This window comes from Podarcis vaucheri (genome assembly GCF_965113315.1).
Source record: "Podarcis vaucheri genome assembly, chromosome: 7".
NCBI lineage: Eukaryota > Metazoa > Chordata > Lepidosauria > Squamata > Lacertidae > Podarcis > Podarcis vaucheri.
The window spans coordinates 67585206-67726522 of NC_138765.1; the positions used below are offsets into that span (position 1 = coordinate 67585206).

The 141317-nt window shown below is 47.8% G+C and overlaps 5 protein-coding genes across 9 annotated transcripts; 2 read left to right on the forward strand and 3 right to left on the reverse strand.

Annotated features, from left to right (window-relative positions):
• Positions 1–554: 554 nt before the first annotated feature.
• On the reverse strand, positions 555–60097 carry CHD5 (chromodomain helicase DNA binding protein 5). 4 transcript variants are annotated; one of them, XM_082233287.1, is made up of 43 exons: positions 59754–60097; positions 55521–55651; positions 47987–48169; positions 47122–47163; positions 46740–46858; positions 46384–46628; positions 45953–46077; positions 45059–45176; positions 43220–43386; positions 41961–42176; positions 40745–40951; positions 40429–40640; positions 39771–39902; positions 38186–38297; positions 37600–37791; positions 36910–37110; positions 35110–35247; positions 34406–34527; positions 33093–33266; positions 31416–31557; positions 29867–29998; positions 29340–29457; positions 28196–28320; positions 27272–27503; positions 26474–26599; positions 25455–25627; positions 24109–24283; positions 21078–21170; positions 19278–19366; positions 18836–18969; positions 17812–17956; positions 16570–16729; positions 15720–15799; positions 15220–15349; positions 14545–14643; positions 14192–14326; positions 13122–13230; positions 11389–11521; positions 10137–10332; positions 8015–8178; positions 7175–7289; positions 6984–7034; positions 555–3958 (listed from the first exon to the last, which is right to left on the reverse strand). In XM_082233287.1, the coding sequence occupies exons 1-42, from the start codon at positions 59794–59796 to the stop codon at positions 7027–7029; spliced, it is 5892 nt and encodes a 1963-aa protein (XP_082089413.1). In that variant the 5' UTR covers positions 59797–60097; the 3' UTR covers positions 555–3958; positions 6984–7026. The 4 variants fall into 4 exon arrangements, with proteins under 4 accessions (XP_082089413.1, XP_082089414.1, XP_082089415.1 ...); XM_082233288.1 differs by having other exon boundaries at positions 556–3958; positions 21084–21170; positions 55521–55654; positions 59754–60096; XM_082233286.1 differs by having other exon boundaries at positions 557–3958; positions 55521–55654; positions 59754–60096.
• A 4030-nt stretch (positions 60098–64127) lies between these two features.
• On the reverse strand, positions 64128–74460 carry RPL22 (ribosomal protein L22). The gene is made up of 4 exons (XM_082230707.1): positions 74323–74460; positions 69293–69397; positions 66017–66141; positions 64128–64343 (listed from the first exon to the last, which is right to left on the reverse strand). The coding sequence occupies exons 1-4, from the start codon at positions 74332–74334 to the stop codon at positions 64199–64201; spliced, it is 387 nt and encodes a 128-aa protein (XP_082086833.1). The 5' UTR covers positions 74335–74460; the 3' UTR covers positions 64128–64198.
• A 1932-nt stretch (positions 74461–76392) lies between these two features.
• Positions 76393–103379, forward strand: RNF207 (ring finger protein 207). Of its 2 annotated transcripts, none has more exons than XM_082230052.1 (18): positions 76393–77088; positions 79080–79270; positions 85429–85558; positions 87124–87268; positions 87827–87908; positions 89154–89229; positions 90389–90514; positions 90724–90770; positions 91585–91657; positions 92482–92550; positions 93128–93196; positions 93920–94041; positions 98773–98965; positions 100004–100189; positions 100312–100363; positions 101386–101503; positions 102062–102154; positions 103080–103379. In XM_082230052.1, exons 1-18 carry the CDS (start codon positions 77050–77052, stop codon positions 103294–103296), a joined length of 2028 nt encoding a protein of 675 aa, XP_082086178.1. In that variant the 5' UTR covers positions 76393–77049; the 3' UTR covers positions 103297–103379. The 2 variants fall into 2 exon arrangements, with proteins under 2 accessions (XP_082086178.1, XP_082086179.1); XM_082230053.1 differs by having other exon boundaries at positions 76395–77044.
• A 1896-nt stretch (positions 103380–105275) lies between these two features.
• On the reverse strand, positions 105276–115388 carry ICMT (isoprenylcysteine carboxyl methyltransferase). The gene is made up of 5 exons (XM_082230453.1): positions 115032–115388; positions 111151–111239; positions 110340–110509; positions 108869–109086; positions 105276–108474 (listed from the first exon to the last, which is right to left on the reverse strand). Exons 1-5 carry the CDS (start codon positions 115371–115373, stop codon positions 108292–108294), a joined length of 1002 nt encoding a protein of 333 aa, XP_082086579.1. The 5' UTR covers positions 115374–115388; the 3' UTR covers positions 105276–108291.
• Positions 115389–132045: 16657 nt separating this feature from the next.
• HES3 (hes family bHLH transcription factor 3) lies at positions 132046–136299 on the forward strand. Its single transcript, XM_082233444.1, has 4 exons — positions 132046–132106; positions 133088–133183; positions 133980–134064; positions 135252–136299. Exons 1-4 carry the CDS (start codon positions 132053–132055, stop codon positions 135656–135658), a joined length of 642 nt encoding a protein of 213 aa, XP_082089570.1. The 5' UTR covers positions 132046–132052; the 3' UTR covers positions 135659–136299.
• The last annotated feature ends 5018 nt before the right edge of the window (positions 136300–141317 follow it).

Consider the following 141317-nt stretch of genomic DNA (forward strand, 5'->3'; position numbering starts at 1 on the left):
TGTGGTTGGCCACTATGAGAACAGGATGCTGGGTGAGATGGTCCATCGACCTGATCCGAAAGGGCTCTTCTTATGTTCTTATGGTGGCAAAGCATCTTGTAGCTTAGGCTAAGAAGCTTTGCAGTTTTGGGTGTCTGCATTCCCCAAATCCCCAAGTGACCTTTAAAAATAATAAAGAAAGAAATAATAAAGAAAGAAATCCCCCCCCTTATTGAGTAACAGAGTCCTTATATTGCTATTTTATTAATCTGGAATAAATCTATATGCTGTACTTTTGTGTGGATTGTTTAGAATCCTGTCCTGAGCCAAACCCAACCCCTCAGGTCACTTGAATCACAATTAACCTCTTTTGTTTTACTGGCAGCTTCACGAGGCAGACTGATAAATTGGCACTTGTTTCCTGTGGTGACCTAAGGTTCTGATGAACCCACAGGTTTTATCCTTGGGCCTTAAATCATGGGGTAGTAGCAGGCAATGGTTAGGGCGGGTTCGGATTGACTCTAGATTCCTCATTCCTTACAATGACAAACGTCATGTCAAAAGTGTTTCTGTAAACGTACCTCTTCCCATCTTCCAAACAGCAGAAGGTTGGTGGGACCCAGGAGAAGAACCAGCCAGCCATTCCCTCAGGTTTCCTTTTTTAAATGATTTATTAAAACACAAAAATAATAAAAAAAACAAAAAGCAGGGGGGGGACCCTTTGAGACACTCACAGAATTCAAAGGGGTGGGGAGACAGTTTGTGGCATTATAAACTTGCCAGAAAGGCCACCCAAGGGTGGGGAGAGCACTGCTTTGATGTCCCACTTGCTGGTATCACAGAAATAAAAACACAGGAGCAATATGACAAAGTAGCTTGGAACACTTTTCTCATTACCCCACAACCCATGTTAGGAAATCTAACTGGTCTCACCTGCATTTATGCTCCCAGCTTAAGAGCCAGACTTTCTACTCAGATAGGGGAGGAGGGGGAAAGAGGGGTCCTTAAAGAAGAGTTGAGACACCCTTGGCAAAGCCAGGGGGAAATGGTCACGGCAGGCAGGTGGTGGTGACTTGGATTGGGTGGAGCCAGCGAAAGAAACTCAGGGGAAAATCCCAGCAGACTCTAAAGCTCACTGGTCTTTGGACTGCAAAACCGATCAGTTTACTATATGGATATCCTGCTCAGAGCAATGAAATGCAGGCTTGTTGTCAATCCTACACATGAGCAACCTAGATGCAGGCCTCTCTTTATCCATTTGCCTGTATTCCTAAGACCCAAGTTCATTAATGGTACAGAGTAAAAACCAGAGTGGAAATGGGGTGCTTTCCATTCTGGCCAACCCCAACATCAGAGGGTCTCCAGATCTTGTAGGACTCCCAACTTCCAGCAGCCAGCAAACGCTGGTCAGTGGTGTGGCATATCAGAAGTCCAGCAATGGCCAACCCTTCACCTGTGCATGGTTTGCTAAGGCTAACACGGGGCTTCCAGATGTCAGAGTTCAGAAAGATCTAGGAGTCTAATAAGGCATCCTGAGCTGCTCACAGGAAACCATTCTGGGCTTCTCCACATTCTGTCTTTCTCTCCTGGCATTGCACTTGTGTGTACCATGAGGAAGTAAACTCCCACTCTCACTTAATCGAATGGAGCAGGAGAAGCTTTGTTGTCAGGGAATAGCTTCGGTTCATCTGTTAAAACAATTGCCCAATACTGTAACTGAGTGTTGTGCTCATGCGCTGAAAAGGATGAGTGTGCAACCGTCTCTGAAAAGCACATTGGGGAAATATATAGAAGGAAAGCATCTGAAAAGGGGGGTGGGGGGACATTCAAAATAGCAGAGACTTGAGGCACACATCCCAGGATCATCCACCGGGTGCCTGCAATACTCACGTAACCCACCAAAAATGCATACAAAGGTGCTTATTGTTGGGGAAATACTGGTTTTTGTCATGAGCACAGATCAGTACTCATCAAAGGCAGAGTCCTCCTTCAATGGCAGACCCAAGAAGGAGATGGAACCATTCCCTGGTCCTCACCATATGGAGCCACAGGCACAAGAACCCCTAACACCTTGGTCCGCAGACTCCTCAAAGGGTCAGGATTGCCCTGAGGAGGTATCTCCACTGCTTAAAACCCTAGGGCCTTAGAAGAAGCCAGCAGATGCAAAGAAAGGCACTGCCCCTTTAAATGGCCAGATGCAGCTTTCAAGGGTCATGGGGGGGCTTTACTTAAAGGAATACTAAGCCCTGGTTATAAAGGTTGCTCCAAGACATTGCTAAGATCTATGGCCTACGTCAGCTGCAGGATTGCTGACCATGGTCTTCAAACCCACAGGTTGACCGCTCTCCATGGTGCTGAACTTGCCTTGCCTTCCTGTTTGCCTGGAACCCTGGGGCAATTGAACTCTTCTTCACTTCAGCCATCACCTATCCAGGGCAGAGGGCATTCTCCGTAGATCAGGGCACATTTTGGGGATTTAGACAACGGGCATGGGGGCACTGACACATTCTGTATGAGCTAGTGAAGGCTTGGTAAAAAGGAAGGCATCCAGGCCCTTTGAACAGATTGCTCAAGCATATACAGGTGGAAAGGGACCAAGCTCAGATTACACTCTGGAAGAGCTATATACAGCTGTCTTCATTTTATGGGAAAGACCAGAGTGGTCATGGCAACAGGTGGACAGACAAAATCAAATCAACAATTCTGGATTGATGTTTTCATATCTGGGCACTTGTAGATTCACTTTGGGATGTGTCCCCCTTGTCTCCTCGCCCTGGTTTTTGCTCAGGGGCACTGAGGACTTTCTACTGTGTGGTGGTTCACATCCCAATGCACATTAATGCATCTCCTTTTAAGTTTGATCAAGGTACACCCAGGCCTGGTTCACACATGCACATTCATCACTGGATAGCAGAACAGCTCATGATGCCTTCGTTGCATTGCTTGGGAATGAGCATTCACAAGCCCCAAAGACGGAACTTTTGTACCACCACAACTCCTTTTGGTGCAGTCAAATTTACCTGCCGGTTACTGAGCAGAGGGAAATCAAGCAACAGATGCACACATGTGAGATGGGCCTTGAAGAGGACATGCTTGGTGCTTTCATATCCCTCATTACTGGGGCCAATTAAAAACCACATTGCTTGACCCTTGCAAAGCCTTGAATCCTTTACACTGTGACCATTAGCCAAACAACATTAAACACTTTGAAGTCCCACTGATTGCAATGGGGCAGAGAGTTAACTGAACGATTAACTTCTGCAGAAAGCGACAGGAGTCTTTGGCTGGACAGAGACCTTGGTGTCCATATTTTCTTTTTGAACCTCACTTGGCTTTTTTGTTCAAATGCGGGTTGCATCCTCAGTCTTGAACACATATCTGGATTGGGCACAACCACAGTTCAGACCCTCCTCGACACACACAGCAGCAGCAGGATTCAGTCTACCCAACCTAGCCTGCTCAACGTCTGAGCTCAGAGAGTGAGCTTGTACCTTTTCCAAGCACAGGCCAAACAGGCATTAGCAAGGTTCTCCACTTGAGTCATGACTGCCACACATCTCTGGGTGGGGGCGGAGAGGAATAGCACATTGGCACCTGCTCCCTGTCTCTCAATCAGCTGCGTATGAAAGGGGGACAGCATCCAGGCGAAAAACTGAAGAATCCATTTGTAATCCAGCCAACAAACCTTTCAAGTCCTCAATAAGAAAGTGCGAAAGAAAAACCCAAGATACAAGGAAGTGAAAATCTTGCTGTCTCAAGGAAGTTTGTGAAATGGCCAAAGGGATGTGGGGGGTTGTCCTTGTTTTGAATAACACTTTGAGATGTGAACACAGCAAGCCCAGAGCCACCAAGACTGGCCTTCAATCTTCAATGCAGATGACATCACAATGCTGTCCCTTGCAGTCTAAGGTTGCACCATCTTTCAGGGGCTCGGGGACCTTTATATCCAGGTGGTTCAAGGGCAGTCCATTGGGTGTTGCTGAAAGGACAAAAATGGAGGGATTATGTTCCTTGGACTGACTTCAGCCTGGATGGCTCAGTTGGTTCAAGTGTGGTCCTCATAACAGGTTTGATCGCTGTATGGGACAGATGTATTGCAAGGGGTTGGGCTGAGACGATCCTCAGGGTCCCTTCCAACTCTATGATTCTATGAGGTACTTCCATCATGAGCCAGGGCCAATTTATGTATTAAACATGTGGCCTGACCAATGCCATTTTTAAAAGCTGGGAAGCCATTATGGACCACAAGATTTCAAACCCTGTTAAGGAGATGCCTGGTCTAAGAGCATCTGAAGTGAAGGAGATGAGCTGTTGATACATTGAGAGGACAGGGCTACTGATGGCTATGTTCTGGCTCCGTAGTTGTGAGGCAACAATGCTTCTGAATGCTAGTTACTGGAAACCACATGAGGGGAGAGGGCTTTTGTGATCAGATCCTACTTGCTGGGTTCCTTTTGGGGCATCTGCTTGGTCACTATGAGAACAGGATGCTAGACTAGATGGACCTGATCCAGCGGGATCTTCTTACATTCTTGTGAAACAAGTGAGGAGCCGGAAGGTTGCTTCCCCAAACCCTTCACTGGAAGTCTGGACCTAAAGATAGAAGCAACACCTGTGCTGTCATCAATGAGAGTCCGCTTAAGTGGCAGGCAGTAGCTGCCATGTGGAGGCCATTGGAAGCCGTGGGGAAACTGGGTTTCTGCCCAATCCTGAAGACTCTCAGCAGCAGCAAACTGGGCTGAGGGTGACATTCCTCTTATATTCCAGGCAGCACCTGCTTCCCCCTTAGGAAGAACCTCTTTCTGGCCAGTTTCCTGGTTTCACAGAGTGGTTCTTGTGATAAACAACAGAACTGGGCCCAATGGTGGATGGACCATCTGCCAGTTCCTTTCCTTAAAATTTGAAAAAGGGTAATTATTCATAGAGTTTTAGGACTGAAGAGTTGGAAGGTACCCCAAGGGTCATCTAGTCCAACCCCCTGCCATGCACCCAGGGCCAACAACATCTGTTGAGTTCTTAAAAAGCATTGGGGGGGGACACACCTACAGAATGCATCACAATTTAAGGTTGAATTATAGCACCAAAGACTTCTGAGTGCTAGTCACAGAATAAGAGAAAAGGTCCTCTTGTGGATCAGGAATTGAGCAGGGAGTAAGAATAAATGGACAGTGAAAATATTGGATGAAAATGGATTGCATTAGGTTAAATGGCTTGCCAAAAATGTGTATATTAAGAAATACTGCAGAAAATGTGTATATTAGGTAAAATGCATGAGGACTTTTTAAGATTGGAAAAATTTAGAAACGGAAATAATCTGAAATCGACATATTCATTGGTCCTTGCTCTTGAGTATTTTCACAACAAATATACACCAGCAACACAGCATACTTAAATGTCACAGCTCCCCAAATAAATAAACTCAGGAATTGTGGTTTGCTAAGGATGCTGACAATTCCCCATTAGAGATCCACTGTTTGTTAAATAACTTCATCTTCCTGAGGAGAAGCAAAAGCTCTTTGATTAGTCTGATGTGCAGATTCTCTTTCTTGGTCAAAGCTACCTCACCAGGTTGTCATGAGGATTAAGATGAATAGCCCCAAGTAAACCACCATTTTGAGTCCCGGGATTCAAATCTAATCCATTTAATTTTTTTCACCCCCAAAATGGCATTTCTCTATGAAGATTCTCAGAAGAAAGCCAGCTCCTCTGTTGATCTATTCATTTTAGAGAGAGCAGAATGTAGTGTTGTTAAAGTGTCAGAATAGCACTTGGGATGCCCTGGGTTCAAATCATCACTCAGCCACCTGAGCTTAACCTACCTGCAGGGCTGTTTGTGAGGACAAGTGCGGGGGGGGGGAATAAATGGTTAAGCCCCCTTCTCAGGTTCATTGCAAGAGGTGAAGTTTAACAGAGAAATAAAGAAGGGATATGAACTTAATAGAAAGAAATAAGACTAGAGAAAGAAAACATTTTAAAAGCTACTGAGGCTTTAAAGGGCAAGGCTGTTAAAATAGGGTGATGATTAAAAGGTGGGGGCAACTCTCAGTAAAGGCCATTTTGCAGTGCAGGTGTCAGGATCCAGAGAGCTCTTGGGAGAGACAGGTCCAGTGGGCTGGAAGAGGTGAGGTCTGAGACTCAGGATATCTGGGCAAGTGACTTCAGAGTTTCAATCCATGCAAATAATGGAAGGGAGCAAGTTTGGGAGACGGGCAGTTCCACACGAGGGAAAAGAGGGGGGTGCTTAAGAGTTCCGAAGAAGAGAGAATTTCAGCAGGTGCATCAGCTATCCCCTAGTCAGCTATTCCTGCATGCTCTCCCTGCTGAAATCTCTCCCTTCCCCAACTCTTAAAGGAGAAGCACTGACCTATTTTGCATCTGCCCACCCAGGTGCTGTTGCTGATCAAGATTCCTAAGGTTGGCTCTCCCACCCCACCTCATTTTAACATAATTTTAATTAATACCAAGAAAGAGTGCTGCACTGATTAATCAGGTAGAGGGGGAGTTAGAACTTATTGGCTGGTGGAAGATGGCTATAGTTAATTGGTCAAAATGTTTTTTAAATTATTATTTTTATTGAATTGTGATTTTATTTTTGTACTTACCAGGAAAAGTACATGTTTAGCACATATATATTTTTTAAAAAAATCCTTTTAACAGAGGAATGCCTTTTGTTTCAGGTGCCTTTTGACTCCCTACAAATTCAACTGGCTAAGCAAAATTAATGGATTGTTGTGCTGCAGAACCTTTTGCATGTTTACTCCGAAGACTTGCTGTGTTAACCGGGGATTGCGCCATAGAGAGCACCCTTAGAATTACGGCGTAAAGCTCAGGGGATCAAATCAACGAAGGTTTTGTCCGTCAGGTGACAACGCGAACCCCAAAGGTTGCAAGTTTGCCACCTGCAGGAAGACTAAGCTGGTCACAGCAGTGCCAGCCGCCCCCACCCTGCCCAAAGACAGAATGACAGAACACAGTTTATGAGAGAGTAATAAGCGTGGCCTTACCTCTCGTAGCAATGAGAACTGCAGAGGAAACTCTCGCAAACGGCTAAATATCTATTGATAAGAGAGAAAACAGCTGGCTTGCCCAATGCCCTTTTGTTTTTTGACTCATGGCCCCCACTTTAAAATTTGTACTCTTAAGAGAAGAAAGAGAGAGAAAAGAGAGGGGGCAGCTGCAAGGAACCTCAACTCACCCGTCACGTAAGGTCCCAGGGGCATCTGACTGTAGTTGACAATCCCACCTGGTCCTGGACCACGGAAGTTTGGGCCAAAGTTGTTGCTGTAGATCTGGGAGGAGCCAAAAGAGGCCTGGAGAGGGAGGAGATGGGGAAGAGCATTTATTTGAAAACACAAACCAACCCCATCCCCAAAGGCTCTGGGTGGATAACATTTAGAAACAAAGAAACCATCAATATTTTTTTTTTAAAAAAATGCTGGCGATTGATGCTGTGTACAAAATAACTTTAGCAAAAGAACAAACCTCTGCCCCACAGAATTTATAATCTCAATTTCAAATGGGGTGGAGTTGCAAGTAAGGGAAGATGAGAAATAGGCTTGAATTTGAACTGCTACAGGGTCAGCTGAATTGCAATTGCATCCCCAACAGATATATGGTTTGGAATAATAATATAATCATAATAATTTATTATTTATACCCTGCCCATCTGGCTGGGCTTCCCCAGCCACTCAAAATATTCCAAATATTCCCCAGCCACTCAAAATATTCCAAAATTCCAACAAAATATTAAAATACAATAATGCATCAAACATTAAAAGCTTCCCTAAACAGGGTTGCCTTCAGATGTCTTCCAAAAGTCTGGTAGTTGTTGTTCTCTTTCACATCTGGAATGCAATTGCATCCCAAACGGATAAATGGTTTGTCTCATTTCTTTACCACTGCAGACAGAACATCTGGCCACACAAAAAACCAAAGCCCTGCCCAGCCCCCATTAGTGGGGAAAGGCTTTCCAGAGAAAACAGGAGCTCATTCTGGATATGCTGATGCACCAATGCCTTTTAACGCTGCCTCTAACCTGCTGGATGCTGGGGTCGCTCCCCCGGTTTGTCAGCCGGCTCAGGATGCTTCTCTCGGACATCTGGAGGCGAGCGGCCACAGGTGGGATGCGGGAAAGCATGGAGGGCAACCGAGTCACATCGGCTTTCATGTCGCTCAACAGCTCTTCCAGCTGGTTTAGGACTGCAAGACAGTTGGGCACCTGTGAGCCCCAGAAACCTGTACCCAACCCATCTGGCAACACCGCATATTTTTCCTTCTGTGTAACTTAGGCTGCCATTTCTTATATTTTATTTTAGTACATGCCATCATAGGAAACCCATTAGCTGTGGGTGCATCTGACAGAGCACAGTGCAGCCCACGAAAACCTATCCCATGATAAAATTGTTAGTGTTTTTATTAATGCAACAGCATTTATAAAAAATTAAAATAAAATAAATCATTTATTGTTTTCCTGATATAGACAGAAAAGTGAGCCTGGTGGGCTGATTATGGGATCAGATTCTGAGAGAGAATTGTAACCAATGGGATGCCCAAAAAGCTATGAAATGCAAGTCGATGGCACAGAATTGTAAAGTTGGAAGGTACCCCTCAATCTAGTCCAAACCCCTGCAATGCAGGAATCATAGCTCAAGAATCCCTGAAAAACGGCCATCCAACCTCTGTTGAAAAATCTCCAATGAAAGGGAGTCTACCACCTTCTGAGGAGCTGCATTCCACCGTCGAGCAGCTTTTGCCATCAGAAAGTTCTTCCTAATGACTAATCGGAATCTCCTTTCTTGCAATTTGAGTCCATTGGTTCAGGGCCTGCACTCTGGGGCAGGAGGAAGCAAGCTTGCTCCATCTTCCGTGGGACAGCCCTTCTGATATTTGAAGATGGATTCATATCCCCTTTTCTGGGCTAAACATCTCCAACTCCCAATCCCCGTGAGGCCTGCTTTCCATCTTGGCTGCCCTCTCTGCAGAGAGAGATGAGTCATATACCCTTTGGGGGTGTTCTTACTGTGCAAACTCTCCCCTCCTTCCCACACCCACAACACGCACAGAGTTATATTTACTGATTGCAGACATTTAAATTCCAGTTGTTGTTGTTGTTGTTGCTGATGCTGTTGTTGTTGATCCGAGTAGTTCATTTTGCCAGTGCTCCCACAGCACAGCTGATAGTGTGAGTTCAGGTTCCCTTAGAACCTGAAAAAGCTATTTTCTCTCTTAGCCACTGTGGAGGTGACACTCCGCCTGTGCTGAGGCAAACCTCGCACCATGCATGCAACAGTGTTCCAGGGAGCATTGCGCCCACGCTCCGTGACCTTTTGCCTCCTTGGCTAGCAAACAGGGTTTTCCCCTGACCATTTGTCCTCTGACAGATTTGGTTACTAGACATGATGCTTGGCTGCAGCATGACCGGGGATGCAGACGTAATCAAGTACCAGGGAAAACATTTTAGGGAAACACCTGCTAACACGTGTATTTGCTAATGCTGGAAATGTGCTTAGATGGAAATACGTCATGTTCAGAGTGGTTTCACTACTGTTTCCAATTGTTGACTTCTGCTAATAAAAGGAGCCTCTACAGAACTACAGGACTACGGAACTCTACGGGACGCGGGTGGCGCTGTGGGTTAAACCACAGAGCCTAGGGCTTGCTGATCAGAAGGTCGGCAGTTCGAATCCCCATGATGGGGTGAGCTCCCGTTGCTCGGTCCCTGCTCCTGCCAACCTAGCAGTTCGAAAGCACCTCAAAGTGCAAGTAGATAAATAGGTACCGCTCCGGCGGGACGGTAAACGGCGTTTCCGTGCGCTGCTCTGGTTCGCCAGAAGTGGCTTAGTCATGCTGGCCACATGACCCAGAAGCTGTACACCGGCTCCTTTGGCCAATAAAGCGAGATGAGCGCCGCAACCCCAGAGTTGGCCACCACTGGACCTAATGGTCAGGGGTCCCTTTACCTTTTTACTACAGAACTAGCCGGCAGCCTGCTTGGAGCATGCTTGCCAGCGTGCTTCTGCACAGCTCACCTGCCTTCAACCTCCTGTTGTCCTTGTTATTCCTACAGCCACCACTCTCCCAACTGGCATGGGAGAAGCAGACAAGGTGGAGGGAGTTAAGGGAGCGGGGAAAGCGATCCCTTTTTGGGAAAGACCCACCTTTATGAAGGACAGCGTTGGCGGGCTTGTTCCCCGCAAGGGACTCTTTGGAGAGGTGCTGGTGGCTCTCAGCAAGGCACTCCACTTCAGCCAAGCGGGCGTTCAAGGCCATGGCTGGGTGATTGGGGTCCTGGGTCATGTTGAGGTATGCTGCCCGGCGGAGCTGCTCCTCAATCACCAGCGCCTGCTCCAGCAACTGCAAAGAGGATACGGAGAGCACGTTCTGTCAATCTTGCAGAATCCTCCAAGATGCAGAGGTGGCCTCTGATACAGATAGCAGCAGCCGAGGAGCAGCAGAATGGGCGAAACATGGACCAGGAGAACATAAGCAGAGCCCGCTGGATCAGGCCAGTGGCCCATCTAGTCCAGCATCCTGTTCTCACAGTGGCCAAGCAGGTTCCCTAATGGAAAACCCACAAGCAGGAGCCCAAAGAGTACTCTTGTTTCCTGCAACTGCCATTGAGAAGCATTGCTGCTACTGTGGAGGCAGAGAATAGACATCATGCCTAGTCGCCATTGATAGCCTTATCCTTTCAATATCCCTTTACACAGGGGGATGCACATCAAGGCAGGCTGCAGAGATTTAAAACACCCATTTAAATTGTCTCTGTTTGCATCAGGAGCGAGGACATCTGGGGACCCTTCAGGCTATGATACATCCTCAATTGAATCATTCTGGCCAGGGCTGATGGGAGTTGGGAGTCCAGTAACATTTGCGGGGCTGCAAATGCTCCACACTCCTGATTTACATCAGTCCACTCCAGACCCAGACAGAAGGGGGGGGGCCATATAGGCCACTTGGCCCGAGCCTCCTATTCCAAAGGGGGCCTTGGTCAGCATATTCACAATTGCTAGGGAAGCATTTTTAAATTTAAATACTTAAAATAATCCTTTTCCCTATGTATTTTTTAAAAGTACTATTGTACAATATATCTATATTTTCCATTTTGTCTTTATATGCAGATACGGTTCAAGCCTTGAAATAAAATTATTTGTCAGCATAACTTTTGTGAAAATTATTTATATACTTACTTATTTATAAGACTTCAGTTATCCCCAGGGTAAAAAAGGGGAGGCACATTATCTACCTGGCCTGGGCCTCTGCCTGGCTCTGCAAGGCCGAGGTCCACCCTGAAAGGTACATTGCCTCTGTCCATGGAAGCTCGTCTTTGCTACTGCTGCTGAGACCTGGTGATAGGTTTTATCCTCTGCAAATGTGGTCGCTCTCGAACGGGTATTTCTGGAAACCCACCTTGAACCGCCGTGCCAGGAACTTGTTCTTCATCTCCAAGTAGTTACCCTTGTGGATCTCCGACTTGAAGGGCTCGTTCAGGATGACATAATGCGGGTCGTTCTGGATGTCTTGCCAGCGGGCGTAGCCGTGACTTAGGCAGCAGAGAGGAGAGGCGTTAAGGGAACAACAGAACCATCTGGCATCTGAAAAATCTCCTTTCATTCATTCATTCCTACCTTTTTCCCTGACAGAGACTCAAGGTGGCTTACAGATAAAATAGAAATGGGGGGGGGGTTAATGTAAAAAACAATCAGACATTAATAGAATATACAACTACAGATAATAACAATAAAAACATCACAGTACCATCCGTTTCCTTAAAAGTGCTGTCCTTAAAAGGACAGCACAGTGGGAGCCAGTGAGGCTTTTTAGGAAGAGAGTTTCAGAGCCTGGGAATAGCCAACGAAAAGAAAGATGTAGAAGGGAGCTCTCAATTTCTACTTTTCCCAGTCTTAAATTTGGTTTGCCCCATTTCCACTTCAGCTTGGGCAATTTTCATAGAAGATTATCCTAGAGAATCTTCATGCACATTCCTCCTAACGGAGTGCATTTTTGCATGTTCACTGATATTTCATTTATTTCAAATAAATTGATTGTAAAAAAACCCAAAAAAATCCCCACGTTAGGGCAGTTTACCAAAAAGATAAATCAATAAAATGACCACTAAAAAAATTTAACAAGAATAATTTCATTTTTTAAAAAAAAGTTACAATAACAATAGACTAATGAAAACAGATTAAAACTTGCATCACCTTTCTAAATTTCAAGGCAGACTTGCCTAAAACAAAAATGATTTTAGCAGTCACTGAGAAGAATAGAGTGAAGGTGTCTGCCTGATCTCAATAGGCAGGGGGGTTCCAAAGTGTGGGTGCCACCACACTAAACGATTGATTTCTTACAAATATGGAATGGGTATTATGTGGCACCTGTATCAGGGCCAGATCTGCTGAGAAAAAACTGTGGTTCTGCATGAACTTGCCCCTGTGATGTGCCTTTTTTGTATGAATTTGTTTTCATCACAAAATCCAGTAATAATAAGGATTTGCATGCTGCCCATCTGGCTCAGTCCCCAGTGCCATCTCCTGGTAGGGCTGCGTAGGACCCTTCCCGTCAGAGTAGACAACATTGAGCTAGATGGACCAATGGTCTGACTCAGATTGGGCAGCTGCCTAGGTTATTATATCTCTGTGTATGCAGCTTGGCCGAATAAGCATGTGAACTGCCCTTTGGATTTCATGCTTCTCCCTGTTTTGAGTCCTCAGCTCAAGAAACATACCAAAATGCACATTTCAGGATTAAGTACCTTTGGAAATGTGCACACAAGATAAAATAGGGAGCTGAATACGAATCTGCGGGCATTTTTAAAACAAAACATAATAATAAGCCCACATTAATGCAGAAACATGGTGGGATGGGACCAACTTATATGTGCAAAATGAACATGGGCCAGGAACAGGGAAGGGCCGTAGCTCAGTGGGGTAGAGCACCTGCCTCTTACGCAGAAGGTTCCAGGTTTGATTCCCGACAGCGCCTCCAGGTAGGGCTAGGAGTGACCTCTGCCTATAACCCTGCTACCAGTCAGTTTAGGCAATACTGAGCAATATGGAGCAATGGTCTAACTCAGCAGGAGGCAGCTGAAGGAAACCACTGCCGCATCCAGCCCTGACGTCCCATAACCACGCCAAGGATACGTGACGATTCCTGCCAGGAGCCAGTAATCGTGCCTCCGGTGCCAGATGTCGTAAATCTTCCCCGAGGAGACAGCCGCCCTCTCCTCGTTCTGCCACAGCGTGTGCAGTTCTGTAAAGCGAGAGCGGAGAGATGCTGCGTTTCAGGCGCCACACCAGCTGCAGACTGGAATGTCAAGAGGAGGTTTAATAACGCTTGGCATTTCCACAGCCCTTGTGGGTAGGAAGCCTTGCACAAACTCTCGAAGGGAGGCCGCTGTTATTAGCTCCACAGGGAGCCCAGTGACAGCAGACTGCCCAGGAGTCCAGGAAACCAAGCCAAGAAATTCTTGCGGTTCCTGCATTGCATGGGGGTTGGGCTAGATGGGCCTTAAGGGTTGCCAGGGCTCTGCCTTACCTCTGATCCTGTGTTATGGCTCTGTGTGAATTCATCATTACTATTATTATTACCAATATTATTGATATTAATATTGAACAGTTATTTATATAGTGCCATCAATGTACACGGCTCTGTACGCAATTGAAGTAAGAAATTCTACCCCACAGGGCATGCAATCTAAGAGAACAAACCCCAAACAGTAAAAATCAGTAGTTTGAAATGCACAATTCCCAATGCATAGGAGAATTAGGTACACTTAGAGGAGGTTCCCTGTCACATCTCTGCATAAGTTACTGCTCTGTCCTTCCCTCCTCCTCCCAGTTAGAGGGTAATTCTGCCATTTCTCTGCATCATGTGCAGAATTATCTGCTCTCAGAGGAAGCTGCCTGCTGTGTCTCTGCCCAGCTTGCTGCCCTAGCTTTGCATCCTTCCTCTCAGCCTCTGCTTGGGGCAGGTAATGTATCATATGCAACTGGATCAGAATTGTCCCTCCTTCTGAGGAGACTGCTGCTCGCCGTGTCTCTGTATAAGTCACTGCTCTGAGCTTCCCAACTTCCAACCAAAAGTATGGAGCTGAGATGGAAACAATGAAGCATGCCTCCAATCTTAACCAATAAAGGAACAGAGCTTGAGCCACCAGGATCTCACAGGGGGAGGCTGGCTTTCCAGGAGGTTGGGGCCTGCTCGCGTGTACCTGTGAAGCCCCCGTCAGCGATGTTGAACATGAATCGGATCCCACTCTTGTCGTCCTTCTTCCCATCCTCCTCCTCCTCCTTTTCTCCATTCTGCTGAGCCTCTGACAGCTCCTTGTCTTCTGCCTTGGCATCATCTGCTTAGCAAAACACAGGGGCACCCCATCACAAGAACACAAACATAAGAACATACTAAGGGCCTCAAGTAGCTGGTGGGGAGGAACCCAAGCAGGATCTGCAGTAGCGGCCAAAGGGACAGCCCTTTGACCCTTGATATGAGAAACAAAGGAAAAGTTACATTTGCTTATGACTATGCATGCTGAGCTAGGTAAAAGCTGAAGAGGGGGCTTCTTACCTGACTTAGATTCTTTACTGCTTCCTTTACAGGGGCTGGCATTTGATTCCGACTTTGCGGCTGGCTTTTCATTCTCCTGGGAGGCCTCATCTGCAGGAGCTGGGCAGGGTGGGGGGGGGTAGGCAGGGAGGAAGGGAAGGAAGCAAAGGCTCAAATCAGCCAACAAGGAGATGAACACAGCTTTCCATCAGGCAGCTTTGCATCAGAAATTGGCACCTGGGGCAGTGGGGATAATATGGCCCCCTTTGGGGCCTCGTTCCAAATATAATAATAGCCTCATCTTCTGCTTTTAAAACCATGCAAGTTGTTGGCCATCACTGCCTCCAGTGGAAGTGAGTTCCATAGGTTAGCTATGTGCTGTGTGGTCATAGCCCCTCATCCTATGGATGTGCACACTATGATGTGAGGCAGCTTTATTTACACTACTTTTTATTGCACCCTATTATGCACACTTAGATAATTCTACGTGCTTTCTTTCTTAGTGCTGGTCATTGACAATAAAGATTTGCTTTGAACCCACGTTCCTCAAACTGGCTCACTACTCCAGGTGCAAAATGACATCAAGCGAACTAGAGCAGGGTCCGGTTTGATGGGTCGTTCTGAGGTACCGGTCAACCCCCAAAACCCATTGCTCTTGCACTGTCACCTCCCCACGGCATCTCATCAGCCCCACACCTTTTGCTGGCTGCTCGGGGACAGGCTCCGCCCTCTCTTCCTCTTCGATGCTCTCTTCGACTGGTTTTGCTTGTCCCACCACAACTTCCTCCTTCTCGTCCTTCTCCGTTTTCTCTCTGTTCACCGGCACCTGAACATAAAGCAGAGTTTCCATCACCCCAGGCTCTTTCCATTATGAATTTGTCTGATCCTGATGGGGGCTGTTGGAAGGTAGACTGCGGTCTGTGGGTCAGTGCCCTATTCGCCCTAGTGGATCAGCCCCACTGCTCTTTCTACCCTTCTTTTTTCTTATTAGTAGTAGTATTTTCTTGATGCCAACCCATATATTTTCCCGGTTTACTGTAGGTTATCCCTTTCTGGGTGAAATTCAATATTATTATTATTTTAACTAACCTGCTGCCAACAACCCATCTGCAACATCTCAATGTCCCACTTGCAACACTTAAGTCCCTATCTGTGCCCCAAGGATGCCCCTCCTAGCTCAAGGGATGTGCTCTTACCTGGCTCTCCCGTGGCTTTTTTGCCCTCTGCTCCAATGGATCTTTTTCCTGGGGGATCCCTGGCTGTGGGTCTGCTTTGTCTGAAACAAGAGACGAGGCTTGGCAAAATCCTGCACGCAAATCCGCTTTCTGGGCTTTTGCATGGAAATTATTAAGGCTGGCGGTTCTGTTTCTACAGCTATTAGCCATCGTTGTATCAGGAGTGGCCCTCCAGCTTGTGCTGGACTTCATCTCCCATCAGCCCCTGCAAGCACGGCCAATGGCCAAGGGTGATAGGCATTGTAGCAGGGCTGCCATATGCCTGGATTTTCCTGGACATTACCAGGATTCCAAAGGTGAAATAGACATCCTGGATCTTAGGCAAGTCAATTGAAAAATCACTCAACAACTTTGATGTTTGTCTAAAAAAAACCCCTGAAATAAAAGTTCAACAACATTCGGGTTGTACTGGTTTTTACAACCCTAATTGTAGCCCCGTAGCATCTGGAGGATCAAAGTTTCCCCACCCCCCAATTTGCATTACAGTGGTACCTCGGGGTAAGTACTTAATTCGTTCCGGAGGTCCATTCTTAACCTGAAACTGTTCTTAACCAGAAGCACTTTAGCTAATGGGGCCTCCTGCTGCTGCCGCACCGCCGGAGCACAATTTCTGTTCTCATCCTGCAGCAAAGTTCTTAACCCAAGGTACTATTTCTGGGTTAGCGGAGTCTGTAACCTGAAGCGTATGTAACCCGAGGTACCACTGTATATCAATCCAGCAGCTGCCTGATGTTGAATCTAGCCCAGCCTTTTCTACACATGGGTTGGCAGTGGCTTTCCAGGGTTCCAGGTGGGGATGTTTCAGCCATACCTGGTTGCAACGTGGGCCCCACCTGCCCATGAGCTGGGCTGGCTGGGACAGGCGTGTTTGGGTCTGAAGAGAGAACCTCCCCTCCCTTTTTGCTCTCCAGGCCTTCCGGGATGAGGTCAGGAGTGCTGTATTTCCCGTTGACAGGTTCGAACTCTTGAACCTGGATCAAGGAATGGGCAGGGTGGGGGGAGGGAAGGTGCAAGGAACATGGGATTAGACCCCCACACACAATCCATTTATTTCTTAAAGTTTAAAGAACACTGTTTCTTACAGAGTACAAGAAGCAGAAGCAGATTCAGAAACGAAAGGTTATGAATAAAGTGAAATGATATGCAGGTTAATGACGTCATCACCCAGACAATGATATTATGTTAGGGTTGTCATATTTCAAAACGTGAAAATCTGCACATAGAAGTTGTTGAACTTTTTTTTTTTGCAAAGTTGTTGACATATCCCAGACATATGGCAGCTCTAATTTAGGTTGATGATGTCATCATACAGGCAATGATTTTCAGATTAATGATGTCATCATACAGGCAATGATATTCAGGTTAATGATGTCATCATACAGGCAATGATATTCAGGTTAATGGCGTCATCATGCAAACAATGATATTCAGGTTAATGATGTCATCATCAGAGCAATGATGACTCAGAACTCAAACACAAAAATAAAGGTCATTTCACACTAACTCCCCCCCAAACCCCCCCCTAAAACAGGAAAGAGCGAAGCACCTTGCTGATTAAACAGAAGGTAAAAACCATTCCTGCAGTACTACATCAGTTAAATTAATCTCACTTTCTGCAACCTGGTGCCCTCCAGACATTTGGGGGCCACAATTCCCATCAGCTATGAAAGCAACATTGGGTAACATGTAGAAGTCAACTCAGAAGAAGAAGAGGAGCTTGGATTTGATATCCTGCTTTATCACTACCCGAAGAAGTCTCAAAGCGGCTAACATTCTCCTTTCCCTTCCTCCCCCACAACAAACTCTCTGTGAGGTGCGTGGGGCTGAGAGACTTCAGAGAAGTGTGACTAGCCCAAGGTCACCCATCAGCTGCATGTGGAGGAGCAGAGACGCAAACCAGATTACGAGTCTACCGCTCTTAACCACTACACCATACTGGCTCTCGGACCCAACTAAAGCCATATATACAGTCTTACAATGACTTTTCCATCAACTCACTGAGCTCTCAGGAGCAAGCCTAGCAGGAAATAATTCAAGGGAAGAGTTGACCTACCTTCTTCCTTACTAGCGACATCACGCCAATTCGAGTCAGCACATGCTGCCGGGACAATCCCTCGCGGGGGACTCCATCAGCGAAGGTCTCCGCCCCGTCTGCCCCAGGTTCGCACAAGTGCCTCATGAACAGGGAGACATAGGCCCTGAGGAGGAAACAAACAGGAGGGAGGGAGACGCCAGGGCAAATGGCTTCCATTGTCTTAAGTCAAAATAGATGCAAATGTCCCAACCCTTAAATTAGACAGCTTGAGCTAAGCAGGGATAGATCTCTGTGTGGAAAGACTCAGCTTAGATCCAGTAATCAAACCAACACCCCGTGTCTTCTACCCAGAGTTCCAGGTGGTGGATCCTAGAATCATGGCAAAAGCACAAAGCAGATTCCGCAAGTTTGCTTTGGTCTAGAAAAGGCTGGAATCAAGCAAAGCACTTGGAAAATCCACTCCACGGAAGTCCATCCATTCTCTGCTGCAGCTCCCGGTGACTACTCCAAAACAGGTCCCGAGGGCAGGAAGAGAGAAGGGTCACGGGGCACCCCCAGTGCCAGGCGTGGAGAGTCCTCCCTTCCCTTTGGCAACTTGACAGATAAGAATTAACAAGCAGTTGATAGATTTGTAGTCCTTTTATTACAGCGTCATGTTGCAAGCACAAATACACAGCTCTCTGCAAGGAGGGTAGTTGGCTACTCTAAATCCTCCTTCTGACTTCGGCAGCATTTTGGGCGCCAATGGGAAGTTCCTCCCTCCTCCCTCTGGCTCCTTTGCTCTCTGATACATTCAGACCTCTGAAACCGAGGGGAGGAGAGATCCTCCACGCTCTCAAGTGACGTTTCAACTAGCTGCCCACTCCCTTCTGGTTCTGTCGTCATTATCTCATAACTGGGTAACTCCCCACTAAGCTGTTCAGCTTCTGCCTCTCTCTCTCTGTGATTCTTCCCCCTCCAGCTCTCCATCGGAGAGAGGCTGGTCTGCCATAGAATGCACTCCCTAGTCCTTGTCTTCAGACCATTCCCTGACACTGAGTACCTGAACTCCTTCTCGCTTTTCCCCCGGAGGTCCCGCACCAGCCAGTGGGAGTTGAAGGCGTCCTGAGGGGGCATCCCCCAGCGCATGATGGCGTTCAAGAACGCTTTCCGCTGGCGGGCGTTGAAGCCCAAAACCTGCAAGGAGAGGCAGGGAAGGGTGGAGAAGAAGGAGGATATGGGGAAAGATGGCATTCTCGGATGCCTAGGACAAAGAGGCAAAGCAGCATGGGATTGTAGGACCGGAAAAGGAACCCCAGGGGTCATCTAGCACACACCCACCCGAAATGTAGAAATCACAGCTACAGAATCCCTGGCAGATGGACATCTAAAGTCTGGAAATCTCCAATGAAGGAGGGTCCATCATCTCTCTAGAGAGTCCAATCCACTAGCCAACAGCTCTGTCCACCGGGCCATCGCCATGAACAGCGTTGTCCAAGACGTACCTCAATGTTCCCACCGACTCTCGCCAATAACGGTGGGAGGGGCTTGTCCCTGTCACTCTTCAGCTGCCTTCGGGACTGCCGCCGGCCACCTAGAGAGCGTCAGAGAGATCCCGTGTCAATAAGCTGAGATCCTAGGAGGAAGCTGCAGCCTTGAAAATGCCCTATGGAGGGAGGCGGTGCTCTAGACATCCTAGGGTGCTTAAAAATATAATAAGGCATGGTTCTACGCTAAGCTAAGCGACGTGGACTTGGATCTACCAAGGACCAAAAATGAAGACTTGAATGCTGCACACACCACACCAGAGCATCCCTGCATTCCAAAAGCATCACTGCAAGGACTCGGCCCGGAATATAGGGCAGGGCTTCCGGGTTAGGCTTATTTTTGCTGACTCTCAGAGCGTCTTCAGCTGTGAGCCGGGAGGGCTGAGAGGCTACGGTGATGTTTTATTGGGTAGGGTGTTGGATTGGACCTGGGAGAGCCACAGTGAAGCTCGCCGGGTGATCTTGGGTTGAACTACCTCACAGGGTTGTTCTGGGGGTTAAATGAGGACTAAAATCTGGGAGAGGCCAGGGTTGAAATTCCCACTCAGCCAAGAATGAAGCTCACTTTCTTTGTTTTTTAGGATGGTGTTTTCTTTATGAAGATGGGAGAGAAAGGGACTTTAAACAGAGAAAGTGTGTGCAAGATAGGCAGAGATCCTTCAATAATGATCTAGGAGAGACAACGTCAGCAAAGCCTTTCTTGTACAGAACTGCCAAAATGGAAGGACCTTTCTCCTCCTTTCCACGGGGTCGGACCAGGTCAGCCTTTCCCCAATGCTGGTGCCTCCAGATCTTTTGGACCACAAATCCCATCAGCCCCAGGCAGAACAGCTGCTCCTTCTGGGACTGATGGGAGTTGTAGTCTGAAATGACCTTGCTGGCTGAGGCTGATGGGAGCTGTGGTCCAAAAAGGCTGTGATGGCTGGGGATGATGAAAGTTGTAGTCCAAAACATCTGGAGGCCATCAGCTTAGGGAGGGGTGGTCTAAACCAGTGGTTCCCAAAGTGGGTGGTACCTCCTGCAGGTGGGGGAATTCCCGGGGGGGGCAAGGGGGTGACAGGGAGGTGCTGGAAGTGCAAGTGACTATCAGAATGGTGTCGCTAGATAAAGTTCAGCAATTTTGTAGCAATAGCATTAATGAAATAATACAGAACATCCACCCAGCATCCATGCTGTAAGTGAGAGAAATTACCAGAGACAACAGCAAGCATAAATCTTGTCCAATGAATTCAACTGAATACTTTTAATTGGATTTTGAATAGACGTGCAATGAATTGTGATTGTTTTGAATTTTACCATGTTCTTCTCTTCCATGCTGGGTCGTGCAAACTGCTGTTCGGAATCATGCTTTTTATAGGGAGCAATGGGAATGGGTTTATGCAACAAAGGGGGTGGAGGACAGGTTTGGGAGCCACTGGTCTGAGCAAAGATTTGGGGGGCAGGGGGAGAGACATGACAAGGAAGATTGCAGGCTGGACTTTAAAGATGAGTTCCAGGTCTGCAGGATCAACCAGGGGTAACTGCGCAAAGGAATTAGGACCCCCCTTTTCCTTTGCACCCCATTCTGCCTTGCTCCAACACCCACAGCGGACTCTGAGGATGCCTGAGCAAATGCCTGCTGTCCATCCACTTTGCTCCCACTTCTGCCAGGATCAGCCTCTAAGGGCCCAAGAGCAGTTGCTGGAACATGCCTGGCTGATGTCAGCACAGATGAGGAAAGGGACTGGGTGCCGTCGAAGTAACAAAGGTCTGACTCACTCTGACCTTCGGGCCGCTCCTCAAAGTCTTCGTCCTCATCTTCAGAGCCGATGGAGTACTCAGACTGATTGTCGGATAGCTCGTCCTGCCACTCTGCCGGCAGAGGAGAGGGAGGGGTCTCAAGAGGGAGAAGCAAGGGGTCCGATGCTAGGAGGCTCGAGGCTGGGCGCAGCAGCAGGCTAAAGTGGCAGAGTCCTCAAGGGGCTGCGAGGACTCTGCCACTTTGGGCCGCAGGTGCGAACTCACATTCGTGAACGTTTGAAGCATCATAATAATCATCTCATCGCAACGGATATTTAAACAACAACAACACAAGAGGCAAAGGTTAAGCCCGCCAAGGTCAAGATTCGGTTGTTGACATTTAAAAGGTACCTAAACATTTTTTTGCCGGGAGGGGGGATACCTAGCAGGTCACCTCCCCAAACACAGTCCAAGCTGAACTTCCAAGAAGACCTTGCTGCTCACTGCAATGATCAGCAGATTGTCACTTGGTGATAATGTGGCAGTGGGCCATTCTAGGGGGCAGCAAACACCCTCGGGAATGCCCACCCCTCTCAAGTAATTTGTTAGGCAGACGAAAAACATACATGTTTACCCATGGATTTCTACTTTCCTGGACTTTTTGTTCTTGATTTGATTTGTTCTCTGCACACACCAGCTTTATTTGTGGCTTGCAGCTGCATTTTCTTCTTTGATTTTTACACTTGCTTTTAGGAAAAGTTGTTGAATACTGTTGTGTGTTTTATTGTTTTCACAGAAATATCTTTAAAGATTTTCATTACATGAAAGCATTTTTGCAAATAAATAAATGCATCCATGAATAGGGGTCAGCTAATTCTCTTGACTGATGGTTGCAAACACTCCATATGTACGTTTAACATTTACAGTGGTGCCTCGCAAGACGAAATTAATTCGTCCCGCAAGTTTTTTCTTCTTGCGAGTTTTTCGTCTTGCGAAGCTCGGTTTCCCATAGGAATGCATTGAAAATCAATTAATGCGTTCCTAGGGAAACCGCTTGCCAGGCTGGTGGTGCGGAGAAGGGCTTTTCTCCGCACCGCAAGCCTTCAGGACAGGTACGGGAACAGAGGGGAAGGCGCGCAGCGCTTTCCCTCTGTTCCCGGGGCTTGCGTGGGAGGAGGGTTTTTCCTCCCCACCGCCAACATTCAGAACAGCATTCTGAATGTTGGCGGTGGGAGGGAAAACCCTCCTCCCACCCCAAGTCTTCAGGAAAGCCATCCGATGCCGGGCGGCGGGAGGAGACGTTCCCCCCCCGCCCGGCATCGGAGCTTCGTTCCGATGCCCGGCGGCGGGAGGAGGCGTTCCCCCCCCGCCCGGCATCGGAGCTTCGTTCCGATGCCCGGCGGCGGGAGGAGGCGTTCCCCCCCCCCGCCCGGCATCGGAGCTTCGTTCTGATGCCCGGCGGCGGGAGGAGACGTCCCCCCCTGCCCGGCATCGGAGCTTCGTTCCGATGCCCGGCGGCGGGAGGAGGCGTTCCCCCCCCCCCGCCCGGCATCGGAGCTTCGTTCCGATGCCCGGCGGCGGGAGGAGACGTTCCCCCCCCCCCGCCCGGCATCGGAGCTTCGTTCCGATGCCCGGCGGCGGGAGGAGGCGTCCCCCCCCCGGCATTGGAGTTCCGATGCGCGGCGGCGGGAGGAGGTCCAAGGACAGTGGGGAAGACACGCTGCGCTTACACGCTGTCCCGGAGATTTCCCTATGGGCTGTCGTCTTGCGAAGCAAGCCCATAGGGAAATTCGTTTTGCGAAGCGCCTCCAAAACAGAAAACCCTTTCGTCTAGCGGGTTTTCCGTCTTGCGAGGCGTTCGTCTTGTGGGGTACCACTGTAATATGTGTTTTTGGTGCACCTGGGAAGTTGATGGTTACTCAGGGGCTTTTCCAAGGACCCAATTTGGGTATACATGACATCCCAGAATGTAAGCCTTGTGCAAGATGCAATTGTACTGTGTTAGGATTCACCATTGGGCTTCAGCTAGAGGGATCTCACAGATTAGGCACCCCTCTTTGTAGATCATTGTCTGCTGATTTCAACTTTGCTTTTATTCTGATTCTCTTTTAAATTTAGTTCTGATTTTACATCTAAGTTGTACCCTATGCAGTTTTTCCCCCTTTTCAAAATGTACCCAGCACAGAGAACATTGGGGTTGATTGGCAGCATTAAAAAATATCTGGCACTTATTAAATTGGGGTAGTCAACACGGTGACCTCCAAATGCTTTGGACTTCAAAACTTGCATCCTCCCTGGATACTGGCCATGCCCACTGCGGCTGAGGGGAGTTGTTGTAGTCAGAATATCAGGAGGGCATCAGGTTGGTCACCCTTACATTAAAAATGTGAGCAGCAAGGAAACTCTCAAAAGGACAGGTGAAAGCTTCTCCCATCCTTTCCCCTGAATGCTCACTTAGAATCGTAGAGTTGGAAGGGAACCAAAGAGATAGCTAGTCCAGTCCTTGCCATGAAGGAATCACAGCTAAACCACACAGAAGAAAACCGGTCAGGATCACAGCCCCGTGGAGAGAATGCACAGAGAGTCACTGTGTGAGCAAAATACATCTTCCTTCAGGGGGCAGCTGCAGTGGCGTAGTGTGGGTTGTCAGCACCCGGGGCAAGGCAAGTAATTTGCGCCCCCTAACCCGTGGATTTGCGCCCCCTAACCCTAACCCCCAGATGTTGCGCCCGGTGCAGCCGGCCCCCTGCACCCCCCACGCTACGCCACTGGGCAGCTGCACATGTCAAGTTTAAACATGCGTAGGCTCTTTCTCACGAGTAGCCGAACCCATTTACAGGTATCTTGCACCCACGTACAATGTAACGTGGGGACACCCCTGGAAAGATCGTCCACAAATAACTAGTTTTCAAGTTACTGGATAGGATGAGTGCATATGTTTGAGAGACGTTCCTGGATAACAATTGCCATCATCCATTTCTAGCCACTGGCCATGGGCTGATGGGAGATGGAGTCCAACAGCAGCCAGAGGTCTGCAGGTTTGCCACCCCTGGACCACAAAAAGCCTCACCTTGGTCCTCCTGCGAGGCGTCGTTGTAGTTGACCTGCTTCCGGACTCTCTTCCCTTTCCCGAGGTTACGGGCCAGATCCTCCTGCTGCTGTTCGTAGTGGTGCCTCAGGAGCTTCTCCCAGTAGTCGGGGTCCACGTTCTCCTCCTGCTTGATGATCTCGCGCTCAACCTCCTCCTGCAAGCAGAAGAGGGGGAAAGGGGACAACTCTCAAACCACAGCTTTGAGGGATGGCGGTAACCATTCCCGAAAGGAGACACTCGCATGGGGCATGTTGGCAGGGCTGCAGTCAAAGAAAGAAAGAAGCTTCCAAACTGGATTACTGCAATGCACTCTACGTGGGGCTGCCCTTGAAGACTACTTGGGAACTTCAGGTGCTCCAAAATGCAGCAGCCAGATTACTACTGGCCAGGGTTCCATTTAGATCACATATAACCTGCTTTAAAACAGCCACACTGGTTGCCGGTTCATTTCCCAGCCCAATTTAAGGTGCTCAGATTGATGTTTCAAGCCCTAAATAACTCAAGACCAAATATCCTGAATGACCACCTCCTTTCCTACAGACCCTCACTGGTGCTGTGATTAGCAGATGGGGCCCTCTTGGTAGCTCCTCTTCAGGAGCGGGTGGACCACAAGAGGGACTCCTCCGTGGTGGCCCCTGAGCTGTGGAAATGCCTCCCCACAGAGGTGTGTCTGGCACCTTCATTGCACAGCTTCCAGCCAATGCTGAAGTTGCACCTCTTTACCCTGGCTTTTGACACTTGAGGCGTTTGTTTTTAGGATCCACCTTCTTTTCATGGCTGCAAGTTGTTCTTAATTGTTTTTCACATTGTGTTTTCATGCTGTAAGTAGGACCTGACGGCGAAGGGTGGACAATAAATGAACTAGCTGCTCCAACACTTAAGTTATGAGGCAACGTTTGCTGCCCGGATGTGACTTTACTGCTAAATCGCTCAGAGGTATTTCACGGGAAGCATTTCATGAACGCAGTGAAATAAACAAATAAGTAAAATACTTAAGGGCTAGAAACATGGGTTTGGCTTGGGCTTGGGATTTTCAAGATGGCGGAATCACAAACCACCACCAATCTCTGCCCAATGGAGTGTTCTTCGGTGTCCTGATGAACAGATTCCAATGGCAGATGGGTATTACTGTCCTTAGGTTTTCAGTAAGATTTGTTTATATGTTTTATTTGTACCATTTTAGAAAGGTGTGTGCGTGTATCTGCATGTAGATTTTAGCGTGCCATGCACAACTTTCCTTTGTGTGTGTGTTTTTTTAAAAGCAACACCCTGAAATAAGCAAACTTATTGAAAAGGAAGGTAAACCATGACTCTGAACTCATTACCACACCATCCTCTTCTCTCACAACATACTGGGCCACTTTAAAAGAGCTGAGATACTCGTTCATGTTCTGCAGCTCCGTGTCGTCAGTGGCATCTTGGTTGCGGTCCAGGAGCTTTGAGATGGCCGCGTCGTCGTAATGGATCACGCTGCTGTCCTCGACGTCTTTATTGTCACCTGGGGGGGAGAACATACACGTGTGAGGAGAGCCTACTGGATCAGGCCCATGACCCATCTGGTCGAGCATCCTGTCCTCACAGTGGCCAAACAGGTGCCCCAGAAGGAAGTCCACAAGCAACAGTGCTCTCCCCTCCTGCGGCTTCCAGAGACTGGCAAACAGAAGCATTACTGCTTCTGACCATGGAGAAAGAGCTTAGCCATTGAAGCTGGTAGCCATTAACAACCTTCCTATTGTCCAATGAATTTGTCCAAGCCTCTTTTAAAGCCATCTAGGTTGGTGGCCATTAGTGCCTCCTGCAGGAAGGAGTTCCCATGATCAGAGGACTCTATTGTGCAAACTCTATTGTGTGAAAAAGGTTACCATGCCTGGGGCATTTTAGATCATGTGCAGGAGAAAGCGGGTGGAGGAAACTTCTTCTATCCCTCACTTGACATCAGAACTTAATGGGGCCATCCTGAACTTTGAGAAGTTCAGGACAGGCCAAAGAAACTGCTTCTTCACCCAGCACATAATTAAAACTGCGGAACTCACTCCCACAAGAAAAAGTGGTGGCCCCCAATTTGGGAGGCTTCAAAAGAATGTTAGATAAATTCAAGTTGGATAAGGCGATCCACAGCTACTAGTCTCAAGGGCTGTGCTCTGACCCCACTTTCAGAGGCTGTAGGCACTCAAGTTCTGCTGGTTGGCTTCCCTCTGGGGTGTCTGGTTGGCCACGGTGAGAAGAGGAGGCTGGACAAGAAGGACCCCCTTTGACACCTCGTCTTAGCTTCTCAGGTACAAACTCCAGAGCAAAAAAGGAATGTCAGCATTGATGGCTTTTGTGCCTTCTGTCCTTCACGTACCTGGAGGAGCAGGGCCATGTTTTTTCTTCATGCCAGGAGTCACTGTCCCACCTTTGGAGGTTGGTGCCTCCATGAAAGGTGTCATGGCCTCAGGTATGCCAATTTTCTGGGCCTGAGATATCATCCCTGGGAGCAAGGAAAAAATGTGAGTGTTGCAGGTTTGTGCCAAGCAAACAAACACTCCACTTATTCTCACAGCAACTTGGGCCCACTAAGTCCAAGTAAAGCTCAACTGGCTGAGGTGTCTAGAACCTTGGTTCTTCAACTGTTTGAGGTGTCTAGAACAAGAGCCCTTTGACTGGTTGAGCTATCTAAAACCTGGATCATTCAACTGACCATGGTGTCTAGAACCATTTTCCATCAACTGGTTGAGGTGTTTAGAACCTGAGCCCATTGACTGTTGAGGTATCTAGAACCTGGAACTTCAACTGCATAATGTGTCTAGAAACTTGATCCTTCAAGTAAGTGAGGTGTCTAGAACCTTGGCCCTTCAAATACAGAGATAGAGTAATTCACAGACGGCCCCAGGCTCAATCCTGGACATCACGTAGGGCTGCAAAAGACCCCCATCTGCAACACTAGGCAGCTGCTGTAAGTCAGTGCAGACAATACTAAGCAAGCTGGACCAATGCTCTGGCTAGGCATAAGGCAGCTTCTTATGTTGTAATGGGACTGTGACTCAGTTGCAGAGCACCTACTTGGCATACAGAAGGTTCCAGATTCCATCCATGGTTCCCCCATCGCTGCCACCTTTCCCTACTCATGCATGCATCATCAAGCACAGCCATGCCATCTCACCCTCAACATCGTCCTTGAACAGTTCCTCTGTGCCAAACTTCAGGATGTCATCCAGCTCTTGTTTCGTCATGGAGCCAGACTTGGAGCCAAGGCCCGGGCGCACCACCAAATGAGTCAGCATCATCTTCCTCTTGGCCACTTGGGTGATGCGCTCCTCGACAGACGCCCTCGTCACAAAGCGGTAGATCATCACCTTCTTATTCTGCCCAATCCGGTGGGCTCTGCTGAAGGCCTGGATGGATGAGCAAAGAGATGTTTCAGAATAACATGGAGGACCCTTCACGGAGGAGAAGACTATTAATGACTCCTAGCCACAATGGCAATGTTCTACCTCCATGGTTGGAGGCAGAAATCCTTCTGAACACCGGTTTCTGGAAGCCAAAGGAGGGGAAAGGGCCTTTGTGCTTGAAAGCTCAAATATAACGTGGAAATTAACAGTTATGGAAACATTGGGGAAATGGAGTAGACCGCTGTGTGAATGCAGCCTTAGTCATGCAAACACCCCAAATGAATAAATTATTTCAGCAACTTCATTTTTCAGCTGTCAATAAAATGAAGAACATCTGGAGCAAATGCTGAAGCAAAGGAAAAATAGCAAAACAAAAACAAAAACAAAAAAAACCAGCCAGCAGAACATTTCCTTGTGAAAAAGGCAGTGGGCAGAGAGGGGGAGAAGGAAAGATTTATACAAGAGGAGAAGGAGGAGTGAAGTCAGAAAAACAGGCATGCATTTCTGGGAAACACCAGCAACTTGCTTTGGAGCCAGGGATGGGGGGAGTTTTTGAGGGACCCCAGCAAGATTGGTAGGGGGTGGGGAATGAGGCGAGGGATGCTAAGAAGAGGGTGGGAGGTTGGGAGATGGCAGGTGTGAGCCTTTTACTCCAGGGGTTACAAAGGCAGCAAGGGAGAACCGACGGAATTAACCTGAATGTCATTGTGGGGGTTCCAATCAGAATCGTAAATTATGACTGTGTCGGCTGTTGCAAGGTTAATGCCCAAACCTCCGGCTCTGGTGGAGAGCAGGAAACAGAATTGCTGAGCTCCGGGTGCTGAGGATGACAAAATCGACAAGGTTGTGGGGTGTGGGTGGGGAGAGACGAGAGGGATGGGGAGACAGAGAAGTGTCAGGGTTAGTAACGACAGCAGGTGCCCCTGACTGCAAGGGGGGGCAGGGAGAAGACAAGATCAGTTAGTGGCAAACAAAGAGGGGTGATCCAGAAGCAGGCAGGAGAGAAACAGACAACCTGAGCACCCTTTTCTGGGGCGTTTATAGAGCCCTACCAGAGCTGGCTAAACTGCTCCACCAGTAGTAGAAGCAAATTCACTTTGTGTTGGCTTAAGTCCACCGTTTTCAAGCTGTGGGCCACAAAGGAAGGGCTAGCATGTGGTGAGAAGCAGATAAACAGAGCGAGGAAAAGCTCTAGTGGTCCAGAAGCCTGCAGACAAGACCCTGCTCTGAGCTCGCCTCCTTCTGATCTGGAAATCTAGCCTGTTCAGCCCCCAACCGGCTGCAGCTAAAGGAAGGATTTGCAGTGGGACCAGGGGCATATAAGTAAATGAAACTGTGCCAGCCAGGGGGAGCCCCCAGGGAACCAACGCAGCAGGAGAGGTAACTCTTTAACCAATGGAAAGCTGGAATGAAAACTGTGCTAGTCCATGAGAATTAAGCTAAATAACATGACTCCCCAACCCTTTTTGGCCATTTGGATAACAAAGAAACCACTTCATCCTACGTATCTTGCAATGGAAAGACATCAAATCCTGCAAACTTTCAGTGGCTTTGAGCTCCAGCTGGTTCCCCAGCATTCATTCATTCATTCATTTCATTTATATCCCCCCTCTTTTCCTCCATGGAGCTTAAAGTGGCTTACATGGTTCTCTCCCCCTACATTTAATCCCCACAACAACCCTGTGAGGTAGGTTCAAGGCCAAGTGGGGATTTGAACCCTGGTCTCCCAGGTCCTCATCCAACACTCTAACCACTACAACAACACTGCCTCTCCACCAGCCACCTGCGGGCCGGAGCAAGGCCTGCATCTTGAACATGGAAAAGCTGAAACTGAAGTACCGTTAAACCTGTCGATGGCTTCCTGCCTCAATCCTCCAGTGATGCCGCCATCAATCCTCTCATACTTATAACCCTCGTATTCCAAGAAATCTTCCAACAAGTCAAGCATCTTCGTCATCTATTAAAAAAATTAAATAAAATAATCAGACCATGAGCGAGTGCACCACCTGAAATAAAAAGAAACAATTAAAGGTCCCTTTAAGCCCAAAGTACTCGGAAACAGAAGACACTCTACGGCAGCCCCAGGATTCCCTAGGAAGGTAACTGCATGCTGGTATACCACTCCCAAACTTTTATCACTTTACTCCCACAATTTTTCCTGGTCAAACAAGTTGTTTTTTCCTTTTCTTTCTAGAATCAAATAACACTAAAATGAGTGCTAAACAAGCCCCATGTTCCCAAAGTTTTCCTGAAGTGCTTTCACATCATGCGGAAGAACAAATATGACACGGAAATTAACAGTCTCTTTGGGGAAATGGAATAAATGGCCGTGTGGATGCAGCCTTTGGCGCTCGACCTGTTCACACCTGGGAGAAGATGAGCACCCGGTGGCCGCCGTCCCTTAGCTTCTTGAGCATCTTCTGCAGCAGCATCAACTTCCCAGACGACTTGACCAGCGAGCTGCCGTCGTAGGATCCGTTTGGCAATACCGGGGCTTCCTAAGAGCAAAGGGAAGTGAGTGGGGTATGGCTAAGTCCAGCCTGCAAGGGAACAGCTCCTGCACAGCACATGACCTCTGCTAGGAGGCCACTGGGTGAGCAAGAAGTGTCTCTAGAGAGATGAAGCCACACCCGGTCTTGGATGGACCAGTGGTCTTGCTCAGTCTAAGCCAACTCTCTGTGCTTGAGTCAGTCATGCTTCTGAATACCAATTGCTAGGAGCCACAAAAGGGGAGAGGGTTCTTATGCTTGGGTTCTGCTTGCGGGCTTCTCTTTGGCGTAACTGCTTGTCCCCTGTGAGAACAGGATGGTGGACTAAGTGGGACACTCGCCTGACCCAGCAGTTTCTCCTTATGTCCTTATGTTCTGAATAACTTAAGAGGTCCACAAGAAAAGATCCAAAATCCACAGTAGTTAGGACCAAGCAAAATGTCCCAGGAACGACTTCGCAAATGACAATATTTTATAATGCTGACTAAACAGATAAGCACACCGTTTACATCCAACAGCAGTCCTACTCAGAGTAGACACATGCAATTTAATGGGCATGGTTAACCGGGGCCAGTGGGTCTGCTCTGAGTAGGACTTAGCAGGAGACAACCCATTTTGTTGGTTGCTGGCTTAAGATACTGTGAGCGACGGACACATAGAGTTCTTAAGCAAATGGAATAAAGAAAATAAAAGGTTTATGGGATATATGCAGTTGGAGGCAGTAATGAATACCAGTTGCTGGAAGTCACAGGAGGAGAGAGGGCTCTTGTGCTCGGATCCTGCTTGCTGAGTGCCATCTGGGTGGCCACTGTGAGGACAGGATGCTGGACCAGATGGGCCATTGGCCTGATCCAGCAGGCTCTTCTTATGCTCTTACGAAAGAGCAAAGTTGGGTCAAGGAGTTCCCCCACCTCCAATGGTGAACCTGATGAGAGTGACCTCATCCAGAGCAAGCAGACCCCTTAGCACTGGGTTGTTGGGCCTCTTGGCCAAAAGCAACTCTGCCTTGGCTGGAGTAAGCTTCAGACCTTTCGTCCATGTCCAAACCACCCTTGACTTCACCCAGAGATTCAGAACCTCCCCAGACTGAGATGGTGAAGAGAGACAGAGGTGCACATTGGTGACCACCAACTCTGATTCATACAGAGGAGCTCCACTGCTGCACTTTTATTAAGTCCATCTGGACTCCCTCGGGAGTGACTCTCCTTCCTTGGAGGTTTTTCAGCAAAGGTTGGATGTCCATCTGTCACGGATGCTTTAGCTGAGGTTCCTGCATTGCAGGGGTTGGACTTGATGACTCTCAGGGTCCCTTCCAACTCTACAATGGGCAACTGCCTAGGAAGCCCACCCACCCAATGCACTGATCTAAGCTCCGGTTTAGAGCAAAGGTGGGGAGGGAGAAGGCATGAAATAGAAACAGACCTACCACAGCCGCCACGGGAAAAAGATACGGATGGTTACAACACTTCTTGAGATCCATCATGATATTGAGTAGGGACACCTGGTTGCCTCCACCTTTCGAATTCAGAGCCTCAAAGTTCCTTGTCAGGATTAACTTGTAGTATTTCCTGTGTGAACACAAGCGGGGAAAGGGCATCTTAGTTAAGGGGCTTCTGGGCTTCCCCTGGAAGCTGTAAGATTTCCGTGACTCACAAGGGTGCTGAATGGGGATGCTAGATCCCCACCCAGCCACAAGCAAAATAAAGACCTGGGTGCCTTCCAAGTCTACAATTCTATGATTCTGTCTGAGATCCTAGATACACTATCCTGCAGTGAACAGGATATGAACATTTCCCTAGGCAATTGTATACCTCTGCAAAGTTACTAGGACTTCCTCAACGGGTTGTGATGGTTTGCTTAGGTTTCTGGAGCTTGGATAAGATAAGATAAACTTTATTCGCATTAGCCAATGGCCATAGCAACATAAAACAAGCAATATATACAAATAAAATATATACAAATAAAAAAGACAGCAATGAGTAAAAAGGGCAATCAAATGGCCAAGATTATCATTCAGATAATCTCTACTAAAGATTTCTGGAGCTTGGAACGAAAGCCACACTCTCGTGCCAGGAAGAGTGAAAGGGAGGGGGGCTAAAACACAAAAGAGATCAAGAGTTTTGGGGGGTAGCAGCTGTTAAGAAGCAGCCCCACAGAGCAGGAGGGCAGTGGCCTTTGAAGGAGCACATGGGCCTCCCTGCTTCCCATCGGCTCAACCTGTAAGTAAACAAGGACACAACAAGTCCCTAGCACTCTCTCTTCCTGGAAGAAAAATGGTGGCAAACTCTCTGGAATGGCCTTCCAGTGGGGGAAGAGGGAAGTGGAGGCCCCATGTGTAAAAGGCTGGCACCATCGGCCTCGTGAAAAACTAGTGAATGTAGCTCGTGGGATCACCACCACCACATTTCTGAAAGTTTTTTGGAACATTTTCGGGGGGGTCCAGCTGAGAGCACTGCCTCCTTTTTGAGGGGGTGTTGCTCGCTTTTCCAAACTTCTTCTCTGCTCAGAGTTCTCACAAGATGACACTATTATTCTAATTGCAGGTCGTGCACCATGCTTGATGCTTGTGTCATGCTGTCTCTTAAAGACATGTGTGTTTCATGTTTTGTATCACATTGTATTTGCCATAAGTGAATGCTTTAATGATTGATTGATTTTTTACAAAGAGTCTACTCTGTTATGACAGGCCTGTGACTGTATAATAAATGATGGATGATGGATGATTGGAATGAGTTTTCTGTCTGTGTTTCACGTGTGTGTTTTTTTGTGGAGGGTGGGGAGTTGTGGGTGTTCTCACATTCCCTTTTCCACTACAAGTCTGAGGACAAGGACTGTTGTGGAAGTCACTATGGACTTATATGGGAGCTTTTTCCTGCTAAAGAGCATGACAAAATTGCCAATAATAATAATAGACACACCCACCATTTCTCTACTATGGTAAGGGATCAGTAAAGGTGGGGGTCCACATGCAAGTGAAACAACTTCTGGGTCACCGGGACCACTGCAAATGAAAGCACCCCACCTGCCCCACAGTTTCCAAGCTGAGGGCCATAGGGCTCAGTCACTGTGCTATGGCCTGGCCCAGCACAAGGGGAGAACTCACTTCTGCATCTGGCTCAGCTCCACCCTGACAATCAGCTCCGTCTTGGCAGGCATGTTCTTAAACACATCGGCCTTCAGCCTCCGGAGCATGTGAGGTCCCAAAAGGTCATGAAGTTTCTTGATCTGGTCCTCCTTGGAGATGTCTGCAAACTCTTCCAGGAAGCCCTCCAGGTTGCTGTGGATGCAGAGGATGGATTATGGAGCAGCCAGGGCTTGGCGAAGGCAGCCAGGGCACTCCAGCACAGCAAATGCCACCCACTCTGCCTGCAGGATGCGTCTTGCACAGCGTCATTGGGTGGCTTCAAGGCAACGTCTGGAAAAGGTCCTGTTGCCAGCTGGCCAGGCTGAAGCTCTGGGCAGCCATACCTGAGTGCAGGTTGGGAAGGGCTGCTTTCTAGCACATGGGCGAGCCACCAAAATGAGAGCTGCAGGCGGCATCTGGTAAACAGAGCCTTAAATACAGCAGGAAGGCAGCCCTGCGAGCCTGGCCAGGCAAAGGGGAAAGATGAGGATTTACAACAAGCCCAGTCACTCCAAAGTCTTCCTGCAGACCACCAACCAACCACAGGCACATCCACAGTCCCAAACAAAGCATAAGGTGTGGCTTCAGCCTCAAGCTACGGTTTGTTCAATGGTCTGCCACAGAACAGCTTTCCCCAATATGGTGCCCTTCAGCTGTTTTGGAACACATTTTCCATCAACTCTAGCTTAGGGATGATGGGAGTTGCAGTGCAAAACAGCTGGAGGGCACACATTTGAGGAAATCTGTTTTGGAAGGTACGTGAGGAAGGGCATAACTTGCAGCATTTGGGATTTTTTTTTTAGTTTAGAGAAAAAGCGAGGAAGAGGCAACATGATGGAAGTTCATAAAATTATGCATGGCATCAAGAAAGTGGCCAGAGAAAAGTCTTTCTCCTCTCATAACACAGCGACTCATAGACATCCAATGAAGCTGAATGTTGGAAGTTTCTGGACATTTTCAATAAAGTGACTATGGAACTCACTCCCACATGAGGCAATGCAGGCCACCATATTGGGTGGAATTAAAAGAGGATTAGACAAATTTGTGAAGGAAAAGGCTATCGATGGCTACTAGCCACAACGGCTATGTTCTGCTGTCACAGCTGGAGATAGCAATGCATCTGAATACCAATTGCTGGAAACCACAGGAGGGGAGAGTTGCTCTTGTGCTTGAGTCCTGCTTGCTGGTTTCCCATGGAGGCATCTGGTTGGCAACAGTGAGAACAGGATGCTGGACTAGATGGGCCATTGGCCTGATCCAGCAGGGGTCTTCTGACGTCCTTAAATACTCACTTGAACCTCTCTGGCGTGAGGAAGTTGAGCAAGTGGAAGAGCTCCTCAAGGTTGTTCTGCAGAGGCGTCCCAGTCAGAAGCAGCTTATAGTCGATTTTGTAGCTGTTGAGCACCCTAAAGAACTTTGGAGAAAAGGGGAGGGGTTGACAGAGAGCTTATGGCAAAGCATCTGGACGGTCGAACCATCACATAATCTTCCATTCAAAGAAAAGCCACTGACTACTGACCCTCCTAACCCATGTGATGTGATGCAGGATTAAGCGGCTGCTCTGGAAACTGGTGCCCTACCATCAAGTTCACCCTCCTCTCCCCCTTGGAAGGTGGTGGACTCTCCTTCCTTGGAGACTTTAAAGCAGAGGTTGGATCACCATCCTTCAAAGATTCTTTAGCTGTACCTCCTGAATTGCAGATGATCCTTGGGATCCCTTCCAACTCTACATTTCTATGATTCTAGGAGGCACCCCCAGAGCAATGATCTACCTCATTTGGAGAGCGATGTTCTTGTTGGCTCCTCTTGGGACAGGTAACCTTGTGTCTTTTTACACATTCCCATAACCAGCTTGTTCTCGCCGAAAGTCAACATGGTGCCTCCAATTATGAGTCCAGAAAGAAGCATGCCTTGGCTATCAGCAGTTCGGGAAAAACATCTGTCATTCAACCCCTGCACCAAACTCTGCCAACCTGCCCTGAAAAGGTGCACCTACCTTGGACTGGTTGTTCTTCAGTCTATGGGCTTCATCCACCACCAGGCATGCCCACTCAATGGATCCCAGAATGGCCTGGTCAATAGTGATGAGCTCATAGGATGTGAGCAGGACATGGAACTTGATCTGAGCTTCTTTCTAGAGGAAACAAGGAGACAATGTCACCAGCAAGAGAGGCGTGATCTGGGGAGAGGCCCAGAGCTCAGAGCACACTGGCTTTTCATGCAGAATGTCCCAGGTTTACTCCCTGGAATCTCAAGGAGCAAATAGAAGACCTCTTCCTTCCGCCGAGTCTGGAGTGCCACAACCAGCAGAATAGGCAAGATGCAGCTATGTGGGCAAGCATTCTGCCTTGGTGTGAGGCAGCTTCCAAGGTTCCATGATGGCCCTGGTTCACACACAAAGCTAAGTCAGCTTTGGTTCAAGCCGAACTATGGTTTGCTTCAACATATAGACCCAGCCCAGCAAACTACCCATGTTTAGTTTTCTACCCAACAAACCATGATGTGATGCTATCGGCTTATGAACCAGCAGCTTGTTTTAACTATGGTTTGGCATAACAGAGGTTGGATGGTCATCTGTCAAAGATTATTTAGCTGTGAGTCTTGCTTTGCAGGGGGTTGGACTAGATGGCCTTTGGGATCCCTTCAAACTCTAAAAAAAAATTCCCAAACTGTAGCTTGTTGAGGGTGATGAGAGTTGTTAGGAGATCTCCTATTCCCTGCACAGAGCTACAATTCTCAAAAGTTCCCCGTGAAGGATTATTAAACCACTCTTGAGAGAAATTTAAAAAAAAAAGAGTTGAAAAAGATGCTCAAAATCACCATAGAAAAGAAAGCAGAGGTGTATTTACTAGGTTTATTAGGGAAGGATATCCCACAGGAAAACAATCTTTCTATACGCCACGGCAGCCGCCAGAATAGCTCTCGCCAGTAAATGGAAAGGTGAGACAATACCCACAAAAGAAGATTGGATATGTAAATTAAGTGAATTTATAGGAATGGCAAAGTTAACAGCAGTCATAAGGCTCCAGAAAAATCAAAAATTAAGATTAGAATGGCAATGTTTTGAGGAGTAGATGGAAAAACACTGCTCTAAAAAGAATATGTTGATATGCATGGATTAAGCATGTAAAGTATAAGAGAGAACAATAATTGGAAATGGCTATAAGAGATGTATTATCCAAAGAATGCACTGATAGTATTTAAATTTGAGCTAAAGGAAGTCAAGTCGTGGGGGAGGGAAGTCACGGGGGTACATAGGGTTTCTGTTTGCAGGGTAGGGGGTACGTGTATTTTCTTTAGTTTGATTTTGCATTAGTATTTGCTTGTTTACTTTATTTTAATTTTCTGTATCATTTATTAAGAAATAAATAAAAATTAAAATATAAACCACTCTGAGATTTTGTGTCTCTGTTAAACTGCAACTCTCTGAGGGGAACCGGGGTCTCCTAAAATTTCATAACAGCTCTAACAAAATATAGTTCCCAGGATTCAGTGTGGAGTACGTCATTACTGTTCAAAGTGGTATGATACTGCTTTCTGGTGCAAATGGGGCCTAAGTTGGCTATGCCTAGTCGTTTTTATGGGTCTCCTCTGTGTAGAACTACTTTGGATACAACCCACTATGTCTGGCATCTCCAGGGAGGGCTAGGAAGAACGATCCACACCTGAAACCCTGGCTGCCGGCCAGTGTCAGGAATACTGAGCTAGATGGAGCTGTGGTCCATTGTGACATAAGGTAGCTTTCTATGTTCATAAGCAAATGATGCTTGCTCACTCCCCGCCAACCAGTGCTCACCTTCATCCGAAAAACTTTCTTCCCGCTCCGGATGGCGTTGTCCTCAAAGGAGAACTCGTTCTCGCGAATCACAGACCGGCTCTCCTTGTCCCCGGTGTACGTGACCACGTAGAATTCGGGTGCCCACATCTCAAACTCCCGCTCCCAGTTGATGATGGTGGAAAGGGGGGCGCTGACCAGGTACGGACCCTTGGAGTGGCCCTGTTCGGGGAAAGAGGGGTGTTTCTGTGCAAAAGGGATTTCCCCATAAACAACCTCCTTGCAAATAGTTGTGGGTCTGTTTAGCTTGGAGGAGAGATGACCAAGAGGGGATATGATGGCCATCTTTAGATATCTGAAGGGCTGCCCCATGGAAGATGGAGCAAGCAGATTTTCTGTTGCTCCAGAGGGGAGAACCTGAAGCAATGGATTCAAATTGCAAGAAAGGTGATTCCAACTAAACATCAGGAAGGACTTTCTGACGGTAAGAGCTGTTTGACGGTGGAATGGACTCCCTTGGAAGGCGATGGACTCTCCTTCATTGGAGGTCTCTAAGCAGAGGTTGGGTGGCCATCTGCTGGAGATTCTTGAGCTGTGATTCCTGCATTGTGCAGGGGGGTTGGACTAGATGACCCTTGGCAGTCCCTTCCAGCACTACAATTCTACGATTCTGTGGTTCTAAGTCAGGGATAGCACAAGAGAGGCCTCTACCTCTTTGTAAAGGGAGTAAAGGTACACAATGGTCTGGACAGTCTTCCCAAGGCCCATCTCATCAGCGAGGATGGTGTCTGTTCCCTGTGCCCAGGAGAACCGCAGCCAGTTGAGACCCTCCAGCTGATAAGGGTGCAGAGTCCCACCAGTTGTATCAATATACCACGGCTGCTTGTCGAATTTTACAGTGGGCTGCAGGGGAAGGAAGAAAACAAGGCATGCCATTGAAGCCGTCAAGCAATGGAAGACATTTCCAGTTGACTCATCGCTTTTTTAATAATAAAAAGTCGGGTATGCAATTGAATCTTCCATTGCTTCAAAATGCAATTGCTAAGAGCTGATCTTTCTTTCCTTTTGCTTAAAACCAAGCAGCTAGTCCTTATGTCTGCGGCAGCATTCTTGATGTTGTGCAGGCAATGCCTGCTGATCTCTGGGAAGCAGACCAAAAGGTGAGAAAGAAAGTGTAAGAAGCTTTCAATAACCATTTTTAAGGGGGTCAAAATGCCATATAGGAAACAGAAATGTGTACGAGGAGGGGGTGGGGAAACAAGCTCTCTCTTTCCCCCCTTCCGTATCCCGAACGTACATCCACAAGAGGCGATTCTGGAGGCCTTTCTAGTTTCTCATCATTGAACTTCTTCCCTTTCTTGCTCAGCCTCTTGGCGGTCTGGCTGCTCTCCTCTCCCAACATCATCTCCCTGCAAGGGAATCAAACACAAAAGTCAGTATGTTGCAGGAAGCTGCCTTAGACCAAGTGATTCCTGCACTGCAGGGGGGTGGACCGGATGACTCTTGGGGTCCCTCCCAACACTACAATTCTATGATCATCATTTTTGCCAAACCATCGATCTGTCCAGGCTCTCCAGAGCTCAGGCAGGGGTCTTTTCTCAACCCTACCTGGAGATGATAGGAATGGAACCTGGGATCTTCTGCATTACAAGAACCTGGGACCTTCTGCATTACAAGCACTGAGCTATGAAAACTGACACACACCCGCCAGAGACATGACATCTCTGTTTGCAAAGCCAACTTGGGCTGATCTCTTCAGCCACTTGCAACAACCACAGAAACAATGACGGCATCTCAGATTAAAACTCAAGGACATTTGCAAGGGATCTTTGTCAATTTGAACCCAATGACAAAATGGACGTAAACACAGACTGCGGGATTGGGCACCTCTCGAGCCCCTAGCTGTAAGAGCCCTGGCTTCAATATACTGTAATAAGACAGGGCTGGCTAAGCTGCTGGGGTGGCATGGAACATCCATAAACACTCCAACTTCTCCTGGTGAAAGGTGGAAGGGCAAAGGGGCTGATTTAGGGAAGGAGGACAGAGGAGGGAGAGCTAGTGCAAGGATAGGTGTGTAGTATGGGAATGGAAGAGGGAGAGCAAAGCTAGAACTGACACAGAAACAGAATCTATATATCCTCCATTCTCTGCTCTTGTTTTTATTATGTTTTTAACTTGTATTTTTGTGTTGTGAATCGCCCTGAGATCTCCCGATGAAGGGCAGTATACAAATTTAATAAACAATAATAATAACAACAACTGAGAAGTGTTTGAGCTTGCTTTTCCCTCCTCCTTCTCATTCTTTTTTCCTCTTGCGTCATGTCTCTTTAAACTGTGTGTCTGAGGACAGGGACCATCTTAGCACTGATTGTTCTAAGCCACTCTTAAGGTAGGGTTGCCATATTTCAAACTGTGAAAATTGGGATGGAAACGTTGTTCGCAAATAAAGAATAACTGCCATTTCTGAGCTGTTTTAAGGGGAAATTGGCCAAATCGGACCTTTTCTGAGATATTTTAAGGGGAAATTGGCAAAATTGGCAACCCTACTTAAGGACTTTTTTGGCTAAAGGGCAGGGTATAAATGCCTTAAGCACATGAAGAAGAATTTTCTGGTGGTAAGAGCTTTTGGGCAGTGGAACAGACTCCCTTGGAAGGTGGCAGCCTCTCCTTCACTTCAGTTTTTTAAACAGAGGTTTTGTGGCCAGCTCTCGGGGATTCTTTGGCTGTGATTCCTGCATTGCAGTGGGTTGGACTAGATGGCCCTTGGGGACCCAATCCAACTCTACAATTCTGTGATTTTATTCTCTGATTATCTGAATGCAATAGGCCCCTGGCTGCCCTCCCCGCATCGACGTGTGCTGCACAATGCCACACCCCCTGACCTGTGATTCCAGTATTGCTGCTTGAAGTTCTCGTAGTACGGAATGTCGATTTCATCCACCTCCCAGGTGCACTGATCATACGGCAGGTCCTTCCACTTAATCAGATAGTGGACATCTCCTTTCCTGTCAAAGCTGGGAAGCAGAAGACACAGCTGGTTTTTCAAAGCAGAGCCACAAACTTGCCCCAGTCCACCAATGAACAGTTTTTCAGGATTCAGATTACACATTCTAGAAGTAGGATTAAGAATCTTCTGTTTAGTATATTTCATGTTGTGCAGATATTATTTTATGACATTTGTGTTGTATGCTGCAAACCTCCCCGTGGTCTTCTGACAAAAATTGGAATAATAATAATAATAAAATAATAATAATAATAATAATAATAATAATAATAATAATAATAATAATAATCTACTATAATATAGAAGAAACTTTGTTAATTAGATCCACATCTTCTTCATCTGACCCTGTTTTTCCTTTTAAAAAGACCAAACCATCTTATATGCAGTTGTAGCTAATCCACCAGATCCCCAGATATAAGACTGATAAACAAAGGCCAGTTTGCCAAAAACTTGTCCTTTAATCATTTGACATTTGCGAAACCATCTTCCCGAGCCAACAAATCTGATTTACACAGGTGAGACGTGGGCCTCCTCACCTGTGGTTGAGGATACGGTGAATCATCATCCATTCGGGCTTGATGCCGTAACGGTAGTACTTCTCCTCCATCTTGGCATACTCGGGGTCTTTGCTCTTCCTCTTCTCTATCTTGGTGTCCTCGTCGCCCGAGCCGTAGTCGAAAGCCGGAGGGTCGTCCATATCGTTCTTCCTTTGGTAGTTGCGGAACATCACCGTGTGGTAGAGCTCCAGCTGTAAAGGGAGAGTGCTGAGAAAGGGCCGTAGCTCAGTGGGTAGACCGTATGCCTTGCATGCAGAACTTCCCCTCCCAAGGCCTATTGTGACTGCCTACTCACCTGCAACTCTTTGACCCAGGAGCAGTGCCAGTAGGACAGTCCTGCCCACTTCACGAAGAACTCTCTCTCGGGGATCCCCTCCAGAGGCTTCGGTGGCAGGGCAGCCAACTCTAGATCTGCTGAGGGCAAGGCTGGCACGAGCGGGGCTGGGGGCTCCTGCCAGATCCAGTGGAGGATCCTCTGCACTTTCCCTTTCAACGGCGGGCACTGGGGACGAAAGAGGACAAGACGCACACAATCTACAATTGGCTTCGCCCGCAAGATCCACACCAAGATCTGAACGCAGCACGTCTCACTTGCCTGTGTTGCGGAGTACACAACCAGCCTGGGGGGTGCAGTGGGAGGGAGAAGGGTCTCTGCCCTGAGGAGCTTACAGTTTAAAGGAAGGGAGAGGGGGAGACCAGGGCAACCAGCTGGCAAAGAGAGTAGAGTCGCCCAAGAAGCAAAGCAGGGGGAAGAGAGAGGACAATTTCTAGCCCCCCAGACAGAAAGGCAGAAACTGTGCAACTGAATTATAAAGTCGGAAGAGCCCTTAAAGATGGGTTGTTTTGACCCATCTTCTTGATGCAGGACCTGCAAAGATGAAACTATACCTTTCTTATATATATTTTTAGAAAAGTGAACAAAAATAATGGGGGGGGGTGCCTTTTCCATTCTGAAACTTTACAGTGGAACCTTGGTTCTCAATCTTAATCCATTCCAGGAGCCTGTTCGACTCCCCAAACAGTTTGAGAATCAAGGCGCGGCATCTGATTGGAGCTTCCTGCAGCCAATCAGAAGCAGTGGAAGCCGCACCGGATGTTTGGCTTCCAAAGAACGTTCAAAAACTGGAACAATCACTTCCGGCTTCGATTGTTCGGGAGCCAGAACGTTCAGGTCCCAAGGCATTCGAGAGCCGAGGTTCCACTGTACTTGGTGTGGACTTGACTTTTTAAAAAAGAAGACAGGAAAGAGAGGGTGGAACCCCTGCTCCTTGCCAGACAAAATTTCCCAAACGCACCTCTAGGGGGATTGACTGGTGGCAGGGCTTTTGCGTTCTCCAGTGAATGCTTATGAGCAAAAGAGAACCTCATGATCCAAGCTAGGACCTGGCAGAGGAGAGCCAGCCGCTGGCTGTCCCACCTTGGAGGTCCTGAGCCGTTGGCATCAAGCCCGGCCCCACTGCCAGGGGGCGCAAGGGAGCAGATGGCACGAGGAAGGCTGGTAAAACACTCACTGTACAACGGGGGCAGAGCCATTCACCATTTGGTATCTCCGGCAAAGGTGGGTTGAGGCAGTGCAGGTGGTAGGAGGACGGGCAGGTGTCGCAGCAAAGGAGCTCCCCTCCGTCCTTGCAGATGCGGCAGAACTCCATGTGGTCATCCTCTTCCTCACCAACCTCCTCTTCCTCCTCGTCCTCTTCCTTCGGCTCCCATTGGATGCCTTCTTTTTCCTGGTGTAAAGGGGAAGGCAGAGCTGAAATGTTTCACATCCCAACTCTGGGCCTGCCATGTTTATCTCCTCTGCAATGGCCTCCAGTAAAATTTATTTGCGAGATTTATCAGGCATTTTAAAAACAGCTGTGCATAAGAGACTGGGGCAAATTTATTGGCTTGCTTAAGATGGTGAAATGGCACGAGTCAGGCAAAACATATTTGTGCAAGTTGACAGAAATTACAAAGTATGCTTCTAGGAAGTGAAGTCTCTTCTCCCCCTGAGGATGAAATAAAATACTGCATTTATGGAATGTGTGTTTAAGGCAAACAAAGGAATCATTATGCTCTGATCATTAGAACCAGTCCTTATTAAGGGGATATGTTTGAATCCAGTGTGATGTCACATCCCTACGGAACACAAGAAATCATGCAACACTTGCTTCAAGCAACAGTACTCCGTATGCCAGAGTAAATACAGGCCTAATTTTTAATAACTTTTAATTCTTATAAAATATTGTGAGATAGGGGTGGGTGGGTGTTTAAAATTATTTTAGTAAGTAAACCACTTGGGGGTGGCCTTGGAATGTTCATTGGTATATACCAGTTTTATAATAAAAACCCAAAGCTAGCCAGATAGTCTCTGCAGAGACATTTGCCTAATATCTGACAGCTGCATTTGATATCCAGAGCTGCTTGATTATCATATGGCATCCTCGGAGCTAGATACTTTCCCCTTCACCATAGCATTGTTCACACCATATATTTAAAGCACTATGACACCACTTTAAATAGTCCCCCAAAGAATTATGGGCATTGTAGGTTGTTAAGGGTTCTGAGAGGTACTAGGAGAATCCCTGATTCCCATCCCTGAGCTACAATTCCCTGAATTCCCTGGGGTTGACTGTTTAAGCACTCTGGGAACTGTCGTGCTGCAGTTTCCTCAGCTCGGCAATTAGCCCCAGAACTAATAGTCTGCCATACAGGTTAGAAATCTCCCTCAAAGCACATCCTGCACCCTTTTTTTGCCAACGGCTGACTCTCAAGTGCCGAAACTCCTTACACAGTGCGGGCAGCTCCATTTCCCTTCCGGCGCCTTCTCCAGCTCTGGGTCCAAACAGACGAGGTGGTAGGCCCGGGGGCAGGTGTCACAGAGAATGATCTCCCCTCCTTGCTGGCACACCTCACAGTAATCCTGGTGGTCTGTCTCGTAGCCGTCTCCTTCTTCAACTGGAAGGCAAAAGCCAGGTGGAGGAAACACCATTCTGGACTGTTTATCAGGGATTCTTCAATTAGTTGAAGTGAGTCGATTTAATATTTGCATCCCGCTTTTCAAACAACAAATGCTGAGCTCAAAGTGGCTCACAATAATCACAACAGCATTAAGAAACAACAAACGTTGCAACCACTATGCTATTAAACACAATAGCATATAAAGCAAGCAACAACAAATCCGTCAAAACAATGAATATAATTCAAGATAGCCATCATAGCTTATAATATTGCCAGGATACTTCCTTTTCTTTTTAACTTATTTATTTGGTTTTTCAAATTAAAATTTTACAGAGATATATCAAACATAAATCATAAAAATGAGATTTCAAGGAATCTCTTGGACTTCCATCCTCTCTTTTGTGGGTCCTATTATTAATCATTTCCTCCTGCATCTTTTTGCCAGGGTACAGCCTAATCCTATGGAAGTTTACTCCAGAGCAACAAAAAATGAATTTGCTGTTGGCTATCAAATGCATTGCTTTTCAACACGGCAATAGAGGGAAGCCTCATTCCCTGTACATTAATTATAGACACTGACACAGAACTATACATTTAAAAACCATTTGAAATGGGTGGGCAAGGTCATTGAGTCCATGGTGGTAGTCAGCTGCAGACATGGTTGTGGGAAAAGGATCAGTTTGGCTTCAGGACTAGTTTCAGAACCGAAAGAGCCTTGATGCCAAAGGCTTATGTCAGGAGTGGAGAACCGGTGGTCATCATTGATGTTGTTAGACCACAACTACCGTCAGTGCCAGCTGGCATGGCCAAGGATCTGGGATGGGGGAGGCACAGATTCCCAAAATGGTCAAGCTGCTATCTGTGAAGCTCACAAGGAGGACATGAAGCAATAGCCGTCTCCCACCATTGTTCCACAGTGAGTGGCATCCATTGCCACCAGTTACATGAAGCCATCATGGCAAATAGTCATTGATGGAGATACCCTCCAGCCCAGGGGTCACCAACCTTTTTAGGCCCATGGGCTCATTCGGATTTTTGAGCAAGTGTCATAGGCACCACCTCCTCTGGTCATTTCTCTCTCTCCACCTGCCACCTAAATAAATACCTGATCCAGTAGAATGAATCTGAGTTTTGGAAAGCACATAGAGCGGAAGGGTGAAGTGAGAAAGGGTCACTCTGCCAACTTTCTTCTTCAGCTCTATGTAAACTCCCATGACCAAGATTCGGGGAGCTCAATGGCTTTGGAGGTGCCCACAGGCACCATTGCCCTAGCCACTACCCACCGCTTCTGGTCTTCCCAGACACATCAAAACATAAGAACTCAGCCCTCCAGATGTTTTGGGACTACAATTCCCATCATCCCTGACCACTGTTAGCTAGGGATCATGGGAGTTGTAGTCTCAAAATATCTGGAGGGCCGAGTTTGCCTATGCCTGCATAAGAATATCAGAAGATCCTGCTGGATCAGGCCAGTCCAGCATCCTCACAGGAGCCACCCAGACGCCTTTTAGGAATCCTGCAAACAGGACCTGAGCACAAGAGCACTCTCTCCATTACTAAAGTGTGTGTGCATAGCTGTCAGGATGAAGCCCTGCACCAGCCAATACCGTGCCCCTACCCATGGGCAGCCCTGGTGAGCCCTGAGAGAAGCGCCTGGTTGATGACCTACTTTTCTTCTTCTTCTTCCGCCTCTTTCCCCTCTTGCCCAGAACAGCAGAGGACTCGGAGCGCACCGAGGAGCTGTTGATGCTGGCGCTGTCAGATTCCTCCCGTTCCTCCTCCTCACTCTGGAAGGGAAGCTATGTGGTTAGCACTGCTGACACTGGGGATCTTCCCAGCCACCAGCCCATGCCACCCACCTTCAGCCACAGCCACACACCCTTCGAGATGGCACAACCTTCTAGCATTAGACAATGTAATTAGGGATGCATTACAGCAATCAATGCAGATCTCCTTGTGCTGCCTTTCAGCTCAATCTACTATTTTCCGTGAACCTACACAGAGAAAAGATTTGGAGTGCTCCAGTACGATCTTGTGGAGCAACCTGTTTTCCATGCTGTTCATAGCAGAACTTGGGTTCCCTCGAAACTGAAGCACCTAAATGCTTAGCCCTGGAGCACACAAAATAATTCCTCCTAGGTCTTCTTCCTGTGTGACTTCTCCAGAGGAACCCAAGGAACCCATCCTCAGATGTTGACTTGCCTCCTTCCACTCTGATTGGCTCCAATCAGCACAGAGGGTGAGAAGACCTCTTCTCATTGATTAAAAAGCTCCCCCGTCATGCTGATTGGGCAGCCCCAGGACCCTGGAGACCATAAAGAATAACAGGACTTCAACCCTCCACACCCCTAGACCACTACACCACTGCCCACCTCTCTGTGAACAAGAGCTGTCCAGTCTCAGAAGTAGTGACTTAGTGCAGTCGTGGGGCAGGCAGGAGGATGCAGGAAGCTGAGGAGGTCAGGGGACTGCCACTGTTATTGCAAAGGTTGCAGACATGTGAGCAGTGATTTTGCACGTGCCCAGGAACACTGGGCTTTAGTACAGACAGGAGCTTACTTACCGAGGAGCCCTTTTTCCTCTTGTTGGCAATTCCCCCAAAGCGGAATTTCAGAGCCCCCACTTTCTTCCCTTTCCCCTTCTTCTTGATCTCTTTGGTGTTCTTAATTTTTTTCCGCACGCCGGGACCTGCAGGAACATAGAGGCATTTGCGATGGAGACCTCCTGAATTTCATTACTTCTCCTGAGCCCTAAAATCCCAAGAACTTCGCTTGTTTGAGCATTCAGGAGTTATCAAGGGCTCAAGACTTTCCTGGGCTTCTCTCTCTCCCTCCCTCCCTTCCTTCCTTCCCTTCCTCCCTCCCTCCCTCTCTCCCTCCCTCTCTTTTCTCCAACTTTTTATCAACTTTTTGTTGGCCTTAACACTTCCCCAGCCCTCATTATTCTATTAATCACAGCTAGCACATCCATTCGCATTCTTCCACCCTATTTTACCCTTTCCCTCCTTGGTTTTGGCTTTCCTGATGGTGGGTGGTGGTGGCAGCAGTTGCTGGGGGCTGAGGGTCAGTGGCGCCGGAGCTATGGCAACAGTTTCGACGGCCGCCGCTATGGCGGCTGCAGCAGCAGCAGCTGAGCTGCCTTTGAAGGGGTTGTTGGCACTGAACTCCCTCCACTTGGCACCCAGAACAGTCATCATCTTGGACATGGGGATTTTGGGGTTCCTTTTGGCAACCAAAGGTCTGGAGAAGAAGCAGAGAGGACCATTAACAGAAATCCGGGACACCAGTTCAAGTCCACAGACACACAAACACCAGACCAGATCAAGCCAGGCAGGGAACGGCATTACCTACCTGAGAAACTGGCTGAAGGCCTTGTAGTTTGTCAGCATGTGATAGTCTTCTTCGGAAAAGGCATAGTCCACATCATCCAGACCCCACTCCTCCATGAGCTGAGCTGAGGTCTTGGGCTCCTACAGGAGAGCCAAGAGCTACAGTGAAGCTTCCCCACTAACTTCTGCAACTTCCAAGGCAGAGCTGGATGAAATGCTTAGCAAACAGCATCACAGAGGAGTCATAGAATTGTAGAGTTGGAAGGGACCATGCAAGAATCCTGCCCACAGCCATCTCTGGGTGGGCTTGCACCACCAACCTTCTGGTTAACAGCCAGATACACTAAGCCATTCACAGACATTTCCCCACCACCTTCCCACAGAGTTGCAGCAGGCACACTCACCTGGCTGTAGTCATCCTTGTACCCGTGGCGTTCTGGTGGCTGCTGATTTAGAAGGGAGGAAGACATGGTTAGTGCCTCTTCAGAGGGAAGAAAAACACCTTGCAAGCCTACCGTGCTCCATTAAGAAGCTCCGTTTGACTTTCTTGGAGCTTCGTGTCTCATGAGGCCTGATCCTGATTAGCTTCAACAATGCTGGGGCATCACAGACCCTTCCCTGGACCCCAAAGAAGCACACTCCCCAAGGGTCCTTGGTAGAAACCAAGCAGTTCAAAGGCCTACCCATAGGCCCATTTGCAAGCCACAGGGGCACAGGGAGCCAGCGTAGTGTAGTGGTTTGACTAGGAGCTGGGAGACCAGAGTTCAGTTCCCCCACTTGGCCATTAAGCTCACTGGGTGACCTTGGGGGCCCATCACTGCTTCTCAGTCTAACCCACCTCACAGGGTTGTTGTGGGGATTAAAGGAGGAGTGGGAAGACCATGGTCACCACTTTGACCTCCTTGGAGGAAAAGGTAAATGCAATCAAAATAATGATAACAATTGTTGCCCGTGGTTCTTTCTGGTCACCCTAAGAGATGGCAAGCCTAAGACATAAGCTGCCAGGGATCAGCTCTTGTCACGCCAAGACACTTGAGAAGAAAGCCATCGCATAGGCGGTCCTAAGATAGGATTGGGTGCCCATGGCTAACTCAACTTCAAATACGCTGAGTCAAGGATGTTCCCATATGGGTACCAGGCACACGCAAATGCGTGTGTACACAGAGCCTTAGTCTGTAGTACTAATGTGATGCCCTCTCCTTACCCAGCCCCATCACAGCACCAAGCTGCTGGTTGCCACATCCCAAGATATCTAGAGTTGAGGGTTACTTTTAAGCCTCCTTCTTCGTTCTCCTCCTCGTTCTCCTCCTTCTTTTTCCTCTTGGCCTTCTTCTCCTTCTTCTCTTTCAGCTTCTTCTTCTTCTTCTTGTTGGGGGAATAGTCGCTGCCTTCGCTCTCTGATTTCTCTCCTGCTTCCTCTTCGTTTTCGGAGATTTCGTCGTCTTGGTTCCCCTAGATTTCAACAAAAACAAACACACATGCATGAGTTAAAGGAAGACAGGTCATAAAATTGAATGAAGCAAATTCATGGAGGAGAAGGCTTTCCATGGCTACTCTGCCTCCACTGTTGGAAGTGGTAATGCTAATGGTTTCTGGTTTCTGGGAGAGTACTGTTGCACTCAGGTCCTGCTTGCAGGTTTCCCACTGTGGCATCTGGGTGACCATTCTGAGAACGGGGTGCTAGACTAGATGGGCTATTGGCCTCATCCAGCAGGCTGTTCTTACATTCTTATGTTCTTAAGAAAAGAGGCAGAAGGCAGAGAACGGTCAGCTCTTCTGTCAGCAATGGGACTGCTTAACACACAGACACAACCCCCTCCTGGGCAGCTTCAAAGGCACAGCTCTGATCTTTAAGACCGCAAGGCAACTTTCTCTTGTCATCATTATTGTCATTAGCTGCCCTTCAACAGCAGATCCATGGGCAGGTGACAGCCATTTTAAAATTCAGAATGAAGAACAGTTAAAACATATTCTATTCACAATAATAATCTGTCAAACGTGTGCAGTTAAAGTTTGCTTCTCTGTGTAAAAAGAAAAGAACCACTAGATTACAAAAGAAAAACCTGACCAAGCTGCTGTCAGTGGGTCAAGCATTATAAATATGATCCAAAAAACCAGAGATGGGGAATCCTGGGCCTCTGGGCATTGTTAGACTCCCAACTACCATCACCTCCAGCTAGCATGATCAATGGTCAGGGATACATTTGTTTCATGCAAACACTTGAAATTGTCTTGAGCGTACACCTTAAATGTAATGTGAAAACAGTCTTATCCAGATGCACAGACTTATGCCATGGATCCAAAGGAGACCAGGACTGCTTTAGAGCAACATTTTTGCAGCCTCCCTTTCCATCTGGCAAAGGCTGCAAGTACATGCTACGTCAATCACTGGCAGTGATAAAGCCAGGAAGATTTCAGCACCTTGGACAGGGACAGAAGCCCAGTATGGGGCAGACCCAACTGCATCCCCAGCACAACTGGAATACTCTGCATAGGAAGTCACTGCCGCTGCCCCCCCCGCCCCACAAATCCTGAAGCTTTTGGTGCTGCTTGTATTTACAGCTGCTGCACAAGCACCAAAATTGATGTGCAAACATCTGGCCGATGATAAAGGGTCTGGAAGCCTATGTGAGACAGTCGAGGGAGTTGGATATGTTTAGCCTGGAGAAGAGAAGACGGAGAGGTGCCATCATAGCCATCTTCAAATAACTTAAGGGCTGCCACGGGGAAGATGGAGCAAGCTTGTTTTCTCCCGCTCTGGAGAGCAGGACCTGAACCAATGGAATCAAATGACAAGAAATGATATTTTGACCAAACATTAGGAGGAAGTTTCTGATGATACTGTTCTACAGTGTAATCAACTCCCTCAGAAGGTGGTGGACTCCCTTTCATGGGAGGTTTTTGAACAGGGGTTGGATGGCCACCTGTCAGGGATGCTTTAGCTGTGATTTGTGCATTGAAGGGCCTTGGATTAGATGACCCTTAGGGTCCCTTGCAACTCAACAGTTCTATGGTTCTATAGTCATGATTTCACTCTATCCAGTGTTCCATGCATGAGTGTCTTGGTTGAAACAACAAATGATGGATTTCCCCCCAGAATGCCACCTTACCATCACAGCTTAGCATAGGGGGTGGCAACCTAAGGCCCATGGGCCATAAGCAGCCCATGGGGGTTGTTTAACTGGCTCACGAGCCACCCCTGAACTGAGCCACCAGCTTGGTGAGTCCCCACGTGCTGCGCTAAACCGGAAATCGCATCTACACAGATGCAGATGCCAAAAATTGTGTCTGCACAGACACAGACGCTGGAAATCGTGGGGGGGGGCGCTCATGCATGCACATGATCCGGCCCATGGAAGGATCTCCTCTGGAGTGAACCAGCCCAGGTGAGGTAAAGTTTGCCAACCCCTGGCTTAACATGAATGAGAGAACCTGGAGCAGGGCTATGCAGATGAAAGGAGTGGGGATATGCAGATCAGAAGGGCTGGATTCTCAATGGCGTGTACGGGGAAGGTGGGGCTGCCACCAGATGCACAGAGCAAACTCACCAATGACCTGAGAATATCCCTTTACTTTCTCTCAGATTGTGAATAGCACCATCTCCAGCCTGCAAATATTTGAGCATCCCTGGACCAGCTCGCATCATGACCGGATGGATGTTCACACTTGATATAAGCCCCCAAATCTCAGTCTAGGCCCCTCCTGATGTTTTAGACTAGCCTGGGCCCATGGGAGTTATAGTATCAAGAGGGCACCAGGTTGGGAAAGCTGGATCTAAATCATGGGTATAGGAACACACAAAGACACCACTGGCTAGTAATTCTGTGTCCTTCAAGTTTTCCATTTAATAACAGGGAGAAAGGGGGGGGGAGAGAGAGAGAGAGAGAGAGAGAGAGAAATCTACTGTTGCTTTTCGCTGGCGATATGAACAGTTATAATTTAGGCCTGAATAATTGGTTGCCATGGTAATTTCTGCAGAACTGACTGAAATCCCATCTCTCTCCCTCCCTCCCTCCCTCCCTGACAAGGACTTCCATCTAAATATGTTCAGACTCAAACAGCAGCCTGCTTGTTTTATGTCAATACATCTCCCTCCTGTTCAGGTTATGCTGTTGAGAGCCCCGGTGGAGAACAATCAGCAAATGCATTTGGCTGCCAAAATGGCAGGCATTGAGACAAATTAACTCTTGCAATCTAGATCTAGAATGAGGATACAGATACATATATGCAGATGCAGGGGGGGCAGAGGAGAAATGAGCTCTTCTCTCTCTCTCTCTCTCTCTCTCTCTCTCTCACACACACACACACACACACACACACACCCCACAGGTCACATCTGCAGTCATACATGTATCAAGAAGGGTTTGCGGCTGCAGGGTACATACCATAATCTACACTATACATTTTTTATTTTTTATTTTTTTAAAATATTTATGAGCCACCTTGTCGAAGAAAATATTGCAAGGCGGTATACATATGAAAAGCACAATACAAACATCACAAACACATCAGTAAGAGCTTGTTGGCAGAAAAAAAGGGAAAAAAGAAAAATCAAGTACGAAAGGTCTGTCATCTAAAACATCATCTAAAATTGAGCAGGAACAGCTCCCACCAAAATTCAACTGGTAGGGAGTTCCACAGGGCACAGCCCATCACACTAAAAGACTGGAAACCCAAAATCTCCCCATCAGAAGACAGAAGACCTCATATGCAGGAGTTTTTAGGGGCCACTCGCCAGCACCCCCACTTCAAAGGATCTCAGGGCCCTTGCTCAAGACCTACTGCCAACCGTAATTATTGTTTTTAATTAACTGTTAATTCATATACTGCTTAAAGTGGCAAGCTAGGCTTCAGAATGGACAGTTCAGAGCCTGACAGATCAGTATAAGGCAGCTGTTATCTGTATGCACAAGTCCTGGGTAAGATCAGCTCCTGCTAAAAATGGGCGAAGCCACTTGCATGAAGAAGTATTGCAGGGGGTTGGACTAGATGATCCCTAGGGTCCCTTCCAACTCTGCAATTCTATGATTTGCTGAACCAGCTTTATACAAAATCAAGCCATTGGTCTGTCTGGCTCAGGATTCTGTCCCCCAGCCTGAGGACCTCAAGATGTTCTTGGACCAAAATCCCCATAATCTCTGACCCCTAGTCATGCTGCCCACCCCATTAGTAGTGAAAAATTGGATAGATGACTGCACGCACCTTCTCCATTCTTCTCCACAAACAGAGGAGCTAAATTCAAAGAAAGAGAAATGGATACTTGGATCCGGCCTGAAGTACCGTTGAGAGGCCCAACATCCATTCCCCCTTGCAACTTGTGGGATCAAAATAAGGATCCGCCCAGCCTAGTGTCCTGTCCTCTGACAGTGTTCAGCCTCTGGGAAGATCACATGCCAAGATTAGTCACTGGATTGTGCCATGGCAATAGCCCAAAGGAGGACCAGATAAACTAGCAAGGTGTTCTGTGTGCTGGCCAGTTTTGCCCATTTCTTTCAACTAGGAAACATTCCACTCGGTGGCTCATAGAAGGAGCACACACCTCACATGCAGAAAATCCCCTGGGAGAGTTGAGAAAGACCCCCATCTGAAGCCCAGGAGAGCCGGTATAAGGTCAGTGTTAGCCCACCTCCCTGAACCTCTTGCCCAGCAGAAGTTGCTGGACTCCTGACTCCGATCAGCCCCAGCCAACATGACCAATGATCAGCGGTGTTAGGAACTGCAGTCCAGAAACATCTGTAGGGCACCAAGTCCAGGAGGGGTGCCCTAAACTCAGAGCTGCTGCTGAGAATCAGGTTGGTGTGTGAACCTCCCCTCCCTCTCCTACTCCCCCCCCCCCCGCCAAACACACATCGGCTTTGAGAACGGTGTTCTGCGTCACCACCAGGAAGACGGCCACTGTTTCCCCACCCATCTCTTCTTCGTAACAGGTGGGTGAGCCGCTCCCACGCACGTCTGTGCCGTCAACCGATGCAAATTGCTACCCGAATCCGGAAAGGAGAGACAGGCAGACGCAGAAGCCAACACTTCTGCTAATTAGAGCAACACCGCAAATGCTCACCCAAACAAAGGAGGCGTTGCCCACATGCCCAAGCAGCTTCAGAATCATGAGCAGGAAATCTATACATTCATTTCTGTCATGGGAGGGTGTATCCTTTTAATTTCGTCCATGTGTCTTGCAAGAGCATAAAACTCCCAGGGTGAATGTGGGCTTCTCTCTATGTGCATCAGGAGCAGAAACCTCTGGCCTTGCTTAGCCTTTCCTGAGCTGTATAATGTCATTCTGCAGCCAGGACTCTGTACACTCGGTACATTTAAAATAATAATACTATTATCATTATTATCATTATTCTGCACAAATTCCAAACATAATTACGTGTCCTTGATGCAGATTAAGGGCATTTGCATTGCTGGGCATAATTTTCATTTCCCTGTAAAGAATGTATGTAGAGAAACATAGGAAGCTGCCTTATATGGAATCAGGCCATTGGGCCATCCAGCTCAGTACTGTCTACACTGACTGGCAGCACCTCTCCAGGGTTTCATCTTTTATTATGTTTTTGTATATGCTGTAAGCTGCCTGGAGTGGCTGAGGAAACCCAGACAGATAGGCGGGGCACAAATAATAAAATTAAAATTTTCAGGCAAGCGTCTTTTCTCATTGCTAACTGGATAAGCCAAGGATTGAACTTGTAACCTTCTGCATGCAAGGCAGTTGCTCTACTGCTGATCTATGGCCTTTCCCCTGTTTCAATGTAAGGAGGCATCAAAGGCCCTCTGACTCTTGAGAGCTTTGTCCACATGCTTCCGAGAACTTCTTCGCAAGGCTAGAAACTTGCTCTGTTGGAAAACAGAGATGGCCAGGAAACTGGGACCTGCCTGTGGAACCGCGGAGCACGGGCAGCCCTCTGTCCTGTCATCCCGCTCTCTCCAAAAAGCGTCCCCCAAGGTCCTCTCCCCTCCCTCAGATGCACCATCCACAGACAGAGCACGGTTGGTACAGCAGCGAGCTGCCAAGATTTACAGCCAACCACCAGGGACAAACTGTAAATGAGGTGCTGCAATGCAGCTGGAGTATCATACAGAGGAGAAGGCCCAAGATGCTGGAGAAAACACTTCCAGCAAGGTAGAGAGGATGGGGCAGAAACAGCCATATCGGGATCCTGCCTTCACGGAGATCTGAATTAGTGCACGCATATTGTGTGAACACCTTGGCCCTTTCCTCAAACTTCCCTTTTGAAAGCTAGTTCTCATGCCAAGAGGTCCAGGACATACAAACATCAGCAGCATCTGCTAATACAGTGGTACCTCGGGTTACATATGCTTCAGGTTACATACGCTTCAGGCTACAGACTCCACTAACCCAGAAATAGTACCTCGGGTTAAGAACTTTGCTTCAGGATGAGAACAGAAATAGTGCTCCAGCGGCATGGCAGCAGCGGGAGGCCCCATTAGCTAAAGTGGTGCTTCAGGTTAAGAACAGTTTCAGGTTAAGAACTGACCTCTGGAATGCATTAAGTACTTAACCCGAGGTACCACTGTACTTTGCAAATTCAGACTGTCACCAGAGGGAGGATATTCTGTCCAGTGGGGCCAGGAAAGGGCAACCAAAATGATCCAGGGGATAGGGATTAACCGCCCCTCGCCCCCAGGAAAGGTTGCAGTGTTTGGGACTTAGAGACAAGATGAGTAAGGGGCAACATCACAGAAGCTTAAAAAAAGATGTGTGGCATGGAGAAAATGGACAAAGTTTATCTCCCTCTCACATAACTCCAGAGTTCGTGGACATACAAGGAAGCTGGATGTTGGAAGATTCAGGACAAGTAAAATAAAGTTCTTCTTCATGCAACACCAAATTAAACTATGGAACTCACTCTCACAGGAAGAAGTGATGGCTACCAACTTGGATGGCTTCAGAAGAGGATGAGACAAAATCATGGCAGAGAAAGTTATCAATGGCTACCAGTCATGATGGCTACGCCCTGCAGAAAGGCTTCTGAATATCAGTTGCTAGAATTCACAGGATTTATCAAACCATAGAATCGTAGAGATGGAAGGGACCCCACCCCAATGCAGGAACCCTTGACAGATGGCCGTCCAACCTCTGCTTATAAACCTCCAATAAAGGAAAGCCCAATGAGCTAAATTTGCCATGTGCATGCATTTCAGTGGGTCTACTCTGATTAGGTCTAACGTTGACTACAACCCATTATGGTGCTGAGGCGCCTGCCACGCAATCTTGAGATTGGGGGCCCAACCATGCCTCAGCTTACTGTGAACTGTGAATCCCTCAAAACTCCTTTAATTCCCTCTTGCTCTCTACAAATAATGTTCTCCTCCCTAAATTGTAATGTCCACAAGCAGCTGAACTGCAAGCACTGCTTTACAGTGACCCAAAGCCTCACATTTCAAAATGTGATTGCATCCTTAAAACTGCATGTGTGCAATTGCAAAATGCATGGATTCTTTGGGGGGGTGCATATTTGCAAAGAGCACAAGTCACACCTTTCCCATTGCTTTGATCTTCTTGTAGCAGATCCCCTTGCAAGGGAAAGGAGCTGTTATTGTACATTTTGCGTAACATCAGGCCCTTTCCTTCTCTCAGCTAAACAGCTGATACACAGGAGGAGACCCAGAGGGCTCGAGTTATGTATCGCTTTTGGGCCTGAAGGGTCCTAATTGCTGAAACAAGCCAATTCAGCATTTCTGAAGGTACACACAATACCTCAAGATAAACTGGACAATCACACAATTGTGGACCTCTTACTCCTGCTTTCCCCATCCCAGAAACCCCAAGAAAACCTACCTCCTTCTTCTTCCTCTTGACTTTAGACGCCTTGTTCTCCTTCAGCTTCTTGGCCTTCTTCTTCTTCTTCTGGGTGTTCACCTGCTCCTCAGGATAAAACTCCTCCAGATCTTCCAGGACTCCATCTTCTTCTTCTAGACCAGGAAGGAAAGGGATCAGTCAAGAAACTGGGATCCAGGAAACAGCTGGTTTAGCCGTACACTTAATCAGGCCATTAGAACCTCAATGGCTACCTGCTATTCCACCCAGCCTTCAATTTGAATTAGCCTAATCCTCTATTTCCTTTTCCCTTTCCTCTTCTATGAAGAAAACCTTCCTGGGACCCCACATTTAAATTCTTCTCTGATCTCCTTGCTGGCCCTAGTAGGACCAACTTGGCCAGTTAGCCCTGGTGATCATTTGATGTCTAGTGACTGGTTCGTTCCCCCCCCCCCACACACACACAAAAATGACCCTGATTTTTTAAATTTTATGATATTGATGCTGCATTTTATGTTGCGTTTTATGCTGTTTTATGCTGTTTTTAAGTCACATTTTAATCAATGTTTTATATTTGCTGTTAGCCACCCTGAGCCCGGTTTTTAAACTGGGAAGGGCGGGGTATAAATAAAAATTTATTTCTATTAATTATTTATAACGGCTGCCTCTCCCCATACAAACCAACCCAGACCCTGCAATCATCACCTGAGGCCCTTCTCCATGTGCCTCCTCCGTGACAGGTCCAGAGGGTGACAACAGGAGAACAGGCCTTTTCAGTGGTGGCTCCCTGCTTGCGGAATGCTCTCCCTATGGAGGCTCGCCTGACGTCATTATAACATACTTTGAGGTGCTAGGCAAAACCATTTCTTTTTCCCCAGGCCTTTGGCTGTGCTGGCCTCCAGCACAATATTGATTCTGCCCGTTGTGTCTCTACATGATTCATGACTAGAGACTTGACTTCTTAGCATCAGCCTTCAGTGTGAGGGGGTCATTCTGCTGTTTGCCTGCATCAGGAATGATTGGCCCACCCACTCATTTGCCAGTGCAAATGCAGCAGAGGAGGCTAGGTCTAGAAAGGGGACTCGTTCAGAGATGTGGTAGGTGTGCTCCTCTGAGGCTGCATCATTCTGACTCACTGTAGTTAGAGTGTTTGGCTCCAACACTCTGTCTCTCACACACACAGCCAGCAAGTATGGGGGGGGGTGTTCAAAACCTGCAAATACATTGCCAACCTCACAGGGCTGTTGCAGGAATCATGGGGCCAATGCTAAGACATGCCTTGAACAAGGTCAAAAATGTGCCTAGTGCAGCCCTTGCTGAAGTTAAGGTGATCTGAGTTTGTCAGCGCCTGCATAGGAGACCACCTCATGTATGCAGACTTTGATTGAACGAAGGCAGGTTATAAATAGGTGCAAAGTGCTGTTACAGTTCTGGTGCAGCAAGTCGCCTTCAGTCACAGGTTCAGGTGAGCTTGTGATAAAGTATTCCAGCATCCTTTTCTCACAGTGACCAGTCAAATGACCCAATGGGCAAGCCACAGGCAGGATCTGAGCACAATATCACTCTCCACTCCTGCGGTTTCCAGCAACTGTCAGGAAGTTCTTCCTGATGTTTAATTGGAATCTCCTTGCTTGTCCATTGGTTCAAGGTGTACCCTATGGAACAGCAGAAAACAAGTTTGCTCCATTTTCCATGTGGCAGATATTTGAAATGGCTATTATATTTGAAGGTGGCCATTTGTCCCTTCCCAAAACATTCTTCAAGGGCAGCCCTATGAAGAGTGCCTTACAGTAATCTAAGCTGGATCTTGCCAAGGTAATAGTCACAGTGGCTTTCATTGGATATCCAGGATCAGTGTTTAGATCCAGCAATTATAACCCATATTCTTAAGGGGGAGTGCAACTCCCTCCCAAACATATTGCATGACTAACCCTGCCTCTGCCCTTAAGGATACTATCTCTCAGCCTCAGAGTCACCATTTGCATTATGGGGACAGCAACACGGACCTACTTTTCAGGGCTGTTGTCAAGATTACTGGCAGAAGCACTTGAAAATGAGAGGCTTGAAAGTATGTGTGTTCCTGCAGCAACGTTGCAGATGTACAGTGGTACCTCGGGTTACATACGCTTCAGGTTACATACGCTTCAGGTTACAGACTCCGTTAACCCAGAAATATTGCTTCAGGTTAAGAACTTTGCTTCAGGATGAGAACAGAAATTGTGCTCCGGCGGTGCAGCAGCAGCAGGAGGCCCCATTAGCTAAAGTGGTGCTTCAGGTTAAGAACAGTTTCAGGTTAAGAACGGACCTCTGGAACGAATTAAGTACTTAACCCGAGGTACCACTGTATTTCTAGTGCAGGGAGTGCCAGACTTCAGAGGTTCCCCCATAACTCAAAAACCTCTCCCCATAAAACAGGACAAATTTTGCCAACTGTTGAAGTGTTAGTTCATTAAGGAATTTTTTTCTTCAAGCAGCTTGAAGCAGAAAAGGAAACATTATTAGGCAAAGCACCCAAAGACCAAGCAAATGGATAACCATGTTATTAATTAGCATCCTTTGGAGACCAATATGGTAACCTCTTAAAACTAGCAAGGCAAGCTTCTAGGTCACTAAGACAGGAGTGAACAGCTGAGAACCCACCTAGTGGACTTTGCTAATTAAGTTTCAGAGTTCACTATAACGTCAGTGAGTAGCAACAGCAGTGAGCATCTTTGGCAGTTTCCGAAGAGGCCTAGAGACAAATGGACTGAGGATATATCCAGCATCAGCTTAGAGCCAAGTGGCGCCCTCCCCATTCCTCAGAAGGAAACCCCAGGACACGAGAAATTTATAAAAGTTTGTAAAATTTATAGAAGTTTATAAAACTATGCATGTCATAGAGAAAGTGGCCAGAGAGAAGTTTTCCTCCCTATCTCAAAACACTAGAAGTCATCCAATAAAGCTGAATGTTGGAAGGTTCAGGACCAATAAAATAAAGTCCTTCTTCATGCAATGCATTGTTGAACTGTGGAACTCACTCCCACAGGAAGCAGTGATGGGCACCAACTTGAATGGTCTTAAAAGAGGATTAGAAAAAAAATATCTGGAAGAGAAAGCTATGGATTGCTACTAGCCACAATGGCTAAGCTGTGCCTTCATGGTAGGAGGCAGTGATGCTTCTGAATGCTACAGATGGGGAGAGACTGATCATGTGCTTGCTGGCTTCCCACAGGCATCTGATTGGCCACTGTAAGAACAGGGTGCTGGACTCGATGGGCCATTGGGTTGATCCAGCAGGGTTCTCCTTATGTTCTTAAATGAAAAGGAATGGAGGATGAGTGCCCCTCTTGTGCGTCCCTTTTTAGGAATTCCATGAGGTCTCTCTGGAGACAGACTACTGGAATCAGAAGGACCACTGGTCACCTGGCCCAGAGGGGCACACTTTCCCAGGATGTCCCATCAGGCTTGCAAAGGCCTCCCAAGAACATCTGCTACTTGTCAAACGTTATTTACAACCTGTGCTCAGGCTTGGCAGGAAGCCCCATTAATTTCAGTAGGGTGTTTGCAAATCACCGCCCTCCCTCTCAATAGGCTTACTGAGGACAGCTATTAGCTAGAGGGGGGGCTGAGGTAGCACACTTCTAAACTCCAGAGGCTCAAAGAGATGTGAAGAAAACAGAGAGCTAATAAGATTAGCCATCTTTCTGCTGCTCCAGAGGGTGGCTCCCAAACCGACTACTAAACCTTAGGAACAACTTTCTGAGCTGTGGAAGGGCCTCCCTCAGAAGGACTCTCCTTCATTGCAGGTTTTGGAAACAGAGCTTGGATTCAGAGTCAGAGTCAGGGATTCTCCAGCTGTGATTTCTGCATTTTAAGGGGTTGGACTAGATGACCCTGGGGGTCCCCTCCAAATCTACAATTTTTTTATTCCAGTGGCTTTGCCCTGCTGCATCCAGACTCCAGGATTGGATGGAGAGAGGCGCCCAACAAGCCTTTGGATAAGCTAAAGGGAGCCTCCATGGGCAGGGGCAGTCTACCTCAAGTAGATGATCAGAGAGGGAAAGGGGCCACCACCTCAGGGCCCTGTATGGGAGACCCCACCCCCCTCCCAGCGTGGGGGCAGTCTTGCAGGCCACCTTGGAGAAAGGTACCTGACCCAGCAGGACTCCTCTTTGGGCTGTTTTGGGGGAAAGAGGTGCACCCTCCCATCTGAGCCTCCACTCGGGTCAGCTTTTGTCCCCCCCCCTTATTCCTCCCCACGCTTTCTCCACCTACCTGACATGTCCTCCACGATCTGCGGCTCCTCCGCGCCGCGCATCGCTCCGCGAGCCGAGCGGCGGCCGCCTCCGCCCGGTGCGCACGTTGCGCTGCGGAGGGCGAGGCAGCGAAGATGGCCGCTGCAGCGACTGGGGAGGGATGGAGAGGGGGTGCTCGAGAGCCCGGCGCGCGGGAGGGGGGCAGAGATCGGCCCGTCTTCTTCTTCCTCCTCCTCCTCCTCCTCCTCCTCTTTCTCGCCGCTGCCTGCCCCGCCGCGATCCGCAGCCGCGCAGGAGGAGGAGGAGGAGGAGCGCGCTGGACCCACCTTGCACAAGCCAGCCCGGAGCGGCGGCCGCGCACACATGCCCAGGCGCGCGCGCTGACGTCCAGTCTGGTTACCTTGGCAACCGCATCCCATCATTTTGGGCACACCACCACCGGCGGCGGCATCTCTCTCGGTAGACAGGCAAAGCAAGCCCCCTTCCCACCTTCCGAAACACGCACAAACGCCCCTCCAAGAATCCTCCCCGCGGAGATTTTTACGCACCAGGAAAGTGAGAGGCGCAGGGGGGGGGGAATATGGGTTGGGGGGGTTGATCCTGCAGGGACAATGCGATATGAGAAAAGGACCACAATATTTCTGAGGGGAGATACTTTGATTTGGCATTTGTTTTTCTTTTTAAAGGACCATTTATTTAAGCTTTTCTCCAAAAAGCCGTGCCAAAGGCCCACCAAGGCTAGAGAATCAGTGGTGGTGTCATGGTTAGAGTCCAGGCTTCAAATCTCCACTTGGCCACTAAGCTCACCGGATGACCTTGGGCCAGCCACTCATTCCCTGCCTAATCTACCTCACAGGGTTGTTGTAAGGGCAAAGTGGGGAGGAGGCCACCTTGAGGAAAGGTGGGATACCGATGCAACAAATAAATAACAGACCAACCTCCTGTTCTTGCAGGGGGAGATGCCTATGGGGAACCTGCAAGTGGGACCCAAGAACAGGAGCACTTTTTGCCCAACTGCGATTCCCAGCAACTGTTATTCAGGGGGTCTGCTGCCTGCAACAGTGAAGGCAGAACATAGCCATCAGGGTTAGTAGCCATTGGCAGCCATAAATTTGCCCAGTCCTCTGGGTTGATAGCCATCACTGTCTCCTGTGGGAGGGAGTTCCATAGTTTATGCACTGCCAGAGGGAAGACTTCCTCTTATCTGTCCTGCGTCTTCCAGCATTCTTGGACATCCCTGAGTATTATGAGAGTGAACTTTCTACAGTTCCATCACATCCCCTCTTATTCACTGTTTCTCTGAAATGTCCCAAACTCTGAAGCATTTTCTTGATCGTTTTGCTTGCCCTTTCCTGAACTTTCACCAACTCTTTTTGAGGTGAGGTGACCAGAACCGCATACAGTACTGCAAATGCGCAATAGATTTCTATAACGGCATTATGATGTCAAAAGTTTCAGTTCCTTTCCTGATGATCCCTAGCATGGAACTTGCCCTTTTCACAGCTACTACACAGTGGGCAGGCACACTCTCTTCCTATTTGTATTCCCCAGCAGATGGTATTCAGAGATGATGCTAGCTAATCTGAAGGAGGACAGGGAGGAGACTGGTGTAACCGTGCCCAAGTGAGGATTCGAACTCAGGGCTTCCTCGCTTTGGATAGTCTGAAGGCAAAGAAGCTGGCAGCCCACAAGGGGAGCAGCAAATTGGGTCCCTGGGAAAGCCCCACAGCCACCCTGGGGAGGTTTGTGGCAGAACAGAGAGTCAAATGGAGGCTTCCACAGCCAATCTAACAGCCCCAAGGACCCAAACTTGGACCGGATCCCAAATGATCCCTCACCTTTAGGATGTACCTCTCCAAAACTAAGGCAACCAGAAGCCAATAGGCTTTGCTTATTATGCTGCTCTCTTCCAGATGACCGGTTAATTAAGCATTCAGTCTGGTTTTGTTTGCAGGTAGATTACACCATACATTGAAAGCAAATTATACCCATGTTTCAAGCTCATTTCTCCCCAAAGAATCCTGGGAATCGTAGTTTTCCCCCTCCATAGACCTACAATTCCCAGCACCTTAACAAACTACAGTTCCCATTATTCTTTTGAGGAAGTCACTCTGGGATAGTTCAGTCAGTAGAACTTGAGTCTCTTAATCTCAGGGTTGTGAATTTGAGCTCCATATTGTGCAAAAGCTTCCTGCATTACAGGTGGCTGGACTAGATGACGCTCACGGCACCTCCAACCTTTGTCATCATGGCACCTCCAACCAGCTTCTGAAATACTGTTAAGCATCCTTAATATTATTTCGTGTGAAATGCCAGCTTAGTAGTATTTAATAAATTAAAAAGATCTCTCATTGCTTTCCTTAACTACTGGCTGACACAATAGCCACAGTACTTGGATGTTCACCCTGCACAGCTTGGCAAACTTAATATTGTGGGGTTTTTATTAAAAAAAAAATCTGGGGGGGAAAGCTTTCCTCAACCTCTTCTGTTCCTCAGAAGCAAGAAGACTAGTTTGCCTGGCAAAAGAAACCCCTCTTCCACAAGTTGCTGCAACAGTCAACGTGGGAATTTCCTTCACAGCCAGCAAACTGCATTTGCTCTCCCAACTCATTCCACCCAGCTGCAAGAAGATCTAAGGAAAACTTGAAATAAGGACAGAGGTAGGAAGGAGTAGCCAGGGAGCTAAAGGCATGGCCTTGGGGTAGCAGAAGTTCCATGGTGCCAGCCTGGTCCACAAAGCAGGGCATATAGTTTGAAGGGATCCCCAAGGGTCATCCAGACAAACTCCCTGCAATTCAGAAATCGCAGCTAAAGAGCTCCTGACAGATGGCCGTCCAATCTCTGCTTAAAAGTCCAAGGGACTTTGACCCACTGTCAAACCCCTCTTTACTGTCAGAAAGTTATTCCTAAAGTTTAGTCAGAATCTCATTTCTTGCCATTTGAATCTATCTGTTTGGGTTCTTCCCCTCTGGAGCAGCCGAAAACAAGCTCGCTCAGATTTTCCATGTGACAGCCCTTTAGCTATTTGAAGGGGGCAGTCATATCACCTCCAAAGTCTTCTCTCCTCCAGGCTGAACGTCGTCCTAAGACTTGGTTTCCAGACCCTCTGGCAGGCCACTAGTGCATCTGTCAAAACCCCAACCAACTTCAATACTCTACATACTGCTTCATACATCCCCCCTCCCTCTGAAACCAGCTTCCTCTTCCCTATTATACAAACACAGACTCTGCACCCCTCTCTCCAATTATGAAGCCTTTTCCATCACAGCAAGTGTGGGGAGCCTTTAGCAATCTAGACATTGATGAACTACACCTCCCAACATCAACCTTGACCATGCTTCCTGGGGCAGACGGGACTTGGTAGTTACAGGTGAAACTCGAAAAATTAGAATATCATGGAAAAGTTCATTGATTTCAGTAATTCAACTTGAATGGTGAAACTAATATATGAGACCGACTCATGACATGCAAAGCGAGATGTGCTTCCACTTCTCAGAGGTCCAATCTTGCTTGATTTGCAATCCTTGTTTTGCTGATTTCCTTGAATATTCTAATTTTCTGAGATTGTTAATTTGGCGTTTTCATCATCACAATGATAACAAATCAAGACTTGACATATCTCGATTTGCAGGTGACGAGTCTATCTCATATATTAGTTTCACCTTTCAAGTTGAATTACTGAAATCAAGGAACTTTTCCACGATATTCTAATTTTTCGAGTTTCACCTGTAGGTTCCCCGCACCTGAATTGCAGGAGCTCTTTCATCCCACCCCAATACAAGGGGATGAACCTTCCCCTCAGCCCAGTCTCCTAGGTTGGCAATCGCAGGCACAATGACCCCCTCAAACACCAGCACCCAACACCTTCCCAATTTTAACTTGAGGTGCTTTAGCTTGTGGAGAAGATAGTTTGGTTGGGGGAGTGAAGGGCTTGCCCAACCTTTGGGGTGGTCTTTCCCCCCCCCTGTTTTATGTGTTTTCCCCTACAGGGACGGGTGGTGTTTCCAAGCATTGCCAGTTTTTTCTTCTACAAAATGTGCCCTTTGCAGCGATCCTGAGTTTGAGATTTCTAAGTGGGTTCTTGGGCACATCAGAAATGGGAACACGTGACTGTGGGGCCACTACCCTGGAGAGATTTTGTGAGGTTTTGGCTGCCAGTGCTGCCTTTCTGGGAGTGGCAGAGGTGCCCACAGGGGCCACTTCGCCCCACGCCACAGGTGGGCTGGCCCTGCTTGGGCAAAAGAAAAAGTTGGGGATTCCTACCCCAAAGCTCATACCACAATCTCTCCGTAGAGAGCAGCAAAGGACAGGGGAAGCTTTTGGTGCGGACATCTATTCTGGCTGTGTTTACATGGCAGACTGCAATCCAGACAGAACCACACAAGGAGAAATGTTATAACAACTTTCACCATATTTTATTGAAGGAAAAGCGAATGTACAAAATATTGCCAGATTCCTTTGCATTTAATCTTCTTCCTCCTCCTCCTCTTCATCCTGGTTGATCTGGAAATATCGCAACTCGTAGCTCTCCTTGCTGTTGGCGACCACGCGGAGCCAGTCGCGCAAGTTGTTCTTCTTCAGGTATTTCTTGGTGAGGTACTTCAGGTATCTGCGGGAGGAACAAAGAAGCAGGGAAACAAACTGACTGCGGCCCCCAAATGACGCCACTGGAGTCTGCTGGGTCAGTCACATGCCCGGTTCTCGAGCTGCTTAAATAATTCAAGCTGAGTCAACGGCAACAGGATCTCCGTCGACCAAGAACCCCAAAAGGCATGATATTTGCAAATGTGGGTAAAATCTGGGCAACCAAAAAAACCCTTAGCTTTCTTGTCATTTTATTTTTTATGAAATCACATTTCCAACTCCCTGTTTCTGGGTGTGAAGGTGAGTTGACGACACCGACTAAAATCTCCAAGGCTTAGAGGAAGGACTCAGTAGGACACCCAGAGGGTAAGGAACTGGTTTCATGGGCTTGCATTCTTCAATACCCCAAGCCAAGAGAAAAAAATTATTCAAGTCTGTTAAATGAGCAGTTTGGCTTCATTTATACATGGAATGGGAGGGCCTGCATCGCCCTAAAAATATTTTTGGACTTTCAACTCCTGTCAGTCCCTAAACAAACCAGCACAACAGAGCCTTTCCAACCCTCCTTCTCACTGTACTCAAATCTTGTTTTAAACTGTCTCTATCCCGCCCTCCATGACACCACCTGCTCACTTTACTCAAACTTCCATGTTTCCCTCTCAGTGTTCAGGTTGCAAGGTTTTTAGCTGAGGCAATTAGAATAAGATCCATTATTTGATTATTGATCCAAACCCTCAAAATGTATTTTATATAAGTGAATTTTTACCTTTATTCTTTGTACAGTATACCGCATTTTGTTTGTTTTATTGCTATGGCTGGTGGCTGATGCAAATAAATATTCCTTCCTTCCTTCCTTCCTTCCTTCCTTCCTTCCTTCCTTCCTTCCTTCCTTCCTCTCAGTGTTACTCCATCCCTGCTCTACTCAAACCTCCACCATTATTTAAAAGCACTTTTGTTCTTCTATCCCACCTGGACTTCACACAAATCCAGGATTGTGTTGCGACACTACAAATCCTCAAACGGGAGCTGCATGATAACATTTTTATTGGAAATGTTTTATATATAGAACTGTTTTATATTGTTTTCACACTTTTTCGATTCAAGGCTTTTTAAACATACAGTAGAACCTCGGGTTACGTTACCCTCAGTTAACGTAAACTTCAGGTTGTGAAAGCGGCAAACCCGGAAGTGTTTCGCTGCGCGCGCATGCCCAGAAGCAGTCTCTCAGGATCCGGCCTGACCTCCAGAACGGATCCCATTTGCAACCAGACATACCACTGTAACTGTGTATTTTAATGTTGCGTCTCGCCCAGAGACCTTCCTTATGGTAAATTGGGGAAGTAATTAAATAAATAAATAGCCGTCTTCCACTATTGCAAACCACGAACTGGTAATTCAGAGGAAAGATTTTTCTGAAGATGGACGTTCTAAATAGTCCTTATGAATAGCAGCCATGAATAGATTTCTCCCCTCCTCCTCCTCCAAGAATCCCCTTTTAAAGGCACAAAGCTAGTGGTCAACAACAATCCCTGTGGCAATGAGTAAAATGTATTGTATGAAGCAGCACATAAGCTTAATTGGGTGATCCTCTTTTCTCAGCCTGCACCTGCAGCCAATTGTACAACACCAGAGGGCCAGAGGCCTCTTTAAGTCAAAGCCACCCCCACCCCAGTCTTTTAACCCCGCGTGGCTCCTTACCTCTTGGAAAAAGGGACCTCTGAGGTGACTGTGATTTTGCTTTTGCTTCTCTCGATGGTCACCACACCGCCACCAAGGTTCCCAGCTTTCCCATTCACTTTGATCCGCTCCTGCAGGAACTGCTCCTGCAAAAACAAAAAAAAATAGTAATGCCTGTTTAGGAACTGGCACCCCAGTTTAATTTGTTTTTTCCTCTACCCTCCCCGTCCCTTTTCCCTTGCGTGCTGCGTTTTTTAAGGTTGTAAACCTGCAGGAAGGGACTGTCTCGTTTTAAATGACTGTATGCTGGCCACTCTGGGAGCCTTTCTGCCTGAAAAGCGGATAACAAATGCTCTAAATAAACAACAAGCGCTTGAAGAGTGACTGTTACGAGGCAATGCCTAACCTTTTATTTATTTTCAAGAACATGTTTGTGTTGCCATTGCTCCTTCTAGGAAGATAAAGGCGGTGAAACTGGTCCCCCCCAATCCATTTCATCCGTACAACAACCCTGCAAGACAGGGTGAGAGACAGTAACTGATCAAAGATCAGTCTGCGAGCATCATGGCTGCCTAGGCAGGGCTTTAAACCAAAGTCTCCCTGGTCTTAGTCCAAAATCCTGACCACTACACTAGGTAAAGGTAAAGGTACCCTGACAGTTAAGTCCAGTCGCAGACAACACTGGGGTTGCAGAGCTCATCTCGCTTTACAGGTCGAGGGAGCTGGCATTTGTCCACAGACAGTTTTTCTGGGTCATGTGGCCAGCAGGACTAAGCCGCTTCTGGTGCATTGGAACACCGAAACCAGAGCAGCACACAGAAACGCTGTTTACCTTCCCGCCGGAGCAGGACCTATTTATCTACTTGCGCTTTTTTTTTTTTTTGGGTGTGCTTTTAAACTGCTAGGTTGGTAGGACCTGGGACCGAACAACGGGAGCTCACCCCATCATGGGGATTCAAACCGCCAACCTTCTGATCGGCAAGCCCAAGAGGCTCAGTGGTTTAGACCACAGCGCCACCCGCGTCCCTTGCGACCACTAAACTAGCCTTCCCCAAAGCTGGTCTCCTCCAGAGGCTTTGAACTATGGATCCCATCAGCCAGCTGCAGTCCCAAAACATCTGGGGGGCACAGGCTTGGGGAAGGCTGTTCTGCAACAAAACTGGACATGCAAATGTCCTGAAACAGGAGGCACCACTGCCAATTTCTAAAGGTCTAAAACCCAACAAAGGTTAATGAGAGACTTCAACGTAATTCTCACAAATGTTGAGAAGAACCATGACCCATAATATTCACCTGTGAACAATGTGAGGTCACCAGCCAATTAAAGGATGCCCAGATCAAGGATGGGGAACCTATGGTCCTCGCATCTCTCATCTTTTCTAGCCAGCAGTCAGGGATGATGGGCCAACAACACCTGGGGATGGGACACAGGTTCCACATCCTTGTTGTTCTGGAGGGTCGTAGTTTAGCGCCAGAGCACAAAAGGTCCCAAGTTCAATCCTGGGTGCCTCTCATGGAAATCTCTCAGGCAGCAGGCTTGGCAAACTCTTCTCTCTACCCCAGACTGTGGAGAGTTGCTGCCAGTCAGTGCAGACCAGAGAAAGGGAGCCTGCAGCTCTCTGGCTGCCACATGGCTTCAGTGTCCATCAGGCCCAGCCAGAACGGTCAGGGATGATGGGAGTCATTGTTCAGCAACAATTGGAGCAGAGGTCCCCAAACTAAGGCCTGTGGGCTGGATATGGCCCGAGGGACTCATTTATCCGGCCCGCGGCAACCCCTGCCACCCGCTGCTGCTCTTTCCGCCGCTGCACTGCGCAGCTGCCCACTTCCAGGTCAGAGGAGCACCAGAAATAGCTTGTGCGCATGCGTAAGCGTTATTTGTGCATGCGCAAGCGTTATTTCTGGTGCACATCTGGGTCGGAGGAAGCCCGCGCACATGCGCACAAGCTATTTCCGGTGCTCCTCCAACCCGGAAGTGCACCGGAAATAGCATATGGGCACACGCTCCCATGCCCACCACACGATCAGTGCTGGAGACACCTGCCCAAGGCACGGTAAGTTTGCTGACCCCTGAACTGGGGGGTCACAGGCTCCTCACCTCTGCCTAAGGTGATTCCTTTTCCCCCACGAGTGATTAATAAATTTACATTTGAATAAATCTGCATGTATAATACAGACAATGGCAGAAGCAAGAAAGGATTTATGATACGTAGAAGCCTTTGAAAGAATGCACAACCAACAAGGAAAAGGGTCAGCCCGCTGGGGTATCCAAACTACTGTACTGGCGATACTCTGAGAAGAGTTCTCATCAGAAGCCCTGGAGTGCTGCTGCCAGTCAGGATGGAAAGCACTGAGGTGGATGGCCCAGCAGTCTGACTGAGACAAAGCGTTAGTGCAAGCACATACCTAGTCGCTTTGTTCAGAGCTGAATGTATGCCCTGCAGCAAAACGGCAGTGCCACAAGCAAACAGGCATCAGGCTTTGCCACACAAACTTCAGATACACACACATACACAGAGCTCCAATATCTGCCCACTCCAAACCAGGCTGTTCCAAAACAGGACACAAAGCAAAAATAAGGAACTGGTGGCCCTGTTGAGGCCATTGGACTACAAGTCCCATCATCCCTGACCAATCTGGCCACACTGACTATGGGTGATGGGAGCTGCAATCCAACATTCTCTGGAGGGTACCAGGTTCCCCACCCCAAACCAACAATAACCTCCTGCAGAATCCAAAACCAGTTTCAACCAAATGTATTCAGCACAGACATGAAAAGAGCTTGCTGGATCAGGCCAGTGGCCCATTTGGTCCAGCCTCCTGTTCTCACCACGGCCAATCCCCAGTGGGAAAACAGTTAGCAAGAGCAGAGCAGAAAAGCACTATCCCCTCCTTCGGTTTCCAGCCACAAGAGCACTTCACAAGCATTACTGCCTCCGACTCTGGAGGCAGAGCGCAGCCATCACGGCTAGCAGCCATCGATAGCCTTGTCCTCCATGCTAGCTGGAGAGATCAGAGAGAACAGCAGGTGCTCCAGTTAGCAGTGTATTTGCAAGCAGCCTTTCGACAGCACAAGGAGGCATATCCTGCCTGTCAAAAACACACTCCAAAACAGAAGCCCTGAATGAGACAGAAGTGCCTCCCATTTCCAAAGGTGGCAGCAAAGCAACCAGATCTTCTATTTGCAATTTGTGTGGGAGATGTGTTCAGTTACCCGCCTGGCTTCTCAGGGTAGCAAGTGCAGGCAGTTAATGGGATTCCAGAGGTGGTCAATGCCTCCAAGGGCCGGGAACTTACAAAGTTGGCAGCGTCCATGATGCCATCTTCTACTGGATGGGTACAGTCTAGAGTGAACTTCAGAACCTGCTTCTTTTTTTTGCCACCCTTCGTCACAAGCTTCTTCTGCAGGAGAGAGAGAAAGAGAGGTTACTATTGTTCAAGAAATCCGGGCACATGCACTGGAGAGGAAATTTTAAGGGCTCTTGTATTATTTTAATATGCTGAAAACTGCTTTAGCTATTTTCCTATACTTGAAATGCAGTATATAACTTTCTATAACAAATAAATAAAACTAATGTCTCACAGCCTGCCAAATGTAGGAGGGGAGGGGAGGGGTGAAACAGGCAGCTGTCCCTCCCCAAACCCAGATTTTTCATCTTGGCTGGAGTCTAAACTTAACCAAAAGATTCAGGGTAGATAACACTGACTATACACTGGTTCCTGCCACCCAAAAGGTGAAATTAAAGTACTGAGGAATGCAGTAAAGAGGTAAGAAACTGTTTTTCAGCAGATTCTTGTCCACAAAAGTTTGTCCCATAATAAATTTATTAAGACTCTATTGTTGTTTTTGCAGCTACAGACTAACACGGTTACCCCCTCTAGTTAACAGCTTTAGATGCCTTATAGGAGGTGACAATAACCGTAAGTATGTTTTCTTTCCCTATTGGTGCCCGATGCTCACTGCAAAAGCAGAAATCCTCTTTGCAACGTCAGATGAGCCCCACATAGAGAAGAAATTGCACAACATCACATGTTTTCCCAAACCCTTTTTCCCCCACCCAACACCCTGATTTTGTCTCACACCTGTTGAATCTTTGTGCTGGCTCCTTGCCACTTCTCTCAGCCAATCTAGAAGTTCCTCGTTCTTAAACAAAAGGCTATACAACCAGCTGCACTCCTCTCAAATTTTCTCTCAATCTTTCTTGCTCTCCCCAACCCAAATCTTCTGCCCCTACAATGCCTTTTGTGGTGATGATTCTGCTTCTGAAGCCGAAAACCATGTTTTTAGAAGTCCTTCCTAAAATCCCTTTTTTTCTCCAAGATTGTCAAGCTGCCCCAGACCCAACATTTATTTACTCCTAGTAGGTTTCTTCTTATTGCTTTATCTGCTGCTATCCCATGCTTTAATTCTTCCTAACTCTGGCTGACTGGAAGCCTCCTGAGGAGAGTCCAGAAGGAGAGTGATGTTGCTCACTGTAATCCACCTCACAGAATTCTGGAGAAGAAGTTTGTCATTCGCCCTCAGCCATGACAGCAAAGAACGGAAGTGAGAGGCGGCATGTTGACTATCAAGCACTGGGGACAAACACCAGTGGGTGGCTATTTCCCCTTAATCCATGCTGGCCTAGCTATCTGCTTGCAAGCTAGCAGGACTACAAGCAGATGATGCTAGCTGCCCCCTTATCTGGTTGTCCACAGAGAGCCAGAAGCGATTCCAGGCAACCAAGCTTTGTAGAAAGCTGGCACCTTTTTCAGATTTTGCGGGGATCCAAACCTCCGACCTTCTGATCGGTAAGTCCTAGGTTCTGTGGTTTAACCCACATACACAGTCATCGCTTCCCCCAAAGAATCCTGGGAACTTAAGGCTGCTGAGAGTTATTAGGAGACACCCCTATTCTCCTTACGGAGCTACAATTCAGTTACCTGGGAAGAGGGACTGACTGTTAAACCACTCTGGAAATTATAGCTCCGTAACAGGCCTTGGGAGGAGGGCCGCCTAACAACTCTTTGCACCCTTAACAAACTACAGTTCCCAAGGTTCTTTGAGGGAAGCCAGGGCTGCATAAAGTGGTATGAGACAACTTTAAATGTATAGTACAGGCGGAGCCTAGGACTTAATTGGATGCAACCACTAACACTGCTATGTGTGTGAACAAACGTAACCAGTTTGGTGGACTATAAGCAACTAAGCAGTGATCTAGCCCTAGATAGCTGGACAGTCAGGTCTTCCCTAGTGCTCCAGCAACCTAGCTCAGTAACCTAAAGGCAAAAAAAGACACTTTAGTATGTGCACATACTAATCTTGTATACTATAGATCACATCTGGCACAAACTCTGCCATGGTTTGGGGCTTCCCTTTGGCTTGATCCAGAAGCTGCAGTTAGTGCAGAATGCTGCAGCACAATTGCTGAGAGGTGTGACTTTGTCCACATAGAATAGCTGTGCTCAGAGATTTGCAAGTTCAAGGTGTTAGTGTACGAGCATACAGTCGTACCTTGGAAGTCGAACGGAATCCATTCCGGAAGTTCATTTGACTTCCAAAATGTTCAAAGACCGAATCGCGGCTTCTGATTGGCTGCAGGAAGCTCCTGCAGCCAATCAAAAGATGCGGAAGCCCCATCAGACGTTCAGCTTCCAAAAATAGTTTGCAAACCGGAACAGTCACTTCTGGGTTTCGGGAGCCAAAACGTTTGGGAACTAAGCTGTTTGAAAACCAAAGTACAATTGTAAAGCCCTTGACAACTTTGGAACCAGTTTACCAGCAAGAACTCCTTACCTGCTGGACCACTTCAACCTGCAGAACTGGCACTGTTACAGCTACCCCATTACCTGTTCTGCATTTGTAAAAAATCAATTTTCTTATGTGGCAGCACCTGCACTTTGGAACTCCTTGCCTACCAACATTGGGCAGGACCTTCACTGTATACTTTTCAGTGTCTGCTAAAAATATTTTTGTTTAGCCAAGCTTACCCTGATATCTGGAATGTTGATGCGTCTTTTAATTTGTTTTTAGTTTATTGCTGATTTGAATGTTTCAAATTATTGTTTTTATTTTATTTTTTACCAATAATGTTATTGTTTTATTCTTCTTATAAACAACTTTGAGGTTTTCTACAATGAAAAGTGTCTAAGTCTTAGGAAATAAATAAATAACTTGTGGCCGAAAATATAGTTTGCCTTTAGTCTGACCCCCCTGTCAGTCAATTTCCTGAGGAGTTGATGTGAAAATTTGAAGGTATGCCATCTTTTCATATTGTTTCATATGATTTACTGTTTCAGCTTTAAATTTTGATATGGTGTTTTTTTTGTTTTCTTACTGACTGCTTTGACTGTTCCGATAGAAAAGTAGTACAGAATAATAATAATTAATAATAAACACAGCAACCTGAGAGACAGAGTTTAAAATAGCTCTTATTGCAACCAAGAATTGGAACAAAAGACAAAGCTATAGCTTAAATATTGTGGCTAGGATTATACAGCAGGTTCAGCATTCTGCCCACTCTGCACATTTTTTCTTATACAGTCATACCTCGGGTTACAGACGCTTCAGGTTGCGTTTTTTCGGATTACGGATCGCCGAAACCCAGAAGTACCGGAACGGGTTACTTCCGGGTTTCGGCAGTCGCGCATGCACAGAAGCGCTAAATTGCACTTTGCACATGAGTGCCGAATCGCAACCTGCGCAGAGGGTTGCGAACGTGCATCCCGCACGGATCACGTTCGCAACACGAGCGTCCACTGTATGAGTGAATATGTGTCACCTGGTCATATGAGGTGGGTGGGGGGAATTAATGGTCTAAATCCAACACAGGCAAGCTTAAGCCCACTGAATTCTGTGACTTTACAGAGTGTTGGATATAGGCCAATGTTACTGGGGACACTGCAAGTCGGTGTTAGTCCCTATCTCACAAATTTTTCACTTTCATACCCAACACAGCCACAAAGTGGTCGCCCATACAAGTTGGAAAACGGACACTGGTGAATCCTGGACTGCCAACAATCAGAGCTGCACAACATGTGTGTCTGAACACATGTAGAACATGTATATAATATATAATGTGACCTGGCTTCACAGACAATCACACTGGGTGAGGTGTGGACTGTACATAAAGCAGCAGGCCACAACCCTTTAGAGAGACTTTTCTCTCCCCCAAATGCTTATGTGTAATGTAAATCAATGGCAAGGCCACCCCCCCCCACCCCCCGGACACTGTTGAGACTCTTAACTCCCATCAGCTCCACTTAGCATGCTCAATGGTCAGGGATGATGAAAACTATCGTTGTTCAGCAGCCTCTGCACTGCGTATTTTGGGTCTATGAACTGCAATAAATTTGTTTGTGTGCTATAGTCCAGCAACATCTGAAGGCCTCATGTTGGCTACACCTGCAGTAAACTATTGATGGTCCTTCAGGTGATGTTCAGCGTCCAGCTCCCATCAAGCACAGCCTGCATGGGCAATGGGAGTCCAAAAGGCAACCCTAGAGACACCCCAGTTGAAGCCTCTGAGATAAACGGAGAGATAAAAGGGGTCTCTGATATAAAGGGTGCAGCAGGGCTGTGAGAAGGAGGATGTGCACCAGGCATAGGCAAACTCCGGCCCTCCATATGTTTGGGACTACAATTCCCACCATCCCTAGCTAACAGGACCAGCGGACAGGGAAGATGGGAATTGTAGTCCCAAACACCTGGAGGGCCGGAGTTTGAATTATGCCTGATGTGCACTGTGAGAACGGGGCTGGACTAGGTGGGTCCCTTTTGGCCCGTTCCCGGGGCTGCAGGGCTCTTCTCAGTTTTGTAAGATTTGTCAATGAAGCCTCCATAGAGAGTGCATTCTACCTTAGAATGCTGGAGAGTAGGAGTGGGAGGAGGCTGTTGCTCTCACGTGCTGCTTGGGGGGGGTCCCTTTGGGGCACCTGGTTGGCCACTGTGGCTGGGCTGGATGGGGCCCCCTTTGGCCTGATCCAGCAGCTCTTAAGGGTAGGCCTCGCTTCCTGCGCTGTCCTTCTGGAGCCAGATCCAAGAGCTCAGTTGCTCTCTGCACATGATCAGGGGAGACATGGGGAGCCTACCCCGGAAAGTAAAACGCGTGCGGGTCCAGGGAAGTCAGAAATGCGCTTCATGGGCTGGGAGGAGACGTTGAGGCCTAGCTTGCAGGGAGGAAGGGGCAGGGGGAACCCCCCCCCCCGGCTAGGTAGACTGCCTCCCCTCCCTGCTCCTTATGACGTCACCTCCAACAACCCCCCCCCTCCGCTTCCTTAATACGTCACGGGCCTCACCCCGCCACCCTGGACCTCCCTTTCTAGGCCCGACTCGGCCGGAGACTCACCGCAGGCGCCATGGCGGCAGCAACGAGGGGGAAAGAGAGAAAAAGGAGGCGGCCGCGCGCATGCGCCTACTTCGGCGCCGCCCTCCCACCCACTTCCGCCCTTGCGTCAGGCGGCGTGCGCTTGCGCACTCGCCGCATAGGAGGGGAGGGGGAAGGAGAGAAAGGAGGATATAACCATAGAGACGAGCGGGTAGGGTGGGAATCGCCTTCGGCGTCCCGTCCTCTTAAGGCCGCTGCTCGCGGAGCATGCTGGGAGGTGTGTCGTAAAGAGAAGCATGGCGAGGAGGGACTGAGCAATAACTTTGGCCCGCTTCCCATCCTGCTCCTCCTCCTCCTCTCTTCTCGGGGGCTGATGGGAGTTGTGGTTCCAGGCGCTGCTCGGAGCTGCCTAAGGGGATTGAGACCAGGTTGAGGGGAAAATGTCATAAATAAATACCGTATGAAATGCATAAAGAGACTAACGAAGTTTTCCACTAATTCAAAGAAAGAAGGAAAGGAAAGAAACTTTATTAGTTTCGTTATTCATTAAATTAAATAAATAAATAAATAAATAAAGTTTTCAAATAAATAAAAATGTTCTAAATGTTAATGTAATGAAAAAATAAAAAATTGCTCCAAATAACATAAATAGAGCTGCCTCTCTGTTTCTTTATGAGAGCCGGTCACGCATATGCACTGATGTTCTCTGTATATTAACAGATACATATCCTTCCCAAGGTATTCCTCCCACATTCAAAACCATAGGTAAGCAAACTAAGTCCTGGGGGCTGGATCCGGCCCAATTGCCTTCTAAATACGGCCCGTGGACGGTCCGGGAATCAGCATGTTTTTACATGAGTAGAATATGTCCTTTTATTTAAAATGCGCCTCTGGGTTATTTGCGGGGCCTGCCTGGTGTTTTTACATGAGCAGAATGTGTGCTTTTATCTAAAATGCATCTCTGGGTTATTTGTGGGCAGTGGCGGAGCTTCATGCTCCGGCACCGGGGGAGGGGGAGGGGCAGAGAGCAGGCAGGGGCTTGCAGGTGCATGGTGCGTGTCCTGGGGGCGTGGCGCGCCACCTGTGGGGGTGTTGCTCCTAGCACAGGCAAGGGGGCAGCCGCCATGGCACCCCACCGGGATCGCACTGCCGAGGGCGGTACGCTCCCCCCCCCACTCCTTTTCCTCCCACGGTGTATGTGGGGCATAGGAATTGGTTCCTCCCCCCCCAAAAAAGTATAGTCCAGCCCCCCACAAGGTCTGTGGGACAGTGGACCAGCCCCCTGCTGAAAAGGTTTGCTGACCCCTGTTCAAAACTGTTTACTGTAAATACATAAATGGTTGTCTAGGCAGAAGTCGCTAGGAGAAAATAAGATCCAGTGACTTGAAATGGGGGAGATTTACCTAACTTCCTCAAACAATCCACAAACTGAAATGCAGTTCTCCTTGGAATTTAACACTTTTCCAAATTTTGCAATGTGCTTCTCCAACTCTCAAATGTGTGTATAAAGATGCTTATATTAGGGGGTCGTGATAAGCATGCCTTTAAAATTGCAAATATTGGTAAAATTGTTTGCAAGAAAAGTGTGCGTATTCAGCAGAAATCGATACAAAAATTGTGTATATCAGGAGAAACCAATGCTGACAGGTTTTCCCAAGGACTTGCGGGGCTGGGTGGGTTGGAAATTGATGTGGAAATATTGCCAATGGATATGTGTAGATGTCATGGACTGAAGACTGGAAAAAAGAAACATCTATTGTAAGCCTTCGCCAACCTGGTGACTTCCAGACGTCGAACTACAACTCCCAACAGCACCAGTGGCACTGATGGGACTTGTAGTTCAGCATCTGGAGGCATAGCTGTCAACCTTCCCTTTTTTTGTGGGAAATTCCCTTATTCTAGCGCCGTTTCCCGCTGCTTCCCGCTGCTGTCCTGGATTGTTAGATATCCTGTAGTCTGTCCCCAGGACAGGTGAGGCTGCTGATCCCTTATTTTCAAATCTGAAAGTTGACAGCTATGTCTGGAGGGCACCTGCTTGGAGAAGGCTGATCTACCCATAACCAGTGACAGTGCATAGTGTCTACCTGTCTTACTCCTTTGAAATGGCCATTCAACTTGCTAATCCTTGTGGCCTCTGAAACACGGAGGGAGTTTGCTTTGTTTCCATCACATGGGCACTTGATCTGACCTTGAATGAACCTTGACAGCAGCGGCGAATGAGAGAGAAAAGATTTTGACGTGCTGGAGAAGGGAAGCAGACCGTCAGTCGATAGACATTTGCGCTTGCCTCTTAGTTAACCTGCCTTTCCAGAGAAACAATCCCAAGGGAGCTGGGGGAGCAGACAGTTTTCTAGCACTTCCCAGGAAATGGGATACAAGAGCCGATGAACTTTTTGCCTCTTCAAATTTGACACGCCGTCTTCTCCAAAGTACCCGTACTTACTGAGCTTCTGCAGAAGAATTTATTGAAGTCCGTATTTGTTCCGACGCCATGGGTGCACACCTGAAATTTGCCTGCTATCTTTCAGAAGGAGGACTGTATTTTGCCATTGTCTCAGCAGAAATTCTTGTCCAGGAGGGCACGTTTTCCCTCAAGTCACTACAATTCTAAACAGGTGGTAATTTGTCTTATACACTGGTCGGCTGAAAGCTACAGCAATTTTGAACTGAAACAAGTGGAGGCAGCAAATTGATCACTGCAGAAGTGGGCAAAGTGGAGAAGACCGAAGGAAATCCAGAAAAGGTAAGATGTTTCTGCCCTCCACCCAAAAGAACAGCATGGCAGAGGTGAGATCATTTATAATTGTAATTATGACACCCACTCAACTGATGCAGGCCTGAATTCATAGGGCCGTCACCAATGTCCTCAGACTAATTTGTGTCCATTAATTTTGGTGCATGGCTAAATTCCTGGGTGGAATTCTCCAAACTTACAAAAATTCTAGGTAGGAAGGACTCATACAGGCTCTATGGCTCATAGAGTTTCCCTTAGATCTATTTATTCCTCAGTGTGAAGTTGCCATTCTGCCACGCGATTGGGGAACAACTGACCTAGTAGGAAAGGAAGTGCTCTGGTATTTTCAATTTGCTTAATAGCATGCATCCAGAACATGATGAATCACTATCCACAAAGCCCTCAAGACTTTCCCCCAAAACAGCTGTTTCAGAATGAAATGAAGGGATTGGCATCCACTCTTGAAATATTACCCTTTCGCTGTCCGTTCGTCCTTCACTGGTCTTCGCAGCCCATTAATCCATATTAATTGTAAAGCTTAAGACAAAGCAGATCATGGTTGTGTTTTCCTTACATGGGTGGTGGCGGAGGGGGGGGATGAACATGTATGTACAGTAATGTGTGAAAACTGTACACAAGTGTCAATATTGCCTCTATTTATACATGGAAGCCACAGTGCAGGACATCCTGGCTCCCCAAATGTGTACTTGCAACTGGACAGAAGCAAAATTTTCACACATTGTTTGCACACTTTTGTTCTCTGTCTCTGTGGAGGAGAAAATCTGGAGGTGTGTGAATATGACATCTTCAACCAGGCATGCTGGTATCAATTCCACTGTATTTCTGGGTTCTGCCAGCAGAGGTCACTGTAGAGCCAATGAAACCGTTGTAATCTAAAGATGAACATTCCAAAGTACTGTATACCAAAACCACAAACACCTTTCAGTATATTTTCTTCAGAAATTAAAATATGATTTCTGGTTCCCCAACCTTTTAAAGTTTTCGGAGATAAAAAATGGGATAGCTGGAAGGTCTTTGGATTCTGTTTTGTGCAATGTGCTTAAATAGATAGCAATGTGCTTAAATAGTTTTTTCTTTTAAATCACTCTTTGATTACTAGAGTGGAAATATGTCTCAGTTGCTACCTCATTTCCTCTAGCCAGAAGCAAGCAATAGAAAGCCTTTACACGCACTTGTGATCCTTATAAATGCGTACGTAACTTGCTATAAATACACACAGTCTCTACTGGTCTTAGAGAATACAATATTTTAATAGTGCAGTGTCGATAGACAGTGGTGTGCTGCAAGAAAACACATAATGTGCTGTGAGAAAAAATGAAATTGTTAAAAGCACCTCTGAGCCCAAAGCACCCTAGCAGCACAGGATGCTGCCTGCCGTATCTCTGCATGAGCCACTGCTCTGGGATTGCTTCTTTTGAACCTGGGTGGATACCCAAATCAATGACTCCGGCACAAACACTAAGGATGGGCTCCTCTGAGGGCATGCAAGTGTTAAAACCACATACCCTAAAAGCAGAGAGGTTTATGAGTGGGCCTCCCATTCAGAAATAAAACTCACCTTGACTATCAATTGCTCCAGGGGGCAGGACCCAGACCAATGGATTCAACTTGCAAGAAAGGAGATCCAAAGTAAACATTAGGAAGGATTTTCTGGTGGTAATAGCTGTTCAGCAGTGGAACAGAACAGACTACTTCAGAAGGCAGTGGACTCCCCTCCACTGGAAATTTTTAAGCAGAGGTGTGTGGCCATCTGTCAGGGTTTCTTTAAGCTGTGATTCCTGCATTGCAGGGGGTTAGACTAAATTCATTCAGATGTTTGGGAGATTCTTTAATAACCTTGACAGGCCAATGTTTAATTCGCAAAAGGGATGTGTAGGCTTTGAGCTCACGCAGAGCTCTTCGCCTTTCTGCTTCCACAGGACTCTTTGCCTGTGCAATTCAAAAGGGCTGCTTCTTGTTCTGCGGCCTGTCACCCCTCTAGCCCCTCCAGTAACCTTCTCCTCTCTTGCCGCTACCCTTCCAGATGTCTGGTGGGATTTTCTCCCCCTTGGAGAACCTCTGCGACCTGGACAATGCCAACTGCCACCCGCTGGTGTGCTTCCTCTGCCACGAACAGTACGAACACCCCTGCCTCCTTGACTGCTACCACAACTTCTGCGCCAGCTGCCTACGGGGCCGTGCCATCGAGAGCCGCCTGACGTGCCCTCTTTGTGGGTAAGGAAGGACCATCTTGCTTCCCTACGGTCCAGAGATATTTGGGCGATGGGATAAGCAGCCCTTTTTACCGATGGGTCATTGTACTTCTGCACTAGCCTGGTGCCAGTTTGGAGCCCTTTGTGTGCTGCAAGAAATGCTTGTACAGTAATTTGAGAAATGGATTAAATAAGTAAAGGTTGGTGTGCTGTGAGCCCAAAGGTTCTATCCACAGAGGAGGCTGCCCACTGCATCTCTGCATAAGTCATTGCCCTGACCTTGCGCCCTTCCAACGAGTTTCCATCCGGATACTACAGATTTCCATCCAATCAGCAGGATATGGGCATCTTTGGGAGAAACATGCAAGATGGGCACAGCCTGCAGGTTTTGTAGGGCCCATGGGAAGACCCCTCTAGAGCACCCCCTCCATTTGTGTGTCTGCCTCCTCCTCACCCCTATCATCACCAGCTGCTCTCCTCTTCCTTGCTTGCGAAGGAGAGACCCAGTGAGCAAGCCGGTCGTTGCATCTACTGCTCTGCATTGTCTGTATTTTAGAAACCTGCTGCTAATTCTCTCGTTTTATGCTGCTGTGAAAATCTGTTTTATTACACATTTATTATTATTGAAATTTTATTTCCACTATTGCCTTGATGTTTATGTTGCATAGTACAGTGTTGATGCTGCTACTGCCCAGGAGGACCCGGAGGAGTGCAGAGCCCTTTTTAACATGTTTTGTTTTGTTTTTGTTTTTAATATTTCCTTTCCTTTTCGATTCTATATATGGGGTGGGATGGATGTTTGGGTGGGCTGGGGAATTTGTTAGATTTTGATGAATTTGTAATTTTTGCAGTTTTTGTTTGTATTGTTGTATTGTTTTCTGGGTTGTTTTTGTTTTTTGTTTTTACTGTTTTAAGGTTTTATTGTTCTAGGCTGCGAAAGAATAATATTAATTGCCATCAATGGAGGCCACTATGAGGCCTGGGATTGCTACCGTGGAGGGGCGAGGGAGGTATGGCGGTGGGGGCAGATGTTACAGGCGAAGGGGATCGAGATATGGATACGCTCGTACCCTTTCCAATCTGCGCCCCATCCCGAGGGACGAGGGTAGGGTGAGCAAGGATTACTCACCTCCGTCACTGGTGCTGTGCAATGCCAGGTCTATAGGCAATAAAACCGCCACCCTGCGAGATTTCTTTCTCTTGCAGGGGGTCGACCTGGCTTGTGTGACGGAGACCTGGGTGCGCGAAGGGGCAACAGTTACCTTACGAGAGATGGCGCCCCCGGGTTTCTCTGTCCTCCACCAGTCGCGAACTGTGGGCCGGGGGGGAGGGGTGGCATTATTAATCCGGGAAGATTGTCCTTTCAGGGCTCTACCATCGCCATCGATCCCCGGCATCGAATGTGTTGGCCTAGTGTGGGGCTCCGAGGAGAGCTTGGCTGTCTGGCTGGTGTACCGGCCACCTAGCGCACCAGCAGCCACCCTGTCAGGCCTGCTGGAGGCGGTGGCCGGCTGGGGCTTGGAGTTCCCTAACCTATTGGTATTGGGGGACTTCAACATCCATGCCGATGCCACTCCCTCCTCACAGGCTCTGGACCTGGTGTCTTCCATGGCGACACTAGGGCTCTCCCAGTTTGTTTCGGGCCCCACACATCAAGCAGGCCACACGCTGGATTTGATCTTTGGCGTCGGTATAGATGTGATCATGTCTCCTCCGACGAAGGTGCCATGGTCTGATCACTACGCTCTGAAAGCCAGGATTGACTTTCCACCCCCACCCTGCTTAGGTGGCGAGCCAATTTGGGCTCGCCCGCAGAGGCTGATGGACCCCGAGAGATTCCGCCAAGCCTTGCGGGACCTTGCTCCCCCTGGCGACTCATTGACTGAGCTTGTTGAGGGCTGGAATGCCCAGCTCCTGGCAGCCATCGATGAGATCGCACCTAAGCGCCCTCTGCGACCCCGCAGAAACCGGGCTCCCTGGTTTACCGAGGAGCTTCGGAAAATGAAGCGGGACCTCAGACGGCTAGAGCGAGTATGGCGGGGTGCCCGTGACGGAGCCTCAAGAACATCTTATAGGGCTTTTATGAAAACCTACGAGATGGCGGTGAAGGCTGCTAAGAAGTCATACTTCTCGGCCTCCATTGCATCCGCTAGCTCTCGCCCAGCGCAATTATTTAGCATAATCAGGTCTTTAACGTCCCTTGAGGGACAGCCAAATTTAAATAACAAATTGACACACGGCTGTGAGGCATTTGCGAGCTTTTTTGCGGAGAAGGTCTTGTCGCTCCGCCATGACCTCCCTGCCAATTTGGATACAATAAAGGAACTGGAGGCCCCTCGACTGTCCTCGGGTCCAGTATTGGACCACTTCGACCAGATATCCCCAGCCGATGTGGACAGACTCCTCCGAGCTGGAAAGCCCACCACTTGTCCTCTCGACCCGTGCCCGTCTTGGCTGATTAGAGCGTGTCCAGACGAGGTGCGGGCCCCCCTGGGGAATATCATCAATTTGTCCCTTGGCACGGGGACATTCCCAGGGGAACTGAAGGAGGCAGTGGTGCGCCCGCTCTTAAAGAAAACATCATTAGATCCTTTAGATCTATCCAATTACCGCCCGGTTTCGAATCTTCCGTTCCTGGGTAAGGTGATTGAGAGAGCGGTTGCTGAACAGCTTGGTGGGTTTCTGGATGAAACATTGGCTCTGGATCCATTCCAGTCTGGCTTCCGCGCTGGTCATGGGACCGAGACGGCTCTGGTCGCCCTAACAGATGACCTTCGTAGACAGCTGGATCGAGGCGGGTCAGGGCTGCTGATTCTTTTAGATCTATCAGCAGCTTTCGACATGGTCGATCACGAACTTTTGGACCACCGCCTTACCGACGTGGGGATCCAGGGCGCAGTCCTTCAATGGCTGCGCTCGTTTCTCTCTGGTCGGGGACAGAGGGTGGCGCTTGGGGGGGAATTGTCATCGCGCCACTCCTTGGTGTGTGGAGTACCTCAGGGCGCGATACTCTCCCCGATGCTTTTCAACATCTTTATGCGCCCCCTCGCCCAGCTTGTTCGGAGTTTTGGGCTGGGTTGTCATCAGTATGCCGATGACACCCAACTCTATCTGTTGATGGATGGCCATCCTGACTCGGCCCCAGACACACTGACCAGATGTTTGGAAGCTGTGGCTGGATGGTTACGTGGGAGCCGGTTGAAGCTAAATCCTTCGAAGACAGAGGTCCTGTGGCTGGGACGGGGCGATATGGGATTGGGGGGGCAACTCCCATCTCTTGCGGGGGCGCAATTAGTGCCAGCACCGTCCGTTAAGAGTTTGGGTGTAATCTTCGACACCTCCCTTTCCATGGAGGCGCAGATTGCAGCTATAACAAAGGCGGCATTTTTCCATCTCCGCCAAGCTAAGCAGTTGGCTCCTTACCTCTCTCGCCCTGACCTAGCCACTGTGATCCACGCGACGGTCACCTCCAGACTGGATTATTGTAACTCGCTCTACGTGGGGCTGCCCTTGAGACTGACCCAGAAACTCCAGCGGGTGCAGAATGCTGCAGCGAGACTCCTTACGAGGTCTTCGCTGCGAGATCACATTCACCCGGTGCTATACCAGCTGCACTGGCTCCCGGTGGAGTACAGGATCAGGTTTAAGGTGCTGGTTTTAACCTTTAAAGCCCTATATGGCCTAGGACCCTCGTACCTACGGGACCGCCTCTCCTGGTATGCCCCACAGAGAAACCTACGGTCTTCAAATAAAAACATCTTGAAGGTCCCAGGCCACAGAGAAGTTAGGCTGGCCTCAACTAGAGCCAGGGCTTTTTCGGCTGTGGCTCCGATCTGGTGGAACACTCTGTCACAAGAGACCAGGGCCCTGCGGGACTTGACATCCTTCCGCAGGGCCTGCAAGACAGAGCTGTTCCACCAGGCCTTTGGCCAGGGCACAGCCTGACTCCCTCCCTCGGCAATCTTCGCAGAGCTCTGGCCCAATGGTTGCTAGTGGCTTGAATTAATTAATTTTTATAATGAATGATTTTAGAATGTTGTTTATGTTGTACCTTTGTACTGTTTTATTGTTGTTAGCCGCCCTGAGCCCGGCTTCGGCTGGGGAGGGCGGGATATAAATAAAATTTATTATTATTATTATTATTATTATTATGTTATGCAGTGACATTGGTACTGTCATGTTGAATGCTTACTGGGACTGGTAGGGCAGAAAGCCAGGAGTCCAACAGTAGGTGGCGCAATAGCCAAAGACAGGAAGAAGTTGAGCTCAGTGACAGATAGAGCTAGCTCATTGTATGTACCGGAGTAGGCAACCTAAGGGCCCAATCACCTTCTCAATCCGGCCTGCGGATGGTCCGGGAATCAGCGTGTTTTTACATGAGTAGAATGTGCCCTTTTATTTAAAATGCATCTCTGGGTTATTTGTGGGGCATAGGAATTCATTAATTCCCCCCCAAAAAAAATATATAGTCCAGCCCCCCACATGGTCTGAGGGACAGTGGACTGGTCCACGGCTGAAAAAGGTTGCTGACCCCTGGTATATACCTTTTGTCCCTATACTCCTCTCTGTTGAGTTCTACAAGGGCAAAACCAAGACACGTACAAATTTGCAGTATTGTGCTAGAACTTTAGGGTTTTGTATCCCTGGGGCAACAAATCACCCTTTAAAAAAGCATCAAACTTCCTTGTGGTTTGGAAAGCAACAGGAGATGCACGGAAAAGTGTGGGGTGAACAAATGATCAATGGGGGGAAATGTATGAATACGCCACAAGCAAATGCACACCGGACAAATGTTCCCTGTGTCATCTCCCGGCAAATAAATCAGAACGGGTGTTCAATAAACATCATCCAACCTCCGTGCCAACTTTGCACAAGCAAACCAGAACATTGGCTGAATAAACATATCTTGTGGAGGGCCCTAGTAAATCTCTCACTAGTGTGAGCCAGGAATAGAGTTTGGGAATTAGCGGAAGAGGAATGAGGCATTGACTTCCTAAAAAGGGAAGCCGTGACCAGGCTAATGCCTGGCCTTTGTCTTCAGTTGTAAGACACCCATATCAGGTTTGACCGTAGCTGCCAAAGGAATCCAAGGCTTTGTGATTAACCGCCAGGGACAAAAACTGGGAAATAGGAGGGGGTTATTAGGGTCCTCTTCAACATTAAGAAGAGCCCCATTTCCCCACTTTCGGGGAGAGCAGGGTCAGTTTGTCTGTTTCCCCCCTGCCTCCCCCCCCCACTGGAAACCAGGGTGCAAATCCACACTTCTGTGCCTCTGCGCCTCTGAAACATGAAGCCTCCCATCACACAATGAGCTTCAGGTGTGAACAGCTGCTGAGCTGAATGTCTCCCCTTTTAGCTCCAGCGGAATGCAGTTCGGCAGCAGGAAGGGGGGAAAGAGAGAGAGAGAGAAAGAAAGCGCGCCTTGGCCAAATCAGGCAAAGGCGTGCAACAGGTGGGGGAGACAAATGCAACCCACCCATTATCTTTTTGTAAAACACTCCAAGGGGTTTTTAAACAATCAAGCCATGTCTACATGTTATGAAATAAAAATAAAATAAAAATAAAAATAGTTAAAGCTTGTTCATTTACACACCTGGTTTTCCTGTCCATAAGGAAATCGATCTTATTATACCTGTTTGCTGAGAAGCAAGTTTCATTGTGTTCCATGGGGATTGTTTCCACCCACTTAGCTCTGAGGGCTCATCCAAAGGTCCCTTCTTCTTGTGCATTCGTGACGAGTTACTCTCAGTCCTATGTGATCAACACCTGCATATATTTTTGGGACAGTCACACCGCTTCATTTCCAATCAGTGCATAACCCATAACTTCCTGCTAAAGTCCTATAATGTTAAATACAACAAATATTCTGGGGGTTTTGCTTCTTTGTCTCCCTCTGGGTGGCAGTAATGCGGTAGCACTGGGAAGCACCGCAGAGCAGAATAAATCCACCACGGATGCAACATTATTCTGTCATTAACTTTTTAGCGGTGATTCCTGCATTGCGGTGGGTTGGAATAGATGACCCTTGGAATCCCTTCCAACTTTACAGTTCTGTGTTGCAGAAAGTGCCCAGGACAATAAAGCACCATATCTCAACATCCTTGCATGAGTCTTCCTGTATTATTTTGACAATCATCCTTCCCAGGGCTTCCTCTTTCTCCCTGTGTCTTCCTTCTGCAGCCACCAGTCCATTGTCAGGGGGAATGGCCTCCCTCCAGAAGACCGGCTCCTGAAGTTCCTGGTGGACAGCTCTGGTGATTGTGAGGAGGAAGTCCAGTGTGCAAATTGTGACCTGCAGAGTACAAAGCAGGTAAGCAGAGAGGGCAGCAAAGAAGGCCTTTGAAGGTCAAGACCAGTGTGTGGGATTCAGCCAGAACTAGGAATGGGCAAATCTGCCCGTTTCATTTTCTTTCCATTTCTAGTTTTGTCCAGTCTTTGTTTAGTCCTCCACATTTCCACACCAGTGTGCCATTTTTTTTAAAAAAAAAAATATTATCTTGAAAATTCATCAGCTTTTTAGTGTGCATTTCTTCTAATGCTACACCTGCCTGTAAGCAATTCTGCATACTATTGTTGAATGGTTTCTTTAAATGTAAAGGTTCATCATTGTTCCACCCGATGTGTATGTCTTTAAGGGGCCAGAGCAAGGGCCAGAGCAAATAACAAGACCCAGTCTTACAGCTGTGAAACATAGCAGGTGCTGCTGAGTTGTGTTAATCAAGCTGTGTCAGCAATTGGGTGTAGTATATAAGGAGCAGCACCTAGCTCTCCCATCACCCTGGGGGATGGGTTGGTGGTTGGGTCTGGTTTGTTGTTGTATAGTGTATAAGGAGTTTTTGTTTTTGTTATTAAAACCTTGTTTAAGTTATTTTTGAGTCCCTTTTCAATGCATGGTCTCCACAGCAAGCTCTCTGCAGTGCTACTAAACTGCAAATAGCCAACAACTATACTCATTTTTTTTGCAAGGCCATTCTCCCAAATATAATGCATTTTTGTATGTTAATCTCACTTAATATATGCATTTTAAACATACCGCTCAACTGTCCTACTAAGCAGGACATCCTGGAATTACAGAAGCCATCCTGGCTTCTGATTGGATCCTGGGTTGCCCCATTTTGGCTTCCATGAGAGCGTGGCCCCAAAAGACACACATCTCAATTTTCCTCTGCAGCATCTTGGAGGGTATGTTTTAATGCACACTTTCCCCTAGTCCAAGTATTTCTGTACTTGCTTCTTAGCTGGAGAACTGCATTGTGAAATTCAGAGAAGTGGAAATTTGAAAGGAGATCTGTGTTTTTGTCTGAAGGTGCAAGTTAGGTAAAGGTAAAGGGACCCCTGACCATTAGGTCCAGTCGTGACTGACTCTGGGGTTGCGGCACTCATCTTACTTTATTGGCCAAGGGGGCCGGCGTACAGCTTCCGGGTCATGTGGCCAGCATGACTAAGCCGCTTCTGGCGAACCAGAGCAGCGCACGGAAACACCCTTTACCTTCCCGCTGGAGTGGTACCTATTTATCTACTTGCACTTTGATGTGCTTTTGAACTGCTAGGTTGGCAGGAGCAGGGACCAAGCAACGGGAGCTCACCCCGTCACGGGGATTCGAACCACCGACCTTCTGATCGGCAAGTCCTAGGCTCAGTGGTTTAACCCGTGCAAGTTAGTTAGGCTCAAATGGAATTTCTCCAGCCTTTTCACGAGAAGCAGTCAAAAACTGTCAAACTGCTGTTTTAAAAATTGCCTGTGTTGCAATCTATGCTGTGGTGCACATCCTGGGACACCCACTGTTGCCACTGAATAAAATGTTCTGCCAGTGTGTGGTGGTGGCCCAGGCATGCCAACCAGAGCTTTGCCCTCTAACCCCACACCTCCCCTAGGACTTGGACGCCATGTATTTTTGCAATACCTGCCACCAGCCTCTCTGCTCCAAGTGCCGCGAGGAGACCCATAAAGCCAGAATGTTCTCCCGTCACGAGATCGTCTCCCTGACCAAGCGTATCAAAGACATCCACAAAAAATGTTGTAAGTGTCTTTCCCATAGCCTTCCTTAACTCACTGGAAACCAAATTTTAGGAGAAACGATCGAGGGAGTTGGGTTTGCTTAGCCAAGAGAAGATTGAGAGGGGATAGGGTAGTTTTTTCTTCAAATATCTAAGGTCCATTACATGGAAGATGGAGCAAGCTTGTTTTCTGCTGCTTCTTCAAAATTACAGGAATTCAAATTACAGGGAAGGATATTCTGAATAAACATTAAGAACTTTTCAATAGAGCTGTTTCTATTTACAGGGCATGTCAAAGAATTAAAGAATTGTCCAGCTGGAAGGGACCCTGAGAGTTATTTATTAGATCAACTTCCATTAATTGTAATTGGTGGTCTCCCATCCAATTTGAAACCACACCAGATCCTGCTTAGCTTCACAAGCATACCAGCAGTTTTATTGCTACACCACTAGGAGGTGGTTCAGTAGGGCTGTTTGATAGTAGAATGTACTCCCTCAGAAGATGGTGGAGGTTTTTTCTTTTTTGTCTATTTCTTTTTTATTATTTCAAGCTTAAAAGTGACACCTGTGTCTCTTTCAGCACTTCACGAGGAACTCTACATCATGTTCTCAACAGAGAAAAAATCCATGCTCTGCATCAACTGCTTTCGGGACATGCCCGTGTGAGTTGCTATTATTTCATATCTACATCACGAGCTATCGATGGGCATGGCTTTTTGCAGGAGACAGGAAGAGAGGTCCCTGCTCCGAGGTGGAGCTTAGCATCTAGAGGGGTTCTCCAGATATTTTGAACTGCAATTCCCATCAGCCTAAGCCAGGCTGCCAAAGTTTGGTCTAAAGACTGATAGCAGGGAGAGAACAGAGAAAGGACAAAGCAGTAAATGACAAAATATGCTGTAATGCAGATTTAAATTTCAGTGCATCTGGGGAGAAGTTGAAGACTTCATGGACCAGGGTGGGGGTGTTGAAGAAGTGAAAAGAGGGAAATGGCACCACATTCAGGATCTAGGAGGGTATTCCAGGCATCGGAGGATGCAAAACAGGTGGTACAATAGCCTGAGAGAATGGAAAACCCAGGAAATATCTTCTTAAGGCTGCCTCCAGACTTTTGTTGCTGCTTTCTGGGGAGTGCAGTTCATTCACATACTGGCAAATTCCGGCTGCACAGCTACAGTTGATCAGGAGCACTTGTGTAACCAACCCACTTCCCCAAGAGACTGTGATTTTTTTCCAGTAAGCGATAGGAAAATGGGAAGGGTGGGACAAGAACTACCTTTGACACAAGATCATGGAACCTCCCTGCAAACATATCAGGATAAATGCACAATTAGCAGGTCATCTGGAAGCATGCTTAATGTTGTTGGGTTGGTTTTGTTTTAAGGCAAAGTAAAAAAAGGGGGAGAGAAAAAGCATTTCGGGGAAAACAAACTGAGATAATGGAACTGATAAATGAATATTATGATTAAAAAAAAACAAAAACAAAAAACAACAACATCCAAAGATGAAAGCTTAAGAGTTGCCTGCTGAACCCTGATGGGTTTGACACACACATCTGCAAAGGAAGCATTGCTGCATTTATATAACGTGCATAATGAGCCAGTGGAACTCCTTGTCACAGGATATGCTTTTTTAAAAGAAAGAAAGAAAGCGGTCATGTTGTGGATGACAAAGACTTAATATTCCTTAATATTGGAAGCTTCCTTAAATAGCAAGTTTTGGTCCATTTAGCTCAGTGTTGTCAACACTGACTGGTAGCAGCTGTCCAAGAATACAGATTGGGGACATATCCAGACCTTCTGGAGCTGGGGAATGAACCCGGGGCCTTCTGCATGCAAAACAAGATACTCCACCGCTGAGCCATAGCGCTTTCCCTCTGATACCTCCTTCTCTGGTCTTTCCTCCTCCAGGGAGAGTCGAGCGCATTGCATCGATATTGAGACTGCGTATATGCAGGGCTGTGAGAAGCTAGACCAAGCCGTGATGGTGGGTATAAAAACTGAAGAGGTTTCACTGAGGTGGTGGGCTGTGGCTGGGAGACACTTTATCTTAGTGCAACCCCAGCAGAATCATCTGGTCACGGTTATTCCCAGATCATCTTGGAGCAGGCCCAACTTCCCTGTTTTTTGATGGTGACAGCCTTCACCTGATGATTTAGATTACAACTCCCATCAACCCCACTGTCCTTGCTGGGACTGATGGGAATTGTGGTCCAACGTTTCTGGAAAGTGTGGATTTGGGAACTGATACAGTTGTGTGAGGGACACGGGTGGTGCTGTGGGTTAAACCACAGAGCCTAGGACTTGCCGATCAGAAGGTCGGCAGTTCGAATCCCCGCGACGGGGTGAGCTCCCGTTGCTCAGTCCCTGCTCCTGCCAACCTAGCAGTTCGAAAGCACGTCAAAGTGCAAGTAGATAAATAGGGACCGCTCCAGCGGGAAGGTAAACGGCGTTTCTGTGCGCTGCTCTAGTTCACCAGAAGTGGCTTAGTCATGCTGGCCACATGACCTGGAAGCTGTATGCTGGCTCCCTCGGCCAATAAAGCGAGATGAGCGGCGCAACCCCAGAGTCAGTCACGACTGGACCTAATGGTCAGGGGTCCCTTTACCTTTACCTTTACTTACAGTTGTGTGAATGCTTTTCCTGGCTAGGAGACTTAAGGCATCTGTTTTGTGAATGGGCTCTGGGTTGAGATTTGGGTGAAGGAGCTCTGAATAACAGAATGTACGTCTAGTAACCTTTGATGTAAGTTGATTTTTAAAGGGGGAGGGTAGAATCAGCCTTTGCCAACCTGGTGCCCCCAGATGCTTTGGACTACAACTTCCACCCTCTGTGCTAGCTGGGGCCGACGGGGGCCTGGTAGGACCCAAAACAATGGATTCAAATGACGGGACAGACTGTCAGAAGGCGGCAGACTCTCCTTCATTGGAGATATTTAAGCAGATATTTAAGCAGAGGTTGAGCAGCTATTGTCGGGGATTCTTGAGCTGTGATTCCTGCATTGCAGGGAGTTGGACTAGAGGGGTTCTTTTCCGATGCTGCAATTCTATGATTCTTAATCTTGTCCTTTCCGTGGGGTCTGCTCTGCTCCCCTACTGATAACGCCTGCGGTTTTCAACACTCGCCTTTTCTGCCCTGCGACTCAGGCTGTGAAAGAGCTCCAGACATCCACCAGGGAGGCGATAGTGCTCCTCAAAGCCATGATCGAGGAGGTCCGCAACAGTGCAGACGAGGAGGAGACATCTATAAACTCGCTCTTCAGCAGCATGCAGGTGAATTGCGGCCGGGAAGGGTCACTTGCAGCCTTGGTGCTTGAGTCTGCCTGCAGGGGGCGCTCTCTGAGGCAGCAACCTACCCCCTAGAAGCCCAGTTGTGGTGGAAGGAGGGAGGCTGCCTAGTGCTTGAGGTGAGGAACAGTCCATCTCTCTCTCTCTCTCTCTCTCTCTCTCTCTCTCTCTCTCTCTCTCTCTCTTTTCCACAGGAGAAATTGGCAGAGCGGAAGAAGATGCTTTTGAAAGTCGTTCAGAGGTAAAAGTGGTCCCATGCTCAAACTCCTTGCTACATGTCTTGTCTGGTTTTTTCCCCGTTGGCAGAAAAGATTCAGAAGTGCCTTGGGGCTTATCCAAACAAAACTTTAGTATAGTGACAAAAACCCACACAGACCTTGCTCATGTGTTGTGAAGGATTTATTCAGGACAGATAAAAAGAAAGGACTTCTTCATGCAGCACGTAGTTAAACTTTGGAACTCCCTCCCACAGGAGGTTGACCTCTGTGAGAACAGGACTTGACAGGCCTTTGGCTTGATCCAGCAGGGCTCTTTTTATGGAGGTCTATTGTCACAGCGGGATGCGGGTGGCGCTGTGGTCTAAACCACTGAGCCTAGGACTTGCCGATCAGAAGGTCAGCAGTTTGAATCCTCGCGACGGGGTGAGCTCCTGTTGCTCGGTCCCAGCTCCTGCCAACCTAGCAGTTCGAAAGGATGAAGTGCAAGTAGATAAATAGGTACCACTCTGGCAGGAAGGTAAATGGCGTTTCCTCACCAGAAAGTGGCTTAGTCATGCTGACCACATGACCTGGAAGCTGTACACTGGCTCCCTCGGCCAGTAAAGCGAGATGAGTGCCGCAACCCCAGAGTCGGCCACGACTGGACCTAATGGTCAGGGGTCCCTTTACCTTTTATTAAAACGTATGGAAGTTTCTCTGGCTGCCTCAGATGCATTTTAAATATCATCAGCTAGCACATTTCAGGTTCATTCCCACCTCCCTAACTGTGGAGCTCTCTCATTTTGTGCATAAGCAGCCTTATAATAGGATCATTATTTTATGTTTTGTCATTTACAGCCAGTATGAAGAAAAGGAAAAAGCTTTCAAGGAACAGCTAGCACACTTGGCATCTTTGCTGCCCACCCTACAGGTAAAGCACCTGAGTCGGGGGGGTCGGCCATTTCTCCCCCCACCCTCAAAAAAGGAAGGCTCTCTGCACTTTAACAGTAATGTGGCAGGCAAGAATTCAACAGGCACAGTCACCATATCTCAGCCCTGCTTACCTCACAGGGTGCTTGTGAGGACAAAACGATGGGTGCTTCCTTGAGCTTGAGGTGGGGAGGGTGCAAATTTGAGTAAACAAACAAAAATACACCCAATGTGAACGGCAGAGGTGAAGACGAGAATCCCACTTTCTATATTTGCATTGCATTATATTTATAGTGCACCCCAGTGGCGTAGCGTGGGGGGTGCAGGGGGGGCCAGCCGCACCGGGCACAACATCTGGGGGTTAGGGGGCGCAAATCCACAGGTTAGGGGGCGCAAATCCACGGGTTAGGGGGTGCAAATTACTTGCCTTGCCCCGGGTGCTGACAACCCACGCTACGCCACTGGTGCACCCTATCCTTCAAGGTCAGGTAAGGTACCATCACCCTCGTTTCCTAAAATTATATGTCAAGTTTTGCCAGAGTTTGGAGGCACTTGGAAGTCTCATGAGATAAAACGTAGAATGGCAGGTTGTGGTTGGAGTGACACCGAAATTGAGTGAGGTTTAGGTCTTCATGGAAGCCAAGCAGTCTAAGGTGAGGGAACCCTGTCTCCCCACCCCAGAGGGGAGGAGGCATATATAGCCTACTCAGTGGTGAGAGAAACGCCCTTTGCACATGCTCAGAGACCCTCTCGGTGCCTCTGCTCCAAGTACTCATAGTTTTGGTATTTGCACAGCGGTCATGTTTCCTTTCCTCTCCTCTTCAGGTCCACCTGGTGACGTGCTCTGCTTTCCTCAGCTCTGCAAACAAGGCTGAATTCCTTGATTTAGGCTATGTAAGTCATCACCCCAAATTCAAATACCACCCCCTTATCACAGCTGCTTCTGTGGGTACTCAGATGAGGCGCAAAGCCCTTCTTGTGAGTTTCCAGGGCAAGAAAAGTACTTTGCAGATGCTCAGAAGCACCTGATGGTTATGAATCTTTGTACTTCCATCAAGAAAAAGAGGATAGAGCCCTGCCCCAAGGAGTTTACAAACCAAACTTTGACACAGGGAAGACAAGGAAGAAAATGGTAGCTTGGGGATCAGGGGAGAAGAAGGTACATTTAATTCAGCTGTTTAGACACAGCAACAGCAGAGTTTGGGGGCACAGGGATTATGTCAAGGACTCTGGTGTTTTGAGAGCAGTTAGAAAGAAAGAAGCAGCTAAGGAGATCATAGAACTGTAGAGTTGGAAGGGGCCGCATCTAGTCCAGCTTCCTGCAATGCAAAAATCACAGCTAAAGAATCCCTGACAGATGGCCAGGTGGTTCTTGTTCTTGACCAGAAACAGTCACGGGACAGGGACTGCTTTCACAACGGAGGGCGGCATTTTATAGAACTGACCAAATTATCCTCAATTCCATTTTCAGCAACTGATGGAGAGGCTGCAAAAAATCGTCAAGCTGCCCCATCGACTGAGGCCCTCCCAGACGAGCAAGGTACAAGTTTCTGCTCTTCCCTGCTGAGCCAACCCAGCAACTCCAGGCACCCAGAGAGCATTTGAGCAAATGTTCACCCACCATAGTCTGCACCATGAGGTCTAACGGCACACCTGCAAAGCCAAATTTGGGTGTTTGCTTTAACTCCAGGTTCTGTACCTGAGGCTTTCCAGAGTTTTGCGGGAGACAAAGATGAGGCTGCCTAGACACCATAGGTGTGTCTTCACAGACAAAACCCTCTCCTGGATTGCACCCCCTTTCCACAAACCTCTGAGAGTGAAATAACTATCAAAAGGGCCCCTCTGCCAAATGCAGACTATAGAAGGATTGCAAGGAAGGAGGCACATCTTTGAGATATTTCTGAGTCATGTAGCTTTAAACCAATGTGAGCACCTTGAATTGGGCCTGGCAACCAACTGGCAAGCAGTGCATTTGTTTTTAAACAGGGGTTATATTGAGATCCAAACAGAACCTTAGCCAGTAATCTGACCACTGCATTTTGGACCACTTGAAGTTTCCGTGTCGCCTTCAAGGGCAGCCCCAAGTAGAGTGCATTGCAGTAATCCAATCTGGAAGTTGCCAGAGCATGGACTACGGTGGCCTCGTGTTTACCTTGGCACGTAGTCCTGTCCAGACAGTCCTCTTATATCCACGTGCAGGAGAAGGCTTGCAACCCTGGGTGCTTTCAGAATGATGACCCGTCTTAATTGGTTTCCCTTCCAGATCAACACGGAATACAGAGCTGAGTTTGCCCACTGCCTGGAGCCCCTGCTGCTTCTAGCGCCCCGTCGCTCCGTGGTGGTGAATGGAGCGGGCATCGGACCTGGGATGAGCAACAGTAACATGTAAGCTGCTCCCGAGCCCTGCTTCATCTGTGGCAACCTTCCCCAGATGTTTCGGACTACGAGTCCCATCATCCAGTGCCAGCAAACACAGGCAATGGCTGATGGGAGTTGTAGTCCAAAACTCCTGGAGGACACAACGTTGGGGGATCTGTGAGGAGGGAAATACAGTGAAGTATTTTAAAACAAAGGTGGATTATGCAAAGCTGAATACGGGTTGGAGAGATTTTGAAGCCCAAATTTCTCTTGCCGGCCTTTGAGCTGGGCACCAGGCACCCTTGGAGACAAAAAGAGCTGTCCTGATTAGCAAGCAGATCAGATGGGCTGGCAGTGCCAGTTCCAGGAAGCCAAGCTGGCTGGTTGGGAGGCTGTTGTGTCAGAGAGTCCCAGTGCAGCTGGCACCCGGTCGAACATAGGAAAGTGAAGAACACTGTTTCTGTTTCTTTGGGATGTGGAGCAAGGAAACTAGCTCCGGCAATTGTAGCAAAGAGGCTCCAGGGATGGGGCAGAAAATTGTTTGCATTTAGATGCAAATTTATCTGCTGATTTCTCACTTTGTGAAACATCCTTTGAATTTTGCCATTCTCCAGCAGGCATTACAAGTATGCATTAAAATGCAAATATTTGTAAAAATAACATGCAAAAATGCATTATATTAGGGGAAACTGCTCTGCAAACATTGCAGAGAAGCAGGCGCATATAAGGAGAAATTTGCACCAAAGTGCTGATTATTTTTTTTGAGGCCTTTTTTTTTTTTTTTTTAGTAAACTGATGTGGAATTGTAGAAAACCAAAAAATTAGAAAGATGAGAAACTAAGAGAAACTGAAACGGACCTATTTGCCCATCTAGTGTAGACTTGCTTGAAAATAATCCTTTCTGTTCTGGCAAACGATTTCATTTGCTTGCCTTACACACACACTGCATCTCCAAACGTTGCTGAATGCATTTGGAGTTGGTGTAGCTCTTCTGCAACCAGCTGCACTGCAAAATCAAACTTTTTAGTAAGAATATTCTTAGGCGGGGATAAGCTAATACATTTATTGTGGCTTTCATCGAAGGGATTCCATAAGCATGTTCGCTTCACTGCAGCCTTGTTTCTGCTGCAAGAGACTTAAACTGTTACACCTCTGTCAGCTTAAAAAAAGAAGAAAAGAAAGGAAACGTTTTGGTCAGTTAACATAACTGAAGGCAAATAAGTGACCTCCATCTTTGCATGTTCGTGCATTTGAAGTCCTGGTCCTTGCTGTGCAAACAAGCATTTGAGGGCTGCTAGTTTGGGAGGGGGGGATGGGAGACTGGTGTGACAGCCACAGCCAACAGTCTGTTTGCACCATACAGCAGCCTCCAGGCAGGAACAGTCTACCTGAGTGATAAGAATTTTGGAATTCCAGCAGTTAAACTACGGAACTCTCTCCCACTGGAGGCAGTGATGGCCACCAACTTGGGTACTATTACAAGAGGATTTGGCAAACAAATTCATGGAGGAGATGGGCTAGTGATGGCTACTGGCCAGGGGGGCTCTGCCCTGAACAAAAGTTGCTGGAAGCCCCAGGAGGGGAGAGTGCTGCTCTTGTGTTCGGATCCTGCTTGCTGGTTTCCTACAGGCATCTGATTGGCCACTGTGAGAACAGGATGCTGGACTAGATGGGCCATGGTCCTCATCCAGCAGGGCTTTTCCTTAAGTTCTTATCTGCAACAGAGTAAAGGTAAAGGGACTCCTGACCATTAGGTCCAGTCGTGGCCGACTCTGGGGTTGCGGCACTCATCTCCCTTTACTGGCCGAGGGAGCTGGCAGACAGCTTCTAGTTCATTTGGCCAGCATGACTAAGCCGCTTCTGGCGAACCAGAGCATCGCACGGAAACGATGTTTACCTTCCAGCCGGAGTGGTACCTATTTATCTACTTGCACTTTGACGTGCTTTCGAACTGCTAGGTTGGCAGGAGCAGGGACCGAGCAACAGGAGCTCACCCCATCGCGGGGTTCTGAACCGCCGACCTTCTGATCGGCAAGTCCTAGGCTCAGTGGTTTAACCCACAGCACCACCCACCACTGATTCCTGGAATGGGGCAAGTGGTGTCAGCTGAGGAGCCTCCCCCAAGTATCAAAACATCCTATTACAACTACAGTACTTAGGTCTGGAATGGCTGAGAGCCCTAGAAAACAGCAACACCCCAATGCACCTTGCTTTTGGCGCTCAGCTAGCGTGCCTGTTGCCTTTGTCTGCCTGACCACCTTCATGCCCCAACCTACTTGAGAAGCAGATGGCAAACCCAGTGGATCCTTGCACACATCCCAGCCTGCCTGGCTAGCAGTTTGCCCATCCCTATTTTTATCAGAATTTCAGAGAACTCTGCAAAGCACATTTCCCTGGCACTGGATATATTTAGGACCATTGACATCACAGGCCCCTCTGCTCTAGTGCAGCTGATTGCTGTGCAGGCAGGGACGGCCCTCTCCCAAAGCACTGGGGGCAAAGTGATGGGTTGGGCTGGGGGTCTTCAGGATCCCCTTTCCCTCCAAAGGGAAACTGAGGCTGAGAGCATTGGACTGGGAGTGCCAAGTGCCCGGCTGAGGGGAAAGGCCAAGCGGAATCTGCAGGGAGTCCCCATCTGCCGGTCTGGATGAACCTTCTGATCCGTAAGTGGCGATCTGAGCATCTGTCTTGGCTGCAGGATGAGTCAGTGGGAAGGACTGTCAGGCTGCAGCTGGGCTCTTTTTAATTTGGTTGTGGGTGGAGGGTTTGTTACATCACAATTAATTGGCAGATAGTCCTTTACTGGTGGAGATGGACCAGTCTTTGACTCATGACGCTTCCAGGTAGGGGTGTGTGTGTGTGTTGAGTATGTGTGTGATAATGATTAATTTCATTTATATATTGCTCTCTGTGCAGCCTATCAAAGCCATTTTGCAATCCAATAAAAACATACATGAAATACATTGCATATTTAAAAACAGCTTTAAAATCACTGCATGTCTTTCTTTCTTTCTTTCTTTCTTTCTTTCTTTCTTTCTTTCTTTCTTTTTCTTTCTTTCTTTCTTTCTTTTTTTAAAAAAGGTCAACACAGTAACATATATGAAAAACAATTTCAAATCCAGTACTGCGATAATGCAAAGGGGCTGCTGAGATACCGCAAAGGGTGTTGCTTCACAGTGGTGTTTATTATGGGATGCATGCACATTTTCCCAAGTGTCAAAACACCGTTGGCATCCAAAAGCCAGTTTGTATTGCTCACAGACTCGACCCATTTATCTGAAGAAGTGTGCATGCACACGAAAGCTCATACCAAGAACTAACTTAGTTGGTCTTTAAGGTGCTACTGGAAGGAATTTTTTTATTTTGACTATGGCAGACCAACACGGCTACCTATCTACCATTTAACCCAGATTTACATTTTCTTGGAAAAATTACTGTTTGCCAGTGACCTGCTTGTGATATCTGCCGGCTTGTTTGCTATATGAAACCCCTGTCTGGAACCAGCCTTGGTCATCGGCAATAGCTTCCTTTTGTTTTTAACTCCCATCAGATTTTCCTTGGAAAAAATAACTCTGGATTAACTGGTGTTGGTGATGGGATTTGGGCTGGGATTTTGACAATGACGTCGTGTGGCTACTGCCCAAAACTGACACGTGTGCAGACCATCCATCCTACAACAGGCGACATAATCAAAGCTTATAAAATAATGCGTGGCCTGGAGGAAGTGAATGGAGGAACGTTTTCCTCTCCCTCTTATAACCATAGGAACCTGTGGACATCCCAGTGAAGCTGAATGTTAGAAGATGCAGGACAGATAAAAGGAAGTCCTAATTCACAGCACAGAGCTAAACTGTGGAACTCCCTCCCACAGGGGGCCACCAACTTAGATGGCTGTAAGAGAGGATTAGACAAATTCATGGAGGAGGCGGCTATCAATAGCTACTAGCCATGATGGCTATGCTCTGACTTCATGGACAGAGGCAGTGATGTTTCTGAATACCAGTTGCTAGAAGCCACAAGATGGGAAAGTGCTCTTGGGCTTGGGTCCTGCTTGCTGGTTTCTTACAAGCATCTGGTTGGCCACTATGTGAACAGGATGCTGGACCAGATAGGCCATCGGCCTGAAACAAAAAGGCTCTTCTTACAGCCTTATGATAGCTGCAATAATCTTTATTGTCATTGTCCCATACAGAACAACAAAATTGAAAAAAAATCTACGTAAGACATTCAAAAAGCAACAAGCCTGCTATCCCACCTATCTCAGCCTGGTTAGCCCCCTAAAAACTCTGACACCCCATAATTAAATACAACATACTCCCATAAAGACTCCTTACACTGCGTTTAAAACCGAAATCGCATTTGGATAGAAACTGTTTCTCAGACGGCTAATCCTAGTCTTTATAACCCTGTACCTTCTTCCAGAAGGCAGAAGCTGAAAGAGATCATTTCCAGGGTGCGCACCATCCTGCGCTATCTCTGCAGCTTTCTTATGGCACCTGGAAGCATAGATTTGATCCAAGGTGGGAAGAGTGCACCCAATTATTCTCTCCGCAGTCTTTACAACCCTGGACAGGGTTGTTTTTTCCCTTACAACACATACCTGCTGCAGAAGCAGCCTTGGCACATCGTCCAACACACTTTGTTTACCCTTAAGCAACACACCTGATGATGAGTGCTGAGATCGAAAGCCATTCCCTTCTGGAGCCTCTCACTTAGGGACTCCTCCTCTCTTCAGCTGGCTCCATCTTCTTCCTCCAGGATGTCCGGAGGTCCCTGCTCCAAGACCCTCCTCGTGTCTGGCTGCCCCTCTACCTGCGAAAAGATGTCCCTGGCGGGCTCCCTAGTCCGGAAGCCCACCATGCACCGGTACATAAGCACCAAGGTGCTCCTGGCTGAAGGTGGAGAGACACCCTTCACCGAGCATTGCCGCAACTACGAGAACATGTATCGGGTAAGGATGGCTGGGCAAGGGAAAGGCTGCTCTCGCTCTGTCCCTGGTGATGGTGCGTGGGCCTGGGCACTTGCGGGAGCAAGCCAGCACTGCTACTGGAGATGCTGTTTAGCCTTGCAACAGAGCACGTCAAGATGAATCAGCAGGCCCAGCCAATGAATGTGTGGTTTTGCACGCGCACACACACACACACACATGAATGCAAAATAAGAAGACAGGAGCATTATAGCCTGACCACTATAGTCCATGCTTTGGTGACCTCGAGTCTGGATTACTGCAATGTGCTTTATATGGGGCTGCCTTTGTGTCTGGTTTGGAAGCTTCGGCTGCTGCAGAATGCAGTGGCCAGATTGCTGATGGGAGCTTCTGGCTGAGAACATGGGGCACCAGCTGTGCCTGCCCATCTACTACTGAGCCAGGTTCAAGGTCCTTGTGTTAATTAACAAAGCCCTGAACAACTTGGGTCTAGGGTGCTTCAGGGAATGCCTGAACCCGTATATCCCCAGCTTGATCACTGAGATCATTTGCAAGAGTATTGTTGGTTGTTCCTCGAGTTGGTGAGGCTCCTTTGACCACAACAAGGAACTGAGCCTTTAGAGCCATCAACCCAGACCTGTGGAACATTCTGTCACTAGATTCAGATTCTGTGCCAACTTTTAAATGCCTGTTGAAAACTTTTCTGTTCCGCCAAGCCTATGCCGGCACTTAAGAATGCATTCTTCCGCAATTATTATTAATTAAATTTGTATACCTCTCTTCACTGGTATTAATGAAAGCGAACGTTAAAAGCATAAAAAGCCAAAAACAAACATCAGTTGCTGATGTTTGTTTTTAGCAATTAATGTTTGCTTTCAGGTTTAGTATTGTTGCAAACATCTCATATATGTTTTTCTGATAGAGTGGTATAGAAATATTTTTTACAAATAAAAAAATAGTAAGTTTGGCAAAAAGGAAGTTTTCAGCATTCTATTACTGACCCTTCCGCCTCGCCAACTGGAGCCTTTCAAACTTGCTTCCTTTCCCCCCGTGTTGCTGCAGGCCCTTCAAATAGAGATTCAGAACTTGAAGGATCAGGTGCAGGAGCTGCACCGCGACCTCACCAAGCACCATTCCCTCATCAAGACGGAGATCATGAGTGAGATCCTGCAGAAGTCGCTGCAGATGGACGTGCAGATTGCTTCGGAATATTCCTCTGTGGAGATGATGCGGAGCGTGTTTGAAGAGGTACGCTGACTTTCTCAGGCTGCAGAGTCCTCCAGCAACTATGCAGTCACAATACACACGCATGCACAAAATCCCCCCGCTTGAGGAGCATGTGCTGATAACTCGGACTTTGTGTTTTGCAGACCTGGGAAGAAACCTATCAGCGAGTGGCAAATGAGCAAGAGATTTATGAAGGTGAGCACAGAATGAACTTCTCTGAAGCCATCCAACCCCACCGATCAGTGGTAGCTGGTAACCTTTTTGACTTGGTAGGGCTGCAGTATTATACCTTGCTGTAGGTATAATAAGGACTTGTATAGCTCTTATGTAGGAAGGTGTGCCATTGCACATGTGCAGAGTGCCACCGTTTCCTCCTCTCTGAAATACAAACCATTAATTATTACTCTGTACATCTATGGATGGGAAAAGAACTTCCATGTAAGAAGGCCAAGTACACTTTTCAGAAAAGAATGACTCCATGCCTCTTATTTAGAAACGTAGCCATGTCGCATAAGGTTTTGAATTTGTGTATGGAGAACCACAAGCTTAACTTGAGTCAACAGTGTGATGCAGCGGCAAAAAAAAAAGCAAAAAAAAGCTAATGCAAGTCTAGGCCGGAGCTCTATTCTGCCTTGGTCAGACCACACCTGGAGTCCTGCATCCAATTCTCGGCCTCACAGTTTAAGAAGCATATTTACAAACTGCAAGGTGGGCAAAGGAGGCCAACAAAGATGATCAAGGGTCTGGAAACCAAACCTTGTGAGGAACAGCTGACAAATTTGGGTATGTTTAGCCGGGAGAGCGAGAGGAGATATGATAGCCATCTTCAAATAGCTGAAGGGTTGTCACATGGAAGATGGAGCTAGCTTGTTTTCTGCTGCCCCAGAGGACAGGACCCAAACCAATGGATTCTAGTGACAACAAAGGAGATGCCAAATAAACATCAGGAAGGACTTTCTGACAGTAAGAGCCATTTGACAGTGGAACGGACTCCCCCAGAAGGTGGTGGACTCTAGGCTTTTAAGCAGAGGTTGGATGGCCACTTGCCAGGGATTCTTTAGCTGTGATTCCTGCACTGCAAGGGGTTGGTCTACATGAGCCTTTGGGAGTCCCTTCCAACTCTACAGTTCTATGATTCTGTGTACCTATGCTTATTGTGTGAAAGGGCCAATCCTTTGGGCTTGACTGACTTAACGCCAGACTTCCTTCTCGTGCAGCACAGCTCCATGATCTGTTGCAGCTCAAGCAGGAGAACAGCTACCTGACAACCATCACCAAGCAGATCGCCCCTTATGTCCACTCCATCGCCAAAGTAAAGGAGCGGCTGGAGCCCAGGTGAGGAAGCCGAGAGCCCGGTCCACTGCTGCTTTCCTGCTCCGCTCCCAGATCCTGCACAAGTTTGTCTTCAAAAACCTCCACTGCCTTATCTCCAGAGGGGAGGATCGGAACCAATAGATTCAAGTGACAAGGAATTAAACATTAATTTGATTAAACATTAGGAAGCCATTCAGCAGTGACAGGGACAACCTTGGAAGGTGGTAGAATCTCCTTCATTGGAAGTTTGAAAAGCAGAGGTTGGATGGCCATCTGCCAGGGGTGCTTGAGCTGCGATACCTGCATTGCGGCTGGTTGGCATAGATGACTTGGCCCCTGAATTGTAAATCCCCATTGTGCTTCATAAAACACCCATAGCTAAAGGAATATGTAGTCTGGCAGAGGGATGCTCAAGCCTTGTGACTCTGTGAGGGAGGAGGGACCCTCTGTCCTCCAGAAATTTCTTTTGCTCCAACCCTGTCAAGGTGTACGGCTTTAATCAGCAGGTATTTGTGGTACATCTCTTGAGTCAGCTTCCCCCATGCCAAAGCCCCCAACTCAGCCCAAATATCCCTTCAGGTTACAGGACACAAAGGAGGAGAGGAATGGCCAGCCAGAGAGCTTGCTGAAAATATACGATGAGAGCCCAGAGGCTGCTGACGTCCAGCACAGGTATCTGATCCATTTCAGGTAGCAAAGAAGTTTGGTTCTATGTTGATGCCACAATACTATAGGGGCAAAAAGGTGAAGATTCAATCTGTTGTTTTCCAAGTGGCCACTCCTCAGGGGATGCAGATTAACTAAGTGACCTGGTCAGTCAGCCATCAGTGATCGCTTGGGAGGGAAAATACTTGATCTAAGAGGCTGGTTTCAAAGGGAAGCACTAACAGTTTCATGATTCAGTGTTAAAGAGACAAATTCATGGAGGAGAGGGCTATCAAGGGCTACTAGTCACGATGGTCATGCTTTGCCTCCACAGCTGGAGGCAGCAATGCTTCTGAATACCAGTTGCTAGAAGCCACAGGAGGGGAGAGGGCTCTTGGACTCAGATCCCGCTTGCAGGATTCCCACTGGGGCACCTGGTTGGTGACCGTGAAAACAGGATGCTGGACTGGATGGGCCATTGGTCTAGACCAGGCTTCCTCAAACTTGGCCCTCCATATGTTTTTGGCCTACAACTCCCATGATCCCTAGCTAGCAGGACCAGTGGTCAGGGATGATGGGAACTGTAGTCTCAAAACATCTGGAGGACCAAGTTTGAGGAAGCCTGGTCTAGACTCTATCAAACTCTTCTAAACTTCTTATGAACCTGCTGGGCAGACTAAAGGCTGCCTTGTCCAGAATCCTATGTCCAGTAACATCCATCCAGATGCTTCTGCAAATTCTACAAGCTGGTCCCCCAGAAACTGGTAGACTGCGCAAGAACAGACAGGTTCCATTAAGCTATCAGAGCTACTAGCCTTCGATAGGGCTATCCTCCAGCAGTTTACTTAGTTAAAAAAAGCTTGGCATTTATTTAGTGATAGAAAAGCTAGGGCTTGTTATGATTTCCTAGACCATTCCTTCCACCCACTGTTATTTTTCTCTTCTATCTGAGGCCTGATTTGTGCAGCGGCCTTGAGGAACGAGAAGGAGCCTCGGAGCCCAAAGCAGAAAGCCAGATTCTCAGCCCAGCCGCAGAGGACTCCCTGCTGAAATCGAAAGAATATTACAGGAGCAAGCAGAAAGGCCGACCTGAGAGTCCCCCGCAGCCGCCAGGACCTCGCAAGTCAGCCAAGGAGGCGGATCAGGAAACAGAGCTTCTCTTGTGCTGAACCTGCACTCGCAGTCTTTCTGAACAAAAATGTTCATGTATGGCATAGCAGACTCTTTTCAGTGTGGTGTGTGTTCAGAAAACCATATACAGTGGTGCCTCGCAAGACGAAAAGAATCCGTTCCGCGAGTCTCTTCATCTTGCGGTTTTTTCGTCTTGCGAAGCAAGCCCATTAGCGGCTTAGCGGATTAGCGCTATTAGCGGATCAGCTGATAAGCGGTTTAGTGGCTTAGCGGATCAGCTGATAAGCGGCTTAGCGGCTTGGGGAAAAGGGGGGAGGGAAAAACCCCCGCAGTAACTCGCAAGACATTTTCGTCTTGCGAAGCAAGCCCATAAGAAATTTGTTTTGCGAAGCACCTCCAAAACGGAAAACCCTTTCGTCTAGCGGGTTTTCCGTCTTGCGGGGCACCACTGTATATTCTGTACTAAGATAATCCTGATTCTGCAATCCCTAAACCATGCAAAACAGAAGGATTTATTTTGTGTTATTCTGCAGGGCTTCTTTGTTGTTGGCACTTCCGGAGCACAGCAAGGTGCGGGCTTGTTAAGAAACAATGGAGGGTGCAGCAGCGGAAATCTTAATTCCTCCAGCTTCTGCCAAGTACTGCCTGTGTTCTTTCAGCTGTGCCTCCCACATCAATGTCTAGACAGGCACTGGCTTCTCAAACAGCTCCAAACCGAGAGAGTGAGTCTGGGCTTCTCTGATAAAAGCAAAATCCTCCTATGACTACCAAGTGTGTGGGTTTTCTGCACCTGCCTGGAACTGCAGGTTTTTCTTATTTTACCATGCAACTGAGAGGCATGAAATGTTGTTATGCAAAACCAGCATCTCCTATTATTCAGCTACACCCTTAAAAGCCAGTTCTCTAGATACAGCCATTTCCACTAGCACACTAGAGGTTGGGGCATCCTCAGATCCTGAGAAAAAATCAGCAGTTCTTCTGTATGGCTTAAAGTACCTGTGTGCAGAAGAGGCCTGCCCACTGTGTCTCTCTGCATGACCCCCCGTTTTGTCCTTGCTTATTTCCTGTGAGCCTCTCCTGGGGCCCAGCAATCTTGCCATGTCTCCTGAGCAGATGTGGGGACCCGCCTGCTGTTGCTGAACTACAGCTCCCATCAGCCCAAGGAAACACAGCCCTTGGCCAGCGTGCATGGAGTTGTAGTTCAGAAACCTCTAGAGAGTCCCCAGCTGTTCTGGGACAATGTGGTTAAATGATCCAAACCCTCCAGAGCAGAATTACCTTCAGAGGAGCTCACCTGTTGCACCTCTGCAGCAGCCACTGATGTGGGCTGGCCTCCTTCCAAGAAGGTAACTCGCTCTCTGAAACAGGGACCTCCAAATGCTGCTGGACTCCCCACTCACATAGTCATCCCTGATGTGTGTCCAAGTTTAATTTGGGGATGGAGGACATTCCTCTTATATTGCAAGGCCAGGAAACACTCACTTAGATGCAAACATTTTCCTTGCCTTTAACGCTTATGGGTTTCATTAAGCAACCTTCACAAAATGCATCCTATATGCTCGGTATGATAATTAAGGATGTGTATTTGTGCTATTAGAGTTGAGGTGCGTGTGGAAAAAAACATACCTGTTTTCTGTTTGAAGACAGATGGCCCTGATGCAGTGCCTATTGGCATGATGGCTAGGGCTGATGGGAATTGGGAGTCCAACATCTGGAGGGCTGCAGGTTCCCAACACCTGCCAAAATGGTTTTGAAATAAGAGGGCCCCTTCCTTGCCCACCAATAATTATGGGGTTATTCCCAGTCATGCATTATGAGGGGGAGACTAGAGTGCAAATCCCCGCTTGGCGACTTTGGGCCAGTCATCAGGTCTCAACTACCCTACCACACAGGGTTGTTGTAAGGCTCATATTATGGGCTACATACACCACCTTGAGCTTATTGGAGGAAAGGTGGGGTTGTCAATGCAATAAATATGATCTAAGAAAGGGGTGCTGTCAACATCTGCCAAAGAATAGAGACTTAAAAATATTTTATTATTACTCTTTTAAAAATACAAGAGAACAGAACTGATCCTCTGTTTGGCTGGTTGCCAGCCGACTGCTCCAAAGGGACTGGAAAGTAAACAACTGCCTCTCAGCTTCCGAGGTAACAAAGCAAAAAACAGCATGATTAATTTTCAGAGGGAATCTCAGGATATTCTCCTGGCAACACAAACTGGCTAGTTACCAGGGCAGCCGGGGGGAGGGGGAGGGAGGAGAGGGGGAGGCAGACCTGTGTGTATACCATGATTTCTATAATAATGATGCTAGGATTATACATCCAAAATTCGTTCTAATAAAAGCTGTATTCCACAATCCATACAAATTACACTGATTTGATTAAATGTGCATACTTTTTTAAAAAAAACAAATTTGCTTCTGCATATTACAGATATTGCCTGCATATTACAGATATGGACATGTATTTTGACCGAGGAGAGCCTACAGGTCCGAAGTGGGAACACAGGGTGCGACCTGATACTGCTTCAGATCTTTGGATCCATCTACCTCAGTACCGTCTACACTGACTGGCAGGGTTTCAGGCAGGGGACAGTCCCCAACTGGGGACTGAATATGGGGCCTCCTGAATGCAAAGCACAGAGCTACCCCTCAGCTGCAGCCCCTTCCGTACAAAGCAGGGTTTGCAAACTACACACGTGCTATGCAGGGAATTCAAATCTCATCCAACCAAGTGCAGACCCATTGAAATGAACGGACCTTAGACATGCCCATTCATCTCAGTGGATCCACCCTCTGTAGGACAGATCAGAATCTGACCCTTGAAAACCTTAGCAACTTTCTAGATTTTGAAATTCAACCAGACATACCCTTCCTCCACCATGCAAGCTCATTTTGCAGCCACAAGGACTAGAAACTTTTATTTATTTATTAAAACTGATTTTCTTGGGGAAACTGATTTCTGTAACCAATACCCCATCTCATGGCGTATATGAACCGTATATGAATCTTCTTCCCCATCAGGGCAAGCAAATATTAGGCAACATGGGTCAATGGACTTACTCAACATAAGGAAGAAGCTTCAGTTTTCTGTTGCAGTAGGTCAACTGTGCAACAGGTTCCCCCACCAAGCTGTACTATGACATTTGCACAAAGCCAACCAAGGGGCTCTCAATCGCTACCGGATAGTTCACAAGCAACAGAACAGAATTTTTCAGATTCTGCTTGATTCTTAACGAGCCACCGAGGAAACAAATCGCCCCGAAGCTCCAAGTCATGAGTTGTGTCTCTCCATCACACGCCTAAAATTAACTCAGCCATGCTCCCAGATTAAAGAATTAAGGTCAACAGAAGCTCTTGGGCAATGCAGTCTATAAGGGCAAGGTCTGAGCTCCTACCTAACTCTGGACAGCAGGGGAATTATTGACCAGAAATTTCCAGTGCTAAAAGCAGACTCTACAGGTACAATAGGAAATGGGGGACACTATGTAGACTGTCTTAATTTATACAGAGGTGTAGAATCCAGCTTTTCCTAAGCATAGAATTGTTTTGGACCTATTTTTGCACTATGTTTTCTCTCTCTCTCTCTCTTAAGTGCAACTGCCTCATTTTCTCCTCCCGCCCCCAAAAAAGTGCCCCAAGTAAAGAAGCACAAAAGCCTGCGTACCCCTCTGTAAACAAGGATGTCACAGAGTGAAAGAGAAATTAAAGCTGCTTGCTTGAGATTTTGGCCGTTTTGCATTTACAAATCAAAGAAAGTGGACAGATGACAGCTTAAGGAATCATCCTTGCTGGGTACAGACAGAATGATAGCTGGATGGCAACTGGCCCCCTGCCATTTCTGCCAGTCTTGGCCGCAGTTTGCAAGCGTCTTATTTCCTATCTTCATTATAAATAGATCAATAGAAACAGAAACACATTAAACTTCTCTTTGGTATATTAAAATGGAAAAGTGTGCAGCGAGAAACTTTTTTAAAAGGCAGCCAAGGAGAGGGGGGGGGCGCGAGGGTAGTCTCTCCCAGTCAGTCATGTGCATCCTGCTTAATATATATTGCCAAGGTAATACTTGTTCAGTATGCAAAGTCAAAAGCAACCATCCCCTTGCACTTTGTAGAAACAGAATTTGAACTTTTGCTACACAAGCAGGATTCTGGTGGGAGGAGAGGTGGTCATTATCAAAAATGTGGAATGAAGACAAAGGTTGTGAGGCTGAGCAGTAGGAGTGAGACAGGACCGCTCATCCAGGAGGGACGTCAAAATGGCCGTGAAAGAAACAGGAGACCATAACATTTAGGTGCAAAGACTTCTCTTTTTTTCATTCGTTTGTGAGGTGTATTGCAAGCCTGGTTTGGAAAAAGGGCAAAGGGAAGGGAGATCTCTTTGCCTGTGTTGTTAATCTTGACAGTTGTCATGCATTTTAAGATAGAACCAGAGGGCCTGGATGCTGCAAACAGGCCCTACCCCCTGCCAGCCCAGCCTTGGGAGAGTGCTTAGGAGATCAGGCCCAGAGGTTAAAGCTGTGCTGGGCTTGCCCTTTGGTGGGGCGGCGTTTGTGGGGAGGGGGAAGAACTGGAAGGGCTGGGCCCCTTTGCTTTAAAAAAGAAAAGAAAAACTTTCGACTAGAGAGGTGAGTTTCTATCCAAATCCCTTCCAGGGAGCAATAGTGGTTACTCAAAGGGCGAGCTTGTCATTGAAATCTGCTTTGGTGCACTTTGGTCCATCAAAGCTGCAAGAGGCAGAGCAACGAAAATTGTTTTCCTTTCAAAGTCGGCCTTGAGGATTCAGTGCAGCTCTGATCCAGGCAGTTCCTTCTCCCGCTTATGTCAAGGGAGGACATCTATTTTTGCCTAAGATATGGAGCTTCCGCCCAGCCCTTCACAAACCTCCAGGAAACTCACTAGGTATTAAAACTGACCGCTACTGTACCGGCACGGCACGTATGTCACCGTTGTTCTTCTGCACAGGCCAGGCCAGGCCAGGAGGCCCCTGGAGCCGGGAGTTCCCACGTTCTGCTCAATGCCAGCCCCGGGGTCTTCATAGCTCCGCTTTCACGCCTCTGATGAATGGCAAGCCTGTAGGGACCCTCCTCTTGTAGGCCAGGTACTCTTCCCCAAAGAAATGGATCAGGGTCATCTCCTCCTCTTCTATCCGCTCCCGGAAGAAGCGCCAGGATGCCAGTGTGTAGCCCACCATGCATATTGGATTGCACAGCAATACCTGAAACAAGGAATGCAGGAGAATGGCTGCCAGGAACATCAGAACTGGAAAGCTCAAGAGACTCGTAGGCTGCATTCACACCATATGTTTAAAGCATTCTGATACCACTTTCAATGACCCTAGCTTCTTTCACCAAAGGATTTGGGGAGCTGAAGTTTGTTAAAGGTGTCAAGAGTGGTTAGGAGACCCCTATTCCCCTCCCAGGAACTACAATTCCCAGAGTTTCCTGCGACAAGGGATTGACTGTTAAACCACTCTGAAAACTGGAAGATTGGATGCATGAATTATACGCTATCACACATTCCTCTTAAAAACTCATGGAGCCTAGGGTACCCCCTCCACCCCCCCGAAAGAGCCAAAATATTACAAGATGCACTAAGCTGTGCAACAGTACCTGGGTCCCAATACTCCAGTAAAACCATCCGACGTACGATGGGTGACGAAACCAGCCATAAACACCTCTGGTCACAAGAGTGTGAGTCTCCGATTTTTCATTCTGAACAATGTGGTTGAAGTTGGAGCCAGCTGTGAGCATGGCAGCCTTCCTCAGACAGTCCCCAAAAACCACCATGAGCAGCCCTGCCGAACTCAGCCAAGTGATCTGCTTCATCTCTGCAAATGAGCAAGCGCAGGTTGCAAAATGGTGCCACTCTGGTAGAGTTGCAGCTGCACCGGTCAGAAGGGGAAAGGCGGCACTCGGCGCTTGTAACAAATGGATTAACTTCACAAAAATACATTATTCACAAGGGACCAGGGCAGACAGCTGCACTGGAGCTAGGTTTTGGTTTTCTTTTGGACCAAAAATGACTGATAGAAGTCTGTGCCAGCAGGTGGGCTACAACAAAGGTATGTGGGCCATCTGCAAACTTCACAATTCAATGTACACAAGAAGCAGAATACAGAGATCAAAGCCAAACTTCCATAAACACTAGTTGATAACAGTGATCTCCTCCCCCTTCACAGTGTCATTTAAAACAAAAAAGGACCTTAATGTCAAAACAGTCAGTGTTTTAGAAGGGTCAGAAAATGGTCCAACTAATGACAGAGAGCTAAAGCCACACACAAGTGGTGTGCGGCCATCTTTCAATGCAGCCTCTGAATAAGCTTGAGGGGCAACAAGTTCACCCTGTTATCAGCATTTTCAGGCGTGTATTAGTAACTGAGGGCCAGCAGGTTGCAATGAATAGAGCACTCTCAGCCACCACTGAAGGGCTGTTGTTACAGCTATTAATGCAAGCTGTGAAGTCTCTGGTTCAAGGTGGTAATAAGCTGAGTAGATGGCCTTCACCAAAGGAGTGCTGCTTACTCAGCCTCTGTACCTGCAATAGTAGGATAGCAACCCCGGCCTAACTTAGAAGCTTTCTGAGATAATGCATGCAAAGCCCCTTGACACTAAAAGGCCAAGTCCTAACACCTTGTTTCAGCATACCAAGTTCTTATTTATTTAAAGTATTTATGACCCACCTTTCTACCCAGAGGTCCTAGAGAAAGAATATATGGCCTAAGCACCAACAGTTAAAAAAAGAAGATAAAAACAGCATGTAGCAAAATACAGACTTCAGTTACAAACTACCAGCAGCAATGGAGATTCAAGGACCCAATACATACTTCATCCCTCCCCAAAAGCCTGGGCAAAGAGGTGTGTCTTCACCTGTTGCTAAAACAGCATCAGTGTTGTGGTGAAACACACCTTCAAAGGGGAGATCATTTTAAAGGTGAGGGGTCAATATTACCCCAATTAGTTCAGGTTGGGGAGAGAAACAGCTTCGTTTTCAGACCTGCCTCCAAGTCCATGTTTCTGGGTCTCCCATTAGAATGATTGAGTTTTTCTGTTTCACTTGCATAAGAACTCAATAGTTACTGACCTGGGCAAATGAATTTTTCCACGGTGAACTCAACCCAGGATGAGACTGCGGCTAGGTTGTATTCAAAGCTGTGGTTGATCAAGAAGGAATCCAAGGAGAGACTTCTGGGATTGTTAACAGCTGTCACCAAGTATTCAGAATAATGGAAGAAGGAGAGCGAACACATATACCTGAAAGAGCAACCAGGGACTCAGTAAAACCCTCATGTTTCAGCTTCCTGGGTTTTAACCCGAGGTTTGCTCTTCTGAAGAGCTGTAAACTGGTTTGCTCAACACACCAGCTGCTTAATCTCCAATGCTGTTTTAAAAACGATATTACAAGGGTGGGCGCATTCTCTGGATGGTTCCTTTTCCAGGAAGCATGCAGACTCAAATATAGCATCATTCACGTCACTCAATGCAGGTGTCCTAAAACAGTGAGAAGAACTTGCACACATCTATATATATATTTTACAGAGCAGATACCTAGGTTTCACATCCAAAATTAGGAGTGGGAAGGCTAACCACCTCAAACTAAGAACCATCAGTTATTCGGACATTCCCCTCCAGGTGTCTGCTTTTGTCCCCTGGCAAGCAGCTAGGATTTCCTGAGTATAGAAGGCAGGGGAGAAAAGGGGCTCCAAAAAAATGGATTCAGAAACAATGCATTAAGTAGTATTTGTCTCCTATGGCAGGCTCTCCTAGTGCCCCTAAGAGGATCAAGGCCAGCCAAACAGAGGTGAGTGCAGGTCCCAGGAGTCTCCAGGAACAAGAGAGCTGTCCCCCAGTGCCCCCAGTTTTCTTTTCAGAAACCTAAAGTGCTGCCCTCTTACCATCCAAAATGCTTCCACGTAGATTGTCCGAAGCTGAGCAATAAACCACACCCGAATGCAAAGCCCAAGAAGCAGGCACGGATGGCAATCTACAAGGCAAGAAAAGGCACAGTCAAAAACTCACCTGCCCATCAGCCAGAAGGGGGGCAACCCCACATACTCCTACCCCACAAGTCACCAGTTCTGAAGCCAAATCCTAAGGCAGTTTTATCTCTCCAGCAAACCATGGGAGGGATTGACAACAGGAAACCCCTGGGTGGAAATATGCCTATCCTGACCACCGCTCCAAACTCCTATTGTCCTCCCCAACCACTGGTGATACTGGAAGTTCGAGTCAAAAAACATATCAAAGGCTGCAGATTCCCCTTCTTATTTGTCTACAATATCATTTATGAGAAAAAGATAGATGAGATCTATCAGGGATGACTTTGCATCCTAATCATCTAGCGCAATCTTATTTCAAATAGGGGTAAGGGCTTGAGGTTTCCTCTTCAAACTTTTCCTACTTATCCTACGGCAAGACATTAAGATCTAACACAACGCTGAAGACTTTTAAGAGACCAGCCGCAACAAAAATGACTGTGGGCTTGACCAAATAGGTGCCAGGCTAAAACAAGTCACGCCACAACAGGTAAGTAAGAGCCTGGCAGGATGAGGCCAATGGCCCATCTAGTCCAGCATCCTGTTCTCACAGGGGCCATCCAGAGGCCTGTGGGGAAACCGCAAGCAGAAGATGAGTGCGCAGTAACTGAGGAATAATGGAGGCTGATTCTGGCTAGCAGCCAGTGACAGCCTTGTCTTGCATGATTTTGCCCAATCCTCTTTTAAAGCCATCCAAGTTTGCGGCCATCACTGCCTCCCACCATGGGAGGCAGTTTCATAGTTTACCTATGCACTGTGTGAAGAAGCCCTCTCTTTCACCTGTCCTGAATACTCCAACATTCAGCTTCATGGATGTCCACAAGTTATTGTGAGAGAGTAAGAAAAGCTTTTCTCTATCCACTTTTTCCATTCCGTGCATAATTCTATCAGCTTTTATAATTTTATCTCTTACAGTGGTACCTCGGGTTACATATGCTTCAGGTTACATAAGCTTCAGGTTACAGACTCCCCTAACCCAGAAATAATGCTTCAGGTTAAGAACTTTGCTTCAGGATGAGAACAGAAATTGTGCTCCGGCGGCGCAGCGGCAGCAGGAGGCCCCATTAGCTAAAGTGGTCCTTCAGGTTAAGAACAGTTTCAGGTTAAGTACAGACCTCTGGTCTTGACTATGCTACCACTCAGTGGATTTGTAACTGGCTGACTGACCGAACCCAAAGGGTGCTCATCAATGGTTCCTCTTCATCCTGGAGAAGAGTGACTAGTGGGGTGCCACAGGGTTCTTTCTTGGACCCGGTCTTATTCAACATCTTTATCAACGACTTGGATGATGGACTCAAGGGCATCCTGATCAAATCTGCAGATGACACCAAACTGGGAGGGGTGGCTAACACCCCAGAGGACAGGATCACACTTCAAAACGACCTTGACAGATTAGAGAACTGGGCCAAAACAAACAAGATGAACTTTAACAGGGAGAAATGTAAAGTATTGCACTTGGGCAAAAAAAAAGAGAGGCACAAATACAAGATGGGGGACTCCTGGCTTGAGAGCAGTACATGTGAAAAGGATCTAGGAGTCTTGGTTGACCACAAACTTGACATGAGCCAACAGTGTGACGCGGCAGCTAAAAAAGCCAATGCAATTCTGGGCTGCATCAATAGGAGTATAGCATCTAGATCAAGGGAAGTAATAGTGCCACTGTATTCTGCTCTGGTCAGACCTCACCTTGAGTACTGTGTCCAGTTCTGGGCACCACAGTTCAAGGACACTGACAAACTGGAACGTGTCCAGAGGAGGGCAACCAAAATGGTCAAAGGCCTGGAAACGATGCCTTATGAGGAACGGCCAAGGGAGCTGGGCATGTTTAGCCTGGAGAAGAGGAGGTTAAGGGATGATATGATAGCCATGTTCAAATATATAAAAGGATGTCATATAGAGGAGGGAGAAAGGTTGTTTTCTGCTGCTCCAGAGAAGCGGACACGGAGCAATGGATCCAAACTACAAGAAAGAAGATTCCACCTAAATATTAGGAAGAACTTTCTGACAGTAAGAGCTGTTCGACAGTGGAATTTGCTGCCAAGGAGTGTGGTGGCGTCTCCTTCTTTGGAGGTCTTTAAGCAGAGGCTTGACAACCATATGTCAGGAGTGCTCTCATGGTGTTTCCTGCTTGGCAGGGGGTTGGACTCGATGGCCCTTGTGGTCTCTTCCACCTCTATGATTCTATGATTCTATGAATTAAGTACTTCACCCAAGGTACCACTGTACTTGCCTTTTTGCTAAATGTAAAGGTCCTAAGTTCCGAATGCTGCAACTTTTTCTGATAGGCAAGTCGCTTTTCCCCTTTGATCCCCTGGTTGCCTTTCTCTAAACCTTTTCCAGAAATTTTCTTTCTGAGGTGGGGCAACCAGAACTGTGCACAGTATTGCACATGGAACCACGCCATAGATTTGCATAACAACATTATGATTTCAGCAGCTCTGGCTTTATGTACTTGACGAAGCAAGTGCCAGCTTAGGACAAGTAAACAAGCCCAGTTGTCAGAGTGCTGCAAGGCGCCTCACAGGCATAGACTGCTTCAGTGGTTAAAGCACTCTGCGCTTGCGCAGGGACATACTTGCCCCATGGTTCAGCCCTAAGCACTGGTATAAGAAGGTAGAAAGCCATTCAGCAGAGCTGACATATCTGGGTCAGGAGCAGAAAAGCAAACTCATTAAGGAGATAGCCACACCTCTCCTTAAGCAGAGAAGGGAGTGGCCTTTGATGTAAAAATTGGGGTTTGCCTTTTGCTGTCCAACTCCCCATGGGACTCTGAGTCCCCTAAGTCCATGATCAGTCAGAGAAGAATGGATGGAGGCAGGATCCAGTGGAAAGCAAGGCAGATATATATTTTTTTTCCTGTTGCAACAGAGTTCCCTCCCCTCCTTCCACAATGAGAGAGACCCTGAACAAAAGAGTGCAGGAGCCTTTAAAGACGTTTGACGCTGCCCAACTGCCTTAGCCAAAGACCACCCCCAAATCATCATACATGCATCATAGGAGGCAGTCGACAGCAGAAATCCTGTTTTCCAGGATACCTGATAATGGTCGCTGGTTGCATTACCTGGGAAGCCTGGCCATTTTTGTGATGGTTAATACTTTAGTTCCTGAATCCAGGTCACAGGCTCACCCTATTCATACGCAAATATGCCCCCTTTAAGACAAGAAGGGCTTTAGCCATTTGCTTCCCTTACTGGCAGAGGAATATTTGAAGTTCATTGGGAGAGTTAACATGGCTTCAGGATTGCTCTCCTGAACTATTTCTGACACATGGATTATTTATACAGTGGTACCTCAGGTTAAGTACTTAATTTGTTCCAGAGGTCTGTTCTTAACCTGAAACTGTTCTTAACCTGAAGCACCACTTTAGCTAATGGGGCGCACGATTTCTGTTCTCATCCTGAAGCAAAGTTCTTAACCCAAAGTACTATTTCTGAGTTAGCGGAGTCTGTAACCTGAAGCGCATGTAACCCGAGGTACCACTGTATTTAGATATGCATGCATCTATGAATATTTATTCCATTTTTGAGACCTTAGAATTCTTTTATCACCCTTGGTTAGACACACCCAGGGGAAACAGCCACACCCCTGGGCGTGTCTAACCAAGTTATAGCAAAGGGTATGGCCACGCCCTTCCCAGGCAGAAGTGGGCGGACTCTGCACTAACCACGCCCATGAACTCGGCGAGTCCCTCCGCCGAGGGGCGGGGCCTCGCGTGGACACGCCCTCCTCCCAGCCCTTACCTGGTACATGCCCCCCGGGGCGCGACCCCAGGCCAGCAGGAGGGCGGCGTTGACTCCGGCCACATGAAGGGCCAGCGCGGCGCGGCCTTGAAAGCCCAGCCCGGAGAGCAGCGCCGGCGGAGGCGCCGACAGCAGCAGCGGCACGGCCGCCACGGAGCTTCCCAGCACGAAGGCGGTCAGGCTGGTCCGTGCCTCGCGTCCCCTTCGCCCGCCGACGCCCGCCTTCCCTTCAGCGCCGGCCATGATGGACCGGCGGCCGGAGCCAAGCCCCGCTCTCGCGCGGCCTCTCCCCCCAAAGTCTCGCGAGACCACTCCGCGGAGGCGGAGCGTAGCCTCCGGCATCTTAGCATGGGACGGGGGGACGAGACCTCGCGAGATTTATTGAAACCGGCCCAGGGGGGCGTGTCCCCTTCGGTAGGGCGGGTGACCATAGAGATAAGAAAGGTGAAGAGAAATGCACGCAGCGCGAGTTTCTGGTTTCGATAACGCTTTGATGATGATGATAATTATAATAATTTTTTATTTATACCCGCCCTCCCCAGCCAAGGCCGGGCTCAGGGCGGCTAACAAGCAATAATAATAAAACAAGTTGAATGAATACAACTTAAAAACAAGATTAAAATACAACATTAAAATATTGAAACAATAAAATATTAAAATACAGCCTCATCACAGGAGGAGAAAGGAAAAAGAAAAAAAAGAAAGAAAGAGGGGGAGGGAATCAAATTTGATGCTGATGATGTACTTCCCGACCCCCTTTTTCTATTCGAAAGGATTCCAAGAGCAGCTCAGATAGCAGCCGATTTTGACTGCTGGGCGGGTGGGCGGACAACCTACCTAGCTTGACTTTAATCAGTTTTTAACATGTTTTAAATAACTGCTTTTAATTATTTTTAATTATAATTGCTATTGCTTTTCTTCATGTAAACTACAGTACTTTGTGTACTTACAGTTGAGTATGTTTATGAAATGATGAATTAATAAATAAGTGGTGGCACGAAAGGAAAGAGGTTCAGGGAGGAAGGAAAAAAAGAACTCTGGCACCAATGGTAAACACAGAAATAGCCGTACTCACAGTCAGCAGTGCAGTTAGGCTGTTTTAGATTTGGGACTGTATGGCCTTACATTGTGGGCTCTTGATGTGGCATCACTTCAAAATGCCATCTGCTGCCTTTTGAGGTGGGGGGATACACACACAAAGAGAGGGGGGAGAGAGAGGGAGACCAGTCTAGAATGCAAGGAGTTCAAGAAACAGAAGCAGCCTAATGGAGCTAGCCCTTCAGCCATGCATGATGGTATGGGCCCCGATTCCCATCTTCACCCACTGAGGCAGCCCATAGAAACCAAGGCAGGCATCCAAGAGTTCTCTAAAGCCCTGACTAATGACTTCCAGCCTGCTGCATTATTAAGAGTGGCCTACATGGCAGAACAGGGAGGTGGGTGGCGCTGTAGGTTAAACCACAGAGCCTAGGACTTGCCGATCAGAAGGTCGGCGGTTCGAATCCCCGCGACAGGGTGAGCTCCTGTTGCTCGGTCCCTGTTCCTGCCAACCTAGCAGTTTGAAAGCACGCCAAAGTGCAAGTAGATAAATAGGTACTGCTCCGGCGGGAAGGTAAACGCCGTTTCTGTGCACTGCTCTGGTTCGCCAGACGTGGCTTAGTCATGCTGGCCACATGACCTGGAAGCTGTACGCCAGCTCCCTTGGCCAGTAAAGTGAGATGAGCGCCGCAACCCCAGAGTCGGCCACGACTGGACCTAATGGTCAGGGGTCCCTTTACCTTTACATGGCAGGGCGGGACGGGGAATGTTACAATCTCATGGAATTGTAGAGTTGGAAGGGCTTCATTTAGTCCAACGCCCTGCAATGCAGGAATCTGAACTAGATAATACATGACTGATGACCATCCGCAACCTCTGCTTAAAATCCTCCAAGGAAGGAGAGTCCACCACCTCCCAAGGGAGACCATTCTACTCTTCAGAGCAGGAGAAAATAATCTTGCTCCATCTTCCGTTATCCACCTGCATCGGGGATAAAACCAAAGAATATTTCCTTTTAGGGTCGTTGTTGCAATTTTTAATTTTTAACAAATTTCTATACTGCCCTGTGTCCAATTGTGTTACAATACAATATAAAACCACAAAAATACACGACATAGTAACAAACAAGGACAAAAAACTATTCCACCAGCCTGACCCTCAACCTACAACATAGGACGGGGGGCGGGGGGGATTGGCAGACCTGGCCAGCACTGCTGGGGGTGGGGTTGTATGCTGCCTTCCTATCCTCAGCCTGGTCCATTCTCTTCCTGGTGCTGTGGTTTAGTGTGCCAGACAAGGACCTGGGAGAGACCAGGGTTCAAATCCCCAGTTGGCCATGAATTTCACTGGGTGTGCCCCTGGGCCAGGCACTGGTCCTCAGCCTCACCTGCCTCACAGGGCTGTTGCTGGATTAAATGAGGAGGGGAAGAACCATGTGACCACCTTGATCTCCTTTGATTAAAAGTGGGGTATAAAAATTTAATAAATAATATAGAAACCACTTGTTCTTTGGGGTTGAGGCATTCTAAAGCTTATGTGTAGGCCGTGCATTAAAACCGAACATCGTTCAAAAAATATATTTGAAACTGTATTTGTAAACGGATATTTTGTATTCTCTGGATATATTACGTTTCCTTTGCTAATTGTTTGTCGGCTGCTCTAAACAAATAAAAAATATATGGTTCAGACTGCAGTTACTTAAGTGGCTGCATATATTTTAGAAGATCTGAAAAGCTAGTGGCAGAAAGATACCATTGGATCACCTTCGATTTCAACTTTTAAACACTTGCGGTAAACTTCTATCAGGCTTAAGCAGGCAATTAAGAAGACATTATTCCATCATAGTTGGTTGATTTCTGATATTTTTATATGGTTTTTATCATACGGTGTTGCATACAATTGTTGTAAACCGCTCTGATTTGTTTTGAAATGAATCATGTGTATTTTTTTAATGACTGAAAACAAAATACCAACCAAAGGTGGGTTCTTTAAGGTCTATCTTTTGCAGGCTGCCCCTGCAAAAACAGAGCCACCACCTCTGGAAATGGATACACATTCCCCTGCTGCCACCCCCCACCCCCCGCTGTTGCGTGTGCAAATGAGTTATGAACAATAGAGCAGGGTAAATATTGAAAGATTACCTCCAGCTGGCTCAAGGCACAAAAGACACAGACAATTGGGCCTTTCTCTGAATTCACTCCTAACTCTCACTTTGCACACTCTGGTTGAGTGTTGATTCACTCCTCTGAGTCTATTGTGTCCAGGCATAGTGGGCCCCTCTCCCCCCCCCTTGGCAATTCAGATTGCTAAAAGCCAACTTTTATTAAGGACACTTTGAAAACCTCCAGCCCCTCCAAGATGCATCTCTAGAGAAAGTGTGGTCATTGTCTGCCAAGAGACAACAGAGGCTGAAATTCACTCAGCTTTCATGGGGGGAAAGAATGCACAGCCTTTTCTCTTTCTTTCTTTTTTTCCTCCAAGCTCTCTATCACCCTCAAAGCTTTTTCCAAGAAATTGGAAAGCGTGACTCCTTTTCACAGGCTGACTGCCCTGAAGAGCTGTTCGCCTTTTCCTCCGAGCTACCTCCCCACTCCTTGTGCAATGATTAACTTCATTTTGCAAATGTTACATTCTGTTGGATCCTAAAATACAATCTCTAGTTGGGTATGGAAGAATTGGGTTTTGTTTTTTCACATCTAACATGGCATTTGCAGCTTAGATAGGGTTCCAAATCTAAACTAAGATTGGTGCCTCGTTTTTGAAATGCGTTTGGAATTGCAGGAATACTTGCCTAGGGATAAGTTCCATCACACACACCGTTGGACTTATTTATGGATAACTATTAATAGGATTGCACCTATGAGGATGTAAATCACCCACTTGGGAGAACTCTCCAAGGGTTTCAGTGGGACGTACTCCTGAACAAATAGACATTGGGCTGGACTGAATGGCTTTAGTTTACAAATTAAGAAGTGTAGGATCATTTGGGCACATTTTAAAATGACGGTCCTGCAAATCCAAAACACATGATTATTCCTTGGAAGTTTCTTTTGGTTCTGGCGTGACTGTAACAAGGAACAAAGAGGAATCAGATGAGATGGCTTTTCAGTCTGACAGTGAATGGTCGTGCATTGCAGAGGGTTGGACAAAATGTAGTCTCTTCCAACTCTACAATTCTGTGACTCTATATCACACATCCTTCAGCATCTCAATAAAGGCATTTCCCTTTGGGTTTTGGCATCAAGGTGCAAATGTATTTAGATTAAACCAATTAAACACTTGATGTTTTGGGTTCAAAAGCCCATGATGATTCATCAACTCACTTTTGTACCGACTGGCTCACCCGGGGCCTCGCCATCATGACTAGTAGCCATCAGTAGCCCAAATCTTTCTGTCTCTTATATCAGCAGCTTTAGCAGTAGCAAAAGCAGGCAAAGAAGTCTTTTCAGTACTCTTGGGTTTACAGATGCTTCTGGTTACAAGCGCTTCAGGTTACAGACTCCGCTAACCCAGAAATAGTACCTCGGGTTAAAAACTTTGCTTCAGGATGAGAACAGAAATCGCGTGGTGGTGGCGGGAGGCCCCATTAGCTAAAGTGGTGCTTCGGGTTAAGAACAGTTTCAGGTTAAGAACGGACCTCTGGAACGAATTAAGTTCTTAACCAGAGGTACCACGGTACAGATATTTGGGGGACACCTCTGCCTGCTTACTTCCATGGTGAGAACTGCCCATTTATTCCTACTTGGTCCCCACCCAGTTCTTTAACCAGTTACCAGTCCCTAAAAGGACCTGTCTTCTTACCCCATGACTGCTAATTTTACTTAGACCATTGATGAAGGACTGTTAAAAAGTCCTTAGGGCACAGACCTAGGACACTAATTGGCAGGTGCTAATTGATATGCATAGGTGCCATAACGATGCATTGTGTTTTAAAAGCGTTGCCCAGTAGCTGATGTGGGGTCCTTGAAGAGAAAGGTGGGATATGAACACAATAGATAAACAATAAAATAGTAATAATATTTTTTCCTCTTAGTTTATTTGTAAATCCAGGTTAAATGGGCAGGAGATATGAGGGTACAAAAGACACAGGGCTGTACCTTCTGGGCTCCTACATCAATGCCCAGGGTTTGGTGTTGTCAATGTTGAGTTAGTTTGTTGAACAGCTGCTGCTTCTGAGCAGTCACAGTCTGTCTACCTTGCACAGAGCTTGGACTAGATGGGCCTTGGGGTTACCTCCCAAGCCTACAATTCTAACATAAGCAAAGAGAAGCCTGCATTTCAGCAGTTCAGGAGATCATATCAAACGCTTCTGTAACACTCGGTAAATATGATCTCGTCTTTCCAGGAGCTCCGTAAGAACTTAGCAGGGAGCTCATTTATAACCATTAGGACAAGGCATGGCAATTTCTGGACAAAAACTGAACTGGGAGCCATCTCTGTGTGAGGTTGCCGTTGGAGGGGGGGGCATCAGCAGCGGCACAGGGCCCATTTAGTACGGTGCAGCCTCACACCACCGAGCGTGACCGTGCGTGAATGGCAACGGCGGGCTTAAAGCAGGGGATCACTCCAAAAGCAGAACATTGCAAATTAGCACCATTTTTCGGTCAATTTTCCACCGCTGAGAGGGCCCTCGCCACCACACAAGGCGTTCAAAACCAGCTAGGCTGGCCTGCTGACTGATTTGGGATCCCTTTGAGCAAGGCACTCATTAAACACAGCCTGCTGTGTGGGAAACATCCATGTAATTAAAATAATGGTGGAGCAAATTGGGGGACTGTTGGGGATTGACCGGCATCAGGGAGGAGGTGGGAGGCAAGCAAGGAGGTCCTCAGAAAGGCAGGCATGGTCCTTCCTGAGCTAATTTTTCCCTTTTTTAAAAAAAAACTTTGGCTATTTGAAGACTTTCCAAGGGGGGGGGGGGAGGAGATGGACCCCCAACTCATCATGCTTCAAATGCAAAAATTTGAGAGTTGGTTACAGTTTGCACAGTGGTTCGAAATGTGGGTTCAGATCCTGCCCCAACCACAGGTCAGCCCCGCGCATGTTTACTCAGGTGTAAGTTGCATTGGGCTTGAGGGAGCAGTGCACAGCAGCCATTCAGCCTGATGTGATGCATATTTACTCAGGAATAAGCCCCTTTCATTTCAATGGGCTTAATACTCCCGAGTACAATTTAGTTGGCCTCAACCCACTCTACTCGATGAGACACAAATAGCCAAACAATTGCGTCTCTTCCTGGCTTTGCTCATGCCTCTCCGCCTGACCATTGGCTTTTCCTGACTCCTTAAGGTCTGCTTCTGCATCTCTGTATTCATTTATTACAGTACTTTATTTGCACCTCCGTCTGGATTTTAATGTGTACAATTTTTACGGGTGGGGAGAGCACACAATTTTGTGCCTAATTCTGTTCTGTTCTGTTCTTATCTAAAATGGTATGCAAGCTTGAGACTTCTCTAATTTTGTGCTTAATTATGTTATGTTTTCATCTGATAACGTACGCAAGCTTAGGTCTTCTCTAATGTTAATTGGTTTAGAGATTATTATTATTTTTACAAATGAATGGATAAATCAAAGGATGCGCACGATACATTTCGAACTTTAAATGTGCTGTAGAAATGCTTGATGTTGTTCTATATTTCAAAGTGCTGGCTTGCTTTTTTGTTTTTAATTAAAATTAAATACTGTCCAAGGTGCTGGACTGTAACACAAAACTCTATTTATGCTGTCTAACTTGGAGGGAGTTTTGGGGCCGAGGGAGGGGAATAGAGAGATTATTATTTCTCTGTAACAGAAATGTACTCCCTACGACCTCAGAAGCACTCTCTCCACTATTACTATTACTATTACTGTTATGCATATGCATGTTATAAAGTTGTTCTTTGGTGGTGGTGGTGGTGGGTTTTAGTGTTCTGGAATTAGAGATGCTTTGTTTATTTGTTTGTTTGTTTGTTTATTAATGTGTTTATACCCTGCCTTTCTCCCAGGCTGGGATTTGAGGTGGCTTCTGACATCTAAAAACGTAATTATAAAACAAAAAAGCAATAAAAGCAAACTGGTTGAAACACTTTTAGAACCAGCAATTAAAATACAGTTCCCCCTGAAGGCAGCCCAGTTGTCAGCATCAACTGCACCTTAGTTTTCAAAGGTTCCAGGTACCGTACTTACCATCCTTTCTATCCACCCCCCACCCCCCGGACCCCGGACTGGTTAACTGGGACTAAGCTTGCAATTGGCAATAGGTTGTGTGCTGGATTCAGAGGACCAGTTTTCGTTCTGTGCAACAAACACTAACAATCTGAAGGCTTCTGGTTAGGACAAAGCCCCCTCTTTCCCCACCTGTCTGCACAACAGACATTCAACAGGTGCAGATTGCCTCTCATCTCATGTAGAGATGCAATGATGGGGGAGACAGTTTCACCAGTTGGATTTCTGCCTGAGAATCAGAGAGAAGAGGAACGCAGCTAGAAGTGGTGGGTGTAAAAGCCACCTGGGCATCAGCATCACACCAACATCTGGTTTGATGAACACATGCCTTCAGAGCTAGGAATTAGATAGATACAACTGCAGCCACCTGTTGCCCTTCTTCCATGTCCTCTGGGAAAGGATGTTACCTTAAGCTTGCCAACTTATTTACAGCCTCCTGCTTCTCTGTGCACCCGTGAAGATAATTAGCAACAGATTGTGCTGCAGGCCAGGTCAGGATATCTATCTATCTATCTATCTATCTATCTATCTATCTATCTATCTCTATCTCCAACCTTGCTTAACATGCCCAGCCCTCTTCCATCATCTGGCCCACCTTGCTGAATTTTAAGGGCATCCAAAGTTGCATAAAGCAGGTTTACTTATACCAGTGAATTCAAATTGTAAGGGAAGAGATTCCAACTAAATATTAGGACGAACTATCTGAGCCGTTCCGCAGCCTTGCTAGAAAAGCTAACCAATAAACTGAGACTGACACGAGGGACAAATAGAAGAAGGCGCCTTCACTCCGGTACGGCTCCCCTTTATCAGATACACAGCCCAACAAGGCAACAACAAGAACCCACCAACAGCATACGAATCAATCTGGCTTACTTGACCCAACAAGACTCCCCCCACCCCACTCACAAATGCAAACAAACCCCATTGCAGCCAAACACAGACAACCAACCATACCATGGGCCCCCAACCAAGGAAATGTAACAAGCGAATGGAAAGAGAACCTATGTAGTGGACACTGACACGAAACCCCCACAAGCACACAGCAAAAAAATATAAATTTTGCCGCCGCCACCCCTCTTTTTCCTGACCTTATACTGTACTCAGCACTAAAGTCTCATAGCAAATGTAACAGATCTGTAGAAAAGACTGTAAAACTTGAAAAAAGAGACAAGGCATGTACTTTTGTAAATCAATAAAATCTTTAATAAATTTAAAAAATAATAATAATCAAAGGTTGGGTGGCCATCTGTCAGGGATGCTTTAGCTGTGATTCCTGCATTATAAAGGATTTGGGTGAGATGACTCTTGAGATTCTACAATCCTAGGAGAGTTCTGCCTGATGTTGCCTTTGGAACCATCCCTTCTCCTGTGGCCCTGGTTAGACCCCATTCCGTTTAGAAAAAGGGAGCGCACGACTCTCTTCTTTTCACCCCACCCAATGCCAAAAGTGAGGCAGGAGAGCCTGGGGCTGGTTAATAAAAGACCAGCTTTGCAGCCTCCTGTTTAATTACCCTCCACGGCTCCACCAAGTGGGCTTTGGGTCCTTTGGCTGGGCATCAACATAACAAGGCTTATTGGGTTGCTAATAGAAGATCCCTTTTGAGAAAGCTTTTTTTCTTGGGGGGGGAGAGGGAAAACCATGGGGGCTTTATGGCAAGGAAACAGATCATTAGCTAACAAATTGCTCCCGGAGAGGCAGGAGGTGTCCCTGACAAAGGCAGGCGCTGGCTAAGCCTCACCCTGCTGTCCTTTTCAGCCGGGCACCTCCGCCCACCAACCCAGCACATGCGGTCTCATAGAATCGTAGAGTAGAGAGGCACCCCCAGAGCTCATCTAGGCCAACCCCCCTGCAATGCAAAGGTTCCTTGGCCATGTTCACACATGCGCATCTCCAGGACCACAGAGGGTGGAGAAAACCAGTACAAAATCCCTGGGGCCCCGTCTATTTGACATCCGTTTTATGCCATTCTTAATAATATTTCAAGCTCAACGCACGCACAATTATGAAGGACAGCTTGTAAACTTGTGCCACAAAGTGAGTACAGTGGTACCTCGGGTTACAGACGCTTCAGGTTACAGACTCCGCTAACCCAGAAATAGTACCTCGGGTTAAGAACTTTGCTTCAGGATGAGAACAGAAATTGTGTTCCGGCGGCGCGGCGACAGCAGCAGCAGGAGGCCCCATTAGCTAAAGTGGTGCTTCAGGTTAAGAACAGTTTCAGGTTAAGAACAGACCTCCGGAACGAATTAAGTTCTTAACCTGAGATACCACTGTATTTCCAACTGCCTACGGACATCCGCACCTGCCCTTTGCCTGTATGTGCCAACACAGCCTCGTCTGCGTTTGTACGTTTTCGGAAGCAAACCCCGCATGCATGACAACAAAGCCGTTGCGTGACCCACATTGCGTCGTGTTGCATGTACGAATTTAACGTTCAGTGTGTATGTTGCGTTCAGCAGCAGTCGTGTGGGTGCTTCTATTATTGCTGTTCGTCATTAGGATGGTAAGATTCTGCACAGGTGTGAATATTACAAGCAAGGCAGGAGTAGGAAGGGCCTCGGCTCAGCAGCAGAACACAGAACAGAAGGTCCCAGGTTTCATCCCCAACAGCAGCTCCCTGTAAGGCTCGGAGAGACCCTTGCCTGAAAGCCTGAAGAGCCCTTGCTGCCTGTCAGTGTGGGCAACACTGAGCTATATCAGCCAAGAATCTGGCTCAGTGTAAGGCAGTTTACTCTGCTTCCAGCAAAAAAGAGCTGAAACGATTTCTCATTTTACTCTGTACCTAGACCATCTTGGGTTTTTCCGCTAAATGTTAACCCTTCTCCCCCTTTTTATTTTGTGTCTCCCTTCTTATTTTAGGCAAACCCGTCTCGGATCAAAGAAATCAGACTCAACAGATTTGATAACAAGGCAGTTTGGGGGCACAGATGCACCCACCAGGGTACACCTCGGATTTAGGGAGGGGATGCCGCAAGGGGTATTCTATGGCAGTGTTTCCCAAACGTTTTTGTGCAACGGCACACCTGTTTACCGGAAAAAAATCTCGCGGCACACCACCATTAAAGCCCCGCCCCGTGACGTCAGCGCGCAGCGTCACGCCGGGAGGGACGCACAAAAGTGAACGTTTTTTCCCTTCCCCTTGCCGGGGTGGGAGGAGGCAGCAGAGCGAGGGACTGAGGGACGGCGGCAGCTGAGGCGGCGGCGGCTGTTGTGGTGGTGGCGGCGATAGCGGGCGGAGGAGGAGCCGTCGCCGGGAGTTGCTGCTGCTGCTGTTGCTGCTGCTGCCCGGACATGCCGGCCTCCTCCTCCTCCGCTGTCTCGCGCTCCTCCCTTTTGCGCGCGCTGCCCCGCCGCTCGGCACCACCACCGCGGAGCCGCCCCCGGCTCGACGCGGATCCTCGCCGCCGCCGCCTCTCGCCGCCCGACTCGCCCGCCTCCCTCCCACGGCACACCAGCCGGTGTCTCACGGCACACTAGTGTGCCGCAGAACACCGGTTGGGAAACACTGTTCTATGGGATCCTACCCTAAGCTGCTTCAGCCTGCCCCCCTCCCCAGCCTTCAGTCTTTGCAGCAATTGCGCAGCGGGGGGGGGGGGCTGAATAACCATCCTCTCCACCCCACTTCACCCCACATTTGCTTTCTAGTTCACAGGCCCTTTATACAATACACCAACTGCCTCCCTCCTACTCTTTAGCCAAGACCCTCCAAGAGGACGTCTGTGCAAGGAGGGTTGAAACCAAGTCCCCCCCCCCAGCAGAGTGCCTGGCTATTTGGAGGGGGGGTATCAACTCACAACACTGAAAGACTGTGGGGCGGGCCACGATTTTCCACGGTGTAAGATGCTGTCCTTCCTGAGAACACATCAATATTCCCCCATGAAAGGGGCAGACAGGCTACCAGGGCGGGTGTGAGAGAAGTCCCCCCCCCCATCTGTTTGGAGGAACACAGACAAGCCTCATCTAATTCCCCCCCCCAAAAAAAATCTCCCCAGGCACAGGCTGACTCTGGACAACACAGAGCAAGCAGGGAGACTCTGGGTGGAGAGGGGTTTTTTTTGGGGGGGGGCTTGCCTTCTTCCTGATCCTCATCCTGCTCCAGGACAGAGAAAAACAGGGTTCCTCCTAAAACCTCAAGGCCCATCTGGACAAGTAGGATGAAGAGTTTGCTGCCCACTCACCCCCCCCAATAAAACCCCCAAAGAGGGTATGAGGCAGAGTGGTCTTGGAGAAACAGCCATAGCCTGGGAGGGGAGCTTATAAATTGGAGAAAGCTATCAATGGCTACTAGCCAAGATGACTACGCTATCCCTCCTGGGATGGAGGCGGTAAATGCTTCTGAATGCCAGTTTTGGAAGCCACAAGGGACGGTGCTCTTGTACTCAGATCCTGCTTCCAAGTTTTCCCGCAAGAGTCAGGTTGGCCACTGTGAGACAAGGATGCCGAGCAAGATCCTTGTGGGGGCTGTGGCCTGACACAGAAGGGCTCCACACACACACACACACACACACACACACACACACACACACACACATATATATATTATTATTATTATTATTATTGATACCCTGCCCATCTGGCTGGGTTGTCCCAGCCACTCTGGGCGGCTTCCAACACAATATTAAAATACAGTAATGGATCAAACATTAAAAGCTTCCCTAAACAGGGCTGCCTTCAGATGTCTTCTAAAAGTCTGGTAGTTGTTGTTCTCTTTGACATCTGGTGGGAAGGCGTTCCACAGGGCGGATGCCACTACCAAGAAGGCCCTTTGCCTGGTTCTCTGTAACTTGGCTTCTTGCAGTGAGGGAACCGCCAGAAGGCCCTTGCCGCTGGACTTCAGTGTCCGGGTAGAACAATGGGGGTGGAGACACTCCTTCAGATATACTGGACCGAGGCTGTTTAGGGCTTTAAAGGTCAGCACCAACACTTTGAATTGTGCTCGGAAACGTACTGGGAGCCAATATAGGTCTTTCAAGACTGGTGTTATGTGGTCTTGGCAGCCGCTCCCAGTAACCAGTCTAGCTGCCGCATTCTGGATTAGTTGCAGTTTCCGGGTCACCTTCAAAGGTAGCCTCACATAGAATCATAGAGTTGGAAAGGACCCTGAGGATCATCTAATGAGGTTTCTAGCTAGCTACTTGTCTGTCCTCATCCCCCACCCTCTCTGTGCCTTGATCTGAGACGGATTCCCTGTGTCACTTGGTGTTTTAACTGCACTGTGCCAGTTTCTGTTGATGGAGGAATCTGCAAGCTTCTGAGTAACACAGAACACTTTGGCAGGCAGAGGTGTCAACACCTTACAGGGCTGTTCTGAGGATTACAGAGGTGGATATATTTGCATGTGTGTTTTATTTCTCTGTTGCCGATGGAAGCTGAGAGTGGTGTGCTTAAGACTGCTAGTCGATCAATCTTCTGTTCTGCCTGTCTACTCAGAATTAACTTTGAGATGTTTTCAGGAAAGTGGATACAGCAGGGGTTGGGAACCTCTCCCCATGCCCCCAGGTGTTGCTGAACTCCAACTCCCATAAGCCCCAGCCAGCATGGTCAATAGCCAGGGATGATGGGAGTTGGAGTTGAGCAACATCTAGAGCAGTGTTTCTCAAACTTGGGTCTCCAGCTGTTTTTGGATTACAGTTCCCATCATCCCTGACCACTGGTCCTGCTAGCTAGGGATGATGGGAGTTGTAGTCCAAAAATAATAGGAGATCCAAGTTTGGGAAATGTTGATAGAGAGGGCCTCAGGTTCTCCATCCTTTGAGTATAAAAAGGCAACCCTAGCAGGTTTGTGGCCGAGATCATATTTGAATCCAGGACTGCCCAGATTCTAGATCCACCTTTCAGCTGCTGTGCTACTCTCACTGTCAAATGTAAATACTTTTGGAGCAGAAAGAATTAGCCAAATCTCTCCAAAGACTCCTTTGGGCTTTCCCAAAAGTCTGCACATTAAGGCATGTTCTTTCTCTGTTTCAGAACATCTGGAGAGGGCCATATTGGTCACTTCTGTCATAGAACAGATGTCAGCTTTGAGAGTGAGGTTGGGTTATTTTTTGAGGGGAAAGGGGGAATCAGCTTTGGGATGGAGAGGATGCCAGGACTTCCTCACAGGAACAACCTCCTCGTCATAGGAGTGCGTGGTTTGGATTGACACCATAATTATTTTGGGGTGCAAAACATCCAGATCCCTGTTTGGAAGCTTTGGACCAAGTGCATCAGAAGAAGGAACAACCTCCTGGTCAGGCAGACCTATGATTTGGGGGCATCTCTCAATGTTGGGGGGGTCCAGAGTTGTGCCCCCTCCAGTTCAGGCTATCATGTACTTTGAGTGCTCATTGTGGAACTGGGAGCCAGGAAGAAGGAACTGGGACACCAGCAGACCTCAGCTCACGCCATAATAAAATGAGTTAAGTCTTTCTAAAGCCCACCAGACTTTTGTTTGTTTCAACACATCTTGGGGGCTGAATAAGGAACTGGGAGGCCCTTTAGCCTGGCTTGGAGGGTCCCACTTGCTGACATTGTTCAGCCAGATTGCAGGCAATGCAATAAAAGCTCTCTTATTCCTTGTGACCCCCCCCCCACTTCCAATTGTAGTGTGTGTGGTTAGCAGACAGTATCCTTAAGAAACTGGAAGGGAGGGAGGACAAATTACAGGCAGGGGGGAGACTTCCTTTGGCCACCTCTGGGCCATCCAATGGCCAGGAGGCCCCCACCTCCAGCCAAGCTGGCTTCCATTTACAATTTCAGAGCAGGCATGCCTGCCTTAGCTGGGGTGGGGGCAAACATGTGCGGGTTGGATAGTCATTGGCATTCTCCTCATCTGTTTTCCCCACCAAACCACCACCAGCAGCAGCCCGGCTCCCACCGCCAGGCCGCGCCTGGCAACATCTGGGGTTTTTGTCTGAGGCACCAAAGCGAATCGCCTATTATGGAGGCGGTGGCAGTGAATGGGTTCCTCAACAGGAGACTCAGGCTTCATGGGGCAGGCCTGGGGCGAGGAGAATTAGGGCCACGCCTCCCCCCTCCCCAGCCAAGCTCATTTCCCATGTGCACTTTGGAGGCAGGGAAACAACCCAGCCTCCCCCCCCCAAAAAAAAACGCAGTCACAAGGTCCAGGGGCAAGGAACCCCGAGATCATCAAAGCCTGCCTAGGAAAGTGTATCTTCTTTCGATCTTCTTTCTTATTCTTCTTGGGATTAAGAACCTAGTGATTATACAGATAAGAGAAAACATCAAGCAATGTCCAAAATATAGCAGTACTGTAAAAAGGGGAGGGGGGTTATTCCAAACGTACACAGCTTCCCAGCTTTGCAAGAAATTGATTTTGTGAACTGCATCGCTAGAAGAATGAGAGGTGCTCTGCAATTTTGTCCTGCTTCCCTGGCTGTTAGTCACCCATTCTAAACCTCTTGGCTCAGTTATGCTCTCTTGCAAAAGCAAAGAATCAAAATCCTCCCACTATTTAATGTACAGAAAACTTCAGTACAACTATTAATGCCTAAATAAACAAATGACATGCAAGGAAAGCGCTGCTGGATCAGACCCAAAAGTCACACTTCCTCACCGTGTAAGACAAGGTGTCTCTGGAAAACCCCACAAGCAGGACATTAAGAGATCCGCCTTCCCTTCTAGTGCATCCCACACCCAAGTATTTGTTGCTTCAAAGGTAGACTGCCAGTCAACATGGAAAATCTATCTTTAGTTAGCATCCTCTCTACTAAGGCCTGAGTGAAAGCACTCTGCACATGCTCAGAGGCACACACCATGTCTCCTGTGGCTCAGCCCTGGCACAAAGAAGCAGCTCTGATGCCAATCCCCGACCCCAGGGAAGAAAGTGTGGGGTGTGATGGGAAGAAAGAGGGCTGTGCTGTGAGTCTGGAAGCCCTCTGTTTCGTCTTGCTTCTGCCACAAAGCCCTGAGGTGGTCTTTAGCAAATGACCACATCTCAGGTAACCACTTGCGACTTGGGGTACTGTCACCCTTACTGGCCCACCTTGCAGGGGTGTCTTAAGCACCAGCAAAAGCAAGGAAGTGTAGAAAACGCTGCAGGAACATAGGAAGCTACCATATATGGAGTCGGGCTGCTGCGTTCCATCTGGCTCAGTAGCGTCTACACGGACTTGGAAGCAGCTCTCCAATATTTCAAACAGGGAGTCTTTCCCCAACTCCACCTGTAGACCCTGTGGGGAATTGAACCTGCGGCCTTCTGCATGCAAGACAAGTGTCCTGCCACTGAGCTACGTCTTCCTTGCAGCTATAGAGGGAGCTGAGCAGAGTCCTATCCCCTGGGGGTTCCCTGGGATGAGAAAGGAGGACAGGGGAAAGTGGAGCATTCCCGACCACTTAACAGCAAGCGGTGTGCTTGCCCCCCCCCTCCTTGCATCCTCGCTGCCATGCTTTAATGGGACACATGTCCAGGCGGAGCTCAGCGAGAGCGGCTACGCTCTTTTACAGTCACAAAAAGGCAGAAAATTGCTACATTGTCCAGCTCTCCTCTTTCGTCCCCAGCATGAAATGTGCGGATGGATGGCCACTCAGGGAGACCCCCCTGAGAGGAAGGGCTTTGGATCCTGGCTCTTCAACTGCAAGGGAGCCTAAACATTTATTTAATCGAGGCACTGCGCGTGGCCCTCCATTTCAGCCTTACAACAACCCTTTAAGGTAGGTTAGAGACCCAGAGGCTGTGGCCGAGCCAAGGTCATCCAGTGAGCTTCGGGGCCGAGAGAGGATTCGAACACTGGTCTCTCCCACGTCCTTGTCTGAGACTCCTCGAATCACAGCACCAGGAGGAGGAAGGGCTGGGATGAGAATGGGAAGGGAGTATACAACCCTCAAGCCAACATTTGGCGACTTACAACGCAATCCTATATTTCAGGTTAAACGGGCTGCGCTTAGGGCTGAAGTCTGATTCAGCTGTTGATTGGCTGCTTTGCCTAGGATTTGTCCCCCAGCCTCCAGTGTACAGTGGTACCTCAGGTTACATACGCTTCAGGTTACAGACTCCGCTAACCCAGAAATAGTGCTTCAGGTTAAGAACTTTGCTTCAGGATGAGAACAGAAATCGTGCAGCAGCGGCACGGCGGCAGCGGGAGGCCCCATTAGCTAAAGTGGTGCTTCAGGCTAAGAACAGTTTCAGGTTAAGTACGGACCTCCGGAACGAATTAAGTACTTAACCCGAGGTACCACTGCATTTGGATTAAGCAAGCGCCAGGATCCAAGTGCCATAACCAACTCACAATTATTTGGCCTGGGCGTTTTTACAGGAGACAAAACAGTCCCCACTTGAGCCTTTAAAGCAGTCGTCCCTGGGGTTAAGTTAAGCAAGTGCTTAACTGATCAACAAAGAGGTTCTGGGGTCCCTTTTGGCTTCCCTCCTGATCCTAGCTTGTTTGTAGGCTGTGTAGAAATGGGAAAGCGCTTTGTACATGCTCGAGGGACATGACAATGAGGAACAATTCACCAGGGGCGTGGGGTGGGTGTTGCTGCCTTCCACCACCAAGCCCCTCTTCCTCTCCCCAAAAGGCCTGGATGTTTCTAAGTAGGCAAAGCGCATGATAACAAATCTGTCCTTAAAGCGGGACCTGAAAGCCGTTTGATGCAGGCAGATCCAAATGCCGGAATCCCGCCCTCCATCTCTCTGCAAGCCGCTACCCTCTCCTCCACCCTCCACCACTTCCCTCCCCTTTGCGGGGGAGGTTCCCCAGCCTGAATGGACCCATTGAAATGGAAAAACGACTCCGGAGATAAAATGCCACCTCCTTGGTGCAGGGAGGGCAGAGGATGCAGGATGGGTACGGACCACAGACTGCAAGAGAGGAGGGCGCTCAATTCCTTCCGCAAGGTTGGTGGGTCTGATGCTACAGATGGGAGCAAAAGGACAGGGGGCAGCCTACCTGCCCTCCCTCCCCAGGGTGGAAGGAGAAAAGGGTCCCTTTGCCATATGTTTTTGCCCAGGGGTTAATGTGTTCCCAAGATCAGCATGGCACCTGTTTCCAATACCAGGAATAGTTGGAGATTCCCCTGAGCTTATACAGGGAGAAACTGCAAAAAGCCAGTAGTCAATATCTAAACAAAAAAAGATTGTTCTGACCTGAAAGCTCTTCCCCACCCACCCACGATCTCCAGGTGTCTGGCAACTCTCTGTAGGCAGTAGGGGCACCAGCAAAAAATATGGGGGGGGGCACAGAAGGGGGAAAGTTTATTTCTATGTGGGCAAGTTGTGTTGTGCCCCACATATTAACATCTCTGAAAGATAATTAACAGTCTCTGTTAATGGCAGAAGTCCAGCCACAGGAGGCAGACAAGTGGTGAGAGTGAGATTCTTTGTGGGGAGTGCTTGCCCCTCTGCCCCCCCCACACCACCTATGTCTTTATTCTGTGGTGGAAAGAATGCACTCTGTGTGCACTCAGGAGTCTCTTCATCTCTTCTTGCTTCAGAAGTTGTATACCTTTTTTAAAAAAATGCATTTGAGACAAAAAAATTGTAGTAAGCAACGAATGAATATGTAATAATATGGTATTATGTGATATAATGTGGTTTAAGTTCCAGAGTTAAGCCTGGCTGATACCTGAAAGGCAGTGCGGTGTAATGGTCAGAGTGTTGGACTTCTAAGTGTTCTAATTTCCTCCCCTTCCATGAAGCTTGGGAATCAGTCCCTGCCTCTCAGCCTAACCCACCTCACAGGGTTGTTGTTGTCGTTGGGATTAAATTAGGAGGGGGAGAACTGTGCATGCCCCCTTGAGCTCCTTGGAGGGGGGGAGTGGGACTGAAATGTAATAAAATAAATAAATAAATAGACCCCCCCCCTGTGCATTTTCTCAGGTCTCCAAACCCCTCATGGAGAAGAGGAGACGAGCTCGCATCAACCTCTCCCTAGAGCAACTCAAAGCTCTGCTGGAAAAGAACTACTCCCACCAGGTGAGGCTCCCACTTCCCTTGCATTTCCAGGAGAGAGGGAGAGTCAGGGAGCCAGTTTATCTCCATGGAAGCGGGTTACATTTTACTTTGAAAATGACAGAGGCAGGAGCACAAAGGACCCCCTTCTCCTCTTCACCCTCTCCGTCTTTTTACCTTTTTCATCACACCAGTGTTGGAAGAACGGAGCAGCTCAGTGGTGGAGCACTTGCTTGGCATACAGAAGGTCCCAGTTTTAATCCCCAATGGTAGGACTGGGGATGTCTCCTGCCTGAAACCCTGGAGAGCCACTGCTAGTCAGTGAGGACAATAACACACTAGATGCATCATTGTCTGGCTTAGTATAGGGCGGACTCTGATGTTCGTAAGTGCAGGATGGGATGGGGTGGGGGTGGGGTACGGCAGAAGGGAGGCGCTTGGTACATCAGGGGACAGGTGGTGAGACTCCAGTACCCTTGCTTTAGAACCAGCAACGTTGAAATAGGGGTCCATCTCATCCCCCTGTAGAGTTCCAGACAAAAACCTGGATTCAAAGCCCCACTCAGCCATGGAAAATCTACTTGGGTGACCTTGGGGGCTAGCCACTGGCTCTCAGTTTAACCCACCTCGCAAGGCTGCTGTGGGGATTAAATGAGTGGACATGGGATAGAAATGCAATAAATAAGTTACTTCCATCCTTTGACCCAGCTGAGAGAGAAGCCAACAGGGTTATGGGGGGAAGTCATTCACTAAGGGCAGGGCAGGAAGAAATGACCCCAGTAACCCCTTGGCTTTCTTTGGTTTGGTGGGGAAATTGCAGATCCGGAAACGCAAGCTGGAGAAGGCAGACATCCTGGAGCTGAGCGTAAAGTACATGAAGAGCCTACAGCCCTTGGCCCACCAAGGTAAGCCACCCAAATGGAACCATGGAACCCAATTAAGGAAGCATTGGTAGATTAACATTTTAGCTGATTGACATAGGGGAAAGCAACACCTCAAAAAAGATGGATTGCTTCAGCTATAATGCTACACACACTTGGGTCTAAGCCCCCTTGAGCTCAATGGAGCCTACTCCTAAGTAGACATGCACAGGGTTGCACTGTCCCTTGGGTTTCTAGAATGATGTATCAAAGAAGCCATAGTTTCAGAAGAGGCATTCTCTTTCTGCCCACACAGAGGCAGAGATGCCGCTTGCTGTTCACAGTTAGTAGCCATATTTTTTTTAAAATAAATTTAAAAATGTTGTTTTTTTGTTTTTAAAAGTCTGCTGACCGATCATTCAAGGACACATTTTCATTAAAACAAAACAAAATGTACTGCAGTTGATTAACCGACTAATTGACCAAACACTACAAGTGCTAGCAAATTGTAACTGATCATCAGACCATCACAGTTCTGAGAAAGAAAAAAAAAGGAAGATCAGCTGGAGTCCTAGCAGAGTGTTTTTACACAATCGACTCTTGCAGGACACAAATTAATAGCGACCAGGTGGCTCGCCAGGTGTTATTGGGGTACAACTCCCATCATTCTTGGCTGTTAGCCTGAGGCTACTGGGAGTTGAAGTCCAGAGACGTCTGAAGGGCCCCAGGTGAACCTTCACTGCCTCTGACAAGAGCAGCTTCTGATAATTAACCTCTAGTGGTTCCCAAAGTGGGCAAGAACACTCTCTATGGGACAGTGGGATTAACTGGGGGGCAGGGGCAAGGGAGTGAGGTGGCAGCACTGGAAATGTAAAATACTACCAGTCTTTGGAAAGCTGGATCTAGCTAATTAATTTTGTTGAATTAACGAAACCAATTAGTTTTAATTTGATTTTGAATCAATGCACAATTAATTGCTCCTGTTCTGAATTTTATTCTTCCTCAGTGGGTCGTGCAAACAGATATTCTGAATAATGCTTTGTATAGAGTAGGGGACAGTGCGGGTGAGTTTATGGAACCAAGAAGGCGGTAGCCTGAAAAAGTTTGCGAGCCACTGGCTTAAGCCTTAAAGAGTGCTCATCTCCCTTATCTTGACTCCTGGAGCGCGAGTGGGACTGGGAGCGTAAGCGGCTCAGTCTCCATCCGACTTCCCGACTTCTTTCCTCCTCCAGGGGTGCCGCTGACCAAGAGCGCCGATTACCAGGCCGGTTTTCGGAGTTGCCTGCAAGGAGTGCGCCAGTTCCTGCTGCGCTCCGAAGCGGCCAGCGAAGCTTCCTGCTCCTCTTCCTTGCAGCTCCTGCACCAGCTCGCCCGAGTTCTGCCCATGGCCGCTGCCGGAGGCGTCTTCAGCACCACGGACAGCGACCCGCAGGCGGCGCCCCCCAAAGCCCGGCTGGCCGCGCTGGGCAGCCCCGGGGGGCCGACGACGACGACTCTCAGGAAAGCGAGGCCGCTGAAGAGCCGAGGGTGCGAGGCCTCCTTCCCCGCGGTGGGAGGCCGCAACCAGGCAGGGAGCGATCGGGGCCAGAGCGGGCAGGCGCTTCCTGAGCGGAGCCAAGAGCTGTGGCGGCCTTGGTAAGAAACCGGTGCGCCCTGGCCGTGCGCTCTCGCCGTGCGCTCTGGTGCTGCGTCTCCATTTCGGCCTCCGCCTGCGCGCTAGGTTGGGACTTGCCATGCTATGTACATTTACATGAGAGTAAACCCCACTGATCTCCATGGCGCTTGCTCACGAGGAAACACGCATGGGCTCCGTGTGTGGCACTCGTCCTAGAACGCTGTAGGCACCACGGTTTGCTTGAGGGGCTGGGAGGGGGCCTTTGAAGACTGGCGGAGAGACTATTTCTCGAGTTCCATGAACGCTGTGGACCCACAAGGGATACTTGGCTCTTCCTTAAAATGCGTAAGCTGGGTGTTTCCGATCCAGACCTCAAAGGCCCAGAGCCCGGGTTCCAACTGAACCAAGCGTTTAGTTTCAATGACGACCTGGTCCTGTCTGAACTGAGCCCCCATTCTGTGTTGGGCACCAGATTCTGACGCTTTAAAAATCCTTCCTAGCCCCGTGCCCCTATTTTGTATTAAAATTGGGCGGGGAGGCAACGCAAGAAAAACAAAACCTGTCAGAAGAAAAGTTTTCACCAGGGACAGACAGGCAGTAGAAGAGAGGAGGCTTCACCTGTTGGATTCCTGCCCATTGTAAAGCTGTTAAAGGCACATAGCCCCCTACATAACCCCGTTTTCAATTGGGGGGGGGGAGTCAGGAAAATTGGGAGGGATGAACAGGGCAGTATGAAATTGCCAGTTGTGGAGGGGAGTTGGTGGTGGTGGTGAAAACAGAACAACTAGGGCTGGATTAAATTACCCTTGGGGTCCCTTCCAACTCTACTGTGGTATTATTATTCTATTATTCTTATGCCCTAAGCAGTCACAGGATTCAGCAAGGGACACGTTTACATGAAAGCAGCATTGCTGCCAGATAAGGGCCCGTTGGAGCTAGTTTTTTTTTTTTTAAGGTGGCAACCTTTGCACAGGATCAGGCCCACCTCCTTTTCTGTAGTTCTGTGCATTTCCCCTCAGAGGAAGGAAAATGTAGCTTTTACGACGTTGACTTTTATATCAATAACTCCTATTTGTTTTTTAAACTGTTTCTTAATAAAACTAGTGTACAGTTACTCTAAAACAATGTAATAACTTTAATAATAAAAATAAAAATAAAAAATTGCCTTACCCCAAACTTGGTGTGGGTCTCCTCTTTTCCACAATTCAGAAGGCTAGAATCGGCTCCTGGTGCATCCCTCAACCTCCAGTCTAGGTCACTGCTTGGACCCTGCCACCTGTGAGATGTAGTGACAGCCCCCAACTTGGGTGGTTTTCAATGGAGGACCAGGCTATCATTAGCTCCCATGTCAGAGGCAGCATCCCAGATACGAGTTGCTGGGGAGCCCAAGTGGGGAGAAAGCACCTGTTGCGCTCAAGTCTTGCTTATGGACCTCCTTGGCCACTGTGAAAACAGGATGCTGGACTAGATAGGCATGATCCATCAAGGCTCTGCGAACCCAGCCCCCAGAGAGAAGGGCGCTTGTTGCAACTCTACATGAGTCACCATTCTAGGGTTTTCTTCTTTGCACTTTCTAAAGCTAATGTGTGATTTCTAGCTACTTCTCAGCCTGTGGCCAGTGCCTATAAAATGCAAAGGAGCTCAGTTTCCCCTGTGAATAGACACCATAGAGTTTAAGGCCTTTTGCAAACTATGCATACTTGGGATCAGTTGCAGTACCCAGAGTGCAATCCTATCATTTTCTCCCCCATCCTTCCTTCACCTTACATTGATGAGGAAGAGAGCAACCCCCAGCCTGCACAATTGTCCCCAATCCTTATTCTAGGGGAAGGAAGAAACCCACCTACAATTGCTGTGGAACGTGTTGAAATGGCCTCATTGAAACGGCCAGGAGTTGGAGTTAATTCCTTGTCTGTCACAGCAGCCTGAATCGTGGGAGAATCAAGCTTATTCCTGAGTGCCAAAAATAAAGGAAGAGGAGAAACCTTCCCTTAACCATTTGAGGCTCCCTGTGGGGCTTTTTTATATGAGGTGCTAATTACGGTTAAGATTGAGGGGGATTTACAAAGGGCACTTGGAGATGGTTGCTGATTAACTGGGTCATTCAGTCAGCACCTGAAGCCATTAAGGTTCATTTGACTCAGAGGGGCTGTTGCATTTCCCATCCTGCTTTCAGAGGCTTCTCTTTGGAGAATCTGGCTGGCTGCTGTGAACAGATGCTGTTGAGCTAATTGGGCCCTTGGCTTGATCTAGTAGGACTCATACGAGGTCCTTAGAGCTCATATAGCAGGGGAGGGACTGTATCTTCATGCATACAAAAGAACCTCAAGGGTGTTAGGCTCAGCCAGGAAGTGGGTTGCTTTACCTTTTGGAAGATTCGTGGGCGTCTGTTAAGGTAAAGGAACCCCTGACCATTAGGTCCAATAGTGGCCGACTCTGGGGTTGCGGCACTCATCTCGCTTTATTGGCCGAGGGAGCAGGCGTACAGCTTCCGGGTTATGTGGCCAGCATGACTAAGCCGCTTCTGGCAAACCAGAACAGTGCACAGAAATGCCGTTTACCTTCCCACCGGAGCAGTACCTATTTATCTACTTGCACTTTGACATGCTTTCAAACTGCTAGGTTGGCAGGAGCAGGGACCGAGCAACGGGAGCTTTCCCCGTCGCGGGGATTCGAACTGCTGACCCTCTGATCAGCAAGTCCTAGGCTCTGTGGTTTAACCCACAGCACCACCCGTGTCCCTGGGCTTCTGTTAGGCGGGTATTAACACCCCAACTTTCTATGACGGCTTCAAACCCAAGGAATTTGGGTGGGTGCGTGTGATGCCCTTGCCAACCACTAGGTGGGAGTGATTCCATGCAAAATTCCAGCTGTTTGCCAAACGAGAAGCGCATTAAAAATCAAGGAGCCATTTCCTTCGTTTCCCCAGTCTTAATGCTACTACTAAGCCATGCTTAGCAGCAGCTGCTGAAACCTCCCCACTCTTCTCTCCTTCCGTTCTGCTACTGGGAACCAGATTTCACAACCCTGTGGAAAGGACAGAGGACCAGAGATTGGGAAATGTGTTTATTTTACACCAGATGGGGTTGGACTCCAAGCTCCAAGAAGCCCCAGCGTAGCCTTGGTGAGGGATGTTGTGAGTTGCAGTCCAGCAACATCTGGAGAGCCACAGGCTCCCCACCTTTGATGAAGATGTTTAAACAGCATGGGGGAGCCTTGAGGGACATTCATAGGTTAATGGGTCAATGTATTGGACAGCAGTCCACTGGGCCCCTGCAGGAAAGACCAGAACTAGCACCAAGCTTCAGGTAGGTTGGTCTGACGCAGTCGAAATATATAAAAAAATAAAAAAAATTGTCCAGTAGCACCTTAGAGACCTTAGCAGCAAGCTGTGCTCCTCATCCCAATCCTGGTCACATTTGGATAAGGTGAGCCTGAAAAATCTTGTCAAGAAAAGGAAAGGAAATTACAGGAGGGGAGAGTGCTCTCGTGCTTAAATCCTGCCTGCTGCTTTCCCTCAGGCACCTGGTCTGCCACTGTGAGAACAGGGTGCTGGAATAGATGGGCAATTGGCCTGATCCTGCAGGCTGCTTTTTTGCTCATAAAGCTTTGGTCTTACTGCCAGAATGACTCAATGAAATTCAGGTCCAAGAAAAAGGAAACATCCAATTCTAAAAAAAGAAAGAGAGGGGCTACTTTGCATTGGTAAATTCAGACAAGCAGGCATTTTTACACACCGTATTCGCCAGAATATCCAACTGGAGCGAAAATCTGATAAGGTGGGACCTTTTAGGCAACCATCACAGGATAGCAAATGGGCCGGTTTAATTTTTGATAATTATTTTACTTCCAGGGTGCATCATGTGGATGTTCTGCCCCCTGCAACTAACATTTGGGTTGCCTGAATGTAAACTCCAGGCCCAAGGCCTGCAAGCAGGCTGGTTCCCTGGACACAAACCAAAGACTGTCCTTGTGGCAGTTTCACAAATGGTTTCTTAGGTTTTGGAACTCATTGCCACCAGAGATGGTGACTGCCACTAGCTTTGATGGCTGTTCAAGAGGATAGGACCACTAGATGGAAGAAGAGATTGGCATGCTGGCAGTGGCGTAGCATGGGTTGTCAGCACCCGGGGCAAGGCAAGTAATTTACGCCCCTAACCCGTGGATTTGCGCCCCCTAACCCTAACCCCCAGATGTTGCGCCCGGTGCGGCCGGCCCCCCTGCACCCCCCACGCTACGCCACTGCATGCTGGCATACCCTCCAACATTACTCTGATGAAAATAGGGATGTCAATAATAATAATAATAATAATAATAATAATAATAATAATAATAATTTGATTATTTATACCCTGCCCATCTGACTGGTTTGCTCCAGCCATCCTGGGCAGCTTCCAACAAATATAAAAACATAATAAAACATTAAACATTAAACAAAACTTTCCCATACAGGGTTGCCTTCAGATAGTTACTTATCTCCTTGGCTTGGGGGGCTTGCCTAACTCCATACCCTCCAACATATCTCTGAAGAAAATAGGGACATCCTAAGGAAAAGTGGGACATTCTGGGATCAAATCAGAAACCAAGATGGCTTCTGTAAACCTGAGACTGTCCCTGGAAAATAGGGACACTTGGAGGGTCTGCGCTGGTTTTGGCTTCTGTTGTCTAGTCCCCCTTCAGTAATTTGAAGAGATGTAGCTTACTCCCCAATCCTGGTCTCTTTTCCAAGCTAAAAATCCTCAGGATATTAGATTAGACCAATATTCACTAACCTACTGTCCTACCGAGGTTTTGGACCACAAATCCCATCAGCCCCTGCCAGAATGGGGAGGGGCCGTAGCTCAATGTTAGAGCATCTGCCTTGCATTCAGAAGGTTCCAAGTTCAATCCCCAACAGCTCCAGGCAGGGTTGGGTGAGTCTCCCTGCCTGAAATCCTGAAGAGCCACTGCCAATCAGTGTAGATGATACTAAGCAAAGATGGACCAATGGTCTGACTCGGTAAAATGCACTTCCTATGTATTTCTGTGAGTTCCTTTTTTAGGACTACAACTCCCATGAGCCCCAGCCATTTTGGACTACAACTTCATGCTCGCTGAAGTTGATGGGAGTTGTAGTCCAAAACATCTGGAAGGCACCAGGTTGGATTAGATAGGCTTGCCCTTGGGTGGGTTTTTTTTTTTTTTTTTTTTTTGGTAACTAAAAAGAAGGCCAATGAGGTTTAGAGACAAAGAAAATAACAGACGGGTTTTTGTTTTCGTTTTTAATTTGGTCTTTAAGAGAAAGGAACCCTCAAAGTGGTTGGAAAAAAAGAGCAAACTACAAACAGTTTGGAAAAACCGATGAATAAAACTTTTTTTTTTTAAATCTGGTTTCGAGACAAATCCAGACACAAATCAGAAAGTTTGTCTTTGCACAGAGTGGAACGTCACCAAGAGAAAGGGACAGAACACAAAACAGAAATGGAGTCCTTTTCGGAGCTGGCCGAGAGAAGCCTCAGCGCTGGAATAAACACTCCCCACCCCAACCCCGTGGTCTTCTAGCAGTAGAAAGGTATTGCCTGGCTGGGCCTATGAATTTCAGCCTCCGGCATAGTATTCTTTATTAAGGGTGCCAAGGTGGTGAGATTTTTCTTTAAAAAAGTATTATTTCCCAAAAGGTCAGTAAAAACATGGGATCTGGTTT

Coding starts and splice junctions, on each gene's coding strand:
- CHD5 (XM_082233286.1), bottom strand. CDS start 59,796: ATGCGCGGCGCGGAGGAGCCGCAGATCGTGGAGGACATGTCAG. Junction 46,629..46,739: donor GCCTTCAGCCAGTTTCTCAG/GTAGGTAATGCC, acceptor CTTCTTCTCCAG/ACCTTTGGTTGCCAAAAGGA. Junction 46,078..46,383: donor CAAAACCAAGGAGGGAAAGG/GTAAAATAGGGT, acceptor ATGTTCCTGCAG/GTCCCGGCGTGCGGAAAAAA.
- ICMT (XM_082230453.1), bottom strand. CDS start 115,373: ATGCCGGAGGCTACGCTCCGCCTCCGCGGAGTGGTCTCGCGAGACTTT. Junction 111,240..115,031: donor CCCCGGGGGGCATGTACCAG/GTAAGGGCTGGG, acceptor CTTGCCTTGTAG/ATTGCCATCCGTGCCTGCTT. Junction 110,510..111,150: donor ACGTGGAAGCATTTTGGATG/GTAAGAGGGCAG, acceptor TTGCTCTTTCAG/GTATATGTGTTCGCTCTCCT.
- HES3 (XM_082233444.1), top strand. CDS start 132,053: ATGGGTACGGACCACAGACTGCAAGAGAGGAGGGCGCTCAATTCCTTC. Junction 132,107..133,087: donor CGCTCAATTCCTTCCGCAAG/GTTGGTGGGTCT, acceptor GCATTTTCTCAG/GTCTCCAAACCCCTCATGGA. Junction 134,065..135,251: donor ACAGCCCTTGGCCCACCAAG/GTAAGCCACCCA, acceptor TTCCTCCTCCAG/GGGTGCCGCTGACCAAGAGC.
- RNF207 (XM_082230052.1), top strand. CDS start 77,050: ATGTTTCTGCCCTCCACCCAAAAGAACAGCATGGCAGAG. Junction 90,515..90,723: donor CGCTCTTCAGCAGCATGCAG/GTGAATTGCGGC, acceptor TCTTTTCCACAG/GAGAAATTGGCAGAGCGGAA. Junction 100,190..100,311: donor TGCGGAGCGTGTTTGAAGAG/GTACGCTGACTT, acceptor TGTGTTTTGCAG/ACCTGGGAAGAAACCTATCA.
- RPL22 (XM_082230707.1), bottom strand. Junction 66,142..69,292: donor TCATGGACGCTGCCAACTTT/GTAAGTTCCCGG, acceptor TTGTTTTTGCAG/GAGCAGTTCCTGCAGGAGCG. Junction 64,344..66,016: donor GAGGTCCCTTTTTCCAAGAG/GTAAGGAGCCAC, acceptor TTCCTCCCGCAG/ATACCTGAAGTACCTCACCA.